This window comes from Battus philenor, unplaced genomic scaffold (genome assembly GCF_028537555.1).
Source record: "Battus philenor isolate CCGP_79_NKW_IND1 unplaced genomic scaffold, ilBatPhil1.0.hap1 SCAF_26, whole genome shotgun sequence".
Taxonomy (NCBI): Eukaryota; Metazoa; Arthropoda; class Insecta; order Lepidoptera; family Papilionidae; genus Battus; species Battus philenor.
Genome location: NW_027181689.1, coordinates 10,470,063 through 10,614,241, shown reverse-complemented (window position 1 = coordinate 10,614,241; position 144,179 = coordinate 10,470,063). Strand labels below are relative to the sequence as shown.

General features: G+C 34.8%; 7 protein-coding genes across 17 annotated transcripts in view; 4 read left to right on the top strand and 3 right to left on the bottom strand.

Moving 5' to 3' along the window:
- Positions 1-30,244, top strand: part of Gbeta13F (guanine nucleotide-binding protein subunit beta-1) — a 50,280-nt gene extending 20,036 nt beyond the window's left edge. The window contains exons 2-9 of one of the 2 annotated variants that reach the window (XM_068768579.1): positions 10,148-10,286; positions 14,636-14,781; positions 20,205-20,375; positions 21,908-22,030; positions 22,717-22,918; positions 23,988-24,204; positions 25,732-26,510; positions 27,474-30,244. In XM_068768579.1, the coding sequence (XP_068624680.1) occupies positions 10,230-10,286; positions 14,636-14,781; positions 20,205-20,375; positions 21,908-22,030; positions 22,717-22,918; positions 23,988-24,204; positions 25,732-25,838 (1,023 nt within the window). In that variant the 5' untranslated portion in view covers positions 10,148-10,229 and the 3' untranslated portion in view covers positions 25,839-26,510; positions 27,474-30,244. Of the gene's footprint in view, positions 1-10,144; positions 10,287-14,635; positions 14,782-20,204; positions 20,376-21,907; positions 22,031-22,716; positions 22,919-23,987; positions 24,205-25,731; positions 26,511-27,473 lie in introns of both variants that reach the window. The other variant, XM_068768580.1, reaches the window with a different exon arrangement.
- Positions 30,245-40,873: 10,629 nt separating this feature from the next.
- Positions 40,874-63,475, top strand: LOC137925243 (uncharacterized). 10 transcript variants are annotated; one of them, XM_068768666.1, is made up of 6 exons: positions 40,881-40,995; positions 42,401-42,770; positions 57,480-57,533; positions 60,284-60,398; positions 61,377-61,559; positions 62,882-63,475. In XM_068768666.1, the coding sequence occupies exons 2-6, from the start codon at positions 42,555-42,557 to the stop codon at positions 63,250-63,252; spliced, it is 939 nt and encodes a 312-aa protein (XP_068624767.1). In that variant the 5' UTR covers positions 40,881-40,995; positions 42,401-42,554; the 3' UTR covers positions 63,253-63,475. The 10 variants fall into 10 exon arrangements, with proteins under 10 accessions (XP_068624765.1, XP_068624762.1, XP_068624767.1 ...); XM_068768664.1 differs by lacking the exon at positions 57,480-57,533 and having other exon boundaries at positions 40,874-40,903; positions 42,479-42,779; XM_068768661.1 differs by lacking the exon at positions 57,480-57,533 and having other exon boundaries at positions 40,875-40,936; positions 42,457-42,779.
- Positions 63,476-65,730: 2,255 nt separating this feature from the next.
- On the bottom strand, positions 65,731-68,026 carry LOC137925142 (type VI secretion system spike protein VgrG1b-like). The gene is made up of 2 exons (XM_068768525.1): positions 67,985-68,026; positions 65,731-66,225 (listed from the first exon to the last, which is right to left on the bottom strand). The coding sequence occupies exons 1-2, from the start codon at positions 68,024-68,026 to the stop codon at positions 65,731-65,733; spliced, it is 537 nt and encodes a 178-aa protein (XP_068624626.1).
- A 596-nt stretch (positions 68,027-68,622) lies between these two features.
- LOC137925141 (uncharacterized) lies at positions 68,623-70,141 on the top strand. The gene is made up of 2 exons (XM_068768524.1): positions 68,623-68,658; positions 69,275-70,141. Exons 1-2 carry the CDS (start codon positions 68,623-68,625, stop codon positions 70,139-70,141), a joined length of 903 nt encoding a protein of 300 aa, XP_068624625.1.
- Positions 70,142-78,980: 8,839 nt separating this feature from the next.
- On the top strand, positions 78,981-114,957 carry LOC137925200 (facilitated trehalose transporter Tret1-like). Its single transcript, XM_068768604.1, has 5 exons — positions 78,981-79,065; positions 102,987-103,111; positions 104,979-105,114; positions 111,764-111,936; positions 113,632-114,957. Exons 2-5 carry the CDS (start codon positions 103,058-103,060, stop codon positions 114,730-114,732), a joined length of 1,464 nt encoding a protein of 487 aa, XP_068624705.1. The 5' UTR covers positions 78,981-79,065; positions 102,987-103,057; the 3' UTR covers positions 114,733-114,957.
- Positions 114,958-118,096: 3,139 nt separating this feature from the next.
- Positions 118,097-132,881, bottom strand: LOC137925219 (facilitated trehalose transporter Tret1-like). The gene is made up of 3 exons (XM_068768627.1): positions 132,790-132,881; positions 121,086-121,221; positions 118,097-119,970 (listed from the first exon to the last, which is right to left on the bottom strand). The coding sequence occupies exons 1-3, from the start codon at positions 132,829-132,831 to the stop codon at positions 118,643-118,645; spliced, it is 1,506 nt and encodes a 501-aa protein (XP_068624728.1). The 5' UTR covers positions 132,832-132,881; the 3' UTR covers positions 118,097-118,642.
- A 3,493-nt stretch (positions 132,882-136,374) lies between these two features.
- LOC137925114 (heat shock protein 68-like) lies at positions 136,375-138,662 on the bottom strand. The gene has a single exon (XM_068768496.1). The coding sequence runs from the start codon at positions 138,476-138,478 to the stop codon at positions 136,550-136,552; it is 1,929 nt and encodes a 642-aa protein (XP_068624597.1). The 5' UTR covers positions 138,479-138,662; the 3' UTR covers positions 136,375-136,549.
- Between the last annotated feature and the right edge of the window lie 5,517 nt (positions 138,663-144,179).

Sequence of the window (144,179 nt, the reverse complement as noted above, 5' to 3'; positions counted from 1 at the left end):
TGTATCATAATAAAATTAAAACTAAAAAAATTGTCTTATAAAATTTGGTAAAAATCGGTCGAGCCGTTTCGGAGAACGGTAACTAACATTGTGACATGGAAATTTTATATATTAGATAATCTAGTTATATCGATCTGAGACTTGATTTTAAACACTATATTGTTAAATATATTAAGAGCCGATTTTGGAACTCTATTTGTAATGAAGTCCGATTCTCCTGAAGTGGATTTTGGAAATCTGTGAGTGATAAGCCAGAATCTTGACGAGCAACGATTCCCCAGACTAAAATAGAACTGACTTTATAATCATCTGTCTCTCGCGTTTTTGTTTTTCTCGGACATGACGTCGGATGTTTTCGCCATCTTCTAGACAGCTTATTCCTAAGAGAACTCTAAGAAATATATGTTATCTCTTAGCTTGCGCATTAATATGCAATAAGCCGTCTATTGTGATTATAACTTTCTATAAGAGTTATATTTTCTGTAGAATTAAAAATAAATAAAATATGAAAAGGAGAATACCTCTCTCGTGTGTCGATATCTATAAACAATATGAAATCGCACAAAATATTCGCCTACCCTCAACAAACATTTGATTATGTAGGATATAAGCTATACACAACACTTTTTATTATCACTTTATTGGCGGTATGTCAATTATAATAGATCGTGCAATGAAGAAATTAACAAAGAAAGGAATATTAGGACGATCGATGCTCGCCGCTAGAACTATTCATCGCCTGCGCACGTGGCTTTGCGTTCTGCACCCGATCTCGTTTTACGACAACTCCGATAGATGGCGCACAGTAACACGGTTTCCACAGTTACAAAATGTGTGTTTACCCACAGTAATAATATTTCAAATTTCGAGCTATTTTACTAGGGGGTTGCTTCGACATATTTATCGTAAATTTAAAATCAGTCTAAAGTATAGTGTACCTGGCGATAAATATTGCACACCGATCTTTGAAAAGACACTATCGGCTAATTTCGACTTCGTAGAGCATAGTCTCTCACCCACACTACCTATGTAACGTTTTGTCGATGTGCAAAATTGATCGCCGGGTATTTTAAAATGATTAAAATTAAACCTTAATATCTGGCGAGTTGGTTGTGAAATAGTCTGCGTTTCCAGTATGCCAAATTACAAAAAATGCTGCTTCTTTTTAGTATACTAGCTAAAGAAAGAAATTTAACCTATTCTCCCAATACGAGCACATTGAGTTAAATATTAAAACACAAATTGCCTTACTACTTATATTACGTATCGACCGGGTATTTCCCCTGCCATGGTAACTGAAGTCGTCCACACAGGGGGTAAGAAAGTTAAAACGACAAGTGATTTAATATCTTATGGCATTCGGAAAAGGTATATATTAGTGTAACTTACCTAGATACTTCACAAATTATAACACGAAATGTTGATTTTTTTTTCATTTTGAAAATTTATTAGGGACTCTCGTGACTCTCTTTAGCTGAATTTCTATGTAAATATATAGCGGGCAAGCGAATGAAAAAGTTGTAAAAACAATTTATTCGAATTCTTTATTCTGTCGCGCGTTTGCGATGCGAGGTGTGAAGTGCGTGAGAAATGAACAAACAAGCACATAGACGGCTCTTTACACGTCTACGAGTTGACATCTTGCCTTTTATCGCCTCAATACACACGTTTGTGTGGCTTGAAATGTGATTATTTGCTCGTCCAAAGTATAAATACGGCTACTTAGATGTCCCCCTATAGTATCGACTTTACTTACTCCTTCGCAAAACAAACTATTCTTTGGAAGTAAGAAAAGGACCAATATTTAGCCACTTCTGCACATGCATTGGTAGTCCGCCAGCCCGCTGATAAATACAAGACAGAGACACTCGTGTTTGGCACTAATCGGTGTAACATAACTCCTGAAGATGCCCCGTGGAGGGGTGAAACACGTGTTGAGTAATTTGGCGGTGGCGGTTGTATAATTCGCATTGTTTGCCGCATACGCATTTATCAGCGGGCTGGCGGGCGGTGCACTTTGTTGTACGACTACCACTGCATGTGCGGAAGCGGCTAAATATTGGTCTTTTTCTTACTTAGGATGGACTTCCGCTAGGTAACGCCTGTTTCCATTAAATATTCTTTGGGAAGTGCTCCCCATCGATATTAGGATGATCAGGAATTATTGCGCATTTAAAGTGAAGTATCGAAAGCTGTCGCTTGATGAATATATATATATATATATATATATATAATATTAAATAGTTATTTAATTCTATATGTAAATGTGTTTCAATACAAATTAATCTCAATGGAGTAATTAAGCGTAATGTTGTTACTATGAACAAAATTATAATAGGTCACGTGTTCGGATGATTTTTTCTCTTTTTAAGTCACGAGAAAATAACTTTCAAAATCACAGGGACCTGTGGACAGACACTTGACGTGATGGATGTCGGAAAAGTGCGTGGGCCAAATCAAGTGCCAAGTGTTAAAAGGTGTGCGCAATTTTGATGTGCAAAATTTAATGTGTATATAACGATTTATATATAGGCTAATCATTTGAAGGTATTTTAAAGATAATCGTAACATGTCTTTGGTTGTGATTGTCGTTCAAATGTTTGACACTTTGAGACACTTTGAGCTTAAATATGAAAAAAATGCCGTGTATTTCTCTAGTTTTTCGTTTAGCAACACATTTGGCTATTTTTAAACGGTTTTATCGACCCGTACGGAATTTGTTTGGATCAAAATTAGAAATTGAAAATTAAGTACCTTCCCGTTGTCAGATTGATCTGAAGTTTGGTACACACATTTAATTTAGATGACAATACGATATAATAAAATCAATAACATTATAAATCTAAGATGGCCGCCGATACAAAATGGCGGATTACATATTTTTCCTTAACCCCCTCAATATGGGTATCAAATGAAAGGGCTACACTAGTAAAACATGATGATTATGTCAAAATTTAAAATTCAAGATGGACGCCGTTCCAATATGGCGGACTAGGTACATATTTTTCCACAACCACCACAATATGGGTATCAGAAAACCGTTTAACTTAAAAGTTTTTTTTAATGTATTTTTTTGTAAAAAATATGCACTAAAGATAAAGCTGCTATCGGTAATGTATACAAGTGCACGTCATACGCATTGTTCGCTTTGTACGTAAAACGTCGCGTTGCCCTACCGTGTACGCTTTTACCATTTACAACTTCCCCGACTCTTAAAAACAGTCTATAAATCACGTTCTCCCTTATTTGCGAGCGAGGTAATACAATGTTTCTACAAAATTACATGTTTATATCCGCGTGGGCTGTACAAGGAAATTTCGTTTACATCGTATGTTAATTCTTCATAGTTTTGAATGTCCACAAAATAAGATTTGTTTTTAAACCTCGTATACTTACGATAAATGATCAGAAAGGCAAGTTGTTCAGATTTCCACAACAATATAGGGTGATTGATTAAAATATATACATGTAACACTTGACACTATAGTTAGATTCCTAGAACATGCCGTGTTGACATGAAACCCAGAGATAATTCAGGGGGGGGGGGGGTTAAATTAAGTAAGATAAGTTAATTGTTAAGCTAATAGTAACTTATAGAGCTTTGGCAACAAGTACAGTTAAGGTTCTAGATACATTTCTGCAAAGCTGTGTCTTTAGGACAGCAAACCTCGCCGTGTTGTAGAAGGGTACGTGTTATAGCGATATCGTGTTGTATGAGAGCTACCAGTGTATATACTTTGTGTGAATGTACAGCTTACTTGCTGACAATTAATATATGATGTCTTATTCAAAATTTAAAAGTTTCAGAAATGATAACGCAATGATAATGTTTAATATATTATGAAAAAGCATTATAAAATAACTAATAAAGGAACTAATATATAGCTACTTCCGCTATGCAGCAGTAGTCGTGCATTCAAGTGCACCACCCGCCAGCCCGCTGATAAATGCGCATGCGGCAAACAATGTGAAACACAACTACCACCGTTAATCTACTATAAACGTGTTTTCACCCCTACACGGGACATCCTCAGATGTTAGACCAAAAAATAGAGTATATGCAAGACTACTGCTGCATAGCGGAAGTAGCTATATATTAGTCCCTTCCTTAGTTAGGATGGACTTCCGCGAGGTAACGCCTAATTCTATTAGAGAAATAAAATAAATTATGGTTTGCTACCTGTCCCTGCGTATTCTGTACTGCTAGATGTCAGTTTATAATATTGATAGAAATTAGGTCATTGTGGTGTAAAAAAGATTTATATTCACAATAATGAAGCTTCAAAATTTTTCACATCGTAACAATTATAAACTCCACCGACAGACATAAACATCCGGTTTTTTAATATCTAATATAATATATAAAATTTCCATGTCACAATGTTTGTTACCGTACTCCTCCGAAACGGCATGACCGATTTTTACCAAATTTAATATGCGTATTCAGTAGGTCTGAGAATCGGCTACTATCTACTTTCCATACCCCTAAGTGTTAAGGGTGGTCCACCACTAAATTTATTTTTTATATTTTTTAGACAAATTTTTTTGGTTTTTATTTTATTATGATACAGCATACAAAAATACATACAACCCTAAACTTTCACCCCTCTACGATAAACTCTTATTTTTTATTTGTTAATAAAAAACTAATTTTTTTGGCAAAACCAATCAATCAAGATCAATGTTCCACAGACATTGGCGTCAGTGCCTTCCTTTTTTAATTTACGTTTAATATTTCCCAGATTTTTTTTGCATATTACAGTGTGGTCTCTTAAACTATTTACTAACATACAGTACCCACACTGCCTATGTGACGTTTTGTTTGTCGTTGTATTTCGTGCGACAGAGATAGTGCTCTACGAAGTTGAAATTAGCCGATTGTCTGCTTCCAAAGGTCGATGTGCAATATTTATAGCCCGGGTACTGTAAATCGTATACTATTTAAAACAAAGTTGAAGTCTAGATGACTTATATAATAATGATAGTTTTTTTTTAATCACGGCTGTCTTATTTTTAACGACGCAAAAACAATGTTTAGTTTTTAAAACTACGTTTTGAAATGTGCGCTTTTATAAGCGGCGTCTTGTCATCACTACCATGAATACACATCATTGCACTAGTCATAATTCGGTATATATGAATGTGGCCCGAGCAAAGTTTTTGTTCCGGATGGACTATCACAGATGACCAAATGGCATTTGCATGTTAATTGAAAGCGTTAGCGCTGGTTAAAGTGGCAGAAGAAACTCCAGCCACGCTCTTATATTGCACGATCACCCGCGCAGAGGTTTCACAGGGAGTTCTCAAGATTTGCTACTTAAAAAGAGGTTTAGACTAAGCGCCATGCTGTCTCTCGAAACAGCGGGAAATTTAGTCAACAGAGCATGTCCAATTTTGACCAGTTTTGCGGATTATTAGATTATATTCCGTAACCATTTTGATAATTTCACAAGCCTGTCATCTACCGTTGATCTGGAACAACATTCGACAGCTGCCCCAACGCAATTCAGTTCAAACCAACTGTTAATAACCTGTCATGACAATCCAAAAAGCGATGTAATTATATTTTCGGAAAATTCTAGAATAATATTAATTTGAAATGGCTTTGTTAATAGAGCGTGGGAAACAGAGTCAAATTGAACAGGATCCATTGAAATTATTTTAACTTTTAAATCGTGAACGCGTCGCGTTTCCCGTGGACTTGAACGTCCAGGGATCACTTTGGATACTTAAGAAATGGAAGAAAGTACCAGGCCATTTTTTTTTTTGTTTCGGTGGGGGGAAATTTTCCGGTATTCAAGATGCCTTGCCTCTGGGGGGAGGACAGGGGTATGTGGGATTCCTACCCACTAAAACCCCCCCGGTGGTCGCTCTCTGCGCTAAACGGGGGACCGCGGTATCTCCCGGTCAGGGATCGCCACGGTCTTCCCTCGCGCCGTGTAATTTTGTGATAGCTCGTCCCGGGGTATGCGTGGATACGCTACCCCCGAAACCCTCGTGGTACTACCACGATGGTTCGAGACCACGTCGAAACATCGCCAAGTACCAGGGCTACGTGTATGTGAACACGTGGATTGAGGTTAGTATTTATTTCCGCTTCGGCGTTGGTTGCGTAAGCAATACTATTTCGGCTCGAAGGGCGCCGTTGTTAGTCAAATAATCGTGTCCGAGAGAGGAACCAACTTATACCTCAAGGTGACGACAATATACAAGCGGTGTTTTAATTTCTTTTATTTGTTTTATTAACACTTTCCGTGTCGCGGCAAGTTTTGATGATTTTCCAATCAGACCGCGTGGGGCATATACGACACACACATTAATAATTAAAAAGTCGTTTAAGACATACGCTTTACCCTTTTTCAATAGTGCAGAGCTATAATTAGCGGGGAAAAAGTTATTAATTTTATTTTGCATTACGTACGTGCATACGTGATGTAAAGTTATATATATTCGATACTACATTTCATTTGTTTAAGAGTCCTTTGTATTTCAATGAAAACTGCAAATGGTCTGAACGAAAAGTACAGCGGGGGTCGTATACGCCCCCACATGGTATGGAATGTGTTAAATGAACAAGTAATGGAGTCAGGCGTTACTTTGCGGAAGTCCATCCTAAGTAAAAAAAGGACTAATATATAGCTACTTTCGCTATGTAGCAGTAGTCTTGCAATAAAGTGCACCGCCCGCCAGCCCGCTGACAAATGCGTATGCGGCAAACAATGCGAATTACACAACTACCACCGTTAAATCACTCAACACGTGTTTCACCCCTGCACGGGGTTCCTCAGGAGTAATGTTACTCCGACACAACACCAAACACCGAGTTGGCACTAATCAACTCGGTGTTTGGTGTTGTGTTGAAGCGGTGCACTTTATTGCTCGACTACTGCTACATAGCGTAAGAAGCTATATATTAGTCCTTTTCTTACTTTTTAAATGAACGTCCCCTCAAAACCTTTGTTGTTGGAAATTCAAATCCGTTTAAAGTCGCTTTTACTCCGCGAAAGAGATATTTCTACCAAATTTCAAGTCTCTAGGCCCTTATGGTTACAGAGATATCACAATGAGTTAATTAATCAGGAAATCTCTTATATAGAAAAATAAATAATATTTCTTTCAATACCAAAGTTTAGTAACAGCCTGTATTTTAATTTAAAATTTTATCATCTACCCTCCGATTAGTTAAATAGACGCGACGGTCGGCTTCGTGTGTAAATGTAAACATGTAAACATTGTGTTATTTGTAAATGTGTAAATTTTGTGTAGTTCTTTTTTAACCAAGTAAATACAATAGATGTTTTCACTCTTTTGTTAATATACAATAAACAGAACATAATTAAATTATAATTAATACATTAATAACTATTTCCGATAGATATTGATGCACGGAAAAACTAGCTGAGGTTGTGATTTCTATATAAAAATATATACGACTGCGATCAAAAAATAAACAGAAGTTATCATTAAAAATTGACGAGGGCCATGTTCAAAAGTCAAAGATTTGGTGCTTGTTATTGACCTCGCTGATAGTGTCGGAATATCATTTGGTTCAGTCAAAATCATTTAGAAGAATGTTTCGTATCTCAAACGACTCAAGTCTTCTTTGGTAGAAGTCATATTGCTTTGGTTCTGTGTGACCATTTTGTCAAAAACTCAACTCTTATTGCAACCACCGTATTCGCCTGACTTGACTAACACCAGACGCCGTGCAACTTCTGGCTTTGGGACACCGTTTTGACACGATTGAGGAGATAAAAACTCAATCAAAGAAGGTTTTGAAGGCTGTACCGGAAAAAGATTATTCCTACTGTTTCGAAGACTGCTAAAAGTGTTTTATCTGATGGTGTTTTTGACTGGGATTACAATGAAGGGGATAAAATTAATTTGGAAGAATAAAAAATAGTTTATATTTTATAAACAAATTCACTTTACTTTTTGATCACAGTATTATATGTTCGTTGAACAAGCTGTATCCAGCGTGTCTGGGAGGCTGTAGCTGTATCTGAAAGGACGTTCTAGGTTGCGGTTGACGTTTCGCGACATCAGCTCTAAAACCTCAAAGCCCCAGTAAACGTCGGTTATACTGCCTCAACCTATCAACCCAGGGTTTAAGACAGAGTTCCCCAAACTTTTTTGTGTCGTAGACGTTGCCATGTTTTTCCGTGTTAGTTAGACCCCCTACTTACCTGATATTGATTTCCTGTAAATTTCTAATTCTAGTGAAGTTTAGTGTATGTTCAAAATGTATTGCGACCACAAAGCGAATACCAACATCCTACAACTCACACAATTTTATAAACATGTATAGTAATATTTTTACTTCATAGGTACATTTATAAATAATGTAAATTTTTTGATATTATAAGATAGTATGATGTAAGTAAATAGGTACTATCAGTGTATGTGTTGAGATCCGCTATCGTGGACCCCCATTTTCATTTCATGGACTCCCAAATTTTTTTTCGCTGACGTAGACCCCTTGCAGGTTGTCATAGACCCCTAGGGGTCGATATAGACCATTTTGGGAATCACTGGTTTAAGAGATAAGATTGTCTATACTTTTGATGTTACTATTAGCGCTTACTACTGGCCCAGTAGTATTAATACAACGTTTTTAACATCTGCTTCCATAGAAATGAGCTACGGAACAAACAAGCTTTGTTCTATTTCAGGCTATTTCGCATATACACTTCGCACGGTCTATTTTTGCAAAAGTTCTACGGAATACAATAAAACTAAATTTAAACACGGGACATTAAGAATCGGTGTAACAATTGGAAGTAGATTTGGTCTTTGATTTAAAAATGTCTTCAGTGATCTAGTTAATGATAAAACGTTAAGCAGTTTAAAGACGCTCACCTGCAAGGTATAAGTGCTCGCTCCTCAATGATCTCCAAGATGACAGCTCTTCTACCTTACTTACCTTACCTGATGAAGAGCCCGTGTTCGTGGTCGCCATTCGAGATCCTTTCGACCCCAACTAGGTGATAAAAATGATGATTTAATTCGACGACTGCTCATCGGAGACAGTTTCTCAGGTCTATGGGGCGAGCCGGATTTGAATTATGTACCATGACTGTGACAAAGCTGGTGTGAAAACAAACAGCACCAATTACCGCGTACTCTTTAAATTATAATTTAAATAATACAATATCTATAGAGGGTGATTGATAACAGGTGTATAAGCTTTCAAGGTGTGAATGTATAGCTTACTTGTCAGCAAAAAGCCTTAAAGTTTGTACGATTGTTTCGGAGATTGGCAAAATATTTTTTCTCTAATTAATCAAGGTTAAATAAAAACAAGAATACGAACATCATACGTATCGATCATAAGAACATATACAGGGTGTCCGGTAATGAATAGATAACCTTGAAATGTCTTATAGTACAACTTATGTCCGTTTTGAAAAAAAATACGAAACATAATATATCACGATTCGACGATCGATTTTTTCTATCTCATTTTACTGTCTTGAACACTATGACCAGAAATGAATGATTTCTATTGGTTTTTTGTTATTTTATTATTATACACTAACTGTGCTAATAGATAAAAAGTAAACAGTATGAATAGCTTTTGCAGTTTTTATTTTAAAAATTCACAAATTAATTTATTTCTGAAAAACATGCAAAAAATATTATTTAAGCGAAGTTCAAACCTGAAAAAAATGTATGAATGTATGAGTGGCCAATAATTTTAAAATAATGTCGGTTTCATGTAGATTTTATAATGGTATAATTCATAAATGTATCTTTCATAAATAGTGACTTATTGCCATTAATGTAGAAAAGGAGAAAATTTGACTAAGTAACAAAATTTGTAATATGGGAACATTTTTTCAAAACGAACATAAGTTGTACTGTAAGACATTTCAAGGTTATCCATACACTACCGGACACCCTGTACATATTCAAAGATTGATCGATATAAAATTAGCTTTCAAGCTATACAAAGATTATAATTTTAAATGTAACAATTTTTGAGATATAACCAATATTTAGTTTTTCGTCTACTAAAAAGCTGCATTTTCGAATTAATCATTTTATCTGGTCTTAGCGGTGATTTAATCATTGTTTCTATCTGTATATTACTGTCTACGTTTCTCCGCCGTAAAACTAACTTTTGTATGTGATTGTTTGTCAGCAGGTGCGTGGACTGCGTGGCGTTGCGAGCGGACGCGTCGCGTTCTGTTGCAAGTGAAGCCGGGGCTCGGAGCTAGCGCGCCACCATGAACGAGCTGGACAGCCTGCGCCAGGAGGCGGAGACCCTCAAGAATGCGATTCGAGTAAGTACTGCACTTGTTCACGTGTATTGAACAAGAAGACAAAGATCCTTGAAGAAGAAAAACGATGATAAGAAGAATTTCAGCCTTAATTTTCAGGTTAGCCCGTAAAGCAGCGCTATACTATTTTATGCCATGCTCCACGTTAACATATATAAAAATCTTTCCATTGTAACTACATAATTTTTAATATTAAACAAATTAAACTATTCCATGTAAAGTAAAGAAGTTTAATTAAAATATTTGAGGAATAAATGTCTAGGAAATTTTAATTTGTAATAAATGAACTATGAAACCCTAACAAATATAGGAATGGGAGTGAATTTTCTTTATTAACCGCTATTAAATTTATCCAATTTAATTAAATTAACCGAAAGTGTTAAACTCGTGTCCCGCTTAACAATCAAATTAGTCCTCTGTTGGGTGTGGGTCCCACTTTGCGAAATACTGCCGTAGACTTTATGACTACCAGTATAATGGTAACGGAATTTCTAGAAAAGTTTGTTGCGCTTGAAAAAACTTTTATTCGTTTATTTCTTATTAAATAATGTACTACAACTAACTAACAGTTATAATTGCAACTAAGCTCTTTGTTTATGTTTTTTTTTCGTTACTATTTTTTTTTAAATGGAATTAGTCTATATTAGTTTATTACGTCAGCTATATGCCGGTATTAGTCGAACTATTTCAGATATTAGGAAGACCAAACAGATACAGCTAGACAATTTTTTTTTAATTTACCGTGTATATATTAATATGAATATAAAAATTACTTTAATATCACAAACAGACACGGCAATTTTATTTATTTATATAGATCTCATACATGATATGTAGACAGTTGATATAGTTGATTAAATACCACCGAGGCTGTTACATCTGTATTTACTCTTATGAATTCAGCCCGTGTTCAACTGCGTGACTGTGTTCCCCTTCGCTTTGGTGAAACATTGGATGAGATACGACCGCGTTTTCTATTTCTGACAATATCCGTGCGTTTACGCGGCAAACTCAATGTTGTATGGAGCAATGAACCTCTTAAATATAGGCAGCACACCATTACAAACAGGTATTACACTAACACAGAGTTCCCCAAACTTTTTTGTGTCGTACACCCCTTGCCAAGTTTTTCCGTGTTGGATACACCCCCTACTTACCTGATATTGATTTCCTGTAATTTTATAACTGTAGTGGAGTTTAGTGTTAAAAACTTAAAGTAAAAACACATGTTGACACAGATGAATAAACGTATTTGTCCCACATTCGTATTTATAGAGTGACGAATTGAACAAGTCAGTGCAAGGTAGCGAAGCTCTGAGACTGCGACTCTCAGGTTTTTACAAGTTCAAAATGTATTGCGACCACAAAACGAATACCAACATCCTACAACTTACACAATTTTATAAACATATTAATTTTTTAACTTCATAAGTACTTTTATAAATAATGTAAATGTTTTGATATTATAAGATAGCATGATGTAAGTAAATAGGTACTATCAGTGTATGTGTTGAGATCCACTATCGTGGACCCCCATTTTCATTTCATGGACCCCCAAATTTTTTTTCGCTGACATAGACCCCTTGCAAGTTGTCATACACCCCTAGGGGTCGATATAGACCACTTTGGGAATCACTGCTCTAACACATTCCATGGCATGTGGGGCGTATACGACCCAAGCTGCACTTTCCGTTCAGGCCATTTGCAGTTCTCATTGAAAAATAAGGAATTATTAAACAAATTAATTGTAAGGTCGAATATATATATAGATAACTTTACATCACATATGCGCGTACGTAATGCATTGTAAAATTTATTATTTTTTCTCGCTAATTATAGCTTTGCAGTATTGGAAAAATGTAAATCATATGTCTTAAACGACTTTTTTAATATTTAAAATGTGGGTCGTATACATCCCACGTGGGTTGAATGGAAAATCTTCAAAAATTGCCGTGGTGTTTTAAAGACAGATTTTGAATCTACTAGTTCTTTTTTAAACGGTTTTATTTAGTTCGACCCGTACGGAATTTGTTTATTATATTTATTATTTAGGTCAAAATTAGAAATTGAAATTTAAGCACCTCCCCCCTGTTCCCCTTCCGGTTGTCAGATTGATCTGAAATTTGGTTCACACATTTAATTTAGATGACAATACAATGTAATAAAATCAATAACATTATAAATCTAAGATGGCCGCCGATACAAAATGGCGGACTACATATTTTTTCCTTAACCCCCTCAATATGGGTATCAAATGAAAGGGCTACATTAGTAAAACAAGATGATTATGTCAAAATTTAAAATTCAAGATGGACGCCGTTCCAATATGGCGGACTAGGTACATATTTTTCCACAGCCACCACAATATGGGTATAAAAAAACAGTTTAAATTAAAAGTTTTTTAAATGTATTTATTAAAATCGTTTATAAGCAAAGCATTTGACCTCTATTTCGCCTAATGTTAAGTGACGAGTTCTACAATGCTACATGCTTGTCAAGGAGACACCTATTTACTCTTAATACGTTCCTTTTTGAGAATTTTCCATTCAAGCCACGAGGGGCGTATACGGCTAACACTTTAAAGATTAAAAAGGTCGTTTAAGACGTATGCTTTACACTTTTTTAATTCTGCAAAGCTATAATTAGCGGGTAAAAGCTAAAAAATCCCTTTTGCCATGTCGGACTTTCGACTCTCGTTCTTGATTCGATCTCCGTATAACGGTACGTTTTCCCTAAATATTTGAAGGATTCGTCATTATTTTCGACAACGCAAGCCATCCATGTATTTGTTAGTCACCTCTGATAAATGATTCTCGCAACTGAATGGTTGTCGGCGCGCCGAAAATGCGAAAACGCGCGTACGAACCGCTACTTATTACTATAAGTTTTTATCATTATATTAGAATAGCGTTCATATCGGTTTTCATTTGCTGTTGCAATCCAATTGCTGTTTTTAAAAATATTTTTAATACATCACATATGTGAGAAGTAATGTAGATTAAATGTAGATTAAACCGGAAGCAAAATTAACGCAGTATAGCTTGGGTCCAAAAATCGGAAAGATGAGACAAGACGAAAAGAAATAGTTTAAAGTTTTAATCGTATCCGTAGTGTGCGGTTATGTGGGTAGTACGAAATTTATTTACTTTTGATGATCGACACTTTGGATTTTGATTATATTCAAAGAAAAGAAAACTACCCTACAATAAAACTAATAAACAAGGTTTGATTTTATTCTTTAATATTTGGTAAAAACAGTCGAAACACTGTCCGTTGGCTCCCTAGAGGCTTCTGAAGTGATCGAGGCCCTGCGTACACGTGGTGTCCGACACGGCCTCTTGGACCCAACATGATGGCAGTCACATGGTGTCCGTCGCGGCACACTGAACTAAACATGGTTTTAAGTCTGGCGTTCAACGTGTTAATAAGTTTTTGTAACATATCCTCCCAGCGTCCCTCCCGTTTACAGTGTTACGAGAGTACCTGTATTGCGTTCAATTAGGCATTTTAATGAGATTAATTGTATGGCCAGTTCATACATCCGGTTTATTACTACTAAGAATTTCTATAGTTAACATTATCGATGTAATAAACTTTAAGGCATTAAAGTTTACTTGTGTATGTTATATCACATCGGATAGAAATGATTCACAGAATTTTTCAACGAAAGAATGTAATACGTAAATAAAAAAATTAATAACATTCTGACTGTCTTAATTTTCAACAAATAAATGAATATTACAATTATCGCCAAACGTGGATTGTCAAATATTTTGTGAAATAATGTAAAATTATTTTATTATTTATTTCTTTACATTTTATTGTGTAATAAATAGTAGTAAGTAACAAAGTAACATAAATAATAACTTAAAAAGAATCTAAAAATTATTTTATTCCATGATAGAAAAATAAAGGTACTGCGGAACACGGTAACGGACAAATAATGATAAATTAGCTGCAATTGCAATTTAAGTACACCTTTGCACACACCACTTTGCGATGTAGTTACGCTTCAAAAAAAACACGACGCAAAGTGAATTAAGATTTTCTTTAGCAAACCATGTAAAAAAGACTTGAACTTAAAACAACGCCACCACGGCAATCTAACGACGCACAGTTAAAATTAGTACTATTATTGCAGCGATGCAACTTCCAAAAGACGCAAATCGAAGCGAAGCGATGTGTTGGCTCTATATGTATAAAATTATACAAAAATTACAAAATTTGTCTAGTAAATTTTTGGTAAAATATCACAACACCGAATTCGTAACACTATTATCGGATAAGCACTAAAGCGTTGTTCCTGTAAGTGAATGTATAGCTATGATTGATGTGTGTTTCCGTGCGTACAGGATGCGAGGAAGGCGGCTTGCGACACTTCGCTGGCGCAGGCCACGGCCAACCTGGAGCCGATCGGGCGCATCCAGATGCGCACGCGACGCACGCTGCGAGGTCACCTCGCCAAGATCTACGCCATGCACTGGGGCAGCGACTCCAGGTCAGTCTTTGTACCTCTATCTTGTGTACTGAACCAAACTACGTGATCAAGTTGTAATATTTAAAAAAATGTTTTAGATTTTAATTTAGTTATAGAAATCTATTATTTACAATCGAACTTAGATTATTTGGCAAAATTAATTTTGCACACGGGAATCTCCCCTCCCCCCAAAAATTGTCAGATCTTTCTAAAAATCAGAACCATCCTATCAACTTTACCATAATAACTCGATGAAAATAATTTCGTCATCATGTCAGATAGACGACCACTGCAAGGCATAAACCTAATCCAAAGATCGTCACTATGACGACCGGTCATGCGCTGCCCGCAGTCAGCGACTTCTACCCATGATAATGCATTATTAACCAGTTAACTGTGATTGACGAGTATACTCCTCATGAAGACGCTAAAATTGTGCATTGACGAGTATACTCGTCATCGAGAAGTGGTACACTTTTGTGTATTAAGCAGTATACTCGTCATGGAGAAGTAGTAAAATTTTGAATACCGAGGAATAAACTGTCATTCAGAAGTATTAGTAATTGTGTGTGTTGACGAGTATACTCGTCGTGCGTATAAATCAGTGACCAGTAGCTACATAAATTGAAATTTCTGTGAAAAACATAACATATTCACATACTTCAAGACCTTAAGAATATTGTTAAGCTATGCCTTAATAAAATAAAGAAATAGCAAACAAACAGTTTGCGATGATGCCATGCGTCCCTGGATGTACTGGTTAAATATATCCTGTGTGCAAAAGTAAAAAATTGGATCAGAATGCCCACAAGATAGCAAGCATGTATTTGAATTTTTACTTTGATGTATATAATATTTATATAATTTATGTATAGTAACCAAATTATTACATATTAGTTATGAAGTTTTTCATTCAATATATTGGTCATCTGGCGACACAGGCGTCTCGGTAAAAATATTTGTATATAAATGTTACCCTCCATGTCACTTTGTTGTAAAGATTTGCCGATTATAACTGGCACTTAAACCGTTTGAAAGTAATGACCCGGCTTCAACAAGCTCTCTTATCAAATCTCTCATTCTTCTGCAATCTCTGTCAGAGTGAGTTGGATCTTATCGTGACTCAACTGTCCCCGAGTTTCGCATTGAAAAAGCCACTTGTGTGTCCCTCTTAAGTTTTCTAGATAACATTTATAATATAATCTTTAATGTAATAAATGTTAATCCATGTTTTGTAATTACACAGTTTAACATTATTCTTGTTTTTTATTCAATGTCTATCTTAGCGGAAATATAAACCCGGGTAGTTTTCATTCTATCTTCATCTTAAAAATTTTTCTTGTTTATAATGTAAAATGTATTAAAAAGGATGTCACTATTCAAAGCATTTCAGATTTCCCCGAACTTTTTTGTGTCGTAGACCCCTTGCCATGTTTTTCCGTGTTGGGTAGACCCCCTACAAGTTCAAAATGTATTGCGACCACAAAGCAAATACCAACATCCACAACTTACACAATTTTATAAACATATATAATACTTTTTTTTCTTCATAGGTACTTTTATAAATAATGTAAATGTTTTGATATTATAAGATAGTTTAGTATGATGTAAGTAATCAGTGTATGTGTTGAGATCCACTATCCTGGACCCCCGTTTTCATTTCATGGACCCCCAAATTTTTTTTCGCTGACGTAGACCCCTTGGTTGTTATAGACCCCTAGGGGTCGATATAGACCACTTTGGGAATCACTAGATTAGACAGTGTAGTTGGGGACAGTTGAATTACGTTTAAACACTAGTCGCTGATCCTATTTCTTCTTTTCAGTCGACATTATATTTATACGCACTCTTTCGCATAATTCGAGGCGTTTGAGCGCGAAATTTGCAATTCGCGTTATAGTGAAACCGCGTATAACGGGGTCGCGTAAAGCGGGGTATTACTGTATAGTGTCCTCCACTCGTACAATGCTATCCTTTATACGTGTACATATTGTAGTGTACAGGCGGCGCCGCGCGCACCGTGTCCGAGGGCACCTATCGATCAGCCCGCGCCCGACGTCTCTTCGCACGGATTTGTTTATTCGATAGACCGGCCACTAAAAATACTGGCGCTACGTTTTTATTTCGCAACAGATTAGACTTACGAGAATTCGTTCCTATAACTATAACTAGCTGATCCCGCAAACGTTGTTTTGCAGAAAAAAATTGATATTTTAATTTACAAATAAAAAATAAGGGTTGATCGTAGAGGGGTGAAAATTTATGGTTGTATGCTGTATCATAAAAAAAAAATTTCGTTAAAAAAATAAAAGTTTTTTTTTAAGTGTGAACAACCTTTATCACTTAGGGGTATAGAAAATAGATAGGAGCCGATTCTCAGACCTACTGAATACGCATATTAAATATGGTAAAAATCAGTCAAGCCGTTTCAGAGGAGTTCAAGTTCGAACACCGTGACACGAGAATTTTATATATTAGATATTGTGTGTATAAACACACAGACAAAAACGTTACATATATATATATACATATATATATTTATACATATATATATATATTTATACATAATTATATATATATATATATATATATATATAGATAGATAGATAGATAGATATATATTAGGGGGACCGTAAAGTAATTTGGAAGAGTCGCTTTTTTAAATTAAATACACACGACTGCATTTTAACAAGTTTTTATTTCCAATCAACAACATATTCACGTTCGTTATCAACAACCTTTTTCCGTGTAGTATACAAAATCAATGCCGGAGCGGTAACAAATCAATCGGTTTTTCTGTAATATCTGTCGACAGAAACGGCATTACTTTCAGGTCCCCCTAATACTTTGCGTAACAAATTTACGCCTCCAGCGCTACCCACGAACAGTAAGCTTTCAGAAATTAAATATTTTCTTTACACGCCGTGTTTAAAGGGATAAGATCATCGATGACGCATATGTATTGTTATGAATCAGGTGAAAGTTCGCACGCGAATGTAATGACGAAAAACAATTTGATTTATTTATTTTAAACAAGACTGATTGTTATACAACTCGCGGGTGTTGCAACACGCACTTAACTGCTATCTCATTGCAATATAAATAGTTTGGTGCGAAAACCATTGCGAACTATATACCTTACACTTCATAAGACTGACGAGTTCGAGCAACATTAGATCATTTAGGCCAGAGTTCCCCAAACTTTAATGTGTCGTAGACCCCTTGCCATGTTTTTCCGTGTTGGGTAGACCCTCTACTTACCTGATATTGATTTCCTGTAAATTTCTAACTGTAGTAAAGTTTAGTGTTAAAAACTTAAAGTAAAAACACATGTCAATTTATACATTTATTAATTGAATTTAAATTAAAACTACTCAAATTTTGTATCTGTTATGTAAAATATACGTAACATAAAATAACCTATAAATAAAATAACATAAGCAATAAGTCAATATTTTTAGTGAGAAGGATGAACCTGATGCTGCCTGATGTAAGGGTTAATCTTAAATCTCCTCGGCTAATGATGTCCAGTCTGTGGAACCCCATTTTCATTTCATGGACCCCCAAATTTTTTTCGCTGACGTAGACCCCTTGCAGGTTGTCATAGACCCCTAGGAATCGATATAGACCACTTTGGGAATCACTGGTTTAGGCAAATGCTCTTTGGAATGACGAAGGCACGGAACTTCAAGATGAGAAGTCACAAGATATGCGTTTAGAAACATAAAAATATTAGTATTTTATAGAACAACGTATTTTATGTAACAGCAGCGTATTTTGTTTACTTAAAAAAATCTCTTAACTCGTAACGCTTAAATTTCGTCTTCAAAAAGTGGTCGAAGCCTTCATGGGGTCTGAGTTTATGTATTTATAAATTACTGTACCTGGGACTTTCTCTGCGATGAATTTAACAAAAAAAAAAACAATTTAGTTTATTACTATTCGTTTAAGATTTTTTTTAAATAAATGGCCTAAATTTACTTCTTATTACGTTAGCTACCTGCCGGTATAAATCCCGTCAAAATCGGTTCAGCCGTTTTAGAGATGAGCCAAAACAGACAGACAAAAATTTAAAAAATATATCTGATTTGGTATATGTATCGCATTCATTTTGCATTTAGTAAACAGCCGTTATCTTAATATTACAAACAGATACTAATACTACAATTTCATATAGAGTATAGATAAGTTCTGCAAGATATCTTAGACTGCGTTTTACAGTTTGTAATCTAAAATTTAATGTATATTATTAAATAAATCTTTTTATAGCATTCAACAGTTTATAGTTAATGCAAATGTGAGGAGCTTGGTTTGTTGGGTCATTTACATGACTGATATTATAATGTACACATAAAAAATATTTAATTTAATTTAAAGAATGTAACTGTTGGGTTTTTGGCCGGCTCATCTTCGCAGATCAGCGTTGCGAGTTGGTGGTAGCTTACAGCATACTATGTTAAAATAATCGACGACTCAAAAGTGTGCCTACTCGAATAAAGATATAATTTTAGTTTAATTATTATCGTTTATGGCCAAATCTTTCACCACGCAGGCAGTTCGATTGTGGAACGATTTACCGCTGAATATAAGACGTGCTAACTCACTACCTATTTTCAAGAAAACGGTTAAGAACCATTTACTAGACCTATGATTATCTATCTGTTATTTCATTTTCTTCTTCTGTTTCTTTCTGGGGCAAGTGCGATCGAACCAATACTGATCGAAGTCAGTTAGATGTTTTTATTTATTACTGTAATATATTTATAACATGTATTAAACCTTATTTATTACAAGTATATATGTTATATACATATGTATGTATGTTTAAATATGTATGTTTATTTTCGTTTATTTTTTGTACACTTAAACTACCCATTATTAGTACTTTTACCTTTTCCATATTAGGGTTGTCTGTAAGAGATTGCCTTGTGTGATAAGACCGCCCATTGTACCTTTTTTGTATATTATTGTAAACCTTATTAAATGTATCTTAACGTGTACAATAAAGAATATTAAATAAATAAAAAAATGAAATAAATCTAATATATAAAATTCTCGTGTCACGGTGTTCGAACTTGAACTCCTCTGAAACGGCTTGACCGATTTTTACCAAATTTTATATGCGTTTTTAGTATGTCCGAGAATCGGCTACTATCTATTTTTCATACCCCTAAGTGATAAGGGTTGTTCACCCTTAATTTTTTTTTTTGACGGAAATTTTTTGTTTTTATTTTTTTATGATACAGCATACAAGAATACATACAACCATAAATTTTCACCCCTCTACGATCAACCCTTATTTTTTATTTGTAAATTAAAATATCAATTTTTTTTGCAAAACAACGTTTGCGGGATCAGCTTGTTAGTATATAAGATTTACGAATAAGTCAGGTAAGGGTAATATGTGATCATAATTATGCTAAATGACGTTTTGTATTCTACAGGAACCTAGTGTCCGCCAGTCAGGACGGCAAGCTGATCGTGTGGGACAGCCACACCACCAACAAGGTGCACGCCATCCCGCTGCGCTCCTCCTGGGTGATGACCTGCGCGTACGCACCATCTGGATCTTACGTGGCCTGCGGCGGCCTCGACAATATCTGCTCCATTTATAGGTAAACCCATTCTCGTCTAAACTCATCATCTATCTGGAGCCCATGATGACCGATCCATACCAAGCCGCGTGTACGGGAGAAGCTCAGGGCATAGCACTATCCTTTGTTTCTGGGTGAACTATGAGCCTTATTATAGGGTCATCCTAAACGACTACATCTCAGATATTTAAGTCATCACCGACAACACGCATTGGTCAAAAATCATTGTTTTTAGACATTGCAATGTTTTGGACCAAAAACTATTTCGGAGGACTCAAATATAAATACATCGTTTTGACGTGTTCATTTATTTATTCATGTTATTTTCCGCTTTGAATCATTAATATACTTGACAAGATTCAAACGTTGAACTTGGTATATGAAGTGGTATTACCACTCCAACAGGGTACGGTTGTACATATACCTCAAGAGGTTGAAATCAGCCTTCATCTAGCGTCTTCCAATGACCATAACAAGGTCTGGACATTTTGCACTGCGTTTGCTGGTCAGTGATCTTCGCTGCAGAACCTTTGCTTGTTACAGGAGCGTCCCCATCTAAGCCAGTGTTTGCCAACCGTTTTTATGCCATGCACCACCTTAGCCTTTCTAATGTATTTATATAAAAATTAAATTGAATTGTTCACTTAAGAATCTTAAATGATCGGTTTTAGAAAGAAATGAATAGAGAACTTTTAACTTTAAACTTTTAACTTTAATAAATACCAAATAATTATAATAAAGATTTTTTAAATGTTAATTTATTATTTCTATTAAGTAAAATCCTTGCGGTTGATGCTCGCTGAACAGAGATTTTATATTAGGTTCCTATTTCGTTAGGCGATTTCTTTTTAATTAGTAAAATATTGATAGCATCAAATTCAGCAAAAATGTTTAGTTATATTTTTTTTGTGTGTTTAGATGAATTTAGGCATTTGATTCCTGTTTCCTCACAAAGCCATGTCGTCTAGTTAAATTTGGCACCGATATTCGAATTGTCCCCCTATGGGGCGTGGACCCCTGGTTGGGAAACATTGGGTTTTATATTAAATAATTTATGGTCAAATTGTAGTACATAAGGTGATTTAGATTTCATGTCTATGTTAGCTTAGCTGAACTTGGGTGGCTTATGTACTTTAAATGATTATTCAAAAGCCATCAGACTGATTATTTCTTTCATACATAATCATTCTCAAGGTTATCTTTGATGAAGACATTCACACTGGACATATAGCAATGGTAGCTTTCTGAACATTACCTGGAATCTAATTGTAAAAGCGTACAACAATGTTTTCCACCGTGGGGCTCACGCTCCACAAGGGAGCAATTTAATTATAAAAGTGGCCAATTCGAAAATGGACTCGACAAGAGTGTAACCCTTTCGCTTTAATATAAAAATTATGTTTTGTACGTTACGCAAAAGGGCACCTTGGCACATAAAAAAGGTTGAAAATAATGGCTTATACAAAGGTTTGCTAGTTCAATAAATGCTAGGCTTAGACATAAATAATTGGTTTTTGTTCCGTGTTATAATTTGTTTTTGTTATTGCCTCTAGCCTGAAGACCCGCGAGGGCAATGTGCGCGTATCCAGGGAGCTGCCCGGCCACTCGGGCTACCTCTCCTGCTGCCGCTTTCTCGACGACAACCAGATCCTCACCAGCTCCGGGGACATGACTTGGTAAGTAATTTATTGTTGTGTGTATTTTACAATAATAACTCATGTAGTTTATTTATGGAAGTAGGGTACTCACTATTGCCATCTTGTGCCTCGAGTTTCATGTATACTTAAAAGCCTATTAAAATCAAATTGGAACATTATAGACGAAGTTATGAATAAAAAAATATATATTACGAAGGATGTTATATATGTAGCTAGCGACATATACAATCGTTTCGTAAAACAATGGTCGTAAAAACTGATCACCCACTATACGGTAAATTAAAATCTACTCTAATTGAGAGCGAAATTATATCTTCAGGTGACGAAAGCGACTTTGAATCAGTTTACCACATCACAAGAAAGATCGTCAGACTACGAAAGTTAATAATCACATGTTTTAACAATTTCTTTTATTATTCTGTTGAGTTTAAAGTTAAAAATTTACCGCATAAAAATATACTCTTTCTGAAACTGCTGTATTTTCTATTAACCGCACAAAACAGGTTTGAATATATTCTGTATTTCAAAAGTCAGGTATACATTCATGGTTTTGGGAAGTACCTGGTTGTAGACAGCGCAATAACGATCATCCTGACGATTTTTGGGACAGGCCTAAGCCTTGGAGTAGGTTCTATTCAATTCTATTCAAATCTATAGGCTAATATGAATGAACGAGTAGTTACGATGTACATATGGTATTGCAGCGCGCTGTGGGACATCGAGACCGGGCAGCAGTGCGGCCAGTTCACGGGGCACACGGGCGACGTGATGTCGCTGTCGCTGGCGCCCGACCAGCGCGCCTTCGTCTCTGGCGCCTGCGACGCATCCGCGAAGCTGTGGGACGTGCGCGACTGCCAGTGCAAGCAGACCTTCCCCGGGCACGAGAGCGATATCAACGCAGTCACGGTACCTTGCCTATGTTGACATTTACCATTAGTTACACAAGATATTCTGATGGCTTCGTACTTGATATATAGATCCAACCTGTGCTACAAAAGTACAATGAACAGATGTTCCCAGGTCACAAGAGACAGTAACGCATTCACGGGTGTATGACTGAACCTTTATTGACTTTCATCCATTGTATAAAGGTTAATCCAGGAGGCTTTATGCTGGACTACCTAATTAAGAAAGAAAATTCGATGACGATGTAATATGAGGCACGTCGGCTCATCCTGCCATCTATCTACAAAAGTAGAAAGAGCACATCTTCCCAGATCACGAGAGCGACAACAATCCAGTCATAGTGACCTTTTTTGACATTAACTCTTAGTTACATAAGGGATGAGGTTATGTTGTATTAAATATTACTGATGGTCTTGTTTTGTGGTCTAGGACAGTGATTCCCAAAGTGGTCTACATTGACCTCAAGGGGTCTATGACAACCTGCAAGGGGTCTACGTCAGCGAAAAAAAAAATGGGGTCCAAGAAATGAAAATGGGGGTCCACAATAGTGTATCTCAACACATACACTGATAGTACCTATTTACTTACATCATACTATCTTATGATATCAAAACATTTACATTATTTATAAAAGTACCTATGAAGTAAAAAAAAATATTACATATGTTTATAAAATTGTGTAAGTTGTAGGATGTTGGTATTCGCTTTGTGGTCGCAATACATTTTTATTTAATGTTACGTATATTTTACATAACAGATACAAAATTTTATTTTAAGTAGTTATTTAAATTCAATTAATAAATGTATAAATTAACATGTGTTTTTACTTTAAGTTTTTAACACTAAACTTCACTACAGTTAGAAATTTACATGAAATCAATATCAGGTAAGTAGGGGGTCTACCCAACACGGAAAAACATGGCAAGGGGTCTACTACACAAAAAAGTTTGGGGAACTCTGGTCTAGGAGATAATGTATCTTACTGCACACATACTCAAGGCGCGTTACAGCTGTTTGCATTATATAAAGCATATCTCCTGTAATACTAATGATGTTTATTGTCTTGCAGTTCTTCCCGTCCGGGTTCGCGTTCGCTACCGGGTCGGACGACGCGACGTGTCGCATGTTCGACATCCGCGCCGACCAGGAGCTGGCCATGTACTCGCACGACAACATCATCTGCGGCATCACGTCCGTCGCGTTCTCCAAGTCGGGCCGCCTGCTGCTCGCCGGCTACGACGACTTCAACTGCAACGTCTGGGACTCCATGAAGAGCGAGCGAGCTGGTGAGTGCCGTCTCACTGTCTCAGCACTAAACTCGTACACCAACAACACCGCCTTTGTGTTTGGCACTAATCGGTGTAACATAGTTCCTGAAGATGCTCCGTGGAGGGGTGAAACACGTGTTGAGTAATTTGGCGGTGGCGGTTGTGTGATTCGCATTGTTTGCTGCATACGCATTTATCAGCGGGCTGGCGAGCGGTGCACTTTGTTGCACGACTACCACTACATGTGCGGAGGTGGCTAAAAATTGGTCCTTTTTCTTACTTAGGATGGACTTCCGCAACGTAACGCCTGATTCTGTTAAACAATACCGATGCATAATGATGACAAGTATTGTAAATTGAGAATTTTGTATCAAACTACACTGTCTTATATAGCATTAGAAATGACTGTATTTGAAGATTGGGATACAACTATGGTACAGACATTACCATTACAATACTTACAAGATGACAAAAAGTAGTCAAACGAAATGGCATTTATATTACTGTCATCAAAAAGTAAATTGAAATTGACATTTAAAACTCCCGGGCATTAGGAAAAAAGGTAAGGTTGATAAGATATCTATAACATTTGCCAAAGGTCTGTTTGTCAATAGTTGGAATATCATTTGACTCAACCCAAGCCGTTTCTAAGGATTATTTATGGCTCAAACACCTCTAGTCTTGATCAATGGATGTCATACAGCGTTGGTTCTTTGCGACTTTTTTTTGTCAAAAACTCGAATCATAACGTTCCACAACCACCGTGTTCGCACCGACTCCGTGCGACTTCTGGCTCTTCAGGAAGCACAAAAGGCCAATGCGGTGACACCAATACAATTGGGAAAATATCCGAATCAAAGGATGTAACGGAAAAAGACTACTTCAATTATTTTGTGGACTTGTAAAAGCAATGGCAAAAAGTGTTACATTTTCTAACAAATTGACCTTACTTTTAGATTACAATATTATATTAGTTTAATGTTCTTTTTATCACAGTATAATATTACAGTTTAAGGTATTTACAACAATGAAAATTATTTTTTAATATATGTGTGTAATAATTTTAGTTGAGTTTTAAAAACGAATAGACACAAAGTTTGCTATATTTATGTAGGGTGAATGAATGAATTAATCTATGTGCGAATTCTTAAATGGCTGCCTTGGTCTTAATAATATCAATATGTTTAAATCTTGTATAAGGCGATGAGCTTTTTTATATTTAAAAAAAACAATGTAGAGGTAGGGATGTTTCTGATTCATAAGAAACAGTCTATGTAGGGCACTACAATGTGCTGAAATATCTATAAATTGATAATCCAACATTAAATAACAGGCACATGCTTCCATTATAACTAAAAATTTTGGAAGTTCTCATAATTAATATTGAAATAACAGAAATAAAGTACCTGTAAAGATTTCAGATTTTCATGTACCAAAAATTCTTGTAACATTTAACACTGCTGATGATAGTAACATTAAAATAAGTCATTACTATAGGATATTATAATAACATGTACTAAAGTAAATTTATAATTTCTTTCTCAGGTATCCTGGCTGGCCACGACAACCGCGTCTCGTGTCTCGGTGTGACCGAAAATGGGATGGCCGTTGCCACCGGCTCCTGGGACTCGTTCCTCCGCATTTGGAACTAAACCTCCCCGCTCCCACCACCGCACGCCCCCAAACACCCTCTTCTTCACCATCCGCGCGTCGTGCCCGTTTTTCGACAAGATGGCGGCATCACAGCGCCATATTCTCACAATCCAATGTAATCCACGCGCGCTGTTATATATTCGAATGATTCTGATGCGGTGCGTGTATGGGATGCGTAAACGCTTTATTCTGTGTGAATATTTTTGTTCCGTTACCACTTTGTCCTCTTTAATCCTGGGTAGTTCTATAATTGCTTTATGTGAACACTTTAGCAATTATAAGACTACCCGCCGGCTCCGAATGTCTGTTCGCATGTGTGCTTCTAACTGATCTGAACGCATCCAGTTCTCATTTGACCACGGAGCAAAACGAACCCTGGCTTTCAAGTAATAACGTCGAGAATCGGACGTCGACAGGGAACTATGAACTTTCGCTTTATTTATTTATATATAGTTGATAATCTCTTAACAAAATAGAAGCATTTAAACTACCAGTAAGGGAGATATGTAGTTTATATGTGTGAGTGGCGATATTGTGTGTGTACACTGGTTCAGGATATATAAATACATATGTAATTATAAAAGAAATACATGTTAAAATTAATTATGATTAGCGTTAGCACTGGGAAGCCTTCCACGAGGCGAGCTGCCGATTTATGTTTCTATGTCTTGGTGAGTATATTCAATCAAAATACTTTCTTTTAATTAAATTTAATACCAAAGAGTAGAATAAAGTTATTATTTAAAATTAATTTACATTTGTTTATACTATTATGGATGTTTGAGAGGTTTCTTCAAAATAATTAATTTGACATTTGAGTCTTATTAACATTGAATTAAGTATGGTATATAGTCGAAAATACAGTTTAACTGTTTGTACTCGAGCTATAAATCTCAACATTTTATTCGCTGTATTTTATTAGTTAGACATGAGTCAGACATCTTACGCTTCTTTTGTATATCCTTATGTAGTGTATAAGGATGTTCTATTAAATGTGAATTAGAATCTCTTATCTAAAATTTAAGCATTCATAATCCTGACTACATTGTTGGTCTCAGTTCAAAATTGAAAACTGACAGAAAGACGAAAAGATGAATTTGTCGAAGATCTTTATTTTATTCTATTTATATAATTTTGGAAAAGCTTCAATTAATTATAAACATCGTCACATCAGCCAATAGGCAACTGCATGGTATAGGGTTTCCCCCTACATCGCCACGATGACACCCAGAGACCAATAGATAGAGTTATGCTTGAAGTTTCTCAGAGGAATATTTCTGCAGTGGTAACAACGAGTTTGTTGGTAGACGTCGGCGAGTGGGTAAGCCCTCCCTCCCCCCACTAGGTTGTTTGCTGCTGCTTTGGGGAAGGCCTAAGCTTTGCGTTTATCTACTTAAAACAAAAACACTTCACGTTATAAGTCGACAAAAGTAATAGATAACTCACAGGTTAGGAGAGACAATAAAAAAAATTAAACCAATTAAAACTTATATGAGTACAGTTGTAGTTCAATGCTGTGTAATGTTATAATAAATATTAAAATATTTTGTTAGTTTGCAAAATAGTCTTAAATACAAAAGTTTAATATTCTACCCACAGTTAATGATTAACATTATTTTTTCTTTTCTTTTCAGATGAGCATCGCACTGCATACTATGTCTAAAACTTAAAGAACCAAATATTATGATTAATGTATCTACGTGTAATTTATTGAATGAGGTCTTGTTTGTCTGGCGACTAATTTGTGATTGGATTTCTTCGCACTGTCATACATGGCCTCGCATCGAAACCGACACAGTCGATGCTGAAATTTTTCTACCTGCATATTTGTACTTTTTAAATGATAGGTTTTTATATAATCATGTCACTAATTCTGATATATTTTTAATTATTTACAATTACATCAAATTTTTTTATTAATCTGTGATGTTTTGGAAACGCACAGCTGTTTGTGTAAATTTAAAACTCGTGGTAAACTTAATTTTTTGATTATTGTATTGTAAAGAGGTTTGTTTTTATAACTGCCATATCTTCATTATATTTAATGTTAGTTGCTTGGTTTCGATTCGATGCCACATTGAGATTGTCAAATATAGCATCTCCACAATCCTACCAAAAAAAAAGTCATGTGTATGTATATCTGCTGTCATTTGACCACAAAATTAAAAAAAAATGATTAGTCACAATTTTGTTAAATGTATTTATTATCTGTGCTTACTATACATGCATAAAGTTTGTGCAGCACAAATCAATTGGTTAACTATTATTGTAACACACTGATGCATTGCAGATGATTAGTATGTAAGTTTTAATGATTTATACTATGACATATTCAATATACGGATTTATTATTTAAAGGGCAACACTATCATTATATACCCTTCTAACGTTATATGGCTCGGTCGTTTCGATGAATTTTTATTTACGAGAAATACGAGATACTCGGATCATTACTTGGGTCGTTCTGATTTATACTACCTAATCTTAGTACAGTCTGGAGACTACTTCATTTAAGGAAGGACTTGCACAAAATTAACGCACACTTCACGGCGGGACTTTTCGCCACTCGAATCGCGGGCGGAAAAATGTTTTTTTTTTGACGCGAGAATTTGTTAATGTGTCAAAATGCGCGCCAATTTTAATGTCAAACGCGTCACTAGTTTTGTGCTGATTCGTAATAACACGTTTTGGAACTATTTGTGCGATTCAACATTGATATGAAATAAATAAATGAACTTGTGTATGTATTCTTTAAATTTTTACATGTACAGGATTCAATAAACTTTTATACCTATACGCTGTTCCTTGCACGAGAGGTTTGTTCGCATATATTCGTACTTAGTGTCATTGTTTCCGTTTAAACCTTCAAGTTATTGTACTCAACTCTGCGTAACATTGACACCACAAGTGAGATTGTGGCTATTCGAGATTTAATTGCGGCGTCTGATAAGACTTGCCCAAAGTTCATTTTACTAGACTAAGATAAATATAGTTATATAAGAAGGAGCGTAGCTAGGGGATGATCCACGAATAACCCCCTAATATAACATTTCTACGCTCAATATATCTACTCCGACATGTTAAAAAGATCAATTCTAAATTTTTTTGTTGTTGTGGTAACACTAGATTTCGGTAAGTATGAAATTAACCACATTATCGGTTCTAAGCGCAAATATGTATAGGGTCCGGCTTTTTTGTTTGAATGGTTGTCGCGCTTTTTTTTTTTAATTAAGCCTCTTCGTCTTAGATAGGGTTATGTACGTAGATGTATACTTTTAAGGCAGACCGCAAACTAAACTACACGAGCTGGCTAATTTGTACTACGCTTAAGTTGTGACCACCACGTTATATGTTTTTTTTCTTACAATCATATGCTCAATTACGGTCTGTGGAACGAGAACAAATTGTTTTTACAGGTTTTTATATGTTCAAATTGATATATTCGTTTGATAAAAATGTTGGTGTATCGCATAGTGGCATATCAATCAATTTGCTCCCACTTTTTATTACTGTTTACACCCGATCCGTAGAGTTTTATATTTGTTTTTAATAAACTTGGGCGAATTGATAACACATGCATCTAATCGTCTATGTAAAGGATATTTCGCATTATGGAAACCGTTTTGTCTGTCAAACGCAGTTATTCAGAGCGTATACATAACGTTTCAAATACGTCTAATCGTAAAAATATCGATTTTTAACTTTTGACACATCGATTTTGCGCGCTTTTGCGTTTGACAGATAATAAAACTAAATTCGGAGTTAAGCTATGGTGTGCTAGTTCTACGCATAGGGAGTAAGACTTTTTTAAACGATAACAACTTTTTTTCTACTGTAACGGCTTCTTTTCCTATCGGTGTATCGATAACTCTTAGTATGATAATGTATGTATATGTATGATATTTACTGGAGAAAATTTCACAGCCCATATTTGATTTCTATTCAGACCAATTTTTCTCACTTTTACATGGTGTTATTGGAATGGACTGCCATATTTTAACTTTAAAACTGTAATTTATATACTTAACCCAGGGCATCGGCAACAAGACTCTAAAGCAGACAACGTGAAATCGTTTTGAAAAAAAATTAAAGATTGCGATTTCAAAAGCGCGGGCTGTCAAAATATTTTGACGTTCCCCTGTTCGGATGCTTAGTTTCAAAACTCATTCACAATCCCTTTAATTGAAAAAAAAAAATAAAGAGAAGAATGTGTTAAGTTAATTTTTATTTGCTAGTCTATGTCTTTGATATGTTAAAAATAATTATTCTTAGTACTGTAACACTAATTGTAACGTATTGTGTAAAATATTTTTTTTTTTTAGTTATAATCAATAAATTAAATTTTGTTTATTTTACCCGAACGTTTCCTTTCACGTCCTGCTTGAGGTATGAATGTTATTAGTATTATTACATACGATTATTAAATACATTTTACAATACAATAAACGAATGAATATGTTGTTTTTTTATTTCATATTACTCCCTCTTAGAGTCCAGTTAGAACTGACTGGCGATTATCGAGATCTAGTTTAATATGCAGGCCACATTCTGAATTAAATAGTAATTTAAAGTACAGTAATACCCCGCTTTACGCGACCCCGTTATACGCGGTTTCACTATAAAGCGACTTGCAAATTTCGCGCTCAAATACCTCGAATTACGCGAAAGAGTGCGTATAAATATAATGTAGTCATCAACTTCTCTATGGTGTCTTGACCATCTGTCAAACAATTAAAAACAGTGTTGGGTGTTATGAACGTATTTTACAAGAACGTAAACAAAACGTTACCCAAAAGATAATAGATGTATTTTTCCGTAAAAAATAAGAGTATGTGTTGCATAGTGTTCCTAGAATTAAAGTGATCGATTAAAATGATTTGTATTTTTTTGTAATAATTTTTGACTATGTTTAATCATAAACCTCATACGCGAATTTCAGTTAACGCAATTTTTTTGGAACGTATCTCTCGCGTAAAGCGGGGTATTACTGTAATAATAAATCATATTTTACAAATATGGATGTCAAAAAATTAAAATATATAGAGCCATGAATATGGATTCTGAACTGTTCAGTGTTTTCCTAATTATAACCTAAATCTAGTGTTAGTAACCAAATCTCAAAGAAGCTTTTTTTTAAGCCGTTATAGACGGCTTGTAGACGCCACTAGAACCTTTCGGCTCCAATGACGGATAAAGGAGCGGTGTGCTCCGATCACTGCCACTTCAGACAAACAATTCTTTGTGCTACATCACGAATAATAATACTAAAAATAATAGAGTAAGCAAATTACGAAATAATGTATGTAAATCATAAACTAATAGAGGAATTTATCATCATCTTACTACTTTTTATATAAAAACTATAGGAATTATTATATTTAAACTCAAGATATTTAGGATACTATTCAATAGCCCTAAAGAAAAAACTGAAAGAGACTAGAATCAAATTAATTACGTTATAATGACTTTCCTCAGACATACGAGGATTCCAAACGCACTTTTAAAGAGAGTCAAACACAGTAGAAACTTTCGTAGTGGTATGTTAGGTAAATTGCAACCAAGTTGACTTTTCGCTTCTCAGAGTTTCCAGGACCAGGTTACTTGACAGAACGCTAGACTAAGCGATCAGAACTTAGGGCTTATCAACCAGGTTATACATAATGTAGCTGTCTGAATATAGCTACGAAACGCAAGATCGGGCGAGACCTCAATACTTTGATACGTAAATATAAACTTACATAAAATGTGTAATTAATATAGTTGTTTATTAAAAATAAAAAGACATGGACGCATGTCGTAAACCATCTGTATTATCTGTGGAATGCAGAAATTCATAGCATAACTATCCGTTTGGTAACTGATCTTGCAAATGAAGCCAGAAGTGAGAGATGATGTTTCTTTAAAGTATATCATCACCAGTAACACAGGTTTTATAAACATAGTTTAATCACAAAGAACTTGTATTGTTTATATAATATCATTTTTACTGAGATACTAACCTTTTTTTCACACATAAGAGACGTTATTTACGACACGGGCCTTGTTGACAAATTATCGATTTTAATATTGAATTTGAAATTTTAAATCTTTATAAAGGAATAAAAATTTATAGTTTAATATAAAATGAACATAAATGAATAATAATTTTAACATTAAAAAAGGTTCGATACATATTTCACATCTGCATTTTGGCAAGTGGTCATAAATTTAACAGAAACGGTGACGTATGTCGGATTTAACGAATAATGTAAAGCTGTGTTCACATTATTTTATATTTGTTATAACCATTATAGTCGTATCGTGTGAATATTTATTTTTAAAGGTTTTTTATGTATGTTATATAACATAAAATATAGTATCAAAAGGCTAGCTTGACAACTGGAAAAAGATAAAATTACAACATGAACGGTTTTAAAGTGATAATAGCGCTGGGGAATGTTAAAATAACGGAATCACTAAAATAAGGAGTCAAAAAGACCTGGGTAGGTAATGTATCCAATCCTCGACTAACGCTTTCCAGGAGGGCTTTAGAAGGAAGAAGAAAGAAGAGTCCTTTATTTAAATATATTCTCTTATACATACTTATAACGCCTGATAGTGTATGTATATTACACGAGTATTGTCCCTCTTCATGCGTGCATCTCCATTGTAACTGCACAAAGATTAAATCGAAATAGCAGCACAACTTCAAACGCATCAAATGCAACTTTAATCGCCTTTCCTAGGTCCTATATATAAATTTATGCATTATACATATTGATTCGTCTCATTCCAATTGAAAATATTAAATTTACGTAATATATTTTAGAATGAACACTTTAGGCAGGGATGATCGGACAAAGGCGTAACAGAGTTTGTTGTGGTCGTGGGTTAGTTATATGTCAACTATGCACATCTATACAAAGAACTTGACGTATTACTGTTCGTGAAACTTATTAGGTAGTAATAAAACTGACCACTCACGGTTTGTATGTTTCCGTATATTAAAATCCCAAGAGTGTGATAGCCGGCACAGTTCGCAGCTGTAGATGAGAACAAAGGAGAAAGCCGCGAAGAAAATATTGATAGTAGGAAGTACGTACGACTCCACAGTACAGACTTTTGATCACTTACTCAGACACTGCTCCCGATTCGCATCCAAAAGACATAACCACGTGACCTTATGTGAAAACCTTAATATATCTCCGTTCAGCTTACCGGACTTTCTCAAGAAAAAATCTAGAGCAGAATCTTTTGATGAGTTGGCCCGGTAAATTGTCCTAAATCTCAAGGCATTTAACGGTCTGTAGCGCTTGGGCAGCGACTTAAATAAAATAATGTAGCAACTAATATATAATTGTGTATTCCAAATTGTATTGTTAATATGTATAAATTTTAGCTGTATTTACCCGTAAGTGAAAAATGTGTAAAAATAAAAAAAAATTGTAAAAAAAATTATAAAACGCTGTCGTGCCTCGCAGCTGGGAGAAGAAAGATCCGTATCAAATAGCGGCAACCCTCTCCCAACTGTCTGCGTTTAGTTAAAGCGAAAGATAAATACTGTAAAAAAAACACCAGCGATACAAATTAGAATAAATAAAAAAAAAGGTAGTACGTAACAATTAGGCGTAGTCGCGACTTAATAGAAACACAGCAGCGCGCGCCGGAAGCTAAAGCTCTTTGCTGGTAAATAAGCTATATATTCACACCGTTAAATCTTACATATGCAAAATCGTTTCCCTGTGTGCACGAGACCTAAGCGTCACATTACTCTTCGGTAACACATATGTGAGTTCATCCGTCTGTCGACAAATGCATGTTATTGCGAAAAACTTGGCGCTCGGACGAGAACCGCTGAGTGGTCCCTTATCTCATACTGTGGGTCAATAAGGACATTCAACTCGTGTTCTTTATTAAAAAAAAATATTTCTTATAAATGTAAATTCATATGACAAAGGGTTAATAATATCATTTCAATGGTATCACGTCCATTATTGAACATATGCCTTACCCAAAGACTTCCTATTGGAACGAATGGACACTGTCTTGATCTAGCGCAGAGTTCCCCAAACTTTATTGTGTCGTAGATCTCTTGCCATGTTTGTCCGTGTTGAGTAGAAAGAAACACATAGCGAATACCAACATCCTACAACTTACACAATTTTACAAACATATATAATAAATTGTTTACTTCATAGGTACTTTCATAAATAATATAAATGTTTTGATATTATAAGATAGTATGATGTAAGTAAATAGGTACTATCAGTGTATGTGTTGAGATCTACTATGGTACTACTATGGTGGACCCACATTTTCATTTCATGGACCCCCAAATTGTTTTTCGCTGACGTAGACCCCTTGCAGGTTGTCATAGACCCCTAGGGGTTGATATAGACCACTTTGAAAATCACTGATCCAGCGTCTTCCGACGCCATCCACCTTGTGGGCGGACTTTCTGGGCTTGCCGATACGTAGTCTTTACTCCACAATCTTAAAGCAACCGTGACTATCTGTTAAGCTATTCCTAATCTCTTCCATTCCATCTCGTGGAGAAATCCTGAGCTTATCCCTCTATATCGCTCGTTGAGTGACTTAGACATGAACCATTTATTTAACACTTTGAACCCTATTTACTAATGCCCTTATTGTCAGGAAGGACTCGGAGAAAGAAAATTGCTTCTTCAATATTAAATTTTATAGAAAGTATTCAACGCCATAACGTTGTACAAAATAGAATATAAGACCGAATAATCTGTGACAAAATTAGTAAATATGTATACTGTGATATTGTTAATAGTATGTAAAAATAAGAAAAACGAAGGTAAACAATGAAAAAAAAATGAAAAGGATGGGACGATGAACGAATGTCAATCAGAATGGAAGAGAAAGACAGATCGGATTGTGGTATGAAAGAATAGAATAATAGCCTATGTGAAGGTTGAGAGCTGAGAATGAAAATAAAAAAAAAGATTGTGAAAAAATAGTTAAGATAAAAAAACAACTATGTTAATACAGGCCCCTCGTCCTGTAATAGGTAATCCGATGTAAGGAAAACACTTGCCGGAATAATATACTATCACATAAGAAATCTCAATCTGAGTTACAATTATTTCTTTTATTGTACAGCGGTTGAAGCGACACGTCTGCTCGGTAGCGCGGCGCGTCAAAAAGAACGAGATGTACAGAGTGTAAAAGGGGCACAGAAAAACAGATGCGTTCATAGATAATAAATTTGGGTGCGTTCTAATGAGCGCCGCAATAGTTTTAAATTTAAAATGTGGTTGAAGCCAATAAAACCTACTTCTTTTGATGTAGGAGATTTTTTAAATTGCGTAAAACGTCCAATTCAGTATCCATGAAAAATATCTGATATTACCTAATTTAAATATTCACAGCAACTTCCAGAGACACCTTAAAAAGACAAGGACGGTAAAATAAAAGGTAAATTTTCGATTACTAATAAGTGTTTTAAATCAAAACCAGTTATATGTAATTGAATTATTGATTATTTTTACTTGCTATGACTATATATCTCGCAATAAAAAAAAATTAAGAAGTATTTTCTTTAATTACAAGTTGCCTATTCTTTTTTATTAATCTATTATATTTGACCTAAGAGATTCAGGCATTACTTTGCGGAAGTCCATACTAAGTAAGAAAAGGACTAATATATAGCTACTTGCGCTATATAGCAGTGTAATATTACTCCTGAAGATGCCTCGTGGAGGGGTGAAACGCGTGTCGAGTGATTTAACGGTGGTAGTTGTGTAATTCGCATTGTTTGCCGCATGCGCATTTATCAGCGGGCTGGCGGGCGGTGCACTTTATTGCACGACTACTGCTACATAGCGGTAGTAGCTATGTATTAGTCCTTTTCTTATTTAAAATGTTGATTAACACGGTTGCTTGAGTTAAATAAAGATGTCGTCACTATATATAGTTTTATTAAACTCATATAATAAATATTACTATCTGAAAAAGAATCTTATTTTTGTCGTACAATCTAAAATGGCTCCAATGCCTACAAAGTTCTTAGTGATGATCTTGGGTATTGGAATTATCTCTATACGAATAGCCGCCGAGATTTGTGAAGTTAAATTTTTATAGTCGAAACGCGGAAATTTAATTTTTTTTTTCTATCATTTTTTTATCATCTCGGATGTATACCAAATATAATAGATTGGAGAAATATTATCCATTAAAAATGTTGAACAAGAAGATTTCTTGTACTGTTTTGTATGTCGTTTGATTATTCTATTTTATTTCAATCGACTATGGCAGGTGTGTAGGTTTTTGGGCGATGAGCAGGCGCACAGAGCAACCTATTTTATAATATTTTCCAAAATTAAAATTAATATAAGAAATAAAAATGAAATATATCAAAAGCTTGTACTGTACACTTCACCAATGCAATTGCGTTACGTTAGATATGCAATGTTATCAACAGAGTGTTAATCATTTTGAAGAGTTTAATATCTATTTCAGTGGAAATACTTACAACTTGTTTTAACCGTATCAATATTGTTCAAATGTATAAATTATTATAACTAGAAGAATAGACTTAATTTATCAGCGTTCTATAGATTCATAGCGTTGTAGAGGGTCGACCTGGGCATGGTGCTCGGGGCTGATGATCTGCGTAGCAGGTTCAGGAAGGCTTCTTTGTATGTCTCTCCCTATATAACCTAATTTTAAATGATCCTATTAAGGCTGCTGTTAAGCCTGATTTAAACCCTGATCTCATTCGTCAAGTTGCAGCTTAGGTTGGGAACACTTGACAAATGGAATAGGAGGTACATGGAAAGAACGAAAACTCCCGGAAATTCTTCTCGGACGCCGTCTTAGCTTACCGCGCACTCCATAGCAACGAACTGGACACAGTCTTGGGCCAGAAGCTCACGTGATACGGACATTCTCGGAGTACCTACACAGGTTTAACCCCAAGGAGAGCTCTTCGTGCTTCTGTGAGTTGGAGATGTACCAGACCTAGGTGCACCTGGTTGCTAACCGTCTCGCATTGGGAGGACTCCGAGCGATTTCGAGCTCCTACCAGGAAAAAGATAGGTGAGGACAGCACCGCCTCACTTATAAACAGTGACGAAGACAGACATGCGATCATTAAAGACGTAATTAATAGGATAAAGGTGAAAATAGTACAGGACGGATAAGAAATTTAAGGAATAGGAAAATGATCTAAAATGGACCCAATGTTAATATGCAGAAATTATTTAATTGTTAAAGTAAATAAGTATTATAATTAACTATATTATATATTACTAGCTGAACCCGCAAACGTTGTTTTGCAAAAAAAATATTTTTAATTTTCAATTTAAAAATAAGGGTTGATCGTAGAGGGGTGAAAATTTAGGGTTGTATGTATTTTTGTATGTTGTATCATAAAAAAAATAAAAACAAAAAATTTCGTCAAAAAAATAAAAAATTTTTTTTAAGGGTGAACAACCCTTATCACTTAGGGGTATGAAAAATAGATAGTAGCTGATTCTCAGACCTACTAAATACGCATATAAAATTTGGTAAAAATCGGTCAAGCCGTTTCAGAGGAATTCCAGTTCGAACACCGTGACACGAGAATTTTATATAATATATTAAGAAGAGAGAGATAAATAAGATTGTAACGCCCTGTCCCATAAATATGAGAGGCCCCCAATAGCGGGATCCATTTGAAATAATTAAAGAAAAATTCACTCTTCACGTGCCTAAATCCTTCAGTGTTACACGGTGTTTCTGGGTTGACGAACTGCGTAGCGGTTTCAAGGAGGTGTTCTTGCAATTGACGTTCACCTTCGACAACCAGTCTCCTCTCCCTACCTAACATAATATTTTATTCTCCTAATTCTGCTTTACAAACCTGTTCTAGAAATGAGCTAACAAAAGTAGGAACAAGGAAAGAAGGTAAATAGCATGCTCTTGGCAGATCAAAATTCGTAAAAAGTTATATAGAGATTTTGATGTTGGACCTATCACCTCTACTGCTTACAAATTGATAATGAAGTCTCTAGTATCTGTTATATATCAACTTTTAGCTTTGTCCGTCTGTTACAGCTTCGATAATTTAAATATCTCCTACTACTAGTTCTGCCTGCTCATGTGCACCACTAGGATGTTATGTGGCGTGTATATTTGACTCGGGTTCACTGTTTCCTCCTTCCTGTGAGTTGTGTTAGTGAGAATAGTCCTTGTTCCATGCTGTTGTAGTCGATTAAACTGCTTCTGTAGCTCTAAGTTTTAATCTTTCCTTGGTTTCCTTTTTCCGATGAAGGGTGGGTTTAATTTTCCGTGTGGTGATTAATGTTGGTTTAAGTATTAAAGTTTCAATCTTTTTTTGGTTTCCGTTTTCCGACGACCACCTTGCGTGGGTTTTAATTGTCCGTGTGGTGATTAATGTTGGTGGTCTACCTGCGATGCGTCGAGTGGTGATAAAGAGTGGCGTGGTTGACGCTTTGTTTGAGGAGGGTTTACCTCTGGTGTTGCTTCTCTGGTTTCCGCGCCAGTTTCTTTTCAGGCGTTTTTGATGATTACTTCGTAATTATGTCGTAGTACTTACTCAACTTAGTTGATAGATTTAATATTTCCTGGAGGACAAATATACCTATATTTGTTCTTCATTCACTTGGCTATCATTTGCCTCGCGAACATGCTCAGCCGGTTACTTACCTCCACCCGTTAATTGCGTATTTTTACCCATTACAATGATGTCAATTGGTAAATTGAAATAATAATCTTAAATAGACATAAATTTAATGTTTACGCTAAACATCAATGGGATTATGGTGTCTGCGACCTCCTTTTCTAACATCAATGTGGAATATGCGTCATACAAAATGTACGGTAAAACAAAGATGATCTTTGAACTTTTGTAACAACGTATTGTGTGTTTAACGTGAAAGCGGGTCGCATGTAGGTCGATCCTCATTTTTTCCTCTCTACCACCACTTGGAGCTTCGCCCCAAAGATACTTCTAGAAGATTACTTCAGAAAATATGTGGGGTACTGTTAAGCAATGGTTTTTTTTTGTTTCACTTATATTGCTGTCGAAGAGGCATTCAATTGTTTGTTTTGTTTCACTAACACTGCTGTCCAAGTGGCATTTGCAGATTCTGCAGGTTCAATACAGCAAAGCGCAGACGACACTTAGCGTATATCTTCTAAGGTAGGAAAGCTAGAGAGCTACCTTGGGAGTCTTATCTCGGCACACTACATGCTATAGTTTCATCTGACTGGTAGACTGTCGGGCTCTTAGGACGATTAGACAGACGCTCCATGGAGTGATTAGATCCAATCGCCCCGAGAAGGAATCATCACCGGAGTAGGAAGGAGGTCATCACCGTTTATCATTCCGACACAAGGACGTGGTAGAGGACTGTTAGACAGTTGCGCAGCGGTTGTGAATCATACAACTTTGTTGTATGAAATCCGACGTTATAATGTAAATATTAATCGAGCAGTAACTGCTGTCGGAGGAGCCGAGGCGCGGGGGGAGAGGGGTTCAGTACGACCGAATTAGACGCTGGCATCGTTACCGTCCAGTTGTGGTAACCATGGCTTCGGGCGGACAAGACTCGTTAAACGTCTGGCTATGCTTCTCTATATTTCGGGATTGAAAGTTCGAATATATTTCTGATAATTATGAAAAAATGGTCTATGTCTGTAAGAATATTAATAAAAATACTTGGCGGTGCTCAGGCTTTTTCTTTCGTCGCCCCCCCTCCCCCTGACGCGCCTTCATAAGATACACTTGAACTGCCCCATCCGACTTTGATTAATGGGACATATATCAAATAATTCTAAACAAGGTAAAAGATAAGAAAAGGATCAATATTTAGCCACTTCCGCACATGCAGTGGTAGTCGTGCAACAAAGTGCACCGCCCGCCAGCCCGCTGATAAATGCGCATGCGGAAAACAATGCGAATTACACAACTGCTACCGTTAAATCATGATTTAACCACTACATGTGCGGAAGTGGCTAAGTATTGATCCTTTTCTTACTTAGGATGGACTTCCGCAAAATAACGCCTGAATCCATTAAACGTTAAAGTAAAAGATAAAAAATACATTTATATTTATTTATTTATAATATTCTAGATGGCGTGAGTCCCTACTCACCTTAGCTTAGAGGTACTCCTCCAGTAGGTGAATCGATGACATAGGTGAGATCGCGGAAAGTCGCTAAATGCGGTCGGTGCATGATCAGTCATCGTAGGAATGTTTGGGAGAAACATGCTATGAGTCATAAAAGAGGTACACAAATTCATATATACAAAATAATACTCTTACTCATTAAAAATACATTTATATCCTTAAAAGTACGTGAAACATTTATATTTATGCATATGTAGGAAAAGGACTAATATTAAGCCATTTCCGCACATGCAGTGGTAGTCGTGCAACAAAGTGCACCGCCCGCCTGTCACAATTAAACCACTCAACACGTGTTTCACTCCTCCACGGGGCATCTTCAGGAGTTATGTTACACCGATTAGTGCAACACATAGAGTGACGTGAGCAGTTGTGTGATTCGCATTGTTTGCCGCATACGCATTTATCAGCGGGCTGGCGGACGGTGCAGTTTGTTGCACGACTACCACCTCTTCTTACTTAGGATGGACTTCCGCAAGGTAACGCCTGATTCCATTACATATTTATGCATATTGTAAGATATATCTAATTAATTCACTGGCTCATTCAGTCTGTGAGTAAATCTGTAACGCATATTGCATTTTTTACGCTTTAAATAAGATGTTCTTCTACGCGTTTTTAAAAAGATTTAAATTGACCTATTCAATACAACACGGTATGATTTTAAAAAGCGGCATACTAGATATACTATTATAAAATACATTAGTTTTAAATTAAATCGAAGTATGATTTTCTCACACAAAATTTTTAGTTGTCACGTCTGCTATCCGTATTTTTATATATGTATATTGACGTCATACTGAAAAATAAAACAAAAATGATTGTCACCCTACTCAAAGAGCTTTCCAACGCATTATGCAATGGCGTTTGAAAACTTATTTTCGTTAGTCTGAAATCTAACCGCGCGGCTGTTGCACGTCAAGGTTGACTTTTAGTGTATTATTCCAGTGCTTTGTGTAAATTTATTGTTTTAATAATATTTATAATATATCGTGAAGTGTCATATTCATAAAGGGTTTGGCGGCAAACGTTTTTTTTTTTTAATTTACTCGGTTCTATGCGTTGGTGTACAGCCAATGTCATTTAAACTAAATGTACATTCATACATTCGACTCATAACAAATCTGACTACATAAAGAATTAATACATTATGCCAATGTTTATATACAATTATTAATATTATTTCTTGATATTGGACCCTTTTAAAACATGTCAACAATTAAGGAGGTTTTATTAGGGTGCAATCTCCCACAGATTATACAAACGTAAAAAAAAGTATTGTAAATTTTTTTCATCATTTATTAATGTTAATAAAACAAAATAAAGATTCTTTTTCTTGTTTTACATTTTACATATATCTTATTAAATGTGTATGTACATATTTATCAACATATTTCAAATAATAAATGACTTCGTTTCACATGTTAAAGACCAGCCATAATGCCAGTTTTAAGTTGCGTATTCCTTCTGCCAACAATTTAAATGACTTCAAGAAATACGAAAACATTATGTTTACTTCCAATCCCTGATTTAACAAATATTTCTACAAGTATTACATAAACATTCAAGAAATACGAAAACATTATGTTTACTTCCAATCCCTGATTTAACAAATATTTCTACAAGTATTACATAAACATTCCTGTCGATAACTTGATTCTCTCTGCCCTATATACGCCTTTATATCCCGTTGAATAATACGCTCATAAAACCGGTACAGCGTCTGAATCTCAAATAAACAACGTATAAATAGTTTAGTGTTGCCATGAAATTATATACAGGATGATTAGTTAGAGTTGTAAAAGCTTTTAATGTGTGAATGTATTTCTCATTTGCTGTTCACCAATGTATGGAACTCCCTATTCAAAAATCTGATAACACAGTACGTATTAGAAAAAATCTTTTTCGAAATTGTAGTTAGTCTAGATATTAAAATTATTTATTTGTTTACTATCTGTTTCCACTAAATTGGCATTGCCAAAAGCTATCAGCTTAAAAATATATAAATCTAAAGTTTTAGGGGGACAGGAAAGTAATGTCGCTTTTTAAAGTTAAATTCACACTACTATATTTTTAACAACTTTTTATTTCTAATCAACAATATATTCACCTTCGTTATCAATAACCTTTTGCCATTTAGTATACAAAATCAATATCGGAGCGGTAAAAATCATTCGGTTTCTCTGTAAAATATGTTTACAGAAACGACATTACTTTTCTGTTCTCCTATTATTTCAGAATCACCACTTCAAAAGGTGATTAAGTAAATATTAAACTTAGTAACAGGCAACTATAGATTCACCCTTTAAATCCTATTTCGAATCATCCTGTATTTTCAAATCACCGATCGTGATTTCACCATAAAAGATCGAGAGAACCTCTCCCACACGAGTCAGACGTTAGTCACTTGTTCTTTTTAGCCGCCCCAAACCTTGATGTGTTCGAGCCAATATTATTTACAATACAATCTTTTTAGTTGCACTCATGTGATTTTATAGATACAAAAGACGATTACATCTAACATTTGGAAATTAAACGAAGTCGTTCGAATTTAGAATCAGGAAGTGAATAAAAATGATGACGATAAGTGAGAGTCAGTACTCGTCTAACAAGATGTCCAGCATTCACAAGATAAACGACCGCGTCGTGCACAAGGACAGCTTCGATGACGTCAAGAGCTCGTCAAGTGTCAACAGCACACTCATCACAAAGCGAGGTTTCAAGCCTTCGGATATGTACGACCCTCAGAAGAAGGAGTTCCTAACGAACCTCAGTTATAAGTTGTTCCCTGTAAGTTGGGTAAGTTCATTTTATTCGATAAGTGAGTCCAGGCTTCTAACAACACGCGAGGTGTGCCTCAACGAGCTGCATTGGGACCCATACTATATAATGATTATCATTTATCTAAGTATATCTATATTTTACTACTTATTTATTAATCGGGGGAGAATTTTATCGTATTTTATGTACAAATTTAAATTTCCTTTATTACTTTTGTATTTTCTCTGTAGAAGTTATTGCTGTTAGCTCTAAGGCTTTTATAGTTTCATCTGAACTGAGTTGAATGGAAGGTTCCGTGAAATTAAGATTTTTTTATTACATCAATGTAAATATATACTAGAGATTTCTGCTTTGGTGCTGACTCATCACGATTTCTCAGAAACCATAAAGTTTAGACATTAGAAATTTTGTAGTGTTATTTATTTTGATGAGTAAAGATCAGCTAAGAACATACCTTATGAAACTCTACCCGCAAGGGTATTAAGGATGTAGAAAAAAATGCATGTTTTAAAATTATAGCTCGAATAAAAAATTATCAAGAAATAATAAAATTATCAAGAATCGATCTTCTGAAATAATTGAGAAGTTAAAAAGAACATTCAACATTAGTGTATTTTTTATGGGCAAAGTATATATTTTCATTTAATTTCATAAAGTTTCTATGGTTAGATTTACAAAAAAAATGTCAAAAAACGTTTCTGTACTAAGAGGCACAAAGGGTATGTAAACACTTTGGGAATTATATGTTCGTCTTAAGGCTATTTCAATGTTATAGACAAAAAGAGGTAGTTTATTTATTCAACATGGGAACTTTTAACGCTTTTTTTTTGAACGTCAACTTTTTTAAATGCATTTTATTTCTTACTCTGTTTTGCAAGGTTTTATAGTTGTGGAGGAAAAGCAAAAAAACTCCACAACACAACTTTTAAAAAGTTTAACAATACGGATTGTTGCATATACACTTTCTGACAGATACATAGTTATTTTTTTTAATTTAAAAACTTCTGTCTCGGGTATTAATGGTCCAAAGAGGTTGTAAGCTGCCTTTGACATCAATAAAAGGCGTAATATAGAAATATTATGTGTTATTTTGTTCAATATCGTGTTTTTATTTTCAAGGATTTTACATATTAAAAATTCATATTGCTATAGAAATTTCGAAATTTCTAATAAAGATACTTGAAGTTAAACATAATAAAATATGATAAAATTTTCTCCCGACATTATATATCGTAGTTAGTTACACACTAATATATTAAAATATATTTATTTATTATTAAAATAACAGTATTCTTTTTTCTCTTTTTAAAATTATGATTGTATATTTTAAAATATACAACGTGGCATGAAAACATCTAGATTTGTAAAAAAAGTTTTATGTTCTTATTACTGATATAATCAAAATGTTTATTAGAAGTTTCCAGACTTATTAAAAACCAGTTTTCAAAGTTTATTCGGTTTCGTAGGATTCTCTGCAGTTACATTTTTACTGTATTCCGAAAACTAGAGAATAATGGTACGATTAGTATATATAGTACTATCTATAGCATGGATGCACAGACCGCGGCCCGCCGGTCGAATACTGATGGCCCGCCGACAGCAAAAATAATACTCTCGTACATTCGAAAAATATTGAATTCTATTCCAGAATAAACCCAAAAAAATTTAATTACCTATACTTCTGGCGGCCGGCTCGCCATCAGTTCATGATTTGCCCGAGTGGCCCCTAGTCTTAATAAGTTTGTACAATCATGATCTATAGGAAACTAAAGAATTTTGCCTTGCAGCTATATTCTAATCATGAAATAATAATTTTAATAAAAAGCAAGAATTGATTGGTTATTTGATTAAAGGATTGTGCTGTGATTGGATGTCATAAAAGTAAAGTCGGCCAATCAAAAAGCGATTGCATTTGTTTTAAATTTATTGACACATCTTCTACGTCTTCTTTTTCAGCAGATCGATGCTCATTGTAAGGCATAGGCTTCTCTTATTTCGCCACTATGACCGATCTTGCACTACCCGCATTCAGAGACTTCCAGCGACCTCAAGTATGTCGCCGATCCATGTAGTGGAGGGCCTATCCATGCCGTGTCCACTGGCTCCTTGTCGCAAGTCTTTAAGCCCCAATGGGTATAGATTGCAAGAGTAATATACTCTACCTACTGCCACTTCAAGCACAATTCTTCTGTACAGCCCTCTGTATTGCTCTCTGGGCGACATTGACCTATTTTCAATCTTCACTTATTGGATTTAGAAAACTCTCCATAAGTGATCAAAATTAAACCAGATATTTTTGTGTGCTAGAAATATATATATATATATATATGTAATACTCGTTCTCCCTGCTTTCCTTGGGGCAGGAATATTACAATGCGAGAGTAATTTTTTTTTTCAATTTTTATTTTGATCCTTGCTCTTGTTCCGAGCAATGCTGCTGCACCACTTCTCTGCAGAACCTCAGAAATGTCCATAAGAGAGGCGAAACTCCTCTTCCATTTTCTAGCCGATCTCAATCTTGAGATCAATCCTCCGAACACTGGACCCTTATATATTTAAGTATTTATAATTATTACAATTAACCATTAATAATAAGTGAAGTCAAGCCTGCTTTTTAACTATCAGTTGGTCTACCTATATCATTTTAGAAATTAAAGCTATATATTGTTTCGCAAAAACATTAGAATTAAGGAATAGAGTGAAACAAATATACATTTGTCATTGCCACTTCCACGAATCGTTCCAGCGTTGAGAATACAATACAGTACGTAATACAGGTCGTGTTATTCATGCAACGTGAAAGGATGACTGTTTTGTTTAGTACGGAGGTACCACAAGGTCTTGCGCATTGGGTTTTGTTCCACAAACGCGTTCCCCTTCACACGTGAACACGCACATCGAGTTTATCATTACAAGTGTTTGTACTACTTGTGAATCATCACAACCTACCCACTTGTTGGTGATAAGAAAACTTGTTTATTTTATCATTAACTTGTATAGCTACTGGTTTACAGCTTAGTTATTTGCAATTTTAAATTAAAATACATATTTGCGTCATCATTTTGTATCACTCTATCATCATCGTGTAAAATCACCACAATGACTGCATCCAGAAACTTCGCATTCTTAACTATGTCGTCGGTTCAACCGGGGGAGGGAGGGGGAGGGGTGCTAGGTCAGATCAATGAGCAATTCTTCAAACTACATCTGTGATTTATTCTCCTGTGAGTCTCTTCATTGCTGATACTTCGAGCATAGCTCTCTGGGTGATCTTGACCCTTCCTACAAGTCCCAGCGACCATGTTTCCGACCCGTAAATCATCACCGTCAACACACACTGGTCTAAGACAAATGATCATATGAATATTATTAGTGATAACAATGAATGATGACAACGAATCATCGTGATCATCTTTGGGGAAGACCTGTGCCTTACAGTGGAGGTCCAACGGCTGAAAAAGAAAAAGAAGAAGATATCTGTAACACTGACGTGACCTGTAAGAGTTTCTGCTGCGATTTACAGATATAAACAGAATTAATACCATAGGTGTTGTGTATTAGTCTGACCGGAACCGCTGTACCGCCGGTTCAACAGTCAACAAATCTTTTATGGCCCCCGCTATTGGGGGCCTCTCTTACCCCTATCTTGTGTGGGATAGGGACTTTATGGGCAAATTTATTTATTCACATTATTATTTATTATTTACATTCTCTTCTTTCATACTTCACATATTCTTTCATTCACTTTCATGCCACAATTCTGCTGTCTTTCCCTTTTGCTCTGTAACCTTTCATTCCTCCCTCGTTACACATTACATTTTATATCTTTATTTCTATTTGTTTATATTACTATCACATTTTCTATATCACATTTTGTATTTTACATTTTATCACATTTATTTCTTATTTTTATTTTTGTTTATTGCTATCATAATGATTTTTTTGTAATATGCGAGAAAGTCTTTTTTAGAGTCTTTTCCGCTTATCAGGGAGGCTATTGACTCCTCCCTGATTTTTACGCCAGACCGGCACTCGAATTCAAAGTCAACAAATCTTAGTACATACGTTATAACATATATAACATATTAAGTACTCATAAAATGAATTAGGTAGATTGACGAGGTTGTTAAAGTAAGGCAAATATTTGTAAAGGAGGTGGTACACTCTCTGAATAGCCATCCTTACTCAGGGGAGAATATCCTGAAACAGAGAAACAACCTGTATCACATCCAAGCCGATAAACAAGTTCTTATTAGCCAAGACTACGGTGGAGACAGGGTTATGGAAGCTGAGAAAGGAAAAGATCTATAAATAATAAATTTTTTTATATAGTTGTATTGGAATAAGCGTTTGTCTTCCATCTCACCTGATGGAAAGTGTAGATGAAGATGAAGGTGGTACACGCCCATCCAAAACAATCCTGTTCACTCTACTCTTAAAGGCTTCTGAGTTCAACTCATCGGGAAAAATAGACCCGGGCAGGTCGTTCCAAATCTTGGCGACTCTCACCAAAAACGAGCTGTCGAACCGTTTAGTTCGACTTTTGGGTATGTCAACAACGTATGGATGAAACTTTTGCCTGCGCCTAGTAGTCCGATAAAGGAATGGAGATGGCTCAATAGGTTTGTAAAGAGCCTTCGAGCACTTTCCAATGTGTATCCTATGAAAAACCGATAAGCTGGCAACTCGACGACGATGCTCAAGGGTGTGTAGTCTGCTATTTGAGAGATTTTCGTTGTTTAAACTACGGGCTCTTCGGTGAACTGAGTTGAAAGCTTCCAGATGATATTTGGCTGCACCGTCTAAGAAGTATATATATTTATACATACTTAGACAATACATGAATACCTTGCATTTTTTAAAATTTTGAGGAAACTTTTAAATGGCCTTTTTGTTTTCTATTAGTATTATTTAGACATGTGTGCTGTAAGTTTTACTAGAATAATAAATAAATAAAAATGAATAAATCAAAGACCATTCTTGATCGCGTGACGTCACGTATTATAGTGGCGGGCTGGCTAATAAAAATTGTTATGGATATATGAGTTCAACAAACACTGTCGTTTAATGGAATCAGGCGTCAGGGAAGTCCATCCTAAGTAAGAAAAGGACCAATATTTAGCCACTTCCGCACATGCAGTGGTAGTCGTGCAATGAAATGCACCGCCCGCCAGCCCGCTGATAGATGCGTATGCGGCAAACAATGCGAATCACACAACCGCCACCACCAAATTACCCAACACGTGTTTCACCCCTCCACGGGGCATCTTCAGGAGTTATGTTACACCGATTAGTGCCAAACACAGAGACTATCGTATCACCAGAAATTGATGTCGACCGCTTACAGTGATCGCGATCCGAGGTAGGGTCCGGATCCCACCTTCGATCTCCGAGTGTTCCTCGCTTTCATTTACTACACTCTACACTCACACGCGTACAATCTGGTACCGTGTGGAACAACAATATCAATGAATCGTAGAAAGCTCCCCTTCCCTCCTCTCCTCCCGGCTAGAAAAAGCCTCATCTTTATAAATAATGCAGAAATTGATATCTTCAATAATTCCTTATTAAAAATAAAAAAAAACACACTACATAAAGTAATGTGATATAAATGTTGCGTAGTAATATTTGTTTCAGTGTTATTTTAAAATTTAATCTTGATATGTTGTTCTTTGAAAGTTTTTCTTTTGAACACTTAAACATAATTTATTTGCCGATTATCTATTTGGTATCTCATGTTTATTTTTTACGTTTAGTAGAAATTCATTTGTTATAGTTTTTAAATTGAAATTATAGTTATAAATACTTTATTGCTCTTATATTTTTATGTATAAATTATGTATATATTTTTATGTATATATTTTTGTTCTATTTACAATGACAGCGTTTATCTCACAGATGGCGCTGTATTCAAATCAGCGTTCGAATTTTAATTCTCAAAAACAATTAAACTCTAAAAAGTATTATTGGCCGTAGTGGCCTGCAAAACTATGAAATAACGTCACAAAATTTCAGAATAACCCAGGCTCGTTGAGCCTTAACAAAGCTCACATCTGGCAAGCTTCCATGTGAATTGTTCTGAAAACAAACGTTACTGACGATTTACGTACATTTACATTGGTCAAACATTTGTTACCATTGGACATTCACAGCATTGTTTGCTCAGCAAAAGAAATATATTCACTATTTAATGGAATCAGGCGTTACTTCGCGGAAGTCCATCCAAAGTAAGAAAAGGACCAATATTTAGCCACTTCCGCACATGCAGTGGTAGTCGTGCAATGAAATGCACCGCCCGCCAGCCCGCTGATAAATGCGCATTCGGCAAACAATGCGAATCACCCAACCGCCACCACCAAATCACTCAACACGTGTTTCACCCCTCCACGGGGCATCTTCAGGAGCTATGTTACACCGATTAGTGCCAACCACAGAGTCACAGTCACTTGTGGCTAGATCCCATGATGTGAACTAGGTAGTGAATATGCCTGTAGCTCCGGTAACATATCGATGATGATGAACGGATAATATGGGAGCCAGTTAGCGAGGATTAAACCGTTAGTGCGTTCTTGGTGACGGCAATAAGTGAGTCGTATAACTTCATCACCTGCTTGGAGAGTCATGTAGTACATTCGCGCATGGAATCCTCATCTTAAAGAGTACTCCTGTCAGGGACGGTGGAGTCAAGACTTACCGTAAATAGGTCCCTGCTACAAGGCACGTGTACTGTCTCCATTGGTATAATCCAACGGATAGTAACTTTGTGGGTAGTGTAATCTATAAATTAGGAATAGGTTGGAAAATGGTGTGGATATTTACATATATCTATACCCAATCTTTGCACCCATGTTCATTTAAATTTATGCTCAATCCATCACCTTTCGTGGAATACTGAAGTGTAAACTAAATTGCCAACGAACAGTTCCATCAACCAACATGTGATGATCGTTTAATCATTGCAAGATGGTGATTAAAGAATCCGCACGATCAGTGATTCCAAAGGCATCAATATCCTCCCGTACCCTTTATTACTTTTTAAAACAGTCGTATTTAAAAACACAAATCTGCCACCAGACACTCTGTATGCCAAACATTTGTCGATTGAAATTTTGTTTAAAAGTAGAAGAAACTGCATCATAAGACCTTGTAACTTGCGTGCAATGACGTCAAAATAGGTAAACATTCGGCACTCGGCATAGTTTGATATTTATTGTACAACAGTATTTTTCAACCTTTTATGTGCCATGCCCCACCTTAGCTTTTCTAAAATTAAACTCTTCTCTTAAACTCCCATATGTAGTACATCTAATATATAAAATTCTCGTCTCACGGTGTTCGAACTTGAACTCCTCCGAAACGGCTTGACCGATTTTTACCAAATTTTACATGCGTATTCAGTATGTCTGAGAATCGGCTACTATCTATTTTCCATACCCCTAAGTGATAAGGGTGGTCCACCCCTAAATTTTATTTTTAAGTTTTTAGACAATTTTTTCGGTTTTTATTTTATTATGATACAGCATACAAAAATACATACAAACCTAAATTTTCACCCCTCTACGATCAACCCTTATCTTACATTTGTTAATTCAAAACTTTAATTTTTTTGCAAAACAACGTTTGCGGGATCAGCTAGTATTTTTATATTAAAGTTAAAGGTTGAACTCATATCGAGTCCACTTTCGAATTGCCCCACTGTAGAGAGTGGGCCTCACGTTGGGAAACGGTGATGTAAACGTATTCATTGTTATCTAGAAGTCTCTAATAAAAATGTTATTCTATTACCCTTGACTATGGAGGAAGACAAGTGGGCAGTGGTTGCCCAGCGGTGACGAAAGACATGCAATCGTAGATCGCAGGTTTTATACCCATGATACAATATTATATTCACACTTTATATATGATAGGGTTGCCACAGCTTACATACAAGTTTCCAAAGAACGTGCAGCGATGTATTCTGCGTACCATAATAACACACTACCATCGACAACACGTCTGTCAAGCGTTGTGATAATGGTGTTCCCCCATAGATATAGAACCGATATCGGGTGAAATAACGAAATAGCTAATTATTTCACAGCATTTATTATTAACTATTGTATAAGAAACTCTGTAATACATATGCTTTTTAAATAAGAATTTCTTTTGAAAAGATTCACATTATGCTTTTTAATTGATCTTAATAATATAAAATGTTAGTTACCGTACTCCTCCGAAACGGCTTGACCGATTTTTACCAAATTTTATATGCGTATTCAGTAGATCTGAAAATTGTCTACTATCTATTTTTCATACCCGTAAGTGATAAGGGTGGTCCACCCCTAAATTATAATTTTTATTTTTTAGACAATTTTTTTGATTTTTATTTTATTATACAAAAATACATACAACCTTAAATTTTCACCCCTCTACAATCAACCCTTATTTTTTATTTGTTAATTAAAAACTTTATTTTTTTGCAAAGCAACGTTTGCGGGATCAGCTAGTATATATATAAAAAAATTAAGTTAAACTATTGAAATGAGTGCTTTAAAAATTATATATTATAATATTCTTTCAATTGGTTATAGACATATGTAATCTTAAAAACGCATTCAAAAAATAAGTATGCATTATAAAAAAAAAAAACATCTGAAAATAAAAATAATTTCGTTTTTAGACATCTATGGACATTTATCTCAAAAGTTGGAACACTGTTATATACTATTACATGAAATTAATATAAACTCGTTGAGCATGAAACTTTTAGTGTGATAAACAACTGAAAAGTGGGTCCGCTGTTCGTTAGCATAGAACGTTCCAGAAACCGTTTATTTCGGAACACGCCGACAGATCAACCTATTTACGTTGTTTAAGCAACTGAATGTGAATTAACTAACAATGTAAAGATAAACGCATCGGTGATCATAGAAAATAAATCAGTTGTTATGTGAAAACAGGCAATTTAGATAAATCATTTAATGTTAAAATTAAATTTAAGGTTACAAATTCAATATTTAACATATTTTTGTTATCTTAACGCTTTACAATAATCTAAGTAAAAACCCTAACTTACAGTGTCATTGGTAATAGTTCTAAAAGTTTTAAGGAGGTACACTATGGAGTTTCTTCTTGCTTCTCCTCCACAACTATAACAAGTTGCGAAGCAGAGTGGAGTAAAAAAGAAACAGATTAAAAAAATAATAAACGATAAAAAAAAGTTCTGTTAAAACAGCCAATGTTTAAAAAAATATTTTTTGTTTTAACATATTAAAATCAAAGGCACAAGAATAAATAAATAATGTAATGATAATGTAATAAGAAAAAGCGTTTTCAAAATTCGTATTACAATGTATTAACATTAATAATTGTTTACGAAAAATATATATTAATGTTACATATTTATGAGTGATTACTTTATACATGATTAATTTTAAATATTTTTGCTATACATTTAACTCTTGAAAGTTAAGAAATTTGTAACCTAATGTCATAATGTGAACGCGACTTAATTTTTACAAATGGCGTCAAATGTCACTGTGCTTTGACATTTATGACGTATGTATATGTATATGCATATACAAATATATTTTTATTCAAAACATCGTTTGGTTTCTTTTCATATATTTTAATTAAAAAAAAAACCTTATGAAAATTTTTCCATCGACGCCATCTTCGATAAATAGCTTCTGTTAATTTAAGAACGAGACGACCTAGGAACACTCGAGTGTTCCCGATCAGTCAAAGTCGGCCGTCGACCTCTCTCTTGAATTAAAAAATACCGCCTTCATAACCGAACATCAAGACATATTTATGTTTTTTTTTAAATCGATTTTTAATTTAAATTTAGAATTCTAGAAAGGACTAGATAGTAACTAGAATCGAGTTGACCGCCCATATAATGGAATCTTTCAATTTTAAAAATGACACACAATTCTCGTGGTAACAAAGTCGCCAAGAATCAATAAGAGTCTAAAAGAAACTAAAAGTAATAAGGTTTTATTGAGACCATTATGACAAATATTCCCATAACCAGGGGCTTAACTTATAGTGCAGGGTGTGCAATTCACACAAGCGCCGCCGTCGTAGAGATGTGCTACAGGCATAAAAACAATGTCATAAGAAAAAAAGGCCGTAACTAATACCATACTGTAAGCTATACCTACTTATAAAATAGCTTGTTGGAGTATGAAAAACTTTCTTGTTAAGACGGCAAAGTTAATAGTTATAGCCGCGGGGGGGAGGGTGGTATCAGGCCTAGGTGGCGCAAGGGTTTCATTGCACACGGGCGCAACACGAGCTGGGGCCACCCCTGCCTATAACAATAGTTCCTATAACAATAGTAGAACATTACACAAGTATTTGTTTCTGGCATAGTACATCTAATACTGGATAGGTCTCTCATAAAGATTTCCAACACGACCTATAAGACACGGCTCGAATCTGTTCTATTTTTAAATTTACTCGCTATTCCTCATCCAAAGATATCTATGGGCAATCGTAGTATAGTACGTAGAGAATACTGGCACCCATCTTTTGAAAGCTTATTTGTGGGAATTGGTAATCCTATATAATTAATGCACAAAGTGTTAATTATATAAGACTGTATTCCGAGAATCGAACCCGTGACCTATGATCGCAAGTTACCATTGCTCAATTGTATATGTATTACATTAAGTAATATATCATATGTATAATAATATAAGATATAGACAGTTACCCACGAAAGAATTATATATTTTATGAGTCCTATAGAAAGGGTTAACAAGCTAAATGTAATTTAAAAGTAAATCCTTTACGCTGTCAAAGGATTTCTTACTACTTTTTGCTAGATGAATATTGTAAAATCACTATCAATGTCATCGACCTAGGAGGCCCTTCCTAGAAAGATTTTTATTGACCCCTGTTTCTGGGTACCTCTTGTTACCCTATTATCTTTCGGGACTTAAGATCGGATAAGCCGCGTATAACGTATAACTCTCCTTTTAGACAGGTGACTATTTAAAAACAATATATCTATTTATTAATAAAGGTGTTGCAAAAGTAACGTCATAAATAGAACCGACAGCTATTTTGTTGTTAATTGAAAAAAGAGCTTTGTTGATAAAAAAAGTTTATTTGAAAGTGTGAGAAAGGTAAAGGGTTTTTGTATAATTGCGCTCGTTTTACGGCATTTTGAATTATCAAACATCTGGCTCCAAATTCAATGTTAGCTTTCAAGGTTTGTAAAGTGCTTTGTGTGACTTTGATTTCACTAAGTTTATCAGTATAGTTTAATAATTTTTCTTCTGTCGTCCGTCAATAACTGGCATTCTAACTTGTTACTTCTTTCACACTTTCTTTCATTATTACTTTCATTTACATACTTTCAATGCATCGCCTTACACCGATCACCACACGGATGGTCAGCAACGTACTCTGACTATCATAATATCACACTGCCATCGCTAACCTGCCAGCTAAGCGTGGCGATTATTATATATCCCCGATATATATGGGTCCTATGCTTATTCAAATTATTGAGATATTAATCCAGCCCCCAAAATACTCCCATTTGACAGATCGCTTTGAACTTCGCGCGTTTGACAGTTCGACAGTATACACAGATAACAATATTTATTAATTGTATTAATATTTTATATTAATTGTATTATCTATCCCCATGGATATCTTTTGAAGGAGTAACGTTTATTGTAAAAACGTTATCAATTACCTATAAAAGAGTAAGAAATCTTAATCAAGGATAAAAGGCTTGTCTTTATAACTAGTGCCTTTTATTTTTGCCGTTTGCAAACGGCATTTCAAAATGACGAAAGACATCCATCTACAAACGTCAGCGCTAAATGCCATTACTGAGAGAACATACATAATTATGTTACCACTTTTCGTCGGCTGCATTAGTCATAAAACCGTGATCGAAATAGATAGACGGAGTTTTGGTGCAACTGCGAAGTTATAACATGGACATTCCATAAACTCTGTATATAAAAGAAATTGCCATTTTTATACAAACTCATCAAGATATATCTGGAATTGTATAGCTTAGAGACTTGAAATATGAAAGAAATATTCCTTTCGCCATGTAGAGATCAGCTAAGAATCAATTTTACGAATTTCAACTCGCAAGGGGGATTTAGGGAAAATTTATTTAAAAAAAATCTATATTTACAAAATATAGTTTTCAACGTGATCAGAATAGATTTTTTATCATTAAAAAATTACCAAGAATTGTTTTCTCGCGACTCACAAAACACAGTACAAGTCACTTATAAATGCATTAATATTGCACAATATTGTTTAATTCGCATGTGCCAATATTAAAATATTAATTACCATAAATTAATATACCTAAACTGTTAAAGATAGTTTCAGTACAAACCATATAAATGCAGGTAATAATTAAAATATGTACAAAGCTAAAGAATAAAGAAATAAAAGTAACATGTGTAAAATTGTGGAAATATAGAGATACGGAGAATGAAGTGAGGCGATGTATGGAAGGAAAGTATGGAAAGGAATGAAAGATATTGTGAAGAAAGTTAGAGGAAATAATGAAAGACATTGAGAAGGACGAAAAATGATAATTTAAATAAAGACCCTGTCCATCTTCGATAAGGGTTGAACGAGATGCTCTAAAAACTCGGCAAAAAATATATATATTCTTGAGGTTACAAAATGTGAGCAATATTTTTTGTGAAACAATTTTAGGTGTTGTTAAAAAAAAGCACCACATACCGCGAACATTATTTTATTGCAAAGACCACGCATAACGCAATAATTCTAGTATATATGTTTATTTAAATTGTCTTTTTAATTATATATTAAATTAAACCGTTAGAAGACTACGGTTTTAACTAGTATTTATCTAATTTAAGTCATTAATAATAAACAATATCTTACTGGCATATCTGAAGTAATTACACTGACATTTTCCAATACAGAAACATACGAAGTTTATTGCAATACCAAAAACATAGAGTAAGATGTATAGGCAGAAGTTACATATTCTTAGGTAATTTACTCGTATAATCTAATTGACAGTAGTAGCCCAAAGATAGAGGACTAAGATTGCGATCGCAAGTCGTGGATTCGATTACCGCGATACAATCTTGTATAATTCACACTGCCACTGCTCAATAACAAGCTTCCAGAAGATGGGCAGATCTGCGTACCTCAATACCACACTCCCATCACCAACCCGCCTGTCAAGCGTGATGATTATGGTACATCCCCCATATATCTTTGGGTCCTATGCTTATTCAAATTATTGAGATATCAATCCTGCGCCCAAAATACTCCCGTTTGACAGATCGCTTTAAACTTCGCGCGTTTGACAGTTCGACAGTATACACAGATAACAAAATGTATTTATATATTAATTGTGTTATCTATAAATAATTTATAAATTAACTCTGAAATCTACATACACATTTAATGAAAAAATACCGTAATCACTCTTAAATACTTAAATTTATTTATTCAATTGTCGAATGTGCCTGGCCGATAGATAACATCTGACAGTACGAAGTTAGTCGAAACGGTTGGTATGTTTATAAAGAATAAAAAATAATTATAGCCGCATTCAAAATTAATCATAGCTTGTAATATATAAACAAATGTAGTTTGGTAAACTTTGATGTTCAGTCAGCTGTTTCAATGTAATGTGAAATTTTTTAATCTACCACGCATCTTGAACCTGTTGCTCTAAATATTAAAATATATAACGTTCATGTTGTACATCTCGAATTGGCATGGCCGTTGCGACTTGGCACCTCTCCGCTAGAAACTTGGCAACCTTCCAACAGCACTTACCAATTCATTATACTCAAAACGTCGAAAGTACATGTTTAATTAATTGAATTTACACTATAAATAATGTACGTGAAGATCTATTATCGCTTGTGTAGTTTTAGAGGACGTATGGCCGTTTTTGGTTCGGTGCTTTAGGAATCTATATTAATTTTTGAGATTACATTCTCGTAACTCGGTGATTGGTGCATCTGGATGGTTGTTTCAGTCTACATGGCTCGAAGTCTTTTGAAATGATGTATTTTGCGATTTCTGACTACATTTGCAGGAAAATTATTGTCCCTGTTAATTGTTTAATAAAAGGGATAGTTTTGATTAATGACATTATTACTCAGGTTTTTAAGGTTAGTTTTAAGATGAAATAAAAAAGCTTTTAGGCTTGGACTTTTGTGTTATCATTGTTATTTTAATATTGCGTACTTACGCAAGGAGGTAATGAAAATATAAAAATAACCGTGATATACAAAAAAATATATTTTCTAAAATTTTAATTTTAAATGTGGCGAAGGATGAAAGGCGATGCATAGAAAAATAAATAAAACTAGACTGAAAACTTTGTGAAATCAAAATCCCTGTCCCAAAAAATGATGGGGGAACGCGAGGTCTCCGAAAACGGGGAATATAAAAAAATTTTAAGTATGTATTTACGAACAATTCCGTTAAGTTCTGTAGATAATGCTACACCTAAGAGATTAGATCATATCCTTCAGGTAGTTTGATTTCATTAAAATATTCATTTAACAATATGTTTTATGATATTCTTAATAAAAAATGTTCAATGTTTTAAAAAAAAGTGTCCATGCTATAATGAAAACTGTATTATATTTAATACAAAAGTTACAACTTTTCGAATAGATGCGTTCATGCCACGTCTATCCTCGATTAATATATTTCTATAAATTAACATTTTAATTATTAACCACCAAACAGAATGACGTCGAGGTCCGTCCACTGGCAGACACGGAACCCCTGGAAGATTTATCTGTAAGACCATTGAGAGATTTGTACAAACATCTAGATATCAAATTTGTAAATATTTTCCATTATGATCCGATAGATGGCGTTATTACAAATTATCCTTTGTTGGGTGATTTAATGTACATTACAATTATTTTTTTATTTATTATAACATTTGTAAATATTTCATTTCGATCCGATAGATGGCGTTATTATAAATTTTACTACGTTGATTGATTTAGTGTACAGATAATACAAGACATATTACAATAATTGTTAATCTAATAAAATCGTTTGTAAATATATTATAGTAACAAAGTTTATACAGATTTTTAAGCGTCGTTACAATTTTCATACAATTCATAATAAAAACATAGCGAATAATATGAAATATTAAAAATGTACGCTTTGATTAAAATATTTTAATAATGAAGTTTATTGTATCACCATCAAAACACTAAATGGTGACTTCTTAGCAAAAAAAAAAGTAATTAGCAAAATATGGAGTAAGAATTTAAAATGATATAATGAATATAATCTGTTAGACGAAGGTCTTTAACAAATGTATTTAAGCAGTGATGACATATGGGCCTGTCACGTGGTTGCTTACAATGGGCCACATAAGAAACTTCATGGTCATAGAGCAATGGAGAGCAGTATACTCAGATTTTAGCTTTGCGAGATCGAATCATAAATGAGGAAATCCGCAGAAAGACCAAGGCTATGGACGTAGCTCGAAAAATTGGGCATAGCATAGAGGCATTCGATGGTGCCGAAAGGTTCTCTAGTGGCGACCACAATCCGGTGGATATATTATATCATTTATAATAGTACCAGATAAACTCACTAAAGATGCTGTGATCAGAAAAGGATTTTAAATTTAAAAGCCTTAGATTGCACGATGTTTGAGTTGAAAAGTGAACATCAATTTTTTTTAACTTGCCTACGAATATGTAAAAAATATTCATTATAAAATATTGTGTACAATATATATACCCTTATTTATGTACAATATATTACCTTTATTATATATACCTTTAAAGTACTTCTAGATTTAAATAAAAGACATCAAAATCTATGTTTTTATGTTATATTGTATACAAAAGGTGTTTAATACTCATGTAAATATATATTATTAATCCCTTTGCATTAATATCATTTTAGGCCGTAGGTATATATTTCCAATACAGATCAGTTGGAAGCTGTCTGCATCTAGTGTTGTCTCACGAATTATAAAATCTTATTGAATATTATATGTATTTACGTAATATTATATTTTCACTATATATGTTTTATGCACAACTAATATTAAACTTTGCATGAGTTTTGTGCAATATATAACTAATTTATCTTAATAATAATTGTAAAATAAATAACAATACGAGAGTTGAGTTAATAATAATTGTAAAATAATTAACAATACGGGCATTGAATTTATTCACACCATAACAGCATTGTTTTATAACTTTCTATAGTAGTATAGTATTAAGTATTTTAATTGGCACGTCGGAAATAAGAGTGAGATGTTCGGGTACGTTCGGTTTTGTAGCATGTTATCTTTGTCTATTATTAAGTTCTTTTTATTATTTACTAATTTGTAATTAGAATCAAAAATTATTGGTTCAAATAGGCCTTTACACGCATTTGAACTGTCAAATATTTTTAGCATAATATGTAATAAGCTACCTCCGGCTCAAATGCCGATCTGTTTAGAAGAGACGGCAAGAAACTCAACAGTTGCTCTTTATATATGAAATATATCAATGTCAAGTCAATGAGTCCATAAATAAAGTTTCACATATTTCGATCAAATAAAAACTCTAGTCAACGACGAAATGAAACACCTAAAGGTAAGTTAAGTATAACAAAAACTTAAATGTAAAAATCAGACAAGGTCATCGTATGAACATATGTCGATAATGCAATGAAAACTACTTGTTACGCCATCTAGTGTTGAGATGCAAGAACTAATTCAACAACTTTAATGCTCTGATTAATTTAATAATATACTTTTAATTTTAAATGTAAACTAAGAAAAGGAATACATAAGATATTTGGTGGAAAATGTGTATTTGTATAAATTCAGAACCATGAAGGATTTGTTAACTTTTTTGGAAAGAAAATTTAAGAGTTACTTTCCAAGCCAATTGAGTGTTGTGCGACAGAGACAACGCTGTACAAAACCGAACTAGTACGACCTTTGCTGTTTCACTCATCTGACCGATGTGTGAAATCAATTGCCAGTTATTTTAATAGCCTATGCACTATTCTCTTAAAGCAATATATGACATATGTATTACTTAGCAGTGAAATTGGTAAGTTTATACTATTTTTGACCAAGATATACAAAAAAATGAATATAAAAAAACTTGAACACAACTTATATGCACTCTATTAAGGTATGGCATATATTAAAAAAATCAACGGTTTACAACGTTATAATAATATGTAAATAAAAAGTTTTTTTTTTTAATTCCTATTACTAAATAATAAAATAAATTATTTTTTACTATCTGTGCTTGTAAAACTTTTATTGCCACCAGTTATTGGTTAGTTGAATTCCAAATAAAAAATTAATGTAACGTTTTTCAGAGTGATCACTTTATATACAGGGTGATTGAAAATGGATGTAAAAGCTAATAGCTGATCACTTTTTATAAAAGCCAGCACAAACGTTCTAAATTATTTTGTTTTGAACTGTACATAGCTGAATTTATGTCTCATGGGTTTAACTATTATTATTTCTATACAATAAGCTGTTACTTGATGAATTCCAGGAGGATTTGGAGCACAAGCCAGTGATAGTTGGCGACAAGGAAGTGGATCTGAACAAGATATTCACACCAGCGCCAGATGCCGAGGAGCATATCATCAAGAAGGATCGCAAGTTCGGTATGATTGTTCTCAGTTTGCTTGGTTTCGGTTGAAGGTGGTGCTGATAGCCCGAAGGCTTTTACAGCTTCATCAGAACTGAGTTCAGAGAGCGGAAGGGTCCGTGAACTTAAAAATGAAACAGAAGCTGGACAGACGCGTTCCAGTTGTACGATGACGTTCGCATGTTGTAAACCGCTCTACCCGAGTAGAGCTGTGTAGTGTTGATGTTGTGTATGCGGCTTGGGAAGGCAGCGTGGACCACAGGCGAGCCGAGGATGGATCCGGATCCAACCTCGGTTCGTCCTCGCTGACCGCGGTTATCGCCTCTTAATAACGGGTGTTGTAGTGTATAATATAGTAGTATAGTAGTAGACATTTGTACTATTTATAAAGTGTGTTACAGCGGACATTGTCCTTTTTTAAATATCGAAATAATTTGATGATGGGGTAAAATTCGTGTCGAGTCCACTTTCAAATTGCCCCGCTTAACAATCAAATTTCACCCTTGTGGGGCCTGGCCCCACGTTGGGAAACATTGCGCTACAAGTAGTCTAAGTTACTTCTTATTAGATCAACTACTTGCCAGTGTAAGTCCCATCAAAACCGGTCCAACCGTTTCAGATATTAGCCGGTACAAATAGACAGACATATTTATATTCAACAGCTTAAAAGCTTTATTTTAACATAACAAACAGATACCTAAAATTGTTATTTATTTCTAAAGATATTTGACAATTTTTGTAGGTTGACTGTTATTACATTTATGCCTACTTTATAGAAAATACAATTTATTTATTTAATATTCTTTATTGTACACGATAAGATACATAATATACAGATACAATAATATACAGAAAAGTACAATGGGCGGTCTTATCACACAAGGCAATCTCTTACAGACAACCATAGTAAGGAAAAGATAATAGTAATTATAAAGGGTAGTTCACAATATTACAGGCAAGCTAATTAATGGTTTTTAAAAATGTATCATTCCAGAGAAAACATTTGCATCATCAGCGTTTTATGTGCCGGGCGTACACCCCACTGTGAAGGAACAAATGGACCTTGCGCGCGCCATCTCGCGGTCGCTGAGTGACGCCAGCAACCACACGAGCCGCGGTCAGAGCATGTACGTCAACAGGAAGAAGCGCTCCGTCAAATGGGTGCACGAGGGAAGAGGTAAGGCTTCAATAAAACGTAGATGAATTCTAAATATCGAGCCATCCAATTAATGTCGCCACAACATAGGTATCCAGAATGTCTGTCATATAAAAACCTTGCAAATCCTGTTATAGAAGCGCATTTAATGGAATCAGGCGTTACCTTGCGGAATTCCATCCTAAGTAAGAAAAGGACCAATATTTAGCCACTTCCGCACATGCAGTGGTAGTCGTGCAACAAAGTGCATCTGTGTTTGGCACTAATCGGTATAACATAACTCCTGAAGATGCCTCGTGGAGGGGTGAAACACGTGTTGAGTGATTTGACGGTGGCAGTTGTGTAATTCGCAGTGTTTGCTGCATACGCATTTATCAGCGGGCGGTGCACTTTGTTGCACGACTACCACTGCATGTGCGGAAGTAGCTAAATATTGGTTCCCTTTATTACATAGAAGAGCATGTTTACAGTGACCACTCATGTACATCATGACAAAAATACCAGAGGAACCAAATTTAATAGAAATCAGTATCAAATTAAGTTACCCTATAATTACAGACTTCAATTTAAAAATACGAGGATTCTTTTGTTTCCTTTCTATACTAGTGGCAGAAAAATGTAAAGCGGTAAATATTAAAATAAAAAACATAAATAGTAACTCCTTTGTAAGCAACTAAATACTAGTCGTCAGACTTTGTGATGCCGGAGAATATTGTCTTGGCGTATTCCATTAAAAAAATATAACGAATATTTCGCAGTGGTCACATTTTATTTATTGATTAAATTTTAAATAAAATAATTAATTCTGTGATCGGTCCAGTATTTATATATTTAATCAATACAGCTGTTAAAAGACGATATAAATTTTCAGCGCATGAACTGTAAAACATTCCAAGTTCAAAGCGAACTGTCAAATGCACAATGTCAGTTGTCATTATATTTTCAAAAATTCAAATTTCGAATTTCAAAAATTCGAATTTCAAATTTCTATGTCAAAAGTAAAAGTTTTTTTTAATGACCTTATATAGTAAAGATTAATGATACACACACGAACACACACACACACACACATATATATATATATATATATATTTATATATATATATATGGTGTGTGGGCGTGTGTGGAGCATTCGTTAATTCTTGTTAATTAATTATTTGTCGTATTGATCTTTACAAGAGACTACGTGACCAGTGGTAACGCGAGGTAATCGACTATTATCGCCATCTATCGGTGCCGAATATACATAAGAAGGACTGTATAAGAAACCGCCACTAAACTTTTCATTTCACTATCTTTTAACGCAATGTTCAGATGATTATTTCAAAGCTGAAAATTTTCAGGTCGCAACACTTCCAACACATCCTCAACTCCCACACCAGTGGCCAACCATGACACGCCATACCGTCCCCCATCGAGCTCACGAAACCAGAAGACTTACCCAAAGTCAGCGCTGAAGCATTCGAACCTGCCCAAGATGGAGCCGTTCCCTGTTTCTCAACCAACGACAACTTTGAATTTAGATGTGCCTGTGCCATTAGCGCCTACAAGACTCAACGACGTCTATGCAGCACCCAAAAGTCCACGCTTACCGCTCGTCTGCGGTCCCAGTTTCAACGTAGCGCCGCGCGGTTGGGGAGAAATGCAAGATTATTACCGACCCGTGGCGCTAGATGGCGTTGGCAAAATAGCACCCGCCTACACAGATTATTGATCGTATAATACATTTTAATATTATCTGTGAAATAAGAATTTATAGAGTGCCTTAAGATCTAGCCGTACCAAAGCAAAGAGTAATATTTTCATTATTTTTATATCGATGCCAAGTATACGATTGATAAGATTTTTTTTAAATTGAATTCGTTATGAATGTTCCTAAATAAAGTAATAAAATTTTTATATTAAAGCAAGTAAGCACAGTATTTGTCTCTGCCATTGTTATGATTAGTTCGTAGTTTAAAAAAAGAATCGGTTTAAATTTAAAAAAAAAACAATTTGTTTTCTACTGTTTCGAGAAAAATTTATTAATTTATTTTAACTTAGACTACAAACAATTGCCAATAGGACAAAGGCACTATTATGAAACTAAACAAGAGGGTATGAAAAATCTGTAGTAGTCTCCGGCGTCTGATTTGGCACGTGAAACATATAATCTTTTATAAAAACGTTTTTAATTATTCTTTACCAAGATGTCACTGTATAATAAATTACACGCTTTAAAAAGTGGAATACAAACGTTCTTTGTCATAAGTGTTAATGCTCTAGCTGATGTGCCAAATCAAATGCCGAGGAAAATTCTTTCTTTAGGAATTTGATTAACTACTGAAAACTCAACCAAAGTCAACTTAAGATTTTGTTTATAGATATTGTTGTGGTCGATGTCAATAAGCTATTTAAAGATATACAACTTTTGATATATTTGCTGCCACAGATAATAAATAGAAATTTAAATATGCTAGTATTTAGGGCCACATACGTTTTACGCGAAAATTTGCTTCGTAAACTTTTCGTATATGAAGGTGGAATAGACAGTGATGTCTAAATAAACTTTGCGATATCAGCGTTGCAGACAGCACTGATAAATTTTTCTGATCACAAAGACAGTTTCGGAGAAACAACTTATGTTTTACCAACAGTATAACAAATACTTTTGAGATTAGTACGCAAACATTTCTTCTAATTTTCCAATTATGTCCACTAAAATTGTACTTATAAATATTCTTTATCCTTCATTAGTCATCATCAGTTATAGGACATTCAAAAATAGATCTTCTATATAAATTTCAAATAATTACGGTTGTAATCGGTCTGCATCCAGAACCTTCCAAAGGCTTTAACAAGTTGGTCTGTCCGTCTTTTGATCGTGCTATGCCGCGGACCCTTCAGGACCAAGTGGCAGTGTTCTGCGCGGTATGTGGGCCGCCACTGCCACTTCGTCTCGTAAGTCCACTAGGCTTTGTCTGTTATTTTCGTTCGTCTAAGGAAACTTATTTTAATACTCTATGACATAAAACTTTTTTTCAAAGCACATAACTTATTGATTCGACCACAACAGGTTTCTCTTGGATGGGCGTGTACTACCTTCGTCTTCATCTACACTTTCTATCAGGTAAGATGGAAGACAAACGCCTATTCCATTACAACTATATATAAAAAAACAACTAAACATTAGTCCTTATAACTAGTCAAGTCATATTATATTTGTGGTTAATTTTATTATAATTGTTTATTTATTAACTTTTTATTGAATTTGTCTCGTTAAACTAACCGTTCAACTTGTAAGTTGTAACAATACATCTTTAAATATTACGTTATGTGTCATACATTCGCTATGGATATATAAATGTTACCATAATGTATTTATTTCGTCAGAGTGACAATAAAGAATTGAAATTTAGTCTTGTATTATTTTGGAGATTTTCGTTGGTATTATAGTTTTGTGTTTTTTAGTTTTAAAGAATGCCGAAATTGAGACTTTAGTAGCACAGCCAAATATCATTGGCGAATATAAAGCTCAACGAATCCGCTGGCTTGGTCACTTGGAGCGAATGGGATCGGATCGGAGCGTGAAGGTAGCGTACCTGGAAGAACCGAGGGGTCGAAGACCAGTGGGCAGACCCAGGTATCGCTGGATCGATCGCGTTGAGGCAGTCTTGCGCGAATTGAATGTCAACCAATGGCAGACGATGGCGCAAGATAGAGGAAAGTGGAAGTCTCTCGCTTCGGAGGCCAAGACCCACTTTGGGTCACTGAGCCAGCGGAGTAGTAGTAGTATTATAGTTTTGTAAATGCAACATATAAAGCTATTTATGTCCGACCGACGACACATTTTAAGAGAAGATGAAATAAACTTATTGTTGATAGATGTAGTACTAGTAACGCCTAAATTGCAACAGGATACGGCACACAGACCATGGTGCATCTGGTAACAATCTGGTGTCCTTGTTTGGAGGACTTCGAATATATTTCGAGACAGAAGCTGGAATCATATTAGAAGAGAGGAATATTGCATCTCTAATGAACGACGAGGTCCTTCGCGCCACTTTTCTCAACTGCAGAGTAATATTGCAAGAAAAAATTAAAAGGAAATGAGAACATATTTACTTATTTATACTATTTTTACGTATTTATATATTTTTTAGTAGAAATCGGAAAATGTACATTGGCTCGTGTGTCACCAAACCCGATGATTCTAAATAGAAGCGTTGCTGAAGAAAAAGTGGCGGAGTAACGCCACTTCTTCTCCCAGATCTAATGCCACTTTTTCTCCCAGATCTGAGGTCACTTCTTCTTCTAGACCTAACGCCACTTCTTCTCCCAGATCTAACGCCACTTCTTCTCCCAGATCTAACGCCACTTCTTCTCCCAGATCTAACGCCACTTCTCCCAGATCTAACGCCACTTCTTCTCCCAGATCTAACGCCACTTCTTCTCCCAGATCTAACGCCACTTCTTCTCCCAGATCTAACGCCACTTCTTCTCCCAGATCTAACGCCACTTCTTCTCCCAGATCTAACGCCACTTCTTCTCCCAGATCTAACGCCACTTCTTCTCCCAGATCTAACGCCACTTCTTCTCCCAGATCTAACGCCACTTCTTCTCCCAGATCTAACGCCACTTCTTCTCCCAGATCTAACGCCACTTCTTCTCCCAGATCTAACGCCACTTCTTCTCCCAGATCTAACGCCTTCCGAAGTCGAGGTTCGGCACTCTCGAGCGCTCATAAGATGGAATGCTGAACGGGTCTTTATCGACGAGTGATACCCCAAGTCAGGGTTCCCTGGCCGTGACACTTCAGCCACTAAGCGACCACCGAAGCTATCTAAGAACTCGGCGGCCTCCCAATCCGATGAAATTGTAGCACTGCCTGAGCCGAGACTCCCTGGAGCTTTGCAACCTTAAAAGAGGTGTTATGTTAAAACCCTTGGCGCCCTGCCCTTGCACTTTGGTAAGTAGAGCAAGCCAGTTAAAAAAACATGCAATAGCAGCGAAATCGGCGTTTGAATTTAAATTCGGTAGGTAATTATTACAACGAATTGTATGTGATGGTTTACAATTGTAATTTACTACACATTTTTCCTTTTTATAACCTAATTAGTGTTATTAGTAGTTTATAGCAGTATCATTATATTATTGTCACTTTATACTATTGCAATTAGCATTTCAAACATCTGAAGGCTTTTTATATTAAAAAAAAAACCTCTATTTTGTATTTTATAAAGTAACTAAGCCGCTCGTCACTTGAATTACAAATAAGGCTTAGAGTTAAAATACGAACGAAACCTTCAGAATTACTTAAAGGTTGTTTTTCAGCAAGCTAGACATGTGAGTTTTTTTCGATCGCTTGTTTTTATTTCACAAAGGTTAAATAAACCAACGTGAATGTTGCAATGGCGAATGCGAATGTCATCTAACCACGTGACGATGCTATGTAACACATCCCTAAAGGCTTTCATATTACAAATAGATTTGAGAGACATTTTGACAATTTCACAGATTATAACGTCACAGAAGTTACTTAAAAAGAAAAAAATATCTATACTGGCTGTCATTTTAATGGTAAAGCTTAATAGGTGTCGAATCGTATCTAATTTGATTAATTTACTTTGAAAATATATGTCTGTTTAATATCTTTTATTAATCAAATAATAAATTTAAGTTTATTCGAGAAATTTTTATTAAAAATCCTATTGAAATGAAAGGGATTTTTATGTAAGAAAAGGACCAATATTTAGCCACTTCCGCACATGCAGTGGTAGTCGTGAGTAGTCACAGAGTCTGTGTTTGGTACTAATCGGTGTAACATAACTCCTGAAGATGTCCCGTGGATGGGTGAAACACGTGTTGAGTAATTTGGCGGTGGCGGTTGTGTGATTCGCATTGTTTGCCGCATGCGCATTTATCAGCGGGCTGGCGGACGGTGCACTTTGTTGCACGACTACCACTGCATGTGCGGAAGTGGCTAAATATTGGTCCTTTTCTTACTTAGGATGGACTTCCGCAAGGTAACGCCTGATTCCATTAAATATTTAAGGGATTTTTATGTAAAAAAAAAACATGCGTATAAATTTCTTTTACTCCTGTATTAAGGATATTGTAAAAAGGACGAGTTTGTTATGGTCTATTATAATACCAGAGCGCGTTTGGAACCCTTTTAGCTTTAACCTGAAGAATGCTTTTAAAGAAGAACTCATTCTTATTCTTCTCAAAAATGATCACCATTTATGACCATGTGTGGGCCGTAGTCTTTTGCTCACAGAAGCCCACTATTATGCCTAGGCTTCCAAAGACACTTGTGACTATATTTTTTATATTAGAAACTATATTCCACAGACATTAGCGCCTTTGTCTTTGTTTCTACATTTACGTTTAATTTTTTTTGCCGAAGGTTTTGCACCTTAATCTAATTTTATGACCACCTAACAATATCCAGTTTTTAAAATTACTTTTCGTGCGACCACTTCCTCATCCCTACTCCATATTGGCATCCTCAGGTTGTGCGCCTGTGTCTGTGCGGCGGTTGTATTCGTCACATCGATGAACCTTGCGATCGCATCTTGAGTCTCGTCCGTGTGATGCACGCACGAGTTCGTGTGACGTCATATTGCTACCATCTTGGGACACTTACACAGCCCGAGGGTGTATGTGATTACCGTAACCTTAATTATGTCAGAGAAGGACCAATGTATAGCTACTTCCGCTATGTAGCAGTAGTCGTGCAAGTCGTTATATCGCTACAGCCACATGGACACTGTTATACAACCGGAGGGTATCTGTTGTTCGACGATCAGCGAAGACCGCCTCAGGAACATAAGCAGTGTATTATGGTACGCTTGTGTGAGTAATAAATTTAATTTGCTCCTTCGGCGTCTTATGAGGTCCACAGTTGGACATTGGTCTCTCCCAAAAATTTACAATGGAACAAGTTTTTTTTTGACCCCCTTTTATTGGAGGCCTCTCGTGTTCCCCTAACATGGGTAAGGTTAGGGTTTTTAATATTTACAATAAGTTATTCACACTCTTAATTTATTTCTTCTATCATACGTCACATTATCATTCATTCTCTCTACTGCCACACATCACAATGTCTTCCACTCTTTATCATTTATCAATGGAACAGGTTGGTAATGGTCTACATTCAGTGTGTTCCTACTACCTCAAAGAGGTTGATTGTCCACTTTATATATGAACTTCCTCCCTTGAGCTTTTCAGACCGTGATCCAAAGAATCTTAGAGCCCAAGTGACAATCTGTTTTGCGCACTATGTAACATCTACTTGCACTTCATATTGCCTTCATAGCACAGTTGCACAAAAGTTAAATATTATTCAATAATTATGTTTAATTTCACAGATTTAATAACGTAAACCAAATCCAGGACATTCACTTTAGACTTTAATTTGAATGTGTGAATGTTCAATGTATTTGGTTGCGGTTTGCAATACGAAGGACATCGACCCGTTCGCCAGCGCGGTTGCATCACCTGCGTTGCTACATACAGCCGTCTGCGCATGTTGCTAAGGAGTATCTACATCTAAAACAGTATATATATATATATATATATATACTGTATATATATATGATATATATATATATATATATATATGTATATCATATATTTATATAGTACACTTATACACACCTTGTGAGTGATATATATATATATATATATATCACTCACAAGGTGTTCTTGTGATAGGTAAATCGGTATAAATTAGTGTAAATTAAAATGAGGAGACCTGGAGTTCGCTGGTCAACTACCTGATACTTCCACACCCGTCTGGTCAGTTTGGTGTGGAATTCTCCTGCCTGGAGGAAGATGAGGAGGCTGCTCGATTTGCCACCGCGGCTGCCGATCTGGTAATTTATACTGACGGCTGCTGCATACAGGGAAAGGTGGGTGCGGCGTTCTGCGTTATGCGGGACGCCGCACAGCTGCACGGCAAAAAGCTCAAGTTGAGCAACTTCTGCACTGTATACCAGGCAGAGCTGCTAGCTTTATCGGAAGCCACAGGGTATGCGGCCAGCGGATCGGCGCAGTTATGCGGCATACTCAGCGACTCGCGGTCCGCCCTCCAGACAGTCGCAAATTCGGACACCGTCCATCCCTTAGCGGTAAGAGTAAAAGAAAATGTTATGAAAGCAAGAGAGAATGGTAAGAATGTTAGTTTCTATTGGGTGAAAGCGTACGCGGGGACGGAGAGGAATGAGAGGGCAGACCAACTGGCCAAGAACGCGGTCCTGAAGAGTAAAAGGCAACCAGAATACGAGGAATGCCCCATCTCATTCTTCAAGCGACAGCTTGGACTGGGAACGCTTGACGAATGGAATAGGAGGTATATACAATGTACGACGGCGTCAACAACGCGGAAGTTTTTCCCGGACGCCATCTCAGCCTACCGCGTACTCCGCAATGTCGAGGTGGACGCGGTCTTGGTCCAGCTCTTCACGGGGCACGGAGGGTTCTCTGAGTACCTTCACAGGTACCTTCACAAGGAGGACCTCTCGTGCTTCTGTGGACCGGGCGTGGACCAGACCGTGGTCCACCTTGTAGCCCACTGTCCTGCGTTCCATAACTCCGTGTGGACTTCGAATGCTGGTTAGACATTAAGGTGAGTGAGGACTCAATGGCCTCGCTTGTCAGGGAAGAAGAGACACGTCCTGAATTCCTTAGGTTTTGAAAGCGAATGGCTGCACATATAATAAAAAGGAATAAAAGTTAAAAGTAAGAAAATTGTAAATAAAAGAAAAATAAAAATTGTTTAAACTAAGGAACGAGGCCATGGATGAAAGGTATAGGAAAAGAGGAAAAATGGAATGGAAACGTATGACAGACGAAATGTAGAAAGCAAGTAAAAGAATGAAAGATCTTGAGATGCGTGGAAGAAGAGCGTATAAATAAAACAAAATGTGAAAAAATTAATGAAAAGAAAATAGTGCCAAATCCATAAATCAGTTAGGGGTACCAGAGGCCCCTTATAGCGGGGGCTATATAAAAAAATATATATGGCCCATGGGTGTTCATTACTACTTAATTTCAACTTTATCAATCCATATATAAAGATAACAATCGCTTAACTAAGTTTGTGGTACATAGTGTCAAATAGTAACATGGTTCCGTGCCTCTGAAATGTTATCGGAACACAATTCCGAACATACAATGGCTGTGACGAAACTACATGTTTAATAACTCGCAACGAATGCTTTTTATTAGCTATGGCTGCGGTTTATGGCATTGCATTATGTAAGTTGCAAAAAAAAAGTTTATTTACCTATTCATTTTTTATTACCGGTAATTTATTAGAAAACAACCAGTACAATACGTACATGGAATTGTCTGCCATCATCACATCAGCCGATGGAAGCCCAATGCAAGACATGGGCCTGCCCCCAAAATCGCCACAACGACAGGTTTTTTTTTTATAATGGTCCCTTCTGTTGGGGACCTCTCGTTCCCCTATCTCGTGTGGGACAGGGACTTTTTAATTCTAGTAATTTATTCATATTTTTTTATTATTATCATTCTTCTCTTTCATATATCTCTACAATTTTCCCAGTCATTCTCTTTCATTCCATTAGCCATACATTCATCCTCAACCACTACATTCTAGGTTTCCTTACTATTTTATTTTGCAACATTATTTATTGTTCAAATATTTAACACGTATTTTCTCTGTAATTATCATCTTATATTATACTATTTATTAAACTATTTTTGCTACTACTATATTCCTTTTATTTCTATATTTTAGTGTTCGTTTTATTTTTACATATTGCATTTATTACCACCTTCCTGCAGTAGCTGAGGAAGCATTCTCTCTCCCCTTCGTCTTGCATGATGGCCGAGATATTCCTTTCCTCTATCTTTTTGCCCATCCGGCATTCGGAATCTGCGCGCAGTCTTCCGAACACCGAACAGTGGGCCACAAGGTGGACCACGGTTTGACAACGACAGGTTTCGCGTTGTCCCAATCCTGATACTTCTAGCAACCTTGACTATTGACAAATTAATGTAAAGTTAAGTGCTTTTTTATACCAGGACATCATATATCAAAACGCGTCCAAAACTATTGCATATTATAATTATTAAGTACACTATTACACGCTTCTGCAATAGATTCTGTAATAATTGAATTTGAGACAGCGTACACTGGCCTGTAGGATACTTCGACCGGTTTGTTCGCAGCGAGCTTATTAGGGTTCCGCAAACTTTGTTAAAACCTTTTAAATTACTAGCTGATCCCGCAAACGTTGTTTTGAAAAAAAAAAAAAGTATTTAATTAACAAATGTAAGATAAGGGTTGATCGTAGAGGGGTGAAAATTTAGGTTTGTATGTATTTTTGTATGCTGTATAAATAATAAAATAAAAACCCAAAAAATTGTCTAAAAAATTAAAAATAAAATTTAGGGGTGGACCACCCTTATCACTTAGGGGTATGGAAAATAGATAGTAGCCGATTCTCAGACCTACTGAATACGCATGTAAAATTTGGTAAAAATCGGTCAAGCCGTTTCGGAGGAGTTCAAGTTCGAACATCGTGACACGAGAATTTTATATATTAGATAACAGAGTAATTAAATTATATTATTAAAAGTTTATTGGAAATATCAATACATTACAATTCTCATTTCAAGATACGACAGGTTTAAATACTAGAGAAAACCCAATACAGTGATATACACTTGTAATATAACATATGATATATTGAAACCTTTTTAACAGACAGAACTGTATATATTTTTATATGATAAGGACAACACACAAATAGATATGAAATTTGTGTATAAGATAATGTTAATTTTATATAAAAAAAACAAACAAGGTATACCACCATGCTAAATATCATGTTTTAGATGGCATGCATGCATAATTATGATAATAAAGATCACTATAAAAATAATATATAGAGTTATGTGATCTGATATAGTAAATAAGAATTAAAACATTAAATAATGTAGAACAAGGTTTCTGACATTTTAGGGTGGAGGTATATGACGACTATGAATAAAAACACTAAATGTTTTTATTTGTATATTTTTGTTCTACTACTACCATGTAATATTAACCCTTTTTATTGCTTTCGGCGCAGTACAACGATATTTTATCTCCAAAACTGCGATGCAGCGCTTTTGCGCTCCATCGCATATAACGAATTTCAATAATTTTTTTACCACATAACTGCTTAAAACCATCATAAGCGAAAAAAGTACGAAAAGAACTATAAAAACTGATTGATCTGAGTCTGAAAGAGTGTTACATTTGACATCAAGTAAAAACGTGTCCCGCGGTTTGGGTGCGTTCTTGTAAGAAATGCTGAGCAATCAAAGTGTTTTTTTTTTATTTAGTTTATTTCCCCCGCTATTGGGGACATCTCGTTCTACTCCCTATTTTGTTGGGAACAGTGTGTTACTTTCTTTATTAAAATTTTCACTTCCTTTTTTCTCCCTCTAATATCCTTTCATCCATCTTCAATTACTGCAGTTTAGTATATTAATACAATTTATAAAGAATCTAGAACATATCTGGAATATATCACAACTTTTTTAGATAATTATACATTTTATAGCAGTCAAAGTATTGTTATAATAATGTATATTTCTGATAAAACAATAAAGTTTAATTTAACGTAATGTATTTCAAAGTGTTTATTAATCTTGAAAGTGATCATTATCAAAACAGATTAAGTTCGTTGTGGGCGCATGGGGTATCCTTGTGACTACTTATTTAAAGTACAAGGATGCAGCTATTAATGATTGTACTGTATGATTCTAGTGTTTATAAAATTTGACTCTTATAAATAATATAAATTATTAAGGAATATGAATGATTAAATCTGGGACTTCTTAGTCTTTGGACGTCCATAAGACCAGCTATCGTGGAAATTTAAGAGGGCAGACCTATGTCTTGCATTGGGCTTCTATTGGCTGTTGTGATGATAATGACGGTAGTCAATCTCACGTACGTATTGTACCAGTTGTTTTCTAATAAAATTAGATATATTCTATTTATTTCTTTAGTTACACCAGCGGTACATGTAAGTTAAAAGTAGATTAAAAGATGCTGTATATATAATGATTCTGTTACATGTTCCTTTATAGGTGACAACATTAAAAATTTACTTTATACTACATTGTAGAAAGTTCAGACGACACAAAATAAAAAATTGAAGATAAAAGTGATCGCAGGTAAATGTAAACATCAGACTTACGACTTTATACAATGAGATCTTAATTTGAAAATTTTTCCTCCGGTGCAGTCTTCTTCAAGGCTGTGTACTAAAAAATTGTCAAATAAGAATATATTAGGGACACAGTGAATTATTAAAATGGTATGTAAGAAAAGGACCAATATTTAGCCACTTCCGCACATGCAGTGGCAGTCGTGCAACAAAGTGCACCGCCCGCTGATAAATGCGTATGCGGCAAACAATGCGAACTACACTACTGCCACAGTCAAATCACTCAACACGTGTTTTACCCCTCCACGGGGCATCTTCAGGAGTTATGTTACACCAATTTGTGCCAAACACATAGAAACAAATTGTTAATCAGAATAAATAATATATAGAAAATAATATAATAAAAGTGAGTCCTGAAATAAAAATCAAAATGTACTAAAATAGTGTAGTCTTTTTATTTTATGTTTAGAGCAAATAACAAAGAAATCTAATAATAAGCCTGGATTTATATTTCCGAAAGATGTGTAAGGGAATGTTTAAACTTTAATAACCAGGCGTCAATATTTTTGTGGATGTATCAAATTGAAGTCATTATAGTAGAAAAAAAATGCGTTTGACGTCGATACAGCATCCGACAAAATTATGAAGAACTAAGCACTCCTTCTGGTGACTCGATAGATAAGTCGACATATATATTGTTACAAAGCACGAGTTACAGAAACCTCTAAACAATTAACACGGAACCCTAGGATCAAGAAGTGCCATGAACACGCATGACCTTGAAGTTATTTACAGATTTTTGTGTACGGTTCTTGGAAATTCTAACCGAGTACTATCTCGAACTTAATAGAACCTTATCCGTTGTATAAATAAGTGTACTCCCCTTGATGACCGTTCAGTGTAGTTTTTCGAGTTATAAGATTAAGATCTACGATCAGTGATACAAGGTGACAATTCGGCAAGTTATTTGGACAGTGATTTCTTGAGCGATTTGGAAGCGAAGTTTGGGCTAAGCGAAAGTTTACTTTGTGTTAAAGTAGGGTGACCATCTGATTGTGTGAAACCAGTGGTGTTTCTTTTAGTCAGAACCCATAGTACGTAACAATATAAAGCATTGTGCACTCTTTTCTACAAAATGCTGTAAATTCATTATAATCAATATCGTTATCAGAAATTTTAAAACAAATTATTCTTGTTCATGTAAAACAGTGTCCAATTCACAAAAAAACAGAATTACCTGATACAAGCTTTAAAATGCACTGAAAATTGCGCAATTTCGTATTTTTAACATATTCGCACTTGGTACTGAATTATTACCTTAAAAATAGTTTATTCTTTAGTATAAATGGGAAATGAAGATGCGGGAAGCTTTCTACCAGTTCTACTGGTAACATATGGAGGAAGTCCAGCAGTGGTTCTCTGTGGATAAAATGCTGATGAAGAACTTTCTCGAATCTGACCATATATCGATTTACAGACCCTGTAATTACGATAGGAAATTTAGTCCAAAATATATCAATGGGTCTATTACATTTCACACAGATAAATCTCTTGATGCTACATAAAAATATGTTACGAATATCAATTATTTGAAATTGTAGAATCAATTCAATCCACGTACGCATTAGTGAGAGGATTTGTTGAACATAGCGTCAATTAGACATTGAAAATTTTTAATACTCTACATAGGGAAAAAGACAAGGTTAAGTGGAAATTTTGCTCATTAAAACCTCCTTAGTAGATTTAGTCCTAAATACCATGTAAGAATCTAAACAAAAGAATAAACCTTTGTTCGAACGCGAATGTGAATTGTTTTTTTAGTAGCCATTTTATCTCTAGTCTTAAAACTAAATCAGACCAAGATGCAACAAAACAGACAATAGACGAAGAAGAATTAGATATAAAACACGCAAAACTAGACGGTCATCTTATTATCATGCTTGTACGATATTAAACCAAACAAAATGGTCAAAATCAAACTTACTAGAATACAACCTTTTTTCCTTCCACTTCCGTACTTACTAGAATATTTTTTCATTGAAGAGAGTCGTGACTCCCACTTATGGTCGCAGTTTGTTTGTATAACCTCATATACTGTGAAGTCTTTCGTCTACTTCTAACAAGAAAATAGAGATGCATCTTCTTTTTGTTGTTGTATATGCCATATCGAGTGTCAGCCATTATTTCTGCAATTGAACATCCACAGCTGGACACAGACTTCCCAAATAGATACCCAGTAGATCAGGTAGGAAGCTGACTGCGTCCAGTTTCTTATTTTTAACCTAATGGTCTGTGCTACGTTGCGTTTGCTAATCCGTGGTTAAAATATTATAACGTTGCAAGTTAACGTCCCATAAATCTTAGTTAAAATTTTAACCAAAAAAATATAAACACGAGAAACATCTTATAAATCGCAATACAGCAAAAAATTGTTCAACCCTTAGCGGGTAACGGTACGTCTCAAGTGGCGTGGTGTCGTGGGAGCATGCTATTGGTTCAACGGATCTTTGTTTTTATAACAAAAATTCCAATGCGCCCGCGCACCGGCCACAGCAGTTTACACGATTGCCCAGCAGAAGGATCCTGGCCTCGGTCGCGTTCACTAGCTAGGTGTCGTCTCACGCACCGACGCACACTCTTTGTGTCAGTTGCGTTCACCAGCTATGTGTCTTCTCACGCGCCGGGGCTAATTAGGATTTACGTTATAAATTGACGCCTTGGTCCTATTCCTTTTCTGGGCATCATTTAGTTCACGCCACAACCTTTACACCGTCTCGCACCCCAAAGGGGTAAGTGTTGAACAAATATTATAAAGACATTAATATTAAGCAGCCTTTAGCTACAAAATAGAGCTCAACATTTTGTCTGTGTCCATAGTTCCATCATCATGTATTCATTATTATGGGTATAGCGAAATATCACTACAGCCGAAGGAACGAAAATAAAAAAAAAAACAATTAATTTACTATTATTTAGTGTAGGAATAAATAACAAGTTAAACTTACATGCTAATTAATCACACCGTCCACTCCGAAGTGTCTCTTTATAACTATTCCTTATAACAAAGCCTCTGGTTAGTGTTTCCATGATTACAATCTTGGGATCGGATTACATGGCAAATTGATGCTACGTAAATTTCCTTATGCGGTACGTGTGTAACAAGCACAGGTCTGTGGCTATAAATATTTTATTGTTAGGGATAGGGAAACGCAGACTTAAGAGTTCGGGCAACGAAACTGGCAGAGATTCTGCCTACAGCTGCTCTTCCACTGCAACAACGCCTTCGCACAAGTGTCCACTGTCTGGCAGAGTTCTGGCAGGAATTCTGCCCACTAATATCAGCACTTTTCCTACTTTTCTCATTATTATGAGTCTTCTTCTTTTTCACTTCTCTTCAGGATGTAGACTGAAGGAATACCGTCAATAATATTCTAGTGTGTAATAATTTTGATACTTGAAAGTTTGAAATTAATGACATTGTCAATTTCTTTTTGCAAGCCAGCTGCAGTGTACCTCTGCAGTTACAAAACTATAATTTGGATATTCGTTCTAATGGATTTCAGTCATACCATAAACTTCTAGAACCTTTTCTAAACATTTTGTATGTAACAGCTATATTGACGTTTCCTGCCTTCGTGACAATATGTTACGGACAATATGTTCTTCCCTATATATATCTAATATGACCGGTTTTATTGTGACCCACGTTTTTGTAGATCTCTCGTTCACCACTAAAAGTGCGATTGGAACTTTACATTTGTAAATGATTTTTGAAATTTTGATTTGTTTATTTGATTTTCTTCTTTCGTATTACATTTTGTTTGGTTCATCATCTTTCGCCTTCTCAATATCTGTCACTTCATATTCGTTCAGACTACGTCTTATATCCTCTCCTTCATTCGCAAGATATCACAGTTTTGTTGTAACTATCACATTGCTTTGTTGGAAGCTGCGCTTACCGGTCTGTTGTCTCTACTCCATAAACTTAAAGTTCCAGCGGTCACTTGTTCTGCTAGCTATGTTGCCTGCCTATTGCCACTTCTTGCCATTCTGTTGGGTTTGTGAAGTGCTCCAATTAATGTTAATAATATTCGCAAAACTCAATTCGACCGATGCTTATTACGTCATTGTCGTTCTGACATTCTGTGGGGTTGCCCAAAGGCTATATCGTTTACTTTCTTTCGTCTACACATCTCATTTCTAATTCAACTGTAGCTCATCGAGCTATCATTTACTGAATCTTAACGTCTAAGAGATGAATGATATCAGAGAAAGATTGGATATGTCCTTCTGCAACGCCCAAGCTGCCAAATGAGAGGAAATCTCACCTGGACTGTTTTTATGGCTCTCGTTTTTGTGTTTCTCTCGTACTTCCCATATTTTGGGTGTATTATTTACATCCTCATCTATTTTATTATCAATTATTCTTTCTTCTTTTATTTCTCACATACTCATTTATTTCTTTTTTATTCTTTGTTCCATTTATACCTAATCTCACTTTTGTTTCCTTCCCTTACTTGCAGCTCTGTTAAAAGGCAGCATCTCTCGAAACACCTCGAAGAGTAGATACGAAGCATTGGCGATCACACAAGTGATAGGCCAACTCTGTAGATTAGTGAGACAGACAAAGACGGTCATGTTTCTCAACGAGGCATGGGGCGACCACGAGTATATAATTTATTGAAACAGCTAGCAAGAAATGAAGGGAAAGTTGAACCCAAAGTGAATAGTGTGGACGCCATGGTGTCGAGGTACTACTTGGAATGCGTAGAAGCAACTACCAGATTCGAAATGGTCGTTTATGACTAAGGGAGCTAAGACCTTAGGCAGCTCAAAATGCAAAAACCAGGCTTCAGCGCATCCACACTGGCGTACCCTCAGGCGTAGAGCTGTGTTAATATCTCATAGTGAACCTAAGGTTTAAGTTAAGAAATACTTAAAGAGACTTAATAAACACTTAAATGCAGAAACACGAGAAAAAAAAATCAGAAATGAAATTGTTGTAATTGTATAAACAGAAGCACGCACGCTAATGTCTGCGTAATATACGAGAAAAAAACTTTAAATCTTCACGTTTTTTTTTCTAATAAAATTTGAATAAATAAACCATAAATATCCTATGCGTATCCATTTATACATTTTTGGTGTAGGCAGTCGTTAGGCAGAGCCTATCCGCGAAAACCGGTTCGCACTTGACGATTTTTTTTTTCAAGTTCAGAGCAGTCGCTGCTGAGTTCGCGGTGATTCGAGTAGTACGTTCACAGTGTCGGTGCTCTCCGGACAAGCTTTTTGCAAGAGCACGGTCTCCACCGCTATCTCTGAGTAACAAAGTGACTAGTTTTTACGCAGTGAGTATTTTGTTCTGTTATACACCAATACCTCACTTTGCGTCGTGATTACGTTCCAAAAAAAAAACACGACGCAATTTGAAACGCCGCAAAGTGAATTAAGATTTTCTATAGCAAACCATGTAAAGATCGAACATAGGTTCCAGGGTTACGAAAATACTACTTTTAAAAAGAAAATTGAACAAAGTAAACATTGGAAAAACAAAAATAATATAACTCTGTCGATAAATAAAATTGGAAATATATTTACGTTTTTTGTAACCAGAAACAACACGTAAAGATTTATAGAAATTTATTATTCTCTTTTAAAAAAAAAAAAAACAACACACTACATTACATAAACTACGTAATTAAAACTGAACTCTGAAATTAGCAAAACAAAGTGAAAATATAACTGTATTCAAAATGCGTTGTTTTTAGTTAGAAAGGGAATCCCCGAGTTTTGATGGCATGGCGCAATTAGAAACAAAAGTGTTGCCATCTTTTAGAAAAAAAAAAAATTTCCAAAAAAATCGCTATAAAAAGTCGCTATGCCTTTTATGTTATTTCATGCAATACATTTTAAATAAATATTTATTTTGTAAGTAAGTAATTATCGAGTTTTAAATCTATAAGGGTTATAGTTTTGTAATATCAATTCTTTATTAACTCCTTTTCGACTATCTTCTTCTTCTTTCTGTGGTTCTACAAATCTTTATGAGTGCCTGCTCCACAATCCCCTTCCATCTCTCTCTATCCTTCGCCGTTGTTTTCCAAGATGTCTTCCAACCGAAACTCCTGGATCTTCCGTTGGGAATTCCCTTGCGGTAAATTCACTTCTTAGCTGACCGCTACTCGGCGAAAAAGTTATTTTTTTCTGGTTTCCAATCTCTCTGCATTATGCTTCCAGAGATGTCGTGATGAATAGTATACAGAAGGAAATCTTTAATATACAGGATGATGGGTCATAGTAATAAAAAAAATTTCTGGCCAATAAGCAATATACTTTTTATTTATTGAATCTATTCTATAGTCCGTAAATATTTAACAAATTATTATATATTCTTTATAGGTAACATAAACTGATATCCACTATTCAGAATGTTAGCTACTGACGGTAGCTATTTGTTCTAAATCAGGAGTAATCAACGGGTCAACTCAAATTTTAAAATTTGTTATGTGGGCCGCACATAATGTAGCACATATTGACGATCTAAAACCATATTAATAATAAATATTAGAATAAAAAAGTAAAATTATAAATAAACGTTTTCATATAAAAATTCAAAACGAACATTTCACGTAGACACTTCACGTTCGTAATGTATATATGAACAAGTCGCTGTGCGAGTAACTCGTCGCAAAACTAATTGATTCGGTTTAGTATGTACTACCACTTTATTACAATTAATTTTATAACAAAATATTAATGGGAGGAAATCGATAAATGAATCCAATTTTCGGAATGCTTAGCGGGCCGCGTGAACGTGTTAAAAGGGCTGCAAGCGGGCCGCGTGTTGGTCATCTCTGTTTTTAATAGATCTATCTGTAAAGTACGAGGAAATGAATTTGTAATATCGTAAGTCTTACAGGGTTCGTCATTTTATTGCACATTTCAACTTCCGTATTATTGATATTCTTTTTTCTATCTGTATTATTCCGTATTTAATCTGTTGCCAATATATTTTTACGTGTAATATGAGTTTGATTTTAATTACGAAAACTGACCTGATGGAAAGTGTAGATGAAGACGAAGGTGGTACACGCCCATTTCAAAGAAACCAGTTCACTCTACTCTTAAAGGCTCCAGAGTTCAACTTGCTTTTGCAGTGGCTGTCCAGCGGCTGATATGATGATTATAGCTTTTACTAGAAAACATTACTACTGTGAAAAATTAATCCGATATACTGTTCTTTGTCCTAAACCAGAGTTCCCCAAACTTTTTTGTGTCGTAGACCCCTTGCTATGTTTTTCTGTGTTGGGTAGACTCCCTACTTACCTGATATTGATTTCCTGTAAATTTCTAACTGTAGTGAAGTTTAGTGTTAAAAACTTAAAGAAAAAACATATGTTAATTAATACATTTATTAATTGAATTTAAATTAAAATTACTCAAAATAAAATTTTGTATCTTTTATGTAAAATATACGTAACCAACTACAAAGCGAATACCAACATCCTATAATTTACACAATTTTATAAACATACATAATAAAATTTTTACTTCATAGGTACTTTTTAAAAAAATGTAAATGTTTTGATATTATAAGATAGTTTGAAGTATATAAATAATTACTATCGGTGAAGTGTTGAGACCCACTATCGTGGACCCCCATTTTGATTTCATGGACCCACAAATTTTTTTTTCGCTGACGTAGACCCCTTGCAGGTTGTCATAGACCCCTAGGGGTCGATGAAGACCACTTTGGGAATCACTGTTCTAAATCATTCCCATGCGCACAAGGAGTGTGTGAATTAACGGACGAAGAACAATTGTGTGGATCCTTTTCACTTTTAACATTCAATTGTTAATTTAGTTCTAATTTCAAATTTATATATTAAGTTTTAATTGAAACGTTCTCCGAAGCTAGAAGTATCTTCATATACAGTAAAACCTCCATCGCTTCCTTGATTCGCGTTTTCACTACTCGCGGATTAAAAAATGCGAACCAATTCTTATATTCGCGGCTAAAAATTTCTTTATTCGCGTATCTAATAAGTACATACATGATAATAGAAGGAGTCCAATAGGTATCCAACCCAATATCCTTTGTAATCGCAGTGAAATAGACTAATAAATACAGTTGCGTTAAAATGTGAAACTTATAGCCCTTTGAAAAAGAGGCTTCAGCAAGCACTGAAAACGTGACATTTAATTTTAAAAATCCTAGTGAAGGCTTAAGAATGGCAAATGATCTTTGCAATTTTGTTTATGAACATCGATCTTTCTACGGAACGAAGTCTTATCTTGAAAAGGTAAATTGCTAATGTGACTGCTACGTATCCGTCTTAAGTTGTAATTGCTGTAAAATCTCTTTTATATTTGTTTTTTTTTTTATTTTGTCACCTAGCGTATCCCATATAATCCCATATAAATGACCATCCCGTGTTCATGGTGTCTGTATTCGCGGCATATTTATGGAATATAAACTAAGCGAATGAAAAGATTTTACTTTATTTAACTCGAAATACCAACTCATATACTAACCAAGTCAACCTAAGTTATTTATTTAAGGCTTTTACAGCTCTATCGTCAACTATAGCTCTGTGTACACATTTTTGTATATATATATATATATATATATATATATATATACATATATATATATATATATATATATATATATATATATATACATATATATATATATATATATATATATATATATATATATATGTATTGAAAAAATCATGCTATACTTATATCTGGTGATATTCGGTGTTATCTACTTTTACGGCTGTGTCGGAAATTCTAGAACTAAAAACAGTTTGATGCGTGGGCACAAGTGTGCCACGATTGACTAATTAAACCGTTTTTAAACAGTTCTTTTTTATATCAAGACCTTTATTAGGAAAATTACAGTGGTCATCATTTTGAAATTTCTCTATTAGGAAAAGCTTTGTTAGGTATATTGCTTTTCTAAAACTTTGTCTTTTTTATAATTTTAGAAATTATAAATGTAGGCGACTGTCGCTTAAAACCTTTTTAGAGTTATATTTGACAGTTTGTATCGCTAGGCGTCGTACATGTGCTTTTGTTTCGGACAGTCTTTTGTTACGCGTCAATTTACTCTTACTTGTTCTGTGAAATTATATTTAAATTACCGCCATCATTTGAATTTATTTATACAGTCAACACGCTCGCTAACAATACATCTTAGGTATTTTAGATGAGTTTCAATTATCACATTTACTTTTTAAATAAAAGCAGTTATTTTAACATAATACGAAGGCATTAAATGATCTATACCAGTAGGTAAAATACTGTATATAGCCAATAAAAATACAATTACACATCAATTTGTTTTGTTTCTTTTTATAGCACGTTACCTGCTAGTTACATAAGATTGTCGTCGTAAACACTTCTCGTGTTACGTAAAATCACTTTCAATACGCCTCTGAGCTGTGATTGCTGCCTTGTTAGTATGTTTTCATAATAAACCTGACCATATAGGTCTTTTAAAAAATTCCTTTTAAGTGAAGACTTCTCACAGTGAAGACATCTTACAGCAGGAAGTCGCTGGATGAACAGGTTTTCATGTCGATCTTTGGTGGAAGCTCATAAGGCATTGGGCGTCTATTGGCAGACGTAATAATAAAAGCTTACTAAACTGTAGTACGGGATCTCGTTGGTAACACGTGAAACGGAAATGGTAGTGATGTAGCGATTTTTTTATCTGTTAGTAGTCCGCCTTTAACCACCAACTCGTCTGTGGAAAAGTGAAGATGTGGTCAAACATGAAGAACCCAGACCCAGTACTCTGACCCTGAAAACCTGGGTTACAGTTCTTGGGAACAAGGAAATCGGCAGATCGTTCCATACTCGATCTGTGAGGATCAGGAATTGAATCGAGACACTTAGTACGCCTCAAAGGAAACACCATCGTGTAAGGGTGGTAGAAGGTGGAACTCCAACTCGTCCTATAGAGAAACAGGGATGGGAGGATGTCGAGGAATTTTGCAGAGCATTCCCCAAAATGAATTCTGTAGAAAATTGATTGTCGTCGATAAACACTGGTCGATGCAAATGTCATACGCACGAAGAATGGTTATATACTCATTATAATTTTTAATAATTTTAGTACTTCGACGATATTTTATTCAAGTTTGTTTTTTTTTAAAAAAAAGCATCTGGAGATTATAAAGAAACTTTTCAAAAGGATGAATGAAATCGGAAATTTTTTATCAATATATCATCCAAAATGAAATTGTATAGAGAAAAATTGTCAAAAATTTATAAATTATTTTCATGGCAAATTAAAAAAATATTCGTAAGCCAGTATTAAATCATTTTCGATGTACTGACACACACATATTTAACGACGAAGACTTAAAAATAAAATGACAGCCTATGTTATTTAAAAAATTGTAAATAAATATGTAAATACATACATACTTTTTATCAACTTTTGGAACTAAGAAACAAAGGGAACAAGTAACGCAAATTAACATTCTTCCTGACAACTCGTCTGTACTATTAAAATTTGAATATAATTAATAAATAAAACATGCCATATTAAAAAATTTCAAGTTTCCACACAAATGTATTAAAGTTTTTTCCACAACCTTCTACAACCTTTTTCCCAACCTCCTACAGATTATGACTCTTATGTTAAAAAGATTCATAACATCGATCTCAAATGAGGTGACCATGGGAAATGAAAATTCACTTTTAAAAAGACTGATTTTTCAATGTATCACATAAAAACATTATTATTATACATTGTACCTCCAACTGTTATAAAGATAATAAAAACTATGGAACAGTTATAAGATTGCAAAAAATAATAAAACCTCATTCGTATAGTCAAAAGTTTTATAGTTGATAACAACTCCATAGATCGCTAGTCTCTAAAGACAGTTTTAGGTGTATTTCAAAGTTAAAATTAACAACGGGTAAACTTTAATTAGTTTATAACTAATCTGTTTGGTGTTTTAGAAACAAACTGTTATTTAGAATATTACATTTATAATAGATAGAATAATGAGACAATGAGCTAATTACTGTACCCGGCAATAAATATTGCACATCGACCTTTGGAAAGAGACAATCGGCTAATTTCGGCTTCGTAGAGCGTTGTATTTGTCGCACGAAATACAACGACTGACAAAACGTCACATAGCTCACGTGAGACAGCCGATTGTCTCTTTCCAAAGGTCGATGTGCAATATTAATCGCCGGGTACTGTAAATATTACCGCCATCTTGAATCGGCGAATAACAGAAAACGGATAGAGCCGATTTTTAAACGGTTTTATTTAGTTCGACCCGTACGGAATTTATTTGGGTCAAAATTAGAAATTGAAATTTAAGCACCTTCCCGTTGTCAGATTGATCTGAAATTTGGTACACACATTTAATTTAGATGACAATACAATATAATAAAATCAATAACATTATAAATCTAAGATGGCCGCCGATACAAAATGGCGGATTACATATTTTTCCTTAACCCCCTCAATATGGGTATCAAATGAAAGGGCTACACTAGTAAAACACGATGATTATGTAAAAATTTAAAATTCAAGATGGACGCCGTTCCAATATGGCGGACTAGGTACATATTTTTTCACAACCACCACAATATGGATATCAAAAAACCGTTTAACTTAAAAGTTTTTAAATGTATTTATTTATCTAAAAAAAAATTTTTTTGTCCACGCTTAAAAATTATTAAAGAACAGATCAGGATCTTACTGTTAATACTAGGAGAGATGATGATATTCAAGTCCGATCGCAACCTCTGTACCGCACGTGCAGATCTACTGCACCTAAAAATACTAAATATACAAATTGATTGTCTATAGATGTAAAATATTTAAAGTGGTCAATATGTAGCCCAATTGTTGTCAATTTATGTATCGGAAAAAAATCGGATTACTAAATATTAAAATTAATTATTATTTACTATCTGTCTGACTTTGTACTGCTAGGAGTAAATAGGCTGTCGCATTCTAATTTAGGGTACAATACCCGGCGATAAATATTGCACATCGACCTTTAAAAAGAGACAATCGGTTAATTTCGGCTTCGTAGAGCGTTATCTCTGTCGCACGAAATACAACGACTGACAAAACGACACATAGGTTGTGTGGGACAGTGATAGTGCTCTACGAAGCCAAGATTAGCCGATTGTCTCTTTCCAGAAGTCGATGTGCAATATTTATCGCCGGGTACTGTAGTAGCTTATAATCGGTGTTTAAAAATAAGTGTAAAAGCTTTTGCCGGCAAATGAGCTATACATTTAACCCTTTAAAGCTATAAACAAATATCCTGTATATAAAAATGTTTTCCAAATATTTGAATAATATGTAAATAAATTTACACTGCTTAATACATATTTATTTATCCAAAAAGTATATATTTCTAAAAAAAAAATTGTTTCACCATTTAAAATATAATTTTTGGGTGACATATAAAGGACCTCGTCGTCATTTGATTAAGAAGCTATTTTATTATTAATTTTATACATTTATTCTATATCGTATAAATAAATAAATGACCTGATTTATTATCGTTATGAATGGAAAAAATTGACCATGGAATGTGTCGGTTTATACGAGAAATTAATTCAATAAAATCAACTTCCTCTTACCGTAGCATAAAACGGTATAATATAAGGATATATTAAATATTTATTAATGTCTCAAATCACACTGACGTCGAAAATGACAGATGATCGTGACATTTCTCTAGGGTTGCCAGATGTAATGCATCTAAAATCAATTTATTATTTAATTTTTTTTTTATTCATTTCCGTCTATGGTCTTATTGATTTATATTTATAAGTTATTATTAAATACAAAAATCCATGCCGTATCAAAAAGAATTTAAATTATAAATATATGTATATATATTAATAATTAGCAATCACATTTTATATGTATATACGTAATGTTTAAAGTAAATATCCAATTTAATATCAAATTCAAAAGGCATGTCTAAACGATTATTTTGAAACTTCATTATTCAAATAAAAGATGAAAATAATCATACATTAATGATATCACTGCAAATCGCGTATTTTGGAAATAATCTAAAGTTAACAAATATTTTTAAAAACTTATGCGTACTAAAGTCGAATATACTATGATTCAACTTTAGACATATTTAAAAAACACGCAATATTTTTAAATAATAATACACACACCACGGATATATGAAAGAAAAGCGCGACGGCTTACCTGCGATCCAATGCTGAATAGGTCCGCTTGCACCTAAACAAAATAAAACACACGTAGACAAACATAAACATCACCAATCCCTTTGGAGCAACTACGAAAGTTTAAACGTTTTTATGTGTTCACTTTCTTAAGTTAAAATACTTTTATTATTGTGTGCAATAAATATATTATTACTATTACATAGCCAAGCTAAACTGGCATTGGCGAGGCTAAATAGAACGCAGTATATATTGGTAAATATGTATATATAAATATAAATATAATATGTATACATATAGTAATATATTTAAAAGAGATAACCGTAAATTAACCAGCGGGTCGCGTGTTTCTTATCTCATCATTACATAATTACTATTTTTAATTTATTTATTATCCAAAATTAAATCGATAATACTAAAATAGTTAAAAAATCATAAATTATGTTTATCTCAAATTAAACAAAAAAAACTATCTGTCAGCCAGTATTAAATGATCTTTAATCTACACTTTTTACATAACCTTGATGTAATTTAAACATAAAAAAAAACTTTTATAAAACGACAGCATGTTTTATATCAAAAAATATAAATTAATAAGTATATACAAGGAAATTAATTCCTTTTTTTATTGATCAACTTTAGGAATTAAAAAACATGGCCGTTAAAATTCGAATTTTTGCTTCATAATATAAATAAAAAACATCTATAAGCTATTTATACAAAATATCATCTGAAATATTTATAAAATAAATCAATTTTATTAAAATAAGTAATATACATACATGTATATATATAAAAATCATATTTTTGTAAGATATGTTCAAATTATATTATTGCGTAAATTTTTATTCAAACTGGTATAGCATGTGGCAGCCCTCGTGCGATTTCCATAACGGTCGTAACGACACACGTGTCGTGTCCGCAGTTCATTGCGCGGCCAGTGACGTGGTGGACGGGTCTTCGCGCACTAAAGTTGTTTTGTGGCAGATTCGTGCGTTTTTACGTTGATTGTGAATATATGTGGGTACACGTGCGTGAAATTTAAAAGAAATCGTGACTGTAAGTTTTTAAATGTCATTTCAATAGCTTAATGTATTTTGTAACTAATATATTACATAATGAAGTAGCGAATTATTGTTTATATTAAAATATTTCAGATATCAAAACTAAATCGAGTTATTTTTATACATATATCTAATATATAAAATTCTCGTGTCACGGTGTTCGAACTTGAACACCTCCGAAACGGCTTGACCGATTTTTACCAAATTTTACATGCGTATTCAGTATGTCTGAGAATCGGCTACTATCTATTTTCTATACCCCTAAGTGATAATGGTTGTTCACACTTAAAAAAATTTTTTTAACGAAATTTTTTGTTTTTATTTTTTATGATACAGCATACAAGAATACATACAACCATAAATTTTCACCCCTCTACGATCAACCCTTCTTTTTTATTTGTAAATTAAAATATCAATTTTTTTTTGCAAAACAACGTTTGCGGGATCAGCTAGTATATGTATATATATAATGTGTGACTAAGCATTAAACTAGGGGACGGTTCGACCAATGGCTTATTTTTTTTATTTTTTAGTTAATATAAAAATTGAAAACTCTTATAAATCCTCATTTCTCATTTTTTCAGCCCACAGATGCCCACTACTGGGCATAGGCCTCTTCTAAAGATCGCCACGATGACCGGTCTTACATTGTCCAGCGACTCCCTTCGACTTTAACTATGCCATCGGTCCACACGGCTCGTGGTCGCTGCCCCAGCTTCTGGTCACTAGCTATGTGCCATGACCACTGCCACTTTAAACGATCAATTCTTCGAATTACATCCGTCACTTGGATTTTAATGCGAAACTACTTATTTCTAATTCGATATCGCATCCAAACTCCGATCATATCTCGTTCACTCTTTGGGTAACCTTCACAGAGATGTAATTACAATAGTAAAATTTTGCGTCAATAAAAAAGGGCGTGTTAAGATAATCAAATAAAAATGACATGTGTATTAAGATATCTATATATAGCATTTTATATCTCATCTAAATAGCATTATCTGTTCATCAATGCAATAAAAATTTTAAATTAAAATATCTATGTTTGCATGGACAGATAATAAAATATAACATAAGTATAATATGACTTATAACAATAGCGGAGTTTTAAGACATAAATTTCCTCTAATATCGAAATAATTACATACGCCATTAGAGCATTGAACTCTTTGATTGTTTTTTTGCAAATACATATATATTATCAAAATTTATCAATTTAAATAGACATGTAATTCAAAAAATATTACCCATAACTAATATTTGTTAATAAATAATTATTTTTAAAAATATAACATGTGCCTGCGTGTGTGTGGGCGTGCGTGTGTGCGTGCGCGTGTGTACATGTGTATGTGTGTGTGCCTGTGTTTATTTACACACAAGTTGTGATAGAGACTGATTTCTGAATATTTGATTAGATTCGTAATGTTACAGTGGTGTCATTTAGATCGCTAGAGTGGACGCTTCAAGAAGTAACCTGATGCGAAGACCCTCGGGAACGGAACACAGCTTGGGCTGCCTCTCAATGCTTTACCATAGCATACTGATTTAATTGCCACCATGGCTGCCATACTACAATTACAGCAGATTAAGAGGCCGCTGAATTTTCTACTGATTCTCCATGAGATATCTAGGCGCAAGAATCCCCTAGTGATGACCTTGTCTAGGGGTGTCAGTCATTGATAATACTATTGGAATATTCCTACTCAATGGCATACGAGAGAGAGGAATTTGGACTTGGTCGGTTGCTATTACCTGACTAAAATTACTGCCATTCCCCATGCATCTGTGACCCAGCGGTGGACCAGATCGTGGTGGACGTAATTACTTCCTGTCCCGTATATAGAGAACTTGTAATGACTTGTGAAGTGGACATGGGTGAGAGCAGTGCTTGCGGCAACATCGCTTACCTTTTGGTTGAGGAGAGCCGATACACTTTCTTAGTTTTGTTGTAAAGTCGTGAGTGACGTAATTAGGCAAAACAAAACCGTGTAACAAGTGTGGCGTGGGATGGGAGGCGATGCGTGAATGTAATATGAGTGAATGCCGTATGTTGAATGAATGCTGAATGATAAAATATGAAGGACGAAAGAGGGAGTAAAGAGAGAAATTTTAAAGGATGATAGAGGGAAGGTGAATGTAGGATGATGTATAACAAGATGTGGTAAATAGTGTTTTTAAAATAAAAAAAAATGTTACTGCCACTTCGGAAAGCGTTAGCGCTGAGAGAAGTGGCAGTAATATTAAACCTGTGGAAAGTTTCTATCTGAAACTATCGAGCTGTTTATAAATAGGAAGCATATCAAATGACGACGATTTTCAGATTGTTAGAATTATTTTTGTAAACTTTATTTATTTCATATAATACCCTATTGTGCAACTGACTGTATGAAATAAAATCCTATTACTAGGGTTGTGTATCCTAAAACTATCAGGTGAAATTACTTTTTGTCTATAACGTACCGATTCAGCCGAGTTACTTTAGACTCCTTGAGGTTAAATATTACAAAGATGTTTAAAATAAACACCTTCAACTTTCTGCTGGCAGAGTCTTAAATAATATATGTATAGGATCAAAGAAGGCAGCATCGCCTCCCTCATGGGTGAAGACAAAAGTCGCCCTACATTCTTAGAATTCTCCAAAAAAGTAGTACAATATACAATAGGAAAGAATAAGACTCGGAATTAAGTTGTAAATGGTCAAGCAATATCCCAAGTTACTTAGTTATAAATAAAGTAATGCAGGTTTAGTACACGTGAAAAGATAATAAAATAGCAATAACTGCATAAAAAATATAATATAAATAAAATGGAAAAATTTAGACAAAACTGTGATAGTGTAGCAAACTGTGGTAAAGAAAAGAAGAATATGGAAAGGAAGCTGATGCATGGGAGATAAATTGAATGTGAAGAAAGAGATTGTGAAGGACAGAAGGAAACTGTTATATAAGATATAAAAGGAGAAAGTGAAATGAAAGAATAAAATGAAAAATTGAGACAAAACTCTGATAATGAAGCAAACTGTGGTCTAGGAGCAAAGATGAGGGAAGAAAGGTGATGCACGGGAGACGACTTGAATGTGAAGAAAGATAGAGATTATGAAAGACAAAGAGAAACTGTTACATAAGAGATAAAAGAACAAAATTTAAAAAGGGGGACCATAATATAAAAAAGTCGAGCAAACTTAAATTTTTTTTTTATTTTCCAGTACCACTTAACACAAGGTCAACGCGGCCTGTTTTTGTAACATCTGTACATTAGGAATCTACATTATAATAAGTCACTTATTTATTTTATATATATATATATATATATATATATATATATATATATATATATATATATTTATATAAAATTAATCGCCAAACATCACTTACTGTAAAGTTTGAGGATGTCTGGATACGTGTTTCTCAACTATCATGGTGCCTAGATATTCTAAAGTTCTTATACATCCATTTATGTAACATATATAATTTTTAATATTAAAAGTTCATATTATTCACTTAATAAACTCAAATGATGTCTTATAAAGAATTTACTAGTAACTTGATTGCGTAATATAGTAAGTAAATTTCAATTCTAATTCAAAATAATTAAAAAAAATCCTATATTAATTAATTGAATTAGCCCCGGAGCCAAACTCGTGTAGAGTCACAAGTTACAGCCAGTTGAAAAGAAGAACGCTAGTAGGTTGTTCTACTCCTTGGCTCTTCGCGCTATAAAAGTACTGTGGAAGGAATTTCAACCCTTGTACGGATGTCGTGAATCCGTACGTCGTGTTGTCTTATGGAGGAGTTTGGAGAATTATTTGGTGTAATTTCGACGAACATTCTCCTAAAATGCAGTCTGTAAAATAGCGATAAACTGGCAACTTTTTGCTGATACTACAATCTTTTAAAAAACCTTTTAAATAAATATGCCAATACACCTATCCCCCAATTTACACGGTACTTGTTTTACACGTTTTCGCTTTTACACGGTTTTCACAAAAAAAATTCGAAGCAATTGTTAATAACCGATTCTATTACCATCTCTTATAATGTAAATATTTCTGCTTCAAACATCGAATCGGCACAAATAACTTCGAGTGATGAAAGTGAATTCGAACCTTCGATTCCGAAAAAAAGAATAAGAGTAATTTCTGACAGTGATAAAGGATAATAAAACACCTTTGGTTTTATTTTTAGTTCTTCCGTTTATTGTATTGGAATTAAATAAAAAACAGTGTTTCCGTATTATATTAAATATTTTAACTTGTCAATGCATTTTATTTTTATTTCTGTGTACACCTAAAAATATTTAAAAAACAATCACAACTGTTAAATAGCAAAATTATGCATTTTCTGCAAGCTTTTCGATTTACACGGTTTTGACTTGAAAATTTTAAATTTTTGATTTACACGCTTTTCTCAGGAACGTATCTACCGTGTAAATCGGGGGATAGATGTATTATTATTTTCAGAAGTAGTGCTGTTAAAAATACGTGTTAAGATGTAGTCCAATAAAAAATCATTACGTATTATAAAGTGTTACATTAACCGGCGATAAATATTGCACATCGACCTTTGGAAAGAAACAATCGGCTAATTTTGGCTTCGTAGAGCATTATCTCTGTCCCACACTACCTATGTGACGTTTTGTAATTTTTTCCTAATAGATACCGGACTGTTTGTATTTCGTGCGACAGAGATGACGCTCTACAAAGCCGTAATTAGCCGATTATCTCTTTCCAAAGGTCGATGTGCAATATTTATTCGCCGGGTACTGCACAAGGAAAATTTAATCACAATATTACAAGCCTTGTAATATAAGAAACAGTGAAGTTATTTTCACAACAAATAGATGTTTATTGTTACGATATTAAATAAATAAATAATTACAATGAAATATATTTTGTTTATTTTTTATATTCCAACACGTCTGACCAATATCTTTGTAGTTGTTGATTCATTAAAAGATTTATAGCAATGAATGTATAGCTCAAATAGTACAACCCACCAAAAAAATTAATGCCTTCAAAAGTAATAAGTAATTTATAAATAAAAGAAGCATAGACTGAAAAACTGTTTTTAAAATTCCCGTTACTACATATTAAAATTATTTATTGTTTACTATCTGTCCTTGTAGACTTTGTACCTGTGATGATAGGTCGTGGGTTCGATTCAGATATCTTATATAATTCACACTTTTTTCATTCATTATATAGGATTGCCACTGATCACAAATGTTTCCAGAGGACAGACAGCATCTACTTTATCTACTTTTACGGCTGTGTCAAAATTTCGAGAGCTAAAATCAGTTTGATGCGTGGGCAGAGTGCGTGTGCCACGATTAACTAATCAAACCAAGTATGTTCAAAAGGAAATTTAAAGTGGTCATCATTTCAAAATCACTTTATTCGGCAAGGCATTGTTAAGTAAGAAAAGGACCAATATTTAGCCACTTCCGCACATGCAGTGGTAGTCGTGCAACAAAGTGCACCGCCCGCCAGCCCAAACGAACTCTGTGTTTGGCACTAATCGCCCTGAAATATCTCATTTCTCTAAACATTTATTAGAGCCGGGACATAATTTACCGCACGGTCATTCCTATGACGTGCTGTATACCTGTAGGTATCTTGGTCCTTTTGTTACTTAAGATGGACTTCCGCAAGGTAACGCCTAATTCCATTAAATATTTAAGGCATTGTATGTACATATACCTATTGCTTTTCTGAAACTTCGTCTTTTTCCTATAATTTTAGAAATGATACAATTTGGGTATTTTAAATTAGTTTCCATTAGTACATTAAGCTTTAAAAATTTTAGCGGTTTTTTTAACAGTTTATAAAGATTGAGAAGTGGAAGCGCCGCGGGTAAGAAAGGTGAAATTTATGATCATAGGTTGCGCATTCGATTACCAGGATATAGTCTTACATAATTCAAACTTTGTGCAGTAATTATACAGGATTGCCACCTCACAAACATATTTCTAGAGGATAGGCAGCAGCGTCCCCTGCGTACTATAATACCACACAGCGATCGTCAACCTGCTTGCCAATCGTGATTATTATGGTATATCCCCCAAAGACATCTTTCCAATACCTTGCAGTTGGCATCTATGAGCTGAAACGAATATTTTAAAGTGTTTAATGGAATCAGGCGTTATATTGCGGAAGTCCATACTAAGTAAGAAAAGGACCAATATTTAGCCACTTCCGCACATGCAGTGGTAGATGCTTTGTTGCACGACTACCACTGTATGTGCGGAAGCGGCTAAATATTGGTTCTTTTCTTATTTTAAAGTGATCACTTTATACAGGTAAATGGAAATATGTTAAATTTCTTACCAATCACACAGTACATAAACAATTATGAAATAATTTAAACTCAATAACAATGGTTAGATAAAGTGCGAATATTATATCTGTTACACACAGTGTTTGGACTTATCGTGTCTTTAGGTCATAATGTGTCATAAGAGGCTATCTCCAAAATATATTTATAATAGTAAAGACATTATTTAGTTTTACTAAATACTATTGACTAATGTATATTCAAAACAATCCGATAAAACTGCTTGATCGTCTGCAACTCGCGTCATTTTCATTTCTTTTAAAAGTTTTCTTTACACAGAGTATACAAGAATCTTTTATTTAGATATTCAAACAAACAAATCACTCAAAAAATCTTAGTGTGTCTCTCGTATGTACATATAATTTTGAACATCTCTTTATGTTATAAGTCACCGCTAAAAAAATATTTAGTTATAATTAGATGTCATTTTTAGAAAATAGTTTGTATAAATAAAAGAATTTGAAATAAAAGATCAACCGTTTGGTGTGAAGGATGGATGGAGACTGACTAGTCGGAGTGGTTGAGTTTACGGGTAGCTAGAGAAACGAAGAGAGTGCTAGAGGAAAGTTAAGAGAATAGAGTTCAAGCTGGATATAACAGTTTTATCAATACACTTGTATAATCGACGAGCTACAGCTTAAATCTAGGTCCTGCAAGGCTTTTAAAACTTTTCACTTTAACATCGCCCATCTAAATCAGAGTTCCCCAAACTTTTTTGTATCGTAGACCGCTTTCCATGTTTTTCCGTTTTGGGTAGACCTACTTACCTGATATTGATTTCCTGCAAATTTCTTACTGTAGTGAAGTTTAGTGTTAAAAACTTAAAGTTAAAACACATGTTAATTAATAAATTTATTAATGAATTTAAATTAAAACTACTGTTAATAAAATTTTGTATCTATTATGTAAAATATACGTAACATTAAAAAAACTTAAAATAAACTGTAAATAAAATAACATAAGCAATAAGTCAATATTTTTAATGAGTAGGATGAACCTGATGCTTAAATAATAAATTATCAACATTTAGCGTCAATTTTGTAAGGGTTAATCTTAAATCTCCTCGGCTAATGATATCGAGTCTGTTTCTTTTTTTTTTTCGTTAGCAGATTGGTAACAGCGATGAACCCCCTTTCCACTAGATATGACGATGGAAAGAAAATTAAAAATTTTCTCGCTATATTCCATAATACGGGATAAGTAACGGGTATGTTGTTTTGCAGCCAGTCGTGGACCCACAATTTTATTTCATGGATCCCCAAATTTTTTTTGCTGACGTAGACCGCTTGCAGGTTGTCATAGACCCCTAAGGGTCGATATAGACCACTTTTGGAATCACCGATCTAAATGATTTAAGAGGTGGGCGGATTTTAAACCGGCATAACTGTTGCGCGGCCTGAGCTATAGGTGCAAAGAGAGTTAACGGGCTTCGCTACATTAAAAGACGTATTTGATTAAATGTCCCCTGCGTTCAGCTATTTCGAACTCTTCGAATCTGCAAGTGACACTTGGGCAGTCAACAAGTCACGTCGTAACAATGGCAGCGGCTAGCTGTATTTTACCAAGGCGTGGTACAGTAGTTTCGGTAGCACTATCTTAAAGAGATCTAAGCTTGCTTTCAGCGCTATACCATCTCCAACTTGATTATGCTAAAAATACAAACAGTATCCTATTCCACATTTTTTAAATGGCTGCGTTTTTATAGTTAATACTCGTGAAATTTTGACAGCGATAAAAGAAAAATAAATAAACGAAAGGATGCGATATCTAAAGACGAATAGGGCCTAACGTATTTTTGGCCCCGGTTTTGAGATCTCTTGTTCAACCCCTATCATGGGTGGACAATAAGGACCCTCCTTATTGGCATACAATAATTTTTCCTTTTTTTTCGTTTCCATACAAATCTTTCGCCTTTTTCAATGTCTTTCATTATCACCTTTAAATAATTACACAATATCGTTCCTTACAACGCCTCACTTCCTTCGCCTTCCATTCAGAGTTCTACAATTTTACTTTTATTATTTTTATCATTGGTGTAACAATTAAATTATTCTTATTTTTTATTTATCTTCCTAATATCTACACCGCACTCAATTTATATTTCTAATATCACAGCCATTTTAACACTCTTGTTTATTATTTTAATACCCTTTATTCTTTTTTTATTTTTTTTTTCATAATACCTATTAACAGAACTCTACTATTCCACATTAAGGAAGATCATTGCTCTCTCTTCAGATCACCTTATTTTTACAATCTCGGGACATCGATGGTAGTTTTCAATTGCGTGTATTACCTTTTAAGTTATTTTCTACGAAGCGGCATTGTAATCCTACCGTAATAATAAAAGATATTTAATTGTTTACGTTTGGTACAATTAAGAATTGTTATCAGAGTGTGTATCTATTATACTATTGTTAGTAGAGTTTTTTGCCTTTCGTTAGTTATATAATTATAATTGTACGCACTTCTTTTCAGCCGTTATTTCCACTGCAAGACAGGCCCCTTAGACCCATAGACCTTTTCTTTTTCTCTAATGACATTTTTAGCTCCTCTCATACATTCCCCCGTGTTAGAGACAAGGACACAATTTTAGGTTAATAATTTTTTTACTTTCTTTTTTATTTGCACACTCTTCTTATATCTTTTACTCTTTCTACCTTTTCATCTCTCATTCCTTCTCCCGTAGATTGACACGATGACCGATCCTATGCTGTTTACATCCAGCTACTTTTCGTGTCCATAACCATGTCGTTCGTCCCCCTCTTTGGGGGCCCTGGAGACTCGTGAACTTTGCAAGAGCGAATTGCCGCTCCCATTGCAAATTCAGCCGAGTTACGTCGGTGACATTAGTTCTTCTATTGCTCACAATCTAGTTTAATTATTTAATCAGTGCTTCAGTTCGTTTTGTTTTATTAAACGGTTTTATTTAGTTCGACCCATACGGAGTTTATTTATTTGGGTCAAAATTATAAATTGTAATTTAAGCACCATATGTTTGTCAGATTGACCTAAAATTTGGTACACACATTTAATTTAGATGACAATACAATATAATAAAATCAATAACATTATAAATCTAAGATGGCCGCCGATACAAATGGCGGATTACATATTTTTCCCTAACCCCCTCAATATGGGTATCAAATGAAAGGGCTACACTAGTAAAACACGATGATTATGTCAAAATTTAAAATTCAAGATGGACGCCGTTCCAATATGGCGGACTAGGTGTATATTTTTCCACAACCACCATAATATGGGTATCAAAAAACCGTTTAACTTAAAAGTTTTTTAAATCTATTTATTTTTATCATAATTTAGTGATATTTATCTATATTATTTATAATAAGCAATTATTATAATTAGAAACGACTAAAATAAAAATATCGACGTCTCTCGTGTTTTAGAAAGGGATGACCTTTAGCTATTTCAATGCGTATGATGTTAATATCGTTTCACAAGAGCTTCGTTATTGTCGGATCGGTTCAATCGGTTTCTGCTATAATCCGGTACATACCGGTTTTATAAAAATCATTGGTATTAGTTTATAATATTGTTAGTTAACTAAGTTAGTTATGGTTAGTTACTATTAATTATTGTGTGGAAGAAATAAAAAAAATATTTCAAGTTGATTCATTATTTTAACCTAATATATTTTTATTATTTTCTGATCACCAGTACTAATTAAAATACAGACAGTATTATTTAAGGTTCTGTATTGGAGACCACGGTCTTATGAAGGCAGTGTAAGACAAGGTTTACAGACCTTAAAATTAAATGCAGGCCGATTTCTACCTATCTCCGTACATCTCTAGGGGAGACTCATGTCCAACCATGGACATGTTCCGGCTGAAATGATGATTGTTATGATACAATTTGTTAAAAAGAGTTACTGTGATATTTATTAGCGCTAAAATCAAACAACATTTAAATGTGGAACAAAACCTTCGATTAAAACATTAGATGACAAACAACGTATGCAATCGCATAGTTTCTAAAACAAGCATCAATTGACTACTTTGAATCTGCCACACAAAACGCAATTTCATTGAATGCACATGCCATCTATGATACAATCATACTCGGTACATTCAAAATCGCACCGTTCTGAAACCGAGACACGTACTCATGTTTCCGGACGACGCGACAATAAGACAATCCATATATACTGCCAACCGTCATCGTCGTCATTCTAAAACCATTTGGTCTCGTTGGAAACTATGTGGAACGCTTGCCCCCGATCATACTAGATAGAAGCGTTGCAGGAGTTTCTTCCGCGATTTCTTCCAGTGCTAACGGTTTCCTGAAGTGGTAGTGGTTATATTTAATGGAATCAGGCGTTACCTTGCGGAAGTCCATCCTAAGTAAGAAAAGGACCAATTTTTAGCCACTTATACACAATATATTACAGTATAATAACTGCCGTTAAGTTTCGTCAACATATATAACACATTAATAGGTGAAATCAAGCTAACAACACTGTAGTTCTTGAATATTGAACGCAGATATATTTTCATGGACCCATGTTTACGAATTGTGAATCCCCTCTTCCTCGTCGAGTCTTCTGTGGATCCCAGGGTTCCACCTAGACTATTTTTGGAACTTCTGATCTAGCATAATGCTCTTAACGCCTAAATGATCATGATTCTTAATTTCAATCGTTTACCTAATTTGTTTCTGTCATAAGAATAATTTAATTTACATCAATAGTTCTAAATTCAAAATTAAATTTTTGATATTATTTTTAAACTGGCCAGCTTTAAAAACCGTCTATGCCTATAAACTTATTATAATCTGGTAGTCATGAGTAAGTAACGTTTATGTAATAAGCAAAGAGATTTTTTATATATTTCGATGAACATATTGCTAGTAGAAAAAACATTTTTTTCACATTTAGCACTCAAAATAGTGTCGCATCTCTTCCCATATCGTTATATATAGAACAAATATCGTCAACTTTAAAAAACAAATTATAACAAAACATCAACTCGAATTATTTCAATGTCAACTGGATTTTTTTAACTCGGCCGCCATCTTTGATAAATATATATTTTTTTATTATTTGTCAACCACAAACATATCATTGTTTGCTTTGTTAATGCACTTATTAACAATGCTCGGCTTTAAGATTGGCTTAAAAATTAAATTATATTTTATAAGAAAAAATATGTTTTTCATCCTAATTGAAGTGAACAATGTATGCGTAAAGTAAAACGCTTGGCAGTTCTATACGGAATGTTAATATTGACAATATTAAATGGATGTATATATATATATATATATATATATATATACATGTACATACAGTATACATGTATGAATATATATGTACATATAAATAATACCTTATTATGCAATAAATATATTTTTGTGTAATATACTAAATCTGGCCATAAACACAGTTATAATTAAATATAAACAAAATATAACCTTTGAATTTGGAATCTATCATTTATTTTTGTTCATTGTGTTGTCATATTTTCGCGCCAATATATTTTTAAATATCTTGCGTTATTAAAATGGAATGACGTGATAAAGAGAACCGAATCGCTGCGATTGCATTACATAAAGTAGGTAAGGTTTTAAAATATATTTTTTAAATCCATATAACAATATAGGTAATATGTACATAGCAATTAACAGGTTATAATATAAATAACATCTCAAAAACAATTAATTCACTTCGTATTTCGATTACCATACAATAGCGGTTGAAATTAGTTTTAACGGTAGTGTTTAATTATAAAAATAAGTAGCGGGGAATGTATTGAACATTCTCCGCTGTCGACCTCTCGGACTAAATGCCACGTTTTGCAATAACTTACTTTGATTAAAAACTCTCTGCGGCTGTAGAATTTTGTGCCATAAAATGCCACTAAATTACAACTATTCTATACAACATAAAATTTTGTTATGACATCAAACTTGAACGCTGTGTTGAAAAGAAAAAACATCTCTAGCTATCAATGGAATGTTTCTAAAATAAATTCCGGTACATGTACAGCTGTTCCCTTTACAAGAAACAAATCGAATGCCCACTTTAACATAGAAGTTATTTAAAAAAAAACACTGTTGGGCCAGTACGGCCTGCGATCAGCATACTCCGAAGACCTAAACTTGTTCGTCTATTAATCTTTTGGATAAATGTCCACGTTGAGTTTTCTGGTTCACGATCTTCACTTTAGAACCTGTAAAACCACAGAGGGCATCGATTCCCGGGTCACCCTCTGCCAATCCCCTGGAATATCTCGATTACCTTCGTTCATCTACAAACCTCCTCGTTCTTATCTTGATAAAATTTTTATTTCATTAAAATAAATGTATTTCATAACGCCATTTTCATTTGAACTCGTTACCTCCACCAGTATGATTTTCAGGGCCTTCTAGGGTACAGTATCTCTTCCGTATAGAACCTTTAAATCATAATTTTCGTTGCACATTGTTCATTGACGTCTATTCCTAAGTCGATGACTATCCGTCGGAATAAATACATCGATGTATAAAAAACATGACAAATATACACATTTTTAGAGAATCTTACATCCGTTTCTCTTGTTTACTAACAATACTTATAAATATTCGTCTGAATTTAATAATTACTGAATTAAAATCTTGTTCTTATTTTGTTAAATAGTGCAACCTTATCTTTATCAGGTAAGTCCTCCATTTCTGGACATGGGTCTATTTCATAGATATTTAATGGAATCAGGAGTTACCTTGCAGAAGTCCACCCTAAGTAAGAAAAGGACCAATATTTAGCCAGCTGTGTGTTTGGCACTAATCGGTGTAACATAACTCCTGAAGATGCCCCGTGGAGGGGTGAAACACGTGTTAAGTGATTTGACGGTGGCAGTTTTGTAATTCGCATTGTTTGCCGCATACCCATTTATCAGCGGGCTGGCGGGCGGTGTACTTTGTTGCACGACTACCACTGCATGTGCGGAAGTGGCTAAATATTGGTCCTTTTCTTACTTATCCATATCCATCATCCATACATTTCTAATTAGTTCGGTTGCAAGTGTCACATATTCGACGTTCCAAGACTTTAACAAGGTTATCTACTTTGTGGGTCGACGTTTCCTGAACCATCAAGCCTCTGCGACCATCTTCTCTTCGCGCTATCAACCTTAGAAGTAAAGAACAGAAATGTTTTTTTATTCTTATTTTGTGGGCAACGAGATATTATACATGTTTAAAATGGAAATAAATGCCGGTGGAAATAAATCAATGCTCTATACAGTGGCCTCATAATATACTTATGATAATATTTTGTACATTGTTAATTAAAATTAATTCAAAAAAAATTGGGAACGTCCATAGTGTATTTACTTGACACCTTGAAAAACTGGCTGTACTGAAGTTTCGACTACAAATTTGTTATATACGGAATCAGATTCTCCCACAAAATTCCGCAAAACATTATCGGACTACCATTTATGAAATTCGAAACGTATATTTTAGGTAAATTGAGTGAAAAAGCTTATTATTTAATAAACGAATATTTAAATGACAAGAATCCTTGGCAGTGATGTCGCCATTTTGATTTCATTTAGGCTATATCTGATAGAGTGTATATGTATAAATCTGTATTAAACTTTGTTAAAAGATGTGTTGTTGTAGAGTTCCTTTCTGCTTCTTCTCCACAACTACAACACCTTGCGAAGCAGATTAGAGTCAAAAATAAATTATAAGTTGACGATCAGTAAAAGTTCTTTTAAAAGTTCCAATGTAAACGAAATTTATCTCATCTTTATATTCAGACTATCCTTTGGGGAAAGGAATGGGCTATGTCAGATTTTTGGAACCCACCAGTGGGTTTCAATTTTTTTTTACTGCAGTCCCACGCGCAGTACTATTGTGGATATCCATCCCAGGTCTCAAACCATGGATGTCCTAAGGTTCGAGACCTGATTGATCATACGTCAGCCTCAGAATATACAGATCTAGACCAACCGTACTTGTCACTAAAAGAAAGTGTGAAACGACTGTGCGAAAAGGACACGTGACTCAAGCGTGTGAAAGAAACAAAACATGATTAAATAGGTTCCATAACTAGTTGCAGCAACTTTCTAACGCTTAACTAGTGTTGGGAGATATTCCGACTGACATTTATGTTAATTTTAGGTTATTATTTATTTAAAATTACATGATACGTATTTCTTTGTCGTTGACAATTGTACAAGTAATAAACAGTGTTGACAAACATGGCGAATAAATGAAAGGAATGGTACGTTAAAACGAACAATATAAAAAAAATAATTAAAGTAAAACATTGCATTACCACATACACAAATAATATCTATTTATATGTTAATATTTTTTGTATCTATGTATGAAGATCAGTACATCACGTATTCGTCGAATATTCTCGAAGAGTCATGAAAAATAATCATAAAAATGCCTCGACGTGAACGCGCGATGTTCACTCGACCACTACAACATTGTGACTGCAAAATCCGCACGATTTATGTTTCACACGCCACCACCCTCTCCCCGCGCCGTTTAATATTTAAAAACATAAATCTGCCATCTGTACTAGATTTATACATATAACAGACTTTTCTTAATCTGATATTGTATTTTCTTTGTTTACATTTATAACAATAACTAAATAGTATATAATGCAAGTTAATTTAAAATATTTCTCTTTATTTCTAGATCATTTTCGAAAAATAAAATGATGATTAATTCGACGTGTTGAAAACTATTACGTCACACATCAATCCAAAATGGCGGACGTCATTGAGAAGCCGAAAAGAAAAATGCTGCCGTTCTTCAGACAGGTAATTATGACAGTCCAGATAGAAACAATCTGAATTATCATTAATTGTTTATTTATTTTTTTATTATAATAATAATATTTTAATTTGAAGTTCGATTTTAAATTTATTTTTATTTTAATTTGTAATATATAAAATAAATTGTAATTAATCAAATAATATTAAAAAATTAATAATGTTTAGTATTAATTGCATAGAATAATGTTATTTTAATTTATATAAATAAATAATACATATTGATTTGTATCACTAATATTTACGAATAGTGTCCTCGTATGATAAGATCGCCCATTGTAATTCTTTATCTATAATTAAGAAACTATTTATGTTTTCTAGCGTATACAATAAAGAATATTAGGTAAATAAAAAAATATTAATCAACATATTCAATTAAAATCAGTACAAAGAATATATTAGCACGTATATTATTCGTATTTGCATGACCTTTGTGTTACAGAGATGCGCACGCATCTTAAACATTTCACTGTCATCGTGTTTTTATAACACGCATAAAGAAGTGTTACTTCAATTTCTTACAACGTATTATTCTTTTACATCATAGAAGAAGGGATTGTGGTAGGGAATTATATGTAAAAGTGATATATAAATATGTCGTATCGTTGTCGATTTTTCTTTATTAACACATTTGCTGCACGCAGTCATATTGACCTATGCTTACCTTGTGACGTGTGCGTAGGGAAAATTAGCATTCCCTTCTTCTCTGCAACAGCAATATCTCAATGATTATTTTGAACTACAAAGAGATGACTATTCCGTTAATTTATGTATTAAAAACAATGATATTTCAATGCGTTATTGATTGAAAGTTAATTTAAACCGACAGTGTCTGTGGGAAAATATGACCTGACGACGCTATGAAAAAAGTTCTCTTAGAGTCGATATGATATCACAACGCACTAGCTTAAACTCGCGACCAAACAGTGCCGCAGTTACCGTGTTAACGCGGATTCTACCGCGCGGTGTCCCTTTTACTTTACGAACAACTAGCGCCATCTGTTGACGCCGAAACTACAGAGCTCCGACATAAATACATAATATATAATTATTGCTAAATTCCATACAATGCCTCTTATTTTTTTATGTCAAGTCATTGCCCAAGCGCAACAGACGTTAAATACCTTAAGGTTTGAAACAATGTGCCGAGCAAGCTTATCAAGAAGATTCATAGTTTAAAAGGGCCCACTTTCGCCATTAATTGCGTATACAGTTTGGCGATTTTGTATATATTTTTGTTAATTAAAGCACCATGATCAAAACGTAAGGTGAATTGGTTATTAAAGTGTAAATTCTCTATTTGTTCCCCAAATTAATTTCATCTCATTCAAAGTAATGCCGTCCGATAAAATGCACTTTTGCCAACTCTTTTTTCAGTCCTCAGAACAGTCGGAGTGGTCTTTTTCCGGTACAGCATTCAAGACCTGCATCGATTAGGTTTCTATCTTCTCAACTGTGAAAACAGAATCCCCCCATTGTTCTTTTGAGTTTGGTGAATAGCCAGAATTCGCACGGAGCCATATCAGACGAATACGGTGGCTGCGCAACGATATCAGACTAGTTTTTTTATGCTTTTTTCAAAAAGCTTTTGCGATTTTGACACCTATCGAGATTAGACGAAAAATTTGAAAAATTTGAAGAAATTATTTTTTTTAAAAAAAAGCACGTGTAACCCGGAGATAATTAAATCTTTTGCCAACCTAAGAAGAAAAACCTGCCTTTCTATTACCCAGGAGTTTTAAAAGACAATCCACTTTACTTTTTGATCATTTATATATGTGTAAGAATAAAAAAAATTTGGTGGTAAAGATGCCACCATCAATCACTGTCTAAGATCATCACCATCTGCCTACAGCTCCTTGCGGTGAGCGGCGTCGTGATGTATATGATTGGAACTGGCGCCAACATTGCCTACCCTGGAGTGTTACTGCAGCAGCTTCGCCAACCAGACTCCGCCATGAGACTGACACCTGACCATGAATCTTGGATAGGTAAGTTTTATAAATAGGATGCCAGGATATGCAAAGACTTGTGGAAGCCGTGCTATACATGGATCTATATCTAACAGGGGCTTTATACATAAATATTAAATACTTTTTCCACTGATACTATCAGGTATGTCTTGGTCTACTGCTTCCGGTTTTGCTTGTACGTGAAGGCTTTAAACTAACTTATTTAACCTAAACCAAACTTACCGTGGGTAGTTTCCCTTTAAGTGGACCGATAACATAGTTAAGATCGTGAGAAGTGGATGCCGGCAGCGCAAGGCTGATCATCATGGCGATCTTTGGGGGTAGCCTTGCAGTGGGCGTCCATCGGCTGAAAAGAAGAAATTTAATGATGCTTCAATTAATTATTATGTGTACACTCTGTTTGGCACTAATTGGTGTAACATAACTCCTGAAGATGCCCCATGGAGGGGTGAAACACGTGTTAAGTGGTTTAACGGTGGCAGTTATGTAATTCGCATTGTTTGCCGCATACGCATTTATCAGCGGGCTGGCGGGCGGTGCACTTTGTTGCATGACTACCACTGCATGTGCGGAAGTGGCTAAATATTGGTCTTTTTCTTACTTAGGATGGACTTCCGTAAATAATATGTAATTAAAACTTAAATTCTATCATTATTGTATTCAGTAAATGTACATACATACAATTAATTAATTTCATTTTTCATTTAATAGATCATCTAATAGATTCAGGCGTTACTATGAGAAGTCCATCCTAAGTAAGAAAAGGACTAATATAAAGCTGCTTCCGTTAAGCAGCAGTAGTCGTGCAATGAAGTGCACCGCTCGTCCGCCCGCTGATAAATGCGCATGCGACAAACAATGCGAAACACAATCACTACCGATAATTCACTCAACACCTGTTTCACTCCTTCACGGGGCATCCTCAGGAGTTATGTAACACCTAATTCATTTCTAATAAATTAAATTGCATTTTATTTCGTAAAACATTTTTGAACTACCATTTGCAAGATTTAAAAGGTATTTTTACTATAAATTGACGTAAAAAACTTATAATTCTGTAATAAAAGAATATTTAAAAGACAAGAATCCTTGGCAGTGATGTCGCTTTATTATTTCGATTTCACTTAGGCTACATCTAATAAAGTGTAAATGTACAAATCTGTAAACTTTATTAAAAAATGTGTTGTTGTGGGATTTTACTTACATCTCCACAACTATAACACCTTGCGAAGCAGAGCATAGTCAAAAATAAAAAAGATAAAATAAAATGTTGACGACCAATAAGAGTTCTGTTGAAAGTATGTTGAATAAATTAATTTTATCTTTATCTTCATCATCAAGTCAGCAAAGATCACCACGTTTATCAGTTTTGCGCTATGCACTTCCCGTGACCGTGTATATGTGGTCCGTCCTTGTATCACGACCTGTCAATTTTGTGAAAGAAGCGTCGAAAATAAAAATACAACAAAATAATATTCTTATTGGATAATATTGTCCCTGAGCATATGGCAAAAAAATGTTCTGGACCAGACTTATACGTATATTCTACTTTCAAAAAACATATATACTAATACAACTTACCGTTCCCTTGGAAACAAATTTGCACAATACAACTAAGGTGAAAGACCTTGTGTACGAAGTAACTAGGAATAAGTTCATAGTAAATCTGTATGCGGTAGTAACTTAATTTGAAATAATATTTATAATACCGCCTACCAATCATATGCCGCGCGTCCTCAGTTTTCGCGCTTGCGTAGACCGATCGATTGACAGATAAGCGAAAGCATTTTGACAACTGTGATTATTATATAGAATATATATATAGAAGCTTTGCACAATTCTTAATCCTCGAGTCACGATTGATGATACCCAGAAGCTATCTAAGAGCTCAACGGCTTTCCAATTCGAAGGTATAGTAATATGTACCGAGATTCCTGAGGAGCCTTCGAGCTTCGCCACTGCACTTTTCAAAATCCGAATCGTTTCCGGGGTCGGCCGCCCGCCTATTAGGACCCGCATAGAAGCCACGCTCTCACACAATCTTTAGACTAGTCTCAAACGTGTCACACAATGATGCTATTACTGCATCCGTATAAATAACCATGGAATTTGAAGCATGGCTTCTATAATCTGAGCTTTACATAGGCGGATATAGCCGCAGTCGCTCACGGCATTCATACATGCGTATGATGCAACAAAATCAAACGTTACACATGTCACTATCCGAATTGTTTGAAGGAGCGATTGCCGGCCCACATTATCTCGAAGGCGATTCGAGGTAGAATCCGTATCCTACCTTAGATCGCTACCATCCCAACCCATCACATTCATCACATGTACAGTTGTTACTTTCCTGCGATCATCATCGTGCAACTGGAATGCGGGCAAGCCAGTAATTCTTTAATCAAGTCCAAGGACGCTTTAGTTCCGTGAACCTATTACCGATAAAGCTGTAAAAGTCCTCGACGCTCTACCGCCTCGTACCCGTAGAATCCACAAATGCCATTTAAGCAGTGAGAGAACTTCTTGTCTTGTTTACATATGACTCATCTTCAACAACGCCACCGCAAAACGTCATCGCTTTGACAGACATTTTTACAAAGTGTCATTCATACGACGCGCGACCGTTTGGTACTTTTAATTTACATACTTTATTTGTAATTTAATTTATGAAAATCTATTATTGAGTAAAAATAAAACAAGATTGTAGAATAAGAAATGTATAGATACATAGAAGAACCAACATCACCGACGTAGCTTGATGTATTATTCGTGTGAAGTGACAGGTTTTTGGTACTGGTCGGTGTAACATTACTCCTAAGGATGCCCCGTGGAGGGGTGAAACACGTGTTGAGTGAATTAACGGTGTTAGTTGTGTTTCACATTGTTTGCCGCACGCGCATTTATCAGCGGGCTGGCGGGCGGTGCACTTCATTGCACGACTACTGCTGCATAGCGGAAGTAGCTATATATTAGTCCCTTTCTTACTTATCACATGACAACCGATGGCCGTTTGGACCAAAAGGTTTTCGAGTGGCGACCAAGAGCCTATAGACGTGGAGAGGAACGCCCTCTGCTAGATGAACCAACGACAGTTAAGGTATTGGAAGGTCGCTAGATGTAGGCAGCGATGCACCGGTCGTCCTGACGATTTATTTTTTATTTTTTAATATCTCATTAGCCGATATCTAGGGAAGGACACGGTCTTTTTATCGTGTTAAATATTTTTACACGTTTCTATTATTATTTTCTTTCTCTTTTTACATTCTACACGTCTATTCTACTCGTCTCGCTTACACGCTATCTTCCTTTCTTCTCTTCCGCGTCTTAAATACTATAGTAAATTATTTATTTATATCACAGTACAGTTTTATCAATTGTATTTTTCTCCTCCTTTTATATATATATCTTATCTGTTCTATTAATATACTTTTTAATTTTCTATTATTCTATATTAGTTTACGTGGCGATCTTTGAGAGTTGCCTGTGTTTTGCAAAATGCAAATCCCATGACACGATATTATATTTAAGTTTGTCATTCTTTCATACATAAATAATGATAGACTTGTTTCAATTGTTAACTTCGGGAAGTATCAAATCAACCGCCATTATATCAAATCGTTGTACAAATTATATCGCATTCGTTACATGACTTTGCAGTAATTTTAAACTATAATTTACATTTAATGTCTATCCGTTTTATATTCATGTGCCTCTAATGATATATTGATTGTAAGCAGATGTGAAGAAAAAAAATATACGCGATAACCTTGGTGAACAACTAACAAAAAACTCATCTCTGATTTAGTTTTTGTTCCTTCGATACACGTTTTTGCATTACATATTGTATTTACATATATAAATTATGCTAAAAAAATTATTATAACGAATTTAAATTTAAGTACGATTATTAATATATTTATGTGTGAAACTGTGTTACATATATATAAGAGGAAGAAAATTAAATAAAAAATCTGTGATATTGCAAATGTAAAAAGACCTAACTGCAGTGATTGAGGATGGATGAAAGGTTAAGGAAAATTACAGTGGAAGAGAAAAAGAGAATGAATTGCGGAATGAAAGAGCAGCAAGATGGATATTGTGTGGAATAGAAGTGACAGTAAATAATTAAAGAGTGGGAAAAAAAATTAATAACAATAATAAAATCCTTGTTCCCACATAAATAGGGGTGGAGAGAGAGGTCCCCAAAAAATTGTGCCATAAAAAATTATTTATGTGGTTTATTAATAAATTTGCTAAAATATTTCAAAATTTCTTTAAATACGTAAAATTCGTGACTAGCACGCATAAAAGCAAGCGTTGTTTCAAAATAATTTGTAGTGCTAAAATCAATTAGTTTTTATATATGATTAAAGCAATCAAGTTTGAGTAAGTAGGGTTAAGTTAGGTACGAACCAGGGGTGGATCAGCTTCTCCATGGGATATGCATTCGTGGAGGTCCGATGGCACCTGCAAAGGTACGAAGAACGGGGAATCCCATGACCTTGTACTAACCTTTCCTCAGAGGGCAGGGTATCTCATGTTTATTCAGAAGATTTCCCACCAAAACCAAAAAGAAAGAATTGAAAGAAAGTACTTAAAAATGTTCTAATGCACATAAGTTAAATGATCCAAACATCAATAACTAAAAAACATAAGATCTTTTTAATATATTTTATTTCACAGATTACCAATACAGTCCCTTTAATGGTTATTATATTTAAAAAAAAATACATATCTTTTGTTTTTTATAGACAAACTAACTGTACACGCGACTTCGTTCACGTTGAATTTTAAAAAAAATAGTTAAAGAATTTTTCTCGAATGTTAGTAGCCAATGTTACTGCGTATTACATAAGCAACCTGCCAGTATAATTCCCGTCAAAATCGGCTCAGCCATTTCAGAGATTAATTCCAAAAAAAATAGTATATGCACCTCATGTGTATTCACATGCATGTAGTAAAAAGAAATTGTTTTATTATTACAAACAGACACTCCAATTTTATTTATTTGTATAGATTATCTAATATATAAAATTCTCGTGTCACGGTGTTCGAACTTGAACTCCTCTGAAATGGCTCGACCGATTTTTACCAAATTTTATATGCGTATTCAGTAGGTCTGAGAATCGGCTACTATCTATTTTCCATACCCCTAAGTGATAAGGGTTGTTCACCCTTAATTTTTTTTTTAATTTTTTGACGATTTTTTTTGTTTTTATTTCTTTACGATACAGCAAACAAAAATACATACAACCCTAAATTTTTACCCCTCTACGATAAACCCTTATTTTTTATTTGTTAATTAAATTTTTTTTTGAAAATTGAGTTTATATTCCGCCTCCATTTTAATTAGCTTGCAAAATTCCGTTAGCCGTTTCCTGTATTTCGTAATGCATTGACCACTGTTATCTTTACGTAATAAATTAAAATTACGAAAGTAACACTCGAATTATGATAAAATTGTTTGATGCCATTTATTTTTGGCGTTATGTTAAATTCACAGATAAAAACGGTCATTATTATTTTCTTTATACATTGACGTCATATAATTTATTACATTCGAGCTGTCAAACCTGTTTGTGTTCAATAATTCGCACGTTTATTTAAAGAGTTGAATGAAATCGGTATATATTTACAACGTAAAATTATTATTACGTTTTTTGCGGAAGATACGAATTTTACGCTCGGTAATTAAAAATAATTTTATATTCTTAAGAATTAAAAACTAATTTGCTTGGCATATCTTTTGACCTGTCTTACCACCTGTATTGTTGGTTAAATTTGATAGTGGGTCACATGGAGGCTAAATATGGGCACAAAACACTTTTAGTAGTAACAGCGGTTGTTTTTTGCGTGACTTAAACTGGTTTCCAAGTAGCATTTGCAGATTGTGCAGGTTAAAAGGGTAGGACGCAGGGCGCGATTTGTCTAAATCATGGTTGCACAGACTTATTAAGACTATGGGCCACTCGGGCAAATCATGAATTGATGGCGGGCCGGCCGCCAGAAGTATAGGTAATTAAAGACAATAAAGAATTGATAATAATTAGAATTCAATATTTTTAGAATGTACGAGAGTATTATTTTTGCTGTTGGCGGGCCACCAGTATTCGACCGGCGGGCCGCGGTCTGTGCATCCATGGTCTAAATGATCATCAGTGTACTCTGCGTACCATAATACAGTACCCGCCGATAAATATTGCACGTCGACCTTTAGAAAGAGACATTCGACTAATTTCGGCTTCGTAGAGCGTTTTCTTTATCGTACGAAATTTAAACAGTGTGTGGAACAGAGATAATGCTCTACGAAACCGAAATTAGCCGAATGTCTTTTTCCAAATGTCGATCTGGTATTGTACTACACTGCGATCGTCAACCTGCGTGCCAAGCGTGGCGATAATGGCGTGGTGATATCCCTCCATAGATATCTTTGAGTGAGGCATATGTCTTGTAGCAGGCATTTATAGATTGGATCCCATCCTCTGGAAACTCGTTGTCAAGCAGTAGCAATCATATGTAATTAATACACAAAGTGTAAATTATGTAAAACTGAATCAGAACTCGAGATCGCCAATCTCAGTCTGCTACCACTAAGCTACCATTGATCTCAATAAAATTTTAACGATTATATCCCAAACTAAAAGATAAATAATTCAATTTCCAGCATCCATCCTGGGTCTGGCGTTGATCTCGGGAATTGTGGTGGCGCCGTTCAGCTTGCAGAAGCTAGGTCGTAAGGTGACGAACCAACTGAGCACCCTGCCTGCTATGGGAGGTTGGGCTCTCCTGGTGGCAGCCAAGGGTCCCACTGCACTCCTCATCAGCCGATCTCTACAGGTAATCGAGGATTTATAATAATAAAGTCTTACAACAAAATCTCTTTATCTATATTTGAAGTCATTTCTACTTGAAATCAGTTGTTTACCATATGAATCCCAGAAGAGCCTGATTTCAAAAATAATTAATTTAAAAAACCCAATTGTTCAGGTCAGAATCGAACTGTGGATTTTCGTCGCATTAGTTGAGTTTTTCGTTAAAGCAAAATCTATGTCAATACGTTCTTACCATCAGCATGTTAGCGAAACTCAAAAATACTCTTACACATGGAAACACTTGACATAGGATGCTATACGCTCTCTATGAATGGTGTTAAATGTATCAAACCCAGCCGCTTTAATAATTTCAGAAGCTAATAAATTGTCCTAAAATATTATTAATCTCCTATGCTTGTATATGACGTTTTCGTAAAATTATTCCAGCTCTGATACACATAGAATGATCGGTAAAATAATATAGTGTTAATTCCATCACAATACTTTTATAACTCTATGCACTTCAATTATACTTTGTTTAGTATATATTGCGGTAACAATTGTATTGAAATTGCGAACAATTGTTCGTTATGTGTGTGCGTATTCTGTCAATTGTTAGGTCAAACATAAAGTCAAACGTCAATAATCTTTCGTGACACGGTAAACATTCTAATGGAACGAGATTGCGTCGTAAAACTACGTATCCATTTTATTTTAAATACCATTGACTTGATTGATCGAAGGTTGAATTAATATGATGCAACCATTTAAACATAGACTTCACCTCCATCAATATTATTCTGACAGTTTGACAGTTATATTTGAAATTGGCGTTATGTTAATGCTAGTGACATTGGCGTTTTGTTCTATCAAATGTTTTTAACATTAATAATATAATACGTCTAAGAAAATACTATTTTAAACATTTATATATGTAATTATAATAACATATGTATAATTTGCACTAGTTAATATACAGGGTGATTTTATATAATTGTAAAAGCTTTAAAAATGTCAGAAAAAATACACAGCTCACTTAAGGAATTATTAGATAACGTAATAATAACATAACAGCGAAAAGCGTTTTAAAATTCATCACCATACATATATTAGATAAACAAAATATATAAATTTATAGAAATCTAAATTAAAAGAAATCTGTTAATAGAAAAAAATAATAAATATAAAAATTTACAACATGATCACTTTGTGCATGTTAGTATACCTATATTATTATTCCTCCCTCATAATTTTCTTTTCTTTTTAATTATGAGGTAACAATTAAAATCACACGTTATATGAAATGTTAAATTTGATTCTACGACCCGACCGCGTATCTGATCATCCTACAGCAGCGACCACTTGATTGATGGCGTTTGAATTGAAATCGGCGTTTGAACGCGTAAGAATTATTTGACGTAAAAGTATTGTGATTGTAGTGGCAATACGGGGCGCGAATGCTACAGGTTGATAAGAAATAGGTAGTAAAAACTTTAATATGACCTGATTCTATAGAAAGGGAGTTATTAGGAAATATATAAGTAAAAAACCAGTCCTGTACGTATTTTTTCCTTATTCGTTGGCAAGAAAAATAAAATCCAGACAAAGTGTGTTTAGAATGATTAACCAACAACGTCAGCGACTGATTGTCATGGCCTGCAGCCATATGTCCATTTAGATACGAATGGCTTAAGAATTGGTATTCTTTCTGTATTTCCAGGGATTCGCGATGGGTCTTCAAGCAGCCGCAGCGCCTGTGAGCATAGCAGAGTATTCGTCTCCTAAGTACCGCGGGGCATTTCTTGCCACCATCGCCTTTTCATTCGCCAGCGGGATGCTGGTTGCTCATATCTTCGGAACTATACTGTACTGGAGAGCCGCTGCTGTTGCATGCGGCTGTTTCTACGCTCTATCCCTGATTCTCATATCTATCTCCCCTGAAACACCACCATACCTTGCATCAAGGGGGAAGAATAATGATTGTCGTAAATCATGGAAATGGTTAAGAGGCAAAGATGAGAGCTCTGAAAAGGAATTGGAGATCCTTTTAAACAGTCAGAAGAAGAAGATTGCGCCAAAGATACCACAGTTCACATTCTACAGACAGATGATAATGAAGCCGGAGTTCTATAAGCCTACTGTGATAATGATGTTCATGTTCATCCTCTTCCAAATATCTGGTATGACTGTGGTACCCTCGTATACTGTTCCAATGATGGACGACGTCTCTGGTGGGACTATAGAAGCTTACACTAGCATGCTGATGGTGGACGTGGTGAGATTTTTAACAGCAATCATGGCGTGTGTTGTCGTCAACAGATTTAACAGAAGAACCGTTCTGTTCCTGGGCATAACTATAAGTGTGATTTCTCTCTTGACCGCTGCATTACTGCTATACCTTCGAGACGCTGGATATATCCCTGATGAATACAAATGGATACCAGTTATACCTACCCTCTTTTACATCTTCGGCAAAACACTCGGCATTTTGCCAATACCTTGGGCAATCGCTGGCGAAATTTTCCCGTTAGCTTATAGGAGCATTGGAAGCGGAATTTCTGGAATGTTCCTATCAATCATGTTCTTCGTAGTTGTGAAAACAGCTCCGACGTCATTCAGACAAATCGGAGTCAACGGAACCTTCTGCGTCTATGGAATCAGTATCGCTATATGTGGCGTGTTCCTCTATTTCCTCTTGCCGGAAACGAAAGGGAAGACCTTGTATGAGATCGAGTGTCACTTTAAAGGAGAAATAGACATAAAGGCCGAGACATTCGAGATAGATAAAATGCTGGAGATGAGGAAGGTGGAAGAGGGTTGAAGGGGGTGAGGGAAAAATGAGGAAATGCTTTCCAGCTCGAGGGCTGGCCCCGATGGCAGGTGGGAGTTTAATTTCGATTAATTGTAATTATAATATTGAAGCGTTATTTTTGCAAAGACATCTAGACGGAGATTGATGTTCTCTCTCTCTCTCTTCTGCTGCTCTTTGCAGACTTTAACTGGGGGTATATCGGTGACAGTAAAAATAACAAATGTTACTTTGTAAAAACCCTTATTAATAAAAGATTTCTTTGATATAAATATTGTTTTATTTAATACTTACACTCCATGGAACCATCTTGTCTGTCAATATATATGCTCACTGTAAGGCATCTACAACATCTGTCGTTGTGAGATCTACGCTTGTATTGTTCTAGGAGGATATGGAAGATATGTATGGTGACTGGTTTGTGAAAATCCTGGGATTGGATCAGTAATGACGTTCTTAGAAAGTCTCTTTCTGAGGATGGAGTCTCTTTCTTCATGAGGATATGGAGAGATATTGGTGTACTGGGACTGAATAGTTCCCAGATTAGTTCTTTGAGCAAGCTTGTAAGAATTTTTGGGCTTTTGGGAGACAAGTGACCGTGGTGATCAGCGATACGTTGATACCACTCCTTTTTTTAAATACTCTTTCCTCATCATCTTTCGCTCAACCTTCACAATTTCTATCATCCAGCATACAGCATTCACCTACATTATATTAACGCATCGCCTTCTATCCCACGCCACACTTCCTGTTAAACAGTTTTGTGATGCATCAGCTGCGTTCCGGGAGAAGCGGATTTAGAGAATTGGGAGTGATCGGAGTATGGACGCTGGGGCGTTAGTGAAGACTACACTTGCATAGAAGAATAAGAACTCTTCATAAAAATGACATTGTAAACTATTTAAAATTTAGCACGAATAAAAAGAGATATACAATTAAATAAAAACTTAAACATATTTTTTTTCACAGCCTTTATTGACAATATATTTTTAACAACACAATAAAACTAAACATTTCAAATTTAACACAATAATAACAATTATTCATCAACTTTAAAAAATTCAAAAAATACTATTACATATCTACATACATAAACACGCATCCAATTCTTTTATTTCTAGCCCGTGTATAAAATAAATATCCTTAGACTTTTGTCTTTGTCTGATTTTTTGTTTCTTGTCGTTGACGAAACAACCCACTCGTATTCCAGTCGGGGTATTCCCCTAATTTGTTTTTCGTTTTGGTATTATTCTGTACAAATTTATATTGATAACAAAATTTATTTATTTATTTCACATTTAATCAATAAATAAAGAGATGATTCTGAAGTATGACGCATTTAAATAGAAAAAATAACTAAAGTTGTATTGTATTGTTTCGTAAGATGTTAATGCTGTTAGCCATAAGGCTTTTACAGATTCTTTGGTCAAGAATTGAACTAAAAAACTAAGGCATCGTATTTCAAAGCCTGCATATGACACTCTGACGAAGGTGAAATAGGTTTATCTGATCATGTGAATGTAAAGTAACAAAGTTATTTTTTTATTTAAATGCGACTGGACTATACCTTGGCAAAACAACGTCTAACGGCATCATCTTATCGGGTGGCATATCCCGACAGACTGATGCCAAGTATAGGCCTTCTCAAAAAGATAGCAACAATGACCAGTCTTCCGCTGTCAGTCCACCAAGGGAAGAGCCTGCCACATCTATCAGCTCGCGGATGCCACTCAAAAACCTTTCAGCACCAATGGCTATCAGCTCACGCCACTTCAGAGGAGCAACTCTTCGAGCTATGTCGGTAAATTCTCTAGTACTTTTTACACATTTCATTATTATTACTATTACATTATTTTTAATTTAATATTCACTTGCATAACAAATGGACGTCACAGTAACAACATTCGTATAGACTTTTTAAACGGTTTTATTTAGTTCGACCCGTACGGAATTTATTTGGGTCAAAATTAGAAATTGAAATTTAAGCACCTTCCCGTTGTCAGATTGATCTGAAATTTGGTACACACATTTAATTTAGATGACAATACAATATAATAAAATCAATAACATTATAAATCTAAGATGGCCGCCGATACAAAATGGCGGATTACATATTTTTCCCTAACCCCCTCAATATGGGTATCAAATGAAAGGCCTACACTAGTAAAACACCATGGTTATGTCAAAATTTAAAATTCAAGATGGACGCCGTTCCAATATGGCGGACTAGGTACATATTTTTCCACAACCACCACAATATGGGTATCAAAAAACCGTTTAACTTAAAAGTTTTTTAAATGTTTTTATATTTATATACGTTCTTGTACATAAACGTACATGCGCGACATGCGTCCAGTATTCCAAAATTAAAATAACGAAAAACCAATGACATTAAGATGACAGATGTCAGTTATTCCTGTTCTCTACTTAAGTTACTAAGTCTGTATATTTCATAGGCACTTGCACTTAATTAAATGTAAACAAGATTCAAATGGCTAACTTGATATAAAAACAACCTAAATTGTCCGGTACCAAAAACCTTTAAGATAATCAACGGAGAATATTATGAGGCAAAATTAAACAGCACGATAGTATACCGGACAATTCATAACAGCAACTATGCTGTATATTTTGCCGACTAACACTTCTTTTCAACATGGCAGATAAATGAAATTCATTTTATTAACTAAAATCTTTCGGGAAACATAAATATATTTTGTTTCAAGTAAATAGTAAGAATTACTTAAGTAAGTATTGGTCTATAATTAAAATATACATGGTATATTTCAAATACATATGAAAAAAAAAAACAAAAACGCTAAAAGACGAGACAATACATATCGTGTGTATTACACCATTACCATTATAGATAAAATATAAATAATTATAACACAATTATAAAAGTGTATGAAATAGAAAATTGATTTCTGTAAGTAAAGGGTTTTTACATGACATATATTAAATTACAGTACCCGGCGATAAATATTGCACATCGACTTTTGGAAAGAAACAATCGGCTAATTTCTGTCGCATGTCTGACAAAACGTTACGTAGGTAGTGTGCGACAGGGATAACGCTCAAGGAAGCCGAAATTAGCCGATTGTCTCTTTCCTTTTGTTTATCGCCGGGTACTGTAATATATTGATCACTTTTTTTTAATTTTATAGGTCTATTAGGCAGGGCTGCCAGTTATTTATATAACTATTATAATGTTATTTGAATAAGTTCATAAATAACAAGACTTATACACATACATATACAGAATTATTTTAAACAGTTGTAAAAGATTTTAATAAGCACATTTGCTGTCAATATAAAGCGTTTAAAGCTTTTACTACATTTAAATCATCCTATAAACCAGTGCTTCGCAACCTTTTCTCATCTACGGCACACTAAAATCTTTGCTAGATTTTTGCGACACACAGAAAGCTAAATTCGAGAGACGAGTGAACGTGACGTGCTACTGTATCTCAAATGTAAAATATGTATAATGAAAAATTATTAAATTTTAATTTATTCATTTTAACACGTTCACTGCGGGCCCAATTTTGAAGAACTTTCAGCTGGTGCGGCTGAGGTCGAATCAGCCTCAAGCTGAACTTCCTAGTAGTGCGGTTGAGGCCTTTTCTGCCTCATGTTTCAATTATTTTTTTTACAATATTGAGTCAATGCTTCGCAGACATAAAGAAAGCTATATTTGTCTTTGTCATACCTCATACGGTTGAGTGTAAACAGCCGCCGCACTAGAGAGAAAACACGAGTTTTACGCGCCGCACCAGTGCAAAGTCTACCATGAGGCTGAATCGACCTCAAGCCGCAGTGAACGTGTTAACAGCGGCACATTTGTATCCGACCTACCGCACACCGGTTGCGAAGCACTGGTGTAAATCATATAAGCTAACGTATCAATACTAAAATATGTTTAATAGAGAATATGAGAGCTGCACCTTCGCATGTCGACATTAGTTTTCTCGTTCAATGGCTGCGAACTTCTATAATCCTCGGCTGACCAACCACGAAAACTGTTCTCTATATCCTGAAGAGTTCTGTCCTTTGTCTCTGGTAACACGAAGTAGATGACGATCAAACAGAGCACCACGACAGCAGCATACAAGCAGTAACAGTAGTATAGTCCAATTGCATGATTTAACACGGGGAAACACTTGACCGCGAGGAAGAAATTTAAGGAAAGCGCTAACACACTGATACCTCCACCTAATCCACGATACTCCAATGGAAATATCTCACCAGATATCGCAAAAGGTATTGACGATATACCAATTGTAAGAGAGAACATATATGTCCCAATTAAAAACAAAGGTATCCATTGATTGTCATAAGGCAACAAGGAGTTTTCTTTGCAATACGCATACGCTGCTTTCCCGAGGTAAGACAAAACACAAACAGAAGCACTACTAAATAACAGAGTCCTCCTTTTCATTGTCTTCATCAGAAACACAGCCAGGATGTTGCAGATGAGTCTTTCAACGTCCAACGCCACCATTATCAGTTTAGCGTTCGCCTCCGGTCCAACCAGCTGGTGAACAATGTCCATCACGTAAGAACTGATCACGTTGATTCCGGCAAATTGGAACATCGTATACAAGAGGAACATGATGATAATTGGTTTATAAAATTGTGGTTTTTTTGATGTGCTGCATACGTATGTAAAAAATCCTTTAATCTTGTCAGAAAAGGGTAGACTTTGTTCGGCGATGCTAGATTTCCTTGCTGTTTTCTGCGCCGCTATCAAGTCTTCCAATTCCATCTCTTGCGTTCTATTACGACCTCTTAGCCAATAGAATATCTCGCTTCCCTCTTCATAACGACCTTTGGAGATCAACCAGGATGGGGACTCCGGTGCGTAGATGATTAAAATCAAACTGGTGAAGGTGATAAAGGAACAGATCAACGCGTTCTGTTGCCAGTCGAAATAAGTTCCCAATGCGTGTGTAAACATCACCCCTATTGTCAGAGACAGGGAGATGCTGGTGAGGAATGCGCCTCTGTTTTTCGGGTCAGTCATTTCACCGATGATAATAGATCCAAGTGGACCTAACATGCCCATGGCAACACCCTGTAGAAATCTCGCGATGATTAAACCCGCAACGTTGTTCACCATGAGAAGCATGAACCAGCCTGTCATGCTTGGCAAGATTGTGACAAGATGCGATTTCTTCCTGCCCAGTGTGTCCATCAGTGGGGTTATAATCATGTTGCCCACTATCAAAGCGAATCCTATGATAGATGCTGAAAGATAAAAATTTAAATGATAATAAAAATATCTTAGTTACTAGTTAAATTAAATTAACAACTGAATAATAGTAACTATATGAATCTATTTACACTTTAAAAGGTTTGTATATTAGTGCACTTAAAGCCTTTTTTATGGCCCACTGTTACTGGGGGCCTCTAGTAGGGTGTACGTATCTTATTTTTGGGAATAGAACTTTTTCGTCTTTAATAATTTTTTCATATATCTTTTTATTGTCATTCTCTTCTATCGATCTTCATATTATCATTCATTCATTCTTTATCATACATCACAAAATTTTATATTCTTATTTATTCTTTATTTCTTTTTTTGCGTCGCCTCTCGTCGTCTCCCCAATTCATCACATTGTTTTCTTTTGATTTTCATTTTAACAAACATCATTCAATGCAAACATCATCAAAGTGTATGTTGAAATAAAAAATTGTAGCAACCGTATATGTCTCTTCGGTTGCAGGATTTCTAAACAAAATTTCGGACATTTCATTTCAATCTATTTCTTGTTAACGTGTCAACGTACTTTATATTTAATTTGACGATAATTTATAGAAAACCTTGTAAATTATAAATATATAGGTATAGCTCTAGGGTAAAAACACTAGAATTAACTTCTAAAACTTTAATTAATACAACTGCTGAACAACTTTCCTTAATCAAAACAAAAACTGTCATCTGTCAAAATTTACCAGACGTCATTAGATTTTTTTTAATTGTTGCAGCTAAAACTAAACACTTCCACATATGTATATATACATTTATAGAAGTTTTCATATGTATTGACTCACCACTATATTAAAGACCTTGAAATTTAGAGAATTAAAATTTAGTAGGAATATTTATTTCGACAAACTTAATTCCGCTAAGATGGGAAATTATGAAACTTTACCTGCAAGGGGACGTTTATTTAATTTACAAAACATGCGGTGGACAGATAGTCATATATATATAAATGTACATATATATATATATATATATATATGTACAAATATATATATATTTGTATATCACCTACTTCAGTTACTGTCAAATGTATAAAATGGTCACCGCACAATTCTCACGAAGTTCTATCTGTGATAAATAAAAGATATCTCACCTATCCATGACTCCTCACTGTGGGTTGCAACGATGGGCGAATCTTCACGCCGCAGTGCCGGAATGAGGACAGCAGAGTAGCCAACCACGGCACCATGCCCCGCGATGTTCAGCGCCACACTCGCCGTCACGAAGCACTGAATTTTTTAACAAAACCATCACATACACGGACATACTCGTATGACATTTTTTTTTGGCCCCCGCTATTGGAGCCTCTCGTACCCCCTATCTGGAGTGGGACAGAGACTTTTTGTTTTAATTTATTTAGGTTTTCACAATCTTTTATAATTTTCTTACTCTTCAATTATACATCTTAAGATCTTTCATTCGGTTTTCTTCCACATTTCTTCTTTCATTCGCTCTGTGACCTTTCATTCCTCTCTCGTTACACATTAACATTTTGTAATTTTATTTCTGTTTATTTACATTTTTTTTTCGCTTCACATTAATATAACATTATATCACATATCATGTTAACATTTCATATTTTCTATTAACATTTGTATTAATTTTCTTTGACTTTTATTTTTTTAATTACTTTTATAATTATTTCTTTGCAGTATGAGAGGAAGTCGTCTTTGGTCTCTTTTTCGCTTATCAGGGAGGCTATTGACTCCTCCCTGATTTCCCCGTATGACATTACATGACATGCTATACATTTTAAAATTATTATAAACCATAATTTTCAAATAAAAACCTTTACATACATATGTTTCGTGTGGGAAATGATTATTGTAAATAGTAAATAATTATTTCAGTTTCGATTTTTATTTTAGTTTCTTCTTTCGTGCTTCATATTTTCTTATGTTCATCATCTTTCGTTCATAATGTCTGTCACTCTTTACATTCTTTGCATTTCATTCAGACTTCTTCTTATTCCCAAGACATCACAGACTTTTTTTGTAACCATTATAGACTTGGTTACAGGTTTCCGACTTTGATCCATATCTTGTATTTATTTTGATCTCTTTAGTAAACAACTATATTAATTACAAATTTTATCTCAATTTTTATTAATGAATCACAGTATTCAGATCTTACCCTACCTTGCCTTACGTAACTAAGTCTTATTACTATTACGTTCCGTCCTATTGTTTTGCAATCTTAGGAATATGGGGCGATGTTTTTCGTCACCGATCAGGAAGGCGATGTAACTTGCTTCAATCCTTTCCTTGCTGTGTCTCCCAGACCGACCGGATTCATAAAATACGAATAAATATTATGTATACATAGGTATAAATAGAAATAAATAAAAAAATATATTTGTATGTATATTTTAAGTTCACGGACTCTTCTGCACCGTGAACATAGTTCCAATGAAGCTGTTTAAGCCTCCGAGCTAACAGCATCATCTTTAACCGAAATCAATGAAGTATATATATAAAAATATAAATGAATCATCATTACAAACTCATTATGGTTTCAAGGAAAACAAAGTTGCATTTAAACAGCTTATTATCAATTCAGTTAAGGCCTTTTGAAACGAACACCTTCAGTAATGAAGAAATTATTGAAAGTTATGTATAGTCCTTCACGATCTTTTCCTACCACCACCAACTTTCCTTTGCCAGGTTTGCTTTGGGCGGCCACGTCTTCGCTTTCCTTCAGGATTCCATTCTAGGGCTTGCCTCGATAAGTGATCAGATTCCTTTCGGAGCATGTGGCCTGTCCAGTTCCACTTGCGGCGTTTGATCACTGCAGAAGTGAAGGCAGTTGGAATGGCGTGGAGCGAAGTAAAGCGCGAGGTTCAAGACCGCTCGGGATAGCGAAGTACTATCGACGCCTTCTGCCCCATCTCGAGGACATAGGAATAATTGAATGAATGACCACCTTTCCTTCCTGCGCCTGCTTGCTGCGCACCTGCGCCGATGCTTAATCAACATTATAAATTAAAACGTTATCAGTTCTCCTGTAAGTACATTTTAAAACTTTATATTTCGTGTACAATGTACACGTGTGTTATATGGCAGCAAAAATTAATAATATCATTAATAGATACTAATCAAAGTTTAATCATTTCTATTTTATCTAGTTCTCTTGTCACACATACATTGGAATTTTTCTATGATCTAAATCTATTCAGTAATTATTTTTGCACTTTGAACGTGTAGAGGCAAAACAAGTAGTATTACTTCCACTAGCTTTAATAAAAGAAACCTGTGCTTAAACTTATTTTAATAGAATAAACCTAATTTTGTACTAACATATAACCTATTTCTTCTTTAAATGGATTGCCAGTTTCGGTTGCAGCAAGAGGTCGAAGAAAGGAACATCGTATCATTTATGGACAACAAGGAGAGTCGCAGTGCTTTTCTAGAATACTGCAGAAGGGTCAAAGAAGAGACCATTGAAAGGAAGAAATAGGCAAAAAAAACTAGTCAAGTAACTATAATACTAATCAAAATAAATACCTAAATTAGTGATAAATGCAGTGTGAAAACTGAAGAGTAAAAATTAAATTATTAATGAATGTAAATATAAGGATAAAGTAAACAAAGAATTAAAAGTAAAGCAGTCAAAATGTAAACCTTTAATACTCTGGTGTGGTGGCGACGAAAGTGGGATTATAAATGAAAGGAATGAATGAATTTGGAAGGAATAAATGACATTGACAAGGAAAAAAAGATGACAACGCGAATAATATAATGAAATGATAGGGGAAATACGAAAGACCCTTAAAGATGGGTTCAGTTATAAAAAAACTTTCTTTTTATTATACAAATATACAGTTGAGAAAATGACACTACAATTAAGTTGAGGAACTACACATAAAAAGTTCACATGGACCAAATAAACAATTGGACTGCATAAAAATCAAAAAAAAATTATTTTGACTAGTACTCTTTTTTCTCGGTATTCGTTTTAGGGATAACTCGTGCTCCACTACCATGTGTAACCAGGGTCATACTTCTTCTTCTTTTCAGCCGATGGACGTCCAATGCAAAGCATAGGCCACACTATCGATCTTAACTTTGTCGTCGTTACACCCAGAGTGGGGCTTACCCACGTTGCGTCTACCATTTCTAGGTCGCTATTTAAAATACCTTGGGACTTACACCAACGGCCGCACGTGCGATGTGCACCGTTCACATATATGCGGCGATTAATCATACAATATTTGATAAGTAAGAAAAGGATCAATATTTAGCCACTTCCGCACATGAAGTGGTAGTCGTGCAACAAAGTGCACCGCCCGCCAGCCCGCTGACAAATGCGCATGCGGCAAACAATGCGAACTACACAACTGCCACCGTCAAATCACTCAACGCGTGTTTCACCCCTCCACGGGGCATCTTCAGGAGTTATGTTACAACGTTTAGTGCCAAACACAGAGTGACATATTTGATAAAACTTACAAACTTAAATGCACAAAATATAATAAAATAATAAGTTGTATAATAGTAAGTAATATAAGTAAATGTTGTGCTAAATAAACATTTAATTTCACTTCTTATTGAAATAAATATACAATGAGATAGAATCCTCCTATAACTCTTTAAGATATAATCACAGGTAAGAACACATAATAGAAAAACGGATCGTACTGTAGTTTAAAAAAATAGAATGTAAAAATCAAGGTCCACATGTATATATAACAGTTGATCTCATCATAAAACGCCTTGACCAAAATTATACAGTTGATTATCTACCAGAGATAGCAGTACGATTTTACAGAGTTGTTTTCTGCGTCTTGTCCGTCGTTATCAGGAATGTCAATGGGTAAATGGTCAGATATACACGTATTTATCAATAACATCTCCACAATGTTTCAATGATTATTCATTTAAGCCTTTGTCCTTTGGGCAAATCGATAACAATCCTTATTGGAGTGTACTCAAAGTTTTAATCTTATGATACAAATCGAGCTGTGGTTGGTTGAGAAATAAACATTTTTTTATATGTCAATTAAATTATATATTTAATGGAATCAGGCGTTACATTGCAGAAGTCCATCCTAAGTAAGAAAAGGACCAATATTTAGCCACTTCCGCATATGCAGTGGTAGTCGTGCAACAAAGTGCACCGCCAGCCCGTTGATAAATGCGTATGCGGCAAACAATGCGAATCACACAACCGCCACCGCCAAATTACTCAACACGTGTTTCACCCCTCCACGGGGCATCTTCAAGAGTTATGTTACACCGATTAGTGCCAACTTGTCAATTTTCTTTTCTTAAATAAATTACAGTATCATTTAATATAAACAAAAACTGTGTGCTGCAGTTTCAACATCAACTTCTTTCGACCATAACCATATCGTCATCACACCTACTGTCATTTTAGACAAGCATATCTTCAAACAACCAGTCGATATATCTGCGAATTCTTTCGCAACAACTAAGTAGAAATTCCACATAACCCTGTCCTGTTACCAGAGTTATATCTTGAACACCTTGAGAACTTCTCCCAGGTTATTAGTTCAAGACATTTTCGCCACACGTACAACTATCCCAAAATATTATGACAACATTTTTCTTTTACAAGTCAAGACCGCTTCGATGACCACTCCTGCGCCGCCCGCCCTGCGACTTGGTCCACCTAGTGGTTCTACTCACGCCGCGTCTACCTACTTGTGATCGCTTCTTCTCAACCTTTCGTCACCAAAACTATTCTTTATTTAAAGTTGGTCGTTTTACTCAACCTTTCGTAACCAAAACTACTCATTATTAATAGTTGGTCATTTCATCTATATTACTTATGTGTTGTTACAATACAACAGTTGAATTGGAGTCGTCCTTTCCATTATCTTTAGTTTCAATGCCTTTTAATGTTTGCTTTGCAATATTAAGAACAATATAAAGAAAACTCGCATGTAATCAACTTCATTATCGTATTATTATCAATTGTAGCGCGCTAATCTCAATAGATCCTAATGTAAGATAAACCGTATCGTACCAAGGATTACATTAATTGTTGTTCTTTGTGTTTTTTTCTGTAGATTTCAACGACAGTAGGAACATATGAATCAAAACGTATTAACATTTATCATTATCACTCATGTCGATACATATATATTTAAAACTGATATTCTTGCAGTCGAGTCAAAATATATCTATAATAATGTATCGTTTGTCCGCAATGACAAACACAATTGTTAATATATTAAATTAGATGTTGTCGATGCTCATAGGAAGCTAATTATTGTCGCGCATCTATAAAACTGTATTTGTAAAGAGCAACTATTAAGTTTCTCGCCGGCTCTCAGCAGAACTGCCTTCCGAGCTGGTGGAAGCTTCCTGTAGGGACAAATGCCGATGTTTTATGTTGATTGACAATCCCAAAGTGCTTGTAACAGCCAATTCGAATAAAGGATATTGTGATTTTGATTTAATTATTTAAAAAATTACTTCAATTACACACAAAAATCGAAATAACGAAAAAAGAAACCCAGAAATAAACCCCCTTCCAGCCGGTCTTGTTGGAAATCTATGGGGAGGTCCATGACGAACACAGAAAGACCCATAGTTGATGACCCAATGTTGATGATGATAAAGAAATGTACAATCTTGGGTCTAATTACTCGAAGCTATTTCTTACAGACTACTATATTTTGAAAACATAAAGACAGGTAGCGGGTAGTCGAAAGTGCACGACGATTGTACGAAACAGTTTATATAATGTTATATATATATATATATATATATATATATGTATATATATATATATGTATATATATATATATATATATATATGTATATATATATATATATATATATATAGTAATTAGACGTTGTACGACAAGGTTGTACGTTTCTTCATCATCATTAACATTGGGTCATTAGTTATGGGTCTTTCAGTGATTGACATGGACCTCCCCATAAATTTCTAACAAGACTGGCTGGAAGGGGATTTATTCTTGGGTTTTTTTTATTATTTCGATTTTAGTGTAATTGAAATAGTTTTTTAAATAATCAAATCCAAATCACAACATTCTTTATTCGAATTGGCTGTTACAAGCACTTTGGGATCGTCAATCAACATAAAACATCGGTATTGTTGTCCCTACAGGAAGCTACTTCTAGCTCGGAAGGCAGTTCTGCTGAGAGCAGGCGAGAAACTCAACAGTTGCTCTTTACAAATATAGTTACAAATATGAATACAAAAATACATTTACTTTTATACATGCATGTATAGCTATATTTAATTATATATTAATAATAAATATATTGAAATTAGTATTATTATTATATATAATTAGTAGGTAGCCTAGCGATAGACGACAGATATGCAAACCTAGTTCGCGGGTTCGCTTCCTAAAAAACGATCTAAACCTTGTGTTTCAATTATATAGGATTGCCACTGCCCACAAACAAGTTGCCAGAGCATGGGCAGCTGCATACCATAATAACACTGCAATGGCCAACCTGTCTGCCAAGCTCTTATGGTATATCTCCATATATATCTCTGGGGAAAAATGCCATGCAGTAGTCGCATATTGACTTAAACGAAGAAATTTAAATTCATATTTATTAATATAAAATATATACGTTGCAGTATGTAATTATAAAATTTTACTTCACCAATAAAATGTGCTAAATCAGAAACAAATAATTATCATATCAACTTCGCATTGAACTATATCTTTTGAAATGATTATTTTATATCATACTTATTAGAAATAGTCAATATAATCAATAGAATATTACAATGATTTTTGATATTTAAAATTCTGTATGGCATACATTTACTTGTTTTAATTTTTTTTTTATTGTCTATTTTCACTTCTGATATTTTATTAACATCATTTTGAAATGAAAATGAATACCGCATTTAGGATATAAAAGTAGACATGATTATAAAGGCGTTTTTAGTTTGTGGTATGCTTTTTTAAAACCAGGTGTGCGTTATGGGACCTAATCCATTCTAATATGTCGCGCAAAAGCAATGTCGTAATGTGAAATTATTACTTGTCCTAATTATTTTTGTACATATATATATATATATATATATATATGTTATCTACATCATATATGTCAAAGCACAGTGACATTTGGCGCCATTTTTAAAAGTTAAGGCGCATTTACATTATGACATTACTTATGCGCCACGTGTTAGTTTCTATGAAATAGATACGTTTACCATTCTTATGATATTCATAAGTGGTTACAGTGCATGTTCCAAAATCGATAATAGCATTAATAAATGTATAGGTTACCCTTAGCTAATATACAGGATGATTGGTTATAGATGCAAAAGCTTCAAAAAATAATTTAAATATTATCAGTATATAATTAATTTTATTTGAAGGAAATAAATAATAAATTATTAAGTGAAATTATAATAAATTGAATTTTTCATTTTGAAATATCTATTATTATTTTTTTTCAAAAACTAGGATTAGATACCCTTTTATTAAAAATTACATTTAAAATACTAAATGCCTGTCCACTGCAGCCCACTGTGAGAAATACTCGTATATAAAACTTCCTGCGACCTCTGTCTTTATCTCACCTCGTCCCGTTCATTTACTGTCAATTAATGTAAGATTTATCTTATCCTATAATCAATCATATCCTATAATAATTGAACTAATAAACAACGTCATTACATTATTTATCATACTATATATTTAAATATAATCATTTTTTGACTACCTGTTCCTGCAAACTGTACTGCCAGGAGTTATTGTCTTGTCACTTTGAATAGAAAAAATAAATTGATGTGACATATTTTATACGCTTTAGCTCATTATATACAGGATTGTTACAATTAAGTGTAGCATCAAAGCCTTTTACTTTCAAATAAGCTTACATCCACTACTTAAAAGATTTTATACGATTAAAATTATATATAGTAAATACTCATCCAATATTTTTAATGCAAATATCAAAAATACATTAAAAAAAACTTTTAAATTAAACGGTTTTTTGATACCCATATTGTGGTGGTTGTGGAAAAATATGTACCTAGTCCGCCATATTGGAACGGCGTCCATCTTGAATTTTAAATTTTGACATAATCATCGTGTTTTACTAGTGTAGCCTTTCATTTGATACCCATATTGAGGGGGTTAAGGAAAAATACGTAATCCGCCATTTTGTATCGGCGGCCATCTTAGATTTATAATGTTATTGATTTTATTATATTGTATTGTCATCTAAATTAAATGTGTGTACCAAATTTCAGATCAATCTGACAACGAGAAGGTGCTTAAATTTCAATTTCTAATTTTGACCCAAATAAACAAATTCCGTACGGGTCGAACTAAATAAAACCGTTTAAAAACAGTTATTCCGTACATATTACGTAATCATATAACTTTCTGTTATCTTGTACAAATACACGTTATAAAACATCTTTACAAAAGTACTTTCGTTTCAAATCTAATCAAAAACGACTTTATCTTTTAAGTACCTAGTAACTAGATTTCACAGAAGGTCGCAATTTTTTTTTGTCATTGTCTGACTATTGAACCACATGTTCGATGTTTCATAGTGTATTTGTAAAATTATATTATTCTATCTAAGAATACTATACTGGTGTTAATGTGTGGAATTAAATGTCGATGCTCTTAGGAAGCTAATTATTGTCGCGCGCTCTTTTTAAAACTATACATGTAAAGAGCAACTGTTGAGTTTCTCGCCGGCTCTTCTTGGCAAAATTGCCTTTCGTGCCTGTGGTAGACGATTCTAAATCGTTCGTAACATCCTATTCGAATAAAGAACATTTCAATTTTGATTTTATTAACACTGTAAGTTTGAATATTTTTTAATTTAAATTTATTTAACAAAATTAATATTAATTTTCTACATAATCTTTAATTCTAGAATGTATTTATTGTCTCGTAGTAGTAGAGACTGCAAGTTGAAGAGGCAATAATCAGTCTATATATCGCGCTGAACAGATGGATGCTGCCTGAAAGTTCTGGACTGCAGATAAACCTGAATGCAGGGCTGTTCTAAACGGTTCTTCTCGAAATCTATGGTCGTAGCCTAGGTCTAAAGCTGGACGGTCTACATGACGGTGTGATGTCCAACTTGTTCTACGCTGCTCTGGTCTTGGTTTCCGCTTAAGAACCTGTTTTGCGTCATGTGACCTATCATCTGCCTCTAGTTTGTAGGCTAATTTGTAACCAAAGTGGAACAAATTTATCCGCCGCATTTATCACCGCGACTTATTTAGGTTGTTTAATTATATAGATATTTTAATGTATAGGAATAAAATTCAATGGTTTCAGAATTAATAGATAACGTAATGATAATATAGAAAAAAGTTAGTTCACACTTTGTGCATTAATAATATAGGATTGCCTTTGCTCACAAACAAGTTTCATGAGGTTGAGCAAAAGCGTCCTCATCGTACCAGAATATCAAACAGCGATCGCCAACTCGTCTGCCAAGCGTGGCAATTATGGTACATTCCAATGTAGAAATCTTTGTGGTAAGCCTATGCTTTGTATTTGATGTATGTTTGCTAAAACTACTATCCGGAAACTTTTAAATATTAACAGAACTTCGAGTGATGATAATGCTAGCAGGAATGATAAAAGTAGGACAGACAGAACTGTAAGTGATACAGCACTTTTATAAACAAGCTATCACACATTATCAAGTGAACACATCTCATGTAGTCACTTTCACGTTGCTATTTACGATCACTAATCCAAAAGTTTGTTTTCTAATAGATTCTACGTCGTTACGATATTATCTAGATCTACATTCTAGATAGAATAAAATAAAAAATTCAAAATAACTTTATTCAAATAGATATTAATATGATCTTTTGAATTGTCGATTATTTTAACATTAAAATCAGTAAGCTACCACCGACTCGCAGCGCTGTCTGAAAGAATCCGGATGGAAACTCAAAAGTTGCTCTTTCAAATGAAGTTCAACAATTTTTGATGTGTATATTATAACAGTCATGTAAATGATTCAACAGATCACATTCCACACATTACGATCTACTAAAAACTCTTGAATGCGAATAAGGTTTATTTTAGATTTAAAGATAAAACTGGAGGGCTATGATATCTTTTGAAATATACCTTCCTAAACAGATCCCCCCTTGATCAGAGTAAATGTATTTATTATAGATGATAAAATGTAATGTTGTATATGTATACATAGGCCTTTCGAAATCGTTAATAGTCTATAAGAGGTGTGAATAGGTGGTTTGCAACCTTTACTAATATAGCGAACATTTTTTCTACATAAATTTAGTTGCCAGTTCTATCATCGATGAAACATTTTTTCATTTTTTCATTCATTTGTCGAAGAAAATCAAGTCTTAAATCCTTCTAACCGTATTTATAAAAAAATTAAAATAGGCATTTTTTTTAACTCTTATTGTATCAAATATATATTCACAACGTGTAGTGAAGATAGAAAAAAGTAAATAATTATTTTTTAAAATTTCATTTAGACCTCGTGTCTGTCGTTTATATGTCCATTGTTTTAATATAAGAGTATCGAAACATTCAATCGTCACCATCATTTTAGCAATGTGACGTCCACCGCTGGACATGGCCTCCACCAGAGATTTTGAGACCGGTTGAAAGCGACCTCTAGCGTCTTGTGTACTTTAAGAAAGTGTTCTGTTCAAATTCTAGACGAACCGCCTTACACTGCGCTTGCCTGTCCATATTCTCCGGCCTTTAAAGCCTTCTTTACTAGATGCCTTTCGTTCCTCCTATCGTATTTGGGACAGGGACTTTATTTAGCAATAAAGTTTACATTGTTACTATTTTAATTTCGTCCTCCTCTCTTATGCTACATTCATCACATTATCTCTTTCTCTTCCTTTATTCACAATGTTTACACGCATCGCCGTTCTTCCTTCGTCATATTAGAACGTCATAAGGTTTTAAAGTAGCGAAGGTGAAGCTATATCTCCAGCTGCTATTCGTTCTGCGCAATATGTGGTCTGCTCACCGAAAATTTAACCGACCACGAACCTGATCTTTGAATGGCGCAGAGAAATTTCTAGATCATAGAGAGAGATGATTAATTAAACGACTGTAATTTTGCCAACGTGATGAATAATAATGAGACGACATTCAATAATTCATATTTAAAAGAATTAAAAACATTCAATAATAGAATATAACTTTTTTTTTATTCCAAAACAATTGACATGTGACAGCTGTTATTTAAAATCTTGTCCACAGATAATAATTACAAATGATTTATTTATAAAATTACTAATGTAATGTTCACCACAAAAATATCAGAAGAGTCCATTTTGATTTTGATTGAAATTAGAATCAGATTGAACTCATAATGCTATCCTTTATCATTCTCAGAATTATAAAGATTCCAAATGTTCCCAACAAACTGAGACGGGGTTTTTTGAGGTTACTTGTATCTTTTATACAATAGAGCAATACATGCAAGCTTTTTAATTTAATTATTTTTAGTCTGTGGTTTTATTCTTATTTGGATATGTCAACGCGATTGTTACAGTTATAAATGTGACAATTAAAAAATTCAACATTAATTGCTGCAACAAAACGCCAAATTGAAAATAATCGCTTATGTTTTTCCGACAAAAATGTTTTTTTTTTTTCAATTGACTTGACAGCGATTCTATCACACTTCGATTCTTTGCACAATGTTCTCCTCATCACTAAAATTCTTAAAGAATCCTTCACGCTATAAAAGGATTTTTATAGCTTTTTATTTAATGATTAAAATAAATATTTATATTTTATAACAGGTGTTATTTTGCGAAAAAATAGGTAAATAAAAAGAAACTTAACATACCTGCCGCATAAATGGCACATATTTCTTTTCGCCTTCATTCATTTTGTCGAACTTTAAACTATAACATATTTTTAGACAGGACAACGATCGACCGAATCCAATACCGAACTGCTGCCTATCTCGATGCTCAAGCGATATCCCGACGATACGATGGTGCTGAAGATTAGATTAGTTGTTATTTGTTCGCTTAATCATTGCAATGATGAGTTGCAGCTGTGACGTAAGCTGTTTAATGATATAAGTCACATTGATGGTGAAAACGCCATCATCCGAAACATAAGATTTACCTCCGAAACATAACATTAGATTTTCGACGTCATCTTTTCATCGTCGAAGACGTAGGCGTCCTCCAAAGATATCTATATCAGGATATAGATATCTATGGAGGCACGGGCAGGCGGGTCGACAATTGCAGTGTGGTACCATAGTACGCAGAACACGCTGCACTTCATCCTCAGGAAACTTATTTGTGACCAGTGCACAAAGTGTAAATAAAGAATATAAGATTGTATGCCAGAAATGGGCGGCAATGAGCGTCCTTACGCAGGATCTACGCAAAAATCGATAAATATAACCACATTTGAGAAAAGTAGAAACCAAAAATCAGATACCTTGATAAAAAGATATATTACTAACGTTCACGATGCTCTCCCTCAAGCTTTAAGATCGAAAGCCGATAGTTCTAGATAGAAGCGTTGCAGGAATTTCTTCCGCCACTTCTTCTGTAGTAAATAGATATCGGTAAAAAAAAACTTTTAAGTTAAACGGTTTTATTTGATACCCATATTGTGGTGGTTGTGGAAAAATATGTACATAGTCCGCCATATTGGAACGGCGTCCATCATGAATTTTTAATTTTGACATAATCATCGTGTTTTACTAGTGTAGCCCTTTCATTTGATACTCATATATATATTGACGGGGTTAAGGAAAAATATGTAATCTGCCATTTTGTATCGGCGGCCATCTTAGATTTATAATGTTATTAATTTTATTATATCGTATTGTCATCTAAATTAAATGTGTGTACCAAATTTCAGATCAATCTGACAACGGGAAGGTACTTAAATTTCAATTTCTAATTTTGACCCAAATAAATTCCGTACGGGTCGAACTAAATAAAACCGTTTAAAAAGTGGTAGTAATGTTCAGTAATACCAATCGACCAAGACGAAGTTCCGCCCTTTCGAGCCTTAACGATGGAACAAGGTTCATCGTTGGAACTCTTGAACCTAGTCCGAGCGTCCGCCTAAGAGATCTAAGACCTGAGCATCCAAATCCGGTGAAATAGTAGTGCATAGCGGCCCGAGTGTCCCCTTCGGGAGCCTTCCAGAATCTGTAAGTAACACTTCGCCAGCAATGTAAGTCCTCTAAAAAGAATAACATCAAAGTAGCTATGAGTTCGACACATCGTATAATGTATAGATAAAAGATAAACAGTATAGTCTACGAATTGAAAAGATCCTGAAAAACATACGTTGTCAGACCATATAAAAGATGGAGAGGTGATATTTCGGAAATCGCAAAAAGTGTCTGGGTAGGGCATCAAAAGATAGGGGTGTATGGAATGCCCTGGGGGAGACCTCAGTCCAAAAAGGGATCCAGATAAAATAAACAAAATACTAAAAACTAACCTTAATGAAATACTAAATATTACGAACAATTTGATTCATCCATATCAGCCGATGCGTCCATTACAAGGCATAAGCTACCCCCAAATATCTCTGTAATGACTAATCTTGCGCTGCCCCCAGCGTCTTGTCGCGATCTTGACTACGTCGTTAGTCCACCTAGTAAAGAGGTCTTACCCCTTTCTCAACTTCTGCAGAATAGTAGCCAAAACAACGATAAATAGTAACAAATGATAAGTAAACAGTGCAATCAAAATGTATATGAGAACTAAATTATAATAGAAATGACTTAAAAATGTAAAAACTAATATTGAAAATAAGAGTACCTACCTACTGTGATATATAAGTGTAAGATGTAAAACTAACCTAAAAAAGCTGTGAGATATATAAATTGTATTTATAGACTAAACTGCAGTAATTGAGGATGAATGAAAGGATATTTGAGCGAAAGAGAAAAATTGACTGATTTATGGAATGAAAGAATAGAATGATAGATATTGAGGAGGGGACAGGGGTATGTGGGATTCCTGCCCACTACCCCCCCCCCCCGGTGGTCACCCTCTGCGCTAAACGGGGGACCGCGGTTTTTCCTCGCGCCGTGCTATTTTTCGATAGATCAGATAGATATTTTCGATAGGTGGAACTAACCTAGTCTAACCTCCCACGCCGCGTCTACAAACGGCTCTGATGGCCACCGGCTGCACGATCGATGGGCAAGTGCCACTTAAGACAATTCTTCTCACTATGTCTGTGACTGGTTGAGCTCTCCATTGCTCTCTGGGTGACCTCCTATAAGGGCTATCGTACGCGTCCACGTTTCCGATTCATATGTCATTACTAAATATTTAAGATTTGAAAATAAATGACTTCATTATTCTCTCCATTAACCTCTTTAAAGCCGTTTCAAATTTTTTACCGTTAATTCTGTACATGTTTACGGATATTTTATTCTACGTTGGAAGCAACGGTTTGAAAATCTAGATGCGTGGTAACGAAATTATATTTAAATGTGTAAAAATAAATACTTTATAGGTTAGGCCTTAACTAAATATAAAAAAGATTCCAATATCAACCATGATATATTACAAACAATCTAAATTACCAGATTTAACAAACTTCTTAAAGAATCAATAGACAATGTTACGTGGCGAAATAAAGTAGTACGTTAATATACTTGAGAATTCAGATCGGCAACTGTTTTTTTATTTCGTCGGCTAACCAGAAGTCAAAATGGATTACGCATTGTTCTCTGATGAGAGTACACTTCTGTTTTCATTAATTTCGTTCAGCCTTCTTGTTATTCATTGTTATGCCTGCCCATTATTTGAACAGTTCGTTGTTTTCCAACGCTGAACTTAATACTGGAACCTGCCTCTCACGAACAATATATCTCCAGAGCAAAATGTAAAAAAGAATTAAAGCCAGTTTGCTATGTAAAATTTATGTTTGACGCTATTCTATGCTTATGTTTGAAAGTGAAGAAATTACTTAAATACCCATTTTAAAAAAATGAATTTGAAATAAAAAATGTAAGAATATACATCTCTTATGATGTACTTATAAAGGAGAGATGAGATATCACAAACTCTCCCCTATTTGTAACATAAATTATAAAAAAATAGTAAAATTAGTTTATAAAAAAGAAATTTTTAGATTTGGGATTAAGAAAAATTAAACATACTTATTAATTAACATGAAGATAATACATAAATGTTTACTTTATCAATTCAGCGCCATCTATGTAATAAGGCATGTTTTAGTTTTTGGTATTGTATCTAGTAATAAATAGATGGCAGTACTGTTCTTTGTAATATGTATTTTGAAGTGTTCAATATAAATTTGTGTCATATTTTACCAGAGGGATTTCGTCAAAAGCTTGTCATCAGGACATCATATCATATGCTTACTTAAGCAGTTTATTATTGATAAGAAATTAAAAACAATATAAAATAAAACCAGTTTGTTTTATTTAATAAACTCAAAGCTACAGTAGGTGATCATTGATAGCCGAATAAATAAAAACAAAAATCAGTCTTATATTAAATGTTAAAAAACATATTCAAGGAATCACAGATATATTTTAAATTAATAAATAGTCTTTGGTAGAATTTTAAACAAACATCGAAGATTTAATCAACTTCTTCCACCGTGGGACCACTTTGCTGGTCGCCGTACATTCCTCCCGGCATACCGCCTGGCATGCCTCCGGGCATTCCTCCCGTGCTTTGTCCTTGGCCATGCATCTTGGACATGAGCGGCGAGCAGACGCGCTGCAGCTCCTTGAGTCGGTGCTCGTACTCCTCGCGCTCGGCGAGCGTGTTGTTGTCCAGCCAGCGCAGCGCATCGTCACACTCCCGGCGCGCCGCGCTCTTGTCACTATCACTCAGCTTGTCGCCCGCCTCATCCACGGCTTGCTTCACCCCAAACGCATAAGATTCTAGCTGGTTACGAGCGGCGACCCTCTGTCGCTGCTTCTCATCTTCGTCCCTGTATCGCTCAGCCTCGGACAGCATGCGGTCGATCTCCGCCTGCGACAGCCGCCCCTTGTCGTTCTTGATCACGATGTTCTTGCTGCGGCCCGTGCTGTTCTCCTTGGCAGACACATTCAGAATGCCGTTTGCGTCTAGGTCGAAGGTCACGTCGATCTTAGGTACGCCTCGCGGAGCCGGCGGGATGCCGGTCAGGTCGAACGTGCCCAGCAGGTTGTTGTCCTTGGTCATCGCACGCTCGCCCTCGTACACCTGGATGGTGACCGCTGGCTGGTTGTCAGAGTAGGTTGTGAAGGTCTGAGACTGCTTGCACGGGATCTTCGAGTTACGTTCGATGATCTTCGTCATGACTCCGCCAGCGGTCTCAATGCCGAGCGACAGCGGTGCCACGTCAACCAGCAACACGTCCTGGATCTTGGAGTGCGACTCTCCGCTGAGAATAGCAGCCTGCACGGCGGCACCGTACGCGACTGCCTCGTCGGGGTTGATGGATAGGTTGAGCTTCTTTCCGCAGAAGAAGTCTTGCAGCAAAGCCTGCACCTTCGGGATGCGCGTGGAGCCGCCTACGAGCACCACATCGTGAATCTGGCTCTTGTCCATCTTCGCGTCACGGAGAGCTTTCTCGACCGGCTCCAGCGTGCCGCGGAACAGGTCCGAGTTGAGCTCCTCGAAGCGCGCGCGGGAGACGCGCGTGTAGAAGTCGATTCCCTCGTAGAGCGCGTCGATCTCGATGGTGGCTTCTGTGCTGGAGGACAGCGTGCGCTTGGCGCGTTCGGCCGCGGTGCGTAGGCGGCGTAAGGCGCGCGGGTTTGCTCGCAGGTCTTTCTTGTACTTGCGCTTGAATTCGTCTGCCAGGTGGTTCACCAGCCTGTTGTCGAAGTCCTCGCCGCCCAAGTGCGTATCGCCCGCAGTTGATTTCACCTCGAACAGAGAGCCCTCGTCGATGCTCAGGATGGACACGTCGAAAGTGCCGCCGCCCAGGTCGAATATCAGCACGTTGCGCTCACCCTTCAGGTTCTTGTCCAGACCGTAGGCCAGCGCGGCGGCCGTGGGCTCGTTGATGATACGCAGCACGTTCAGCCCAGCGATGGCACCCGCGTCCTTCGTGGCCTGACGCTGCGAGTCATTGAAGTACGCCGGCACCGTGATCACGGCGTCTCGCACTGCGGTGCCGAGATATGCCTCCGCGGTCTCTTTCATCTTAGTCAACACCATGCTACTAATCTCCTCTGGCGCAAACCTCTTTGTTTCGCCTTTGAACTCCACCTGGATCTTGGGTTTGCCGCAGTCATTGATCACCTTGAAGGGCCAGTGCTTCATGTCCGCCTGGATCTTTGGATCGTCGAACTTGCGTCCAATCAGCCTCTTGGCATCAAACACCGTGTTGCTGGGGTTGAGCGCCACCTGGTTCTTGGCCGCATCGCCGATCAGTCGCTCTGTGTCGGTGAAGGCCACGTACGAAGGTGTCGTCCTGTTGCCTTGGTCGTTGGCGATGATCTCAACGTTGCCGTGCTGCCACACTCCCACACACGAGTACGTCGTTCCGAGATCAATTCCGATAGCTGGCATATTGTTGTACAATTACGCTTCTTCTTCAGTACTAAATGAATATGTAATCGCTTGTGAAACAACTTCGGTAAACACCGAACTCTTCTCTTCGTTCGCTTTGTATCGCGTTTCAAATATATCTGACTTCCCGCGCCGGCTGCACGGCTTTTATATTCAACGAATAGAATTCTCGAAACATCTCGTAAGTTCGCGAGTCGGCCAATGCGTACGGCGGAGTAAGAAAATTCTAGATATGATAAAACAGTACGACATCATAAAATAGAAAAGGATAGCAACAAATAACATTCTCGAAGCTTCCAGAAACATTGAGATACTCCAAAAATAACCAATCACAAACCAGTATTACTAGAAAGAGACAGAATGCGTTACTGTAAATTAGGGGAATATGCATACCACACGAAGGGTTTTTCCACTGATTTTGGGAAATTAGTAAATATTAATTTGGGTAGCTATCTGTACAGGGCTACTTTTTATGATAGATATAAACTTTGTTCACGATGTAACATTTTGTTTCACATATTTAATACCTAAACATTATCGTAATAGATTACACTTTTACGTTATACCCGTTGATAATATATTGATTTAAATAAACATATAATAATATGTTATAAAAATGTTTATATAACATTTTTATAAAGAATGTATATTTATTAAATTCTAGTGTCACAATGTTAGTCGTCATAGACCTCCAAAACTGCTTGGCTGTTTTTTTTAAATTTTATATGTATATTCAGTAGGTGTGAGAATCGGTCTTAAACTATATTTTTAACCCTAAAGTAATAATGATGGCGCACCCTTAACATTTCATTTTGCACAATTGTTTTTTATTTTTGTTTTTATTGGATTTGGCATAAAATATATAATTAAATTTTTCACTCTCCTACTATTAACCCCTTTTTTCAATAATAATATTAGTACTTCAATAATTTTCTACTCCTGGCGGTCGATAATTGATCACTTATCACATACACGATATAGAATTAAAGGATCGATATTGTTTTAGTTTTATTACTATATTTAATTGTATATAATATTCATATAGGCATAAATTACAGAAATTAAAAAAAGGTTTAGTGTTTTAATATTTTTATGTTCCGTCGTCATTTGCAATATTTTCAGCCTATATGACTCATATACCACACACGCCCCCATATCGTTAATTTTAATCATATATACCCTGGAAATAATTTATGTGGTTAACAAAGTTTGCCGGGTCAGCTATTAAAGTATAATATCTTCTAGACCATAACAAAACAGTTACTTTCTACATTTTATTGTTGTGTAAATTTTTGTTTTTTATATGGCAACAATCGCAAACATGACGCATGCGAAAGAGGAAAATACTACGTGTTACGTTTCGTTCAACGTCTAGAAATTTCCACCCTTCTTTTTTATACGTAGTAGTTTAAAATTTAATTACTATTTTGTTTACTATAGCCAGTTATTTCTGCTTCGTTTATTCTATTGAATTTATTGAAATGGGATATTCTAAATGTGAAATATTTTAATTGTAAAGTTATATTTAGCTTAAAACTGAAAATAATCAGGAGTTTGCTTACGATAAATTGTGAATTATATAAAAAGCACATAAAATCGAATTAAACATTGTTTTATTTTAATGAAAAAAATGTTTTAATTAAATAAAAATATATATTGCACCATAAATAAGTAGCAAACACAGATAACTTAGTTTCTAATATTTGATATTAGATGGCGGTGAAGGTTGCTGTAACTAATCTGTAGAAACGATAGATGGTTCTGGCGATCCATTTTTTATTTTAATTAAATATTAATGAACATGGATTTAAATACTTACATTCAAGTGATGTTTATTTTCGTTATCTTGTAAACAATTTTATAAAACATGTTTTCTTAGGATTTTAGATAAACACGGTGTAAAAAACTGTAGTTCAAACATGGCCTAAGGTTGAAAAAAAAATTATACATTCCAATGTCATTTCAAATTTTATACAGCAATGATTAATTGTTACATGATGTAAAAGGCGTAATATTCAGCTGGTTTGAGACAAAAATATTGGTAAGTTCCCTGAGAGAATTGGATAATTACAAAAATTATCAAAATTATCAGTCGTGCTATTAAAAATCTTTGAACAAATATACAGGGGTGAAATGGATTGGTATCGAAGTTATGTTCTGGACTACGTTTTATCCACCGTTCTCTATTGTTTTTAGTGTATGATATCACGTTGCTAGCCAATTTCGTTTATTTATATCATTAACCACGTGGTTACATCTGCAGTGACCGCTTGTGTGTCAATATTTGCCAGAAGAGTCCATTTTGATGGAAACTAGTATGATTGAACTCCGCTCTTATGGTATCTTTCAAGTTAAATCTATGAGGCTTTTAAATCCGCTGATCTGATGAAAAGACTATAATAAACCGAGAAGTCTTTATTTGTCAACTTCTACTTAATACTGTAGTAGAGCTGTAGTAGAAGTATTTATTCAATATTTATTATTGTATACACTAGGATACATTGAAAAAGTTTATTAATAATAAACAAAAGAGTACAATAGGCGGTCGTACACAAGGCAATGTATTCGTAATACAACTATACTAACTAACTATACAACCATAGTATGGAGATAGTACAAATATAAATAAACATCCATACATATGTCTATAGCACATATACCTGTTATAAATAAGATAATAAAGCTTTATAGTTACGTAAAAAATCCTTTATTCTGTAATGGTATTTTTTACGTTTTTAATTAAAGACCTTAAATTTATTACATAAATTGTAACGTGGACCTATATAATCAGGCGGAAGTCGCTGGAAGCGGCAGTGGAGGTCTTCGTGGTGATCCCAGAGGGAGCCCTATACCTTGGAGTGGTCGTCCAACGGTTGAAAAGAATATGAAGAACGTGGACCTTGAAAAAAGTTTATGGAGGTCGTGTGGATGCCTTCGAAATATGTTTCTAGAGGAATACACCAATACCTCGCTTTACGTCGTTTCGTTTTGCGTTTCTTTCGAAGTTGCGTCGCTGTTACATTAGTACTCATTTTCACTGCGTCGTTAGATTTTCGACGTTACGTTGTTCTGGGTTCGAGGCTTTAATTTTTTTAGATTTTCTTTTTTTTTTTTTCAAAAGATGGCGACACTTTTGTTTCTAATTGCGCCCTGCCACCAAAACTCGGGGATACCCTTTCTGACTAAAAATCAAAATAATTTGAATACAGTTTTATTTTCACTTTTTTTTTTGCTAATTTTGGAGTTCAGTTTAAATTACGTAGTGTGTTGTGATTTTTTAAAAAGTGAACAATAAATTTATATAAATTTTAACGTGTTGTTTCTGGTTACACAAAAGGCATATATATTATTCCAATTTATTTATTGGCAGAGTTATATTATTTGTTTTTTAAATGTTCACTTTGTTCAATTTTCTTTTTAAAAAGTAGTATTTTTGTAACCATGGAACCTATCTTCGATCTTTACATGGTTTGCTATAGAAAATCTTAATTCACTTTGCGGCGTTTCAATTTGCGTCGTGTTTTTTGGAACGTAACCACGACGCATTAAATACATTTTTCGCGATCACATAATCAAAACCTGTCTTTATACGACCTGCAGCACTAGCATTGAATACTGGAATTTTCTATCATTTAGCTAGTAAGGACAGACATAATTTATTATAATTATGTAACTATTTACTACACCTATGATTATTTATCCGTTAATTCATTTCTTTTTCTTTCTCTGTTTATTTATTCTTTCCGAAGCAATTGCGATCCAAATAAGTTTGATGTTTTTATTTATTATTGCAATAAAGTCAGTTCTCGAGTTACAATCACTTCGACTTACGACCTTTCGCACTTACCACGAAAAAATTTCATAATTTTTTTTTTATAAATGTGTCAATTTTTTATAGCTTTCGTCCACAAAATGGCTGGTAAGACCAATGAAAGAAAAAGAAAGGCAGTAAGTAAACTTAGAGATGAAAATAAAATTAATTAAACAGCATGAGTGTGTCAAAACTACTAAAATAATAACAATTGAAAATAAGAGATACAAGCCATTATATTTGCTTATACAATATATACATAATATATTATTTATTTTTGTATGAAATTCGACTTACAACCGAACCCAGTCGAACGAAGTCGAGAACTGACTATATATATATAATATGTCTTATACTTTATTTATTATATGTATATATGCTATATACATATGCATGTATGTTTGAAATTATGTTTTGTACACGTTAACTACGCATTATTTATACTGCTACCTTTTCCATACTATGTCTGTAAGAGATTGCCTCGCGTCATAAGACCGCTCATTGTACTTTTTGTATATTATTATGTATATAAATGTATCTTACCGTGTACAATAAAGAATATGAAATTAATAAATAAATAAAAAATCAAATACTAGAAAAATTGAGGGCGAATATTCTAGGTGTCGTATTCCCAACGAAATCCATGGTGCCAAAGATCGGAACAGCTGTCGCAGATTTATGAAGACTACTCCTAACCTAGGGGATCACGATCCTCAGCAATGAGGAGAACAATGCTAGAAGTAGTTGCATTTATATATAAAGAAGAATAGAAAAAAAATAGAACGATTGTCTAAAATGCAGTACAACTATTCCCCGATTTACACGGTACGTTTTTCCAAATAAGTTTTTTTTGTTTTAATAACTGATTTTATTACCATCTCTCATAATGTAAATATTTCTGCTTCAAACATCGAATCGGCACAAATAGCTTCGGGTGATGAAAGTGAATTCGAACCTTCGATTCCGAAAAAAGGATAAGAGTAATTTCTGACAGCGATAAAGGATAATAAAACACCTTTGGTTTTATTTTTTGTTCTTCTGTTTAATGTATTGTAATTAATTTAAAAAAAACAGTGTTTCTGTAATATGTTATATATTTTAACATGTCAATGCATTTTATTTTTATTTCTGTGTACACCTAAAAATATTGAAAAAAATCACAACTGTTAAATAGTAAAATTATGCATTTTCTGCAAGCTTTTCGATTTACACGGTTTTGACTTGAAATATTTTAATTTTCGATTTACGTTTTTCTCAGGAACGTATCTGCCGTGTAAATCGGGGAATAGGTGTACTTTCATCATTATTTCATCCATAGGTAGTCCGTTTCTGGACCTAGGCCTTCTCCCATAGATTGCCAACAGGACTGGTTGGAAGCGGCCTGCATCCAGCGTCTTCCGATTGACCTTGACGAAGTCATCTGTCACCTTGCTGGTGGACGTATCACGCTGCAATTGCCACCTCGTGGTTTCCACATCAGGATCCCCAGAAGCTACCTGTTCCGCTCGCTATGTACATGACAGACAATATATATAATATTGAACAAAAGATCAATAAGAAAACAAAGTAAGTTTTTAATAAATTTACTGAGAAATCCATTTTCAGCGTATATCAGATTTATTCCGACTTGGCGTTGATTTATGGGACACTCTATAAAAGATGATTTCTAACTGAAGTTACTCTTTTCTATCAGTGAAACAAAAATTAATGCTTATTCATCCCAAATGATTTCTACATTCCTCATCATCATTATGCCGATATCCGCTCTATGCACGGAACAGCCTCCAACAAAATTGTCATGATGGCCAGTCCTGTGCTGTTTGCATCCAACGGCATCCTGGGTCGACGTAGTCGTCACTCGAGAATCTTTCGACACCAACATTAATTTTT

What these genes read in the sequence shown, in the direction of transcription:
- LOC137925243 (XM_068768666.1), top strand. Translation starts at nt 42,555, where the DNA reads ATGATGACGATAAGTGAGAGTCAGTACTCGTCTAACAAGATGTCCAGC. An exon ending in AACCCCTGGAAGATTTATCT is followed by an intron (nt 57,534 to 60,283) that starts GTAAGACCATTG and finishes GATGAATTCCAG; the next exon opens with GAGGATTTGGAGCACAAGCC. An exon ending in ATGGGTGCACGAGGGAAGAG is followed by an intron (nt 61,560 to 62,881) that starts GTAAGGCTTCAA and finishes GAAAATTTTCAG; the next exon opens with GTCGCAACACTTCCAACACA.
- LOC137925142 (XM_068768525.1), bottom strand. Translation starts at nt 68,026, where the DNA reads ATGCCAATATGGAGTAGGGATGAGGAAGTGGTCGCACGAAAA. An exon ending in AGGAAGTGGTCGCACGAAAA is followed by an intron (nt 66,226 to 67,984) that starts GTAATTTTAAAA and finishes CGACTTCGGAAG; the next exon opens with GCGTTAGATCTGGGAGAAGA.
- LOC137925141 (XM_068768524.1), top strand. Translation starts at nt 68,623, where the DNA reads ATGTCTTCCACTCTTTATCATTTATCAATGGAACAG. An exon ending in ATCATTTATCAATGGAACAG is followed by an intron (nt 68,659 to 69,274) that starts GTTGGTAATGGT and finishes TAAAATGAGGAG; the next exon opens with ACCTGGAGTTCGCTGGTCAA.
- LOC137925200 (XM_068768604.1), top strand. Translation starts at nt 103,058, where the DNA reads ATGGCGGACGTCATTGAGAAGCCGAAAAGAAAAATGCTGCCGTTCTTC. An exon ending in TGACCATGAATCTTGGATAG is followed by an intron (nt 105,115 to 111,763) that starts GTAAGTTTTATA and finishes TTCAATTTCCAG; the next exon opens with CATCCATCCTGGGTCTGGCG. An exon ending in TCATCAGCCGATCTCTACAG is followed by an intron (nt 111,937 to 113,631) that starts GTAATCGAGGAT and finishes CTGTATTTCCAG; the next exon opens with GGATTCGCGATGGGTCTTCA.
- LOC137925219 (XM_068768627.1), bottom strand. Translation starts at nt 132,831, where the DNA reads ATGAATGAAGGCGAAAAGAAATATGTGCCATTTATGCGGCAG. An exon ending in ATGTGCCATTTATGCGGCAG is followed by an intron (nt 121,222 to 132,789) that starts GTATGTTAAGTT and finishes TAAAAAATTCAG; the next exon opens with TGCTTCGTGACGGCGAGTGT. An exon ending in CAGTGAGGAGTCATGGATAG is followed by an intron (nt 119,971 to 121,085) that starts GTGAGATATCTT and finishes TTTATCTTTCAG; the next exon opens with CATCTATCATAGGATTCGCT.
- LOC137925114 (XM_068768496.1), bottom strand. Translation starts at nt 138,478, where the DNA reads ATGCCAGCTATCGGAATTGATCTCGGAACGACGTACTCGTGTGTGGGA.